A 136821-nucleotide genomic window follows, 5' to 3' on the forward strand; every position below is an offset into this window, starting at 1 on the left:
TGGCGCTCGCCCGCATCCGCTTCGCTTAAAACCCAAGTCATTCTTCAGGCAATAAAACACATCCAAGGTCAAGATGAAGGTTTCGAGCATAGACTGCCGACGTCTCAACAAAATCATCAGGAAGGAATGCGGCAGCTGTCTCATCGTGGACTGCCGACCTTATTTTTCGTTCACGAACTCCAACATAATCGGTTCCGTCAATGTGAATTTGAACTCGGTGGTGGTGCGAAGGTCCAGAGGAGGGCCGGTGCCTCCGCACTTCGTCATCCCGGACGAGAAAGCCCTTCTCCGGCTTCGGGAAGGCAGCATATCGGCGGTCATAGCGCTGGATGACCGGACAGCTCATTGGCAGAAGCTGAAGAAGGACAGCGTAGCGCAGATAGTGATAAACACCCTTTCGCACCTTGCCAGCGGGGCCAACATCTGCTTCCTGAAAGGTGAGAACATCGCGGAGTCGGTCTGGCGGCTATTTGCGGTCTGACAAGAAGCGTCGCTTACTGGGCTTCTTCTGTAGGCAAACTCGTGATTAAGCCCTTAAACGTGTATTGTCTCGGCAATAGTCTTACAGTTATAACTCCACAATAAGGGCCTAACTCAGCAGAGTAGTGGGATGCCAGCAGCCATTTGGTATTTGTGGCAGGAAACTCCGGCTGTTCCGCGTCTAGTCTGGTTCTGCTGTTTCGTGTTGGTCTCCACGCTTCCCGCCAGCATGCTGCACACATAACCCCCACGCCAGAGAAATGCAAGGCTGAGCCTGAACACGTCCAGGCTCTAAGGGATGGCTCATCTCTTCCCACCGTGTTTCATATCTTTTAAAGCAACCCTTTTGCCAGGGTGTGGACACACTGAAGAGGTCTGGTCATGTCTCTGGTCTTTGCCCTAGCAACCGTCCACACGAGAAGCCAACATTTGTCTCTGCTGTTTTTTCTTTGCCAGAGATAAATGTTGGCAGTGCGTCAGCGGAGTGGATGAGTCAGTGCAGGAGAAGCTTTGGTCACATCAGGCAGGCTGGTGGTGCAACGGCGTCCTTGGATAAAAAGCAAAGAAACTGCATTTCTTTTTTTATTCAGAACATTATACAACATGTCCCAAAGCTCGCACCGTGTGTCAAAATACATCTGTGTTCATCTTCCACCTTTAGAGCAGTGCTCTGTTTGCCTAAATGGATTACTAGTGGCTGATATTGCAGGCTCCGGTGATTAATTACGTGTTCATAATCAGGTTATAAGGTCATAATCCTGCATCAGCAACCCCCCGCGCAGTATGTTTCATAAAGGTAGCAATTTGAAATAGCCTCTGTGTGTGTGTGTGTGAGGGGTGGGGGGGGGGATATAATCCTATTCATAATGTGTTCATGGTTTCCCTTCTAACAACAGGGGGATATGAAAACTTCCACTCTCAGTACCCTGAACTTTGCAATGAGTTGAAAAGCCCCGACGAGAGCGGAAGTGAAACGGAGAAACGGGTTAACGGCCCGTGTGAGAAACTCTGTCACCACAAGCCAGATTATGATCAGGTATGGAAACGGAAACACCAGAGTCACTCCCCTGCTCCTCTCTTCCTCACACCGCCATTACTCACTCTTTTGTCTAGCAAACCACTGTCAGATGTTACATCATAAATTGGCTAAATGTGTTCATCCAGTCTGCGTTTTTGAGGGTAATTTGGGGGTCTTTATGCTTGCTGAATAATCCAGGTAAGAAAATCATAGAAAGGGGAATCCGTTCATCTGGACACGTTTTTTGGGGGGAAACGACCACTGTATTGTTTATAAGGGTGGGAATACCTGCAGTCAGTCAGACTGAAGAGGTCACTTAGATGAGTGATGACACGTTTCTGTCAATAAACGTTGTGTCCAGATGAACTGATACACCTTTCTGTGAATTTGGGGGTTAATTTATATAACTAATTTTGCTCTTATTACGACCCACCGTACCAAAATACTCAAAATACAATGTATTTTGCCAGCCACATTTACATCTAGGTGACACGTAGGTGGCATCCAGCACAACATTTTCTCAAAATACATTTTATTATTCATGGTCCTTCACTGCTCTCCAGCAATCATATCCTGTGCTCAGAAAGGAAGAAGAGCCCTCAGAGCCACCCAGCAGATGCTCTGTTGGCTTATCCTCCAACTACAGAACAGTTTTGTCTCTCGTGTCTGACCTTTCCTCCTTCTCCTTCTTTGCTTGAATTGAAAACATGTGGCTATTCCTCTTAACTGTTTACATTATGGGCAAGACGATGTCTTGACACACCCCGCTCCCTTTTTACTAACACATGAGCATGATGTCCTCCTCTGCTGTTGTGCCATGCACCTTCACCACGACATGTCTACCATGCAGGTGAAAAAGAGGAGTCCATTCTCAGTGTGTGTGTGCGTGTGGGGGGGGGGGGCATTAAGACATTGCTATTATAAGATCACATCATCAGTAGGATACCTGACTCACACTGGTTTAAGCTCCGCTCACGTTCCCCGTCTGTGGGGGGGCATTCAAGTACTTGGTGGGTTCTGTTTCACACTGACAAAAGGAGAAAGTCGACTGATGTGTGTTGCATTTGCTTTCTAATTCACGTTTCTTTTCTCTGTTGTGCCTCTCTCTGCTGTATTGTGTTAGGGTAAACCTGTGGAGATTCTGCCTTTCCTCTACCTCGGTAGTGCCTACCATGCCTCCAGACACGACTATCTCAGCGACCTTCACATCACGGCCTTGCTCAATGTATCACGCCGAAACCTGCAGCCAGCCAAGGGCCACTATGACTACAAGTGGATCCCTGTGGAGGATAACCACATGGCCGACATCAGCTCACACTTCCAGGAGGCCATTGAGTTTATTGGTGAGTTAAGTGGCATCAGCTGGTGTCAGCGTCTCTCCCTTTTTGTTGGAGATTCAATCTTTCTTTCAACAATTTGTCACTTGCGAGGGTCACTTTGGTTTATGATTTTTCCAAGTCCCTCTTAAACGGTAGCTCTAAATTGTCACCATATGGTGTCAGTTTTCTTAATTGTATTGTGAAAATAAAGTATTTGACTCAGACTTCCATCTGGGATATAGTTTACAGACCTAAACTAGCTCAGAAGAGAAACAAATACATCCTTTCCTTGAATACCTGAGATAGAGGGGGATACCAAGAGCGGCACTTTTTTTTTCTTCTGCAAAACACTTCAGGTCTTGAAATAAGTCACCTTTATTTGTTAGCCCTCTCCCCCACTGTCCAGCTAAAGTCGGAAGGGCTCACACAACACAAGCTATATAATCAGTTTAACCCGGATGCCTGCCTTCAGTTCCTGCTTATGGTCTGCTTTCATTCAGGGAAGGCTTGGCTTCCCTCCCACTCTTCTCCTTCCTCCCCTCCCCTCCTCCCTCCCCCTTCCCATGTTTAAAAAAAGATGCTCCCATTTCGTCAATGCCTCCCAGGCCTAATCTGACTGGTTTACTTGCTGTGCTGGGTGTGGTCAGCAGGGTGACTGGGAGTGAACTGTCTCTCAGCAGCAGGCTGCAGGGCTGCGGGGATGGGGGATGGGGGAACTGCACTGAAACATGTACACACACTCACTCCCCGAGAGTGAGTGTGTGTGTGCATGTGTGTTAAAATGTCCCATGAAATGACATTTAAAACATAGCAAATCAAACCGTTTCACATATGTCTGAATGTCGTGGAACAGTCAGGAGGGACTTTGTTAGGGGACAGCATGTGTCTCAACCAACAGCCAGTAATGGCCTTTTGTAGGTGAATGTGGACATGGATATGCTATTGGCTAGTATCAGTGTGGCGGTAGAAAATCATTCATCTTCTCACAGTCTCGCTCCCCATTCACTGGAGCTTTTTTTTTTTTTAGTCTTTTAGTGTGTAGTAGCCAAACAAATATTCTCATTTTTAGGAAAAGAAACACATTTTTTCTTCTAAACACCAAAAAGCGTAAAACATGTTTTAATTTATAGAACATAGAATTTAAAAGATCTAAATTTAATGCATAAAAGAGGTAACAAGAATGAAAATAAATGTTTCATTTCATGGGACCTTTAGAGAGAGAGAAACAGACAGACAGACAGACAGATAGAAAGAGAGAGAGAGAGAGAGAGAGAGAGAGAGAGAGAGAGAGAGAGAGAGAGAGACAGAGAGAGAGAGAGAGAGAATAAATCATTGGATAGAGGAACAAGTGAAGATGTGCACAGTGATATGATGACTATTTATACTGGGGAGAGCAGAGGACACGGCTCAGACAGCAGAGCCTTGGCTGACCTGTATTGGGTAGCTATCATCTATTGTTAGTAATGTGTATTGTTTGGGACTCCAGCCTACAATTAGAACATTGTTGTGTCAACCAGCCTATTACGTAAGGCAACAAATTGTTCCAGGAGCAGGTTTAGCCTCTATACAGGAAGGACCTCCACAAGCTATTAAGACTGCTGAGTGATTACAAATGCACTGCACACAAATCTGAACCACACCAGCCCCCGGATGTCGAATGGAAATCAATCAACAATTACAAATCAGAAATCCTTTCAGGCCGGCGTGGGCATGTGTGATGTGCTGTTGTGTAGGAGCTTGCCGGATACTGATCTTATGGACGAAAACAAGAGTCTGCAAACATGTTTTTGTCCTACTCCATCACTCATGGATTGACCATGACTGATACAGGAGCTGGAGATACCTTCTCCTTTTGAATAAGGCTTTAACAACCTCTGCCGTTCTATTAATATGTTTCTCTCCTCCACTCCGGTGAAGAGGTTCACGATGCGTTCATTTGGGTTTTTTTGGAGGATCATAACTGTCATGAATGATTCATGCTCCATCATGCTATGGCTGTTAGAGCCAGTGACTAGCCAAGCACTTGATAGCGTCTGTTTAGCCACAGGCACTTAGAGGGAGCGTGTAGGACGGCTACAGTACCAAATTAGAATGCACAACCGAACTTCATGATACTCAATATCGCCCCCACAAGAGCATAGGCGAGGAAGACACCCGTGATATTCTGTTCATATATATATATGGCGGCACACAGCAAGAAGGGTCGGGATTTGAGCCCTGGGGTAGCTCAACCTTGGGGGTCGTCCTCTGTGTGGAGTTGGCATGTTCTCCCCGTGTCTGCATGGGTTTCCTCCGGGTGCCCCGGTTTCCTCCCACAGTCCAAAGACATGTAGGTCAGGTGAATCAACCATACTAAATTGCCCCTAGGTGTGAATGTGTGTGTGTGTGTGGGGGGGGGGGGGCCTGTGATGGCCTGGCAGCCTGTCCGGGTGTCTCCCCACCTGCCGCCTGATGACTGCTGGGATAGGCTCCAGCATCCTGCGACCCTGAGAGCAGGATAAGCAGTTTGGATAATGGATGGATGGATGGATGGATACGTTGTGTGTGTGTGTGTGTGTGTGTGTGTGTGTGTGTGTGTGTGAGTATGCATGTGTGTGTGTCTGAGATCAGGTGCACATAATTTATAGGTAATACAAGGAAAAGATCCATCTCTCCCTCCCACGTTTAACTACACCGACATGGGCATTACTCCAACAGGGGCATTCATTATTTACTCCTCACGATCATTAATCCAAATTACGGTGTTTACTCAGTCAGACTTGCACTGATTTTAATAATTTCTCTGTGCAGTGTTCTTGATGTGAAAACAGAACTGAGTTGATACTGTAGAGGCAAAATTACATCAAACATCTTTTTCCTCATGTCTCTAATGTTGTAACAACATATGCTGATGACGTGTTTATACTGTGTGAATGCTGTTCCTGGTGGTCATCTCAGGAGGTACTATCATTAATGTCAGGTTATTGGCTTCTTCTTGTTCTACCAGATCATGTGAAGCAATCAGGTGGGAAGGTCCTGGTGCACTGTGAGGCAGGCATCTCTCGTTCTCCTACTATCTGCATGGCCTACATCATGAGGACCCAGCGGCTGCACCTGGACGACGCCTTTGACATCATCAAGCAGCGCCGCACACTAATTTCGCCGAACTTCAGCTTCATGGGCCAGCTGCTGCAGTTCGAAGCCGAGGTCCTGTCCTCTGCGCCAGCCCACACTGCCACCCCAAAAACGCCATCCTGTGTCCCGGAAGCGGCCTCCTTCTTTGCCAATGAGTTCACGTCCACCTTCAACACCAAGAACTTTGAGCAGTCTGTGTTCACCCTCCCTACCTCTTTACTGGCCCCGTTGCCCCTGCCGTCCTCGGCCCATCACCAGTTCCAGCTGAGCCCAATAACTGCACTGCCTTAAAAAAAGAAAAAAAAACTGTGACTGCTTGTAGTCTTACTTGAAAAGAACAAACAAACAATAAATATAAATTCTTTTTTTTAAAATTTCAATATGGAACGGTGGAGCATTGGGACATGAGAAGGCAACTGAGAAGGGACAATAATTATATTCAAATTAAGGGGAGTTGAAGTCTGCGTAGTCCTAATCCATCTACAGATGGTTACTCTCCCCTGCAGCGACAAGACTACACAGCATAGCGATAAACCACAATATTTATGCCTTAGGTTGATATTGTGACTTTTCTGCCTATTCACAAAGTCAGTCAGTCAGGCATTGGAAACTAATTTATTTTATAAATGTTGTGTGTCTGTCCAATTTTTTTGTCTTAATCATAAATGTGGATGTCAATAAATGTCTCCATCACAACAATAAATATATTCTCATGAATTGCTTTTTTTCTTCCCTTTCACAGAATAAATCATTTCATAGAATTAGTAATTGGTTTGTCTGTACAATTAAAAAATGAAATCATAAATATAACTGGATTTGTGACATTATTTATCTGGTTGCTACAAATATGAGGACAGGACTAGTGTCTCATGGTGTGGCATTACTCAATACATACTAATACTATTCCCTTGGTTCATCAATTGGACACAGAAAGGCCGTCATGCTGACTGGAGCTTCAACTCAATTTCATCACATTTAAGTTCAATTTACTTAACTTGCGCAGTCTATAGATAAATTTGTATTGTTAACACATACTGGAAGAAATTCCCCCAAAAGGGATTCACATTCTTAAATACCCCTACTTAGAATAAAAATGACAAGGTTTCTGACTTTGTTAAGACAGAGGAGACAACGCTGTTGGCTGCAAATGACCCATCCATCACAAAGAAGAATCTTATCATGTGTAGAATAACCCGCCAGCCACAAACAGCCTCGATGAAATTTTCAAATTTGCGATATTTCATTGACCATAGAAATATAATTTGAGTAAATTCCTGAGGGTGATTAGATGATATCAGTAAATAAACTCGAGGAAAAGAAATAAAGGAACCATTTCTATTGCACATGGTACTTTTGAAGGTGTGTAATTTCAATGGGTTTTTTTATTTCAATTATTGAACACATTTCCATGTACAACGGTACAAACAAAAACACAAACAACAGAAAACAAGAATAAAAAGGAGACAAAAAAAGATGACATTTTACAATGCCAGAGTTTGTGTTATATGCAGCATATTAAATTCGCCTAGTAACTTAAAGTTCTTAATAGCTTTTTTTGTTTTTAAGATCAAATAAAATGGTGCTATGTTGTTTAAATTCATTAATAAAGTGCAGGCAATTTGGCTTGGTTCCTGACCATTTTTTTCTTGCGAATATGGAATTTTCCAAAAATAATAACTGGTTGTATGATATACAGCATGCTATTTCCAATCGTCTCTTTACTAAAATATAGCATGACATCAAACATATCTATTTCAATATTCATGTTAAGTCTCTTTTTTTAGAAAGTTGGCTGCATCGACCCAGAACATTCTTGTATGTATACACTGGAAGAATATATGGGTAATACTCTCTTTTTCTAGTGCACAAACATCACACTTATAATTAATATGTAGTTTCAATCTTTATTTTTCTAACACAAGCTTTCCCGGATAAATTATAGGCAATATCTTGAAAGACACTGTGATGAGCACTACAGTGCCCATGCACATGACAGACACTTCCTTGAACTTGTTATTGATACAAATTGTCCACGCTTTCTTCCACCGTATCTCATTAGATAACGAGGACAAAAAAACCTCTAGACGATGGGACAGTGACACCACCAAGTGTGTTCCTAAGATGTTTGCTAGAGCACCTCTCTCTGCTTTCACTAATGTAAATATTTTCCACACCATCTTCAAGATGGGGAGCTACGTCTACCGCACCAGTATAAGGACGCCCTCTGCTATAGCGTCGCAAACAACAGCATACGCCTTTGGCTTTATATGTATTTTAAATTGAACGAGAAATTCTTTATAAGATAACAAATAACCATTTGGCCAACTGTCGGTATTCCATTATTAAGCCACGTGTGATAGAAAATAGTCCTGTTTTTTTATATCGGATGTCTTTATTGTTCCATGTGACGTAGCTATGGGGCGAAAAGTCATGTTTGTAAGCTAATAGCCAGGCTGTCAGCGCGTGCCGATGATTTAATTTCTGTTTTTTTTGTTTTGTTTTTTTAACTGACGCCAAACTCGACGTTCTACGTCACACCTTGGCGCCAGCGCTCTCGCTCAGACCATACCCAACCGCCGTAAGGGTCAATAATCTGGTAACTCTATTTCCTCTTTACCCCCAAAACTGTTGGCACATAAATATACCTGAATATGGTAGTATGTATATGTATATGAAAGTAAAATGGAATTACTCTAGCTGCATAATACGTTATTACATGGCATTAACCCGCGAATGAATAATATAACCCCCCCATTCAACTAATGGTTTGACCCGTTTCATCCCGCCCCTGACGCCATTTCCCATGTTATTCCTTTGAGGGCTCTCTGAGAGTAGTAATTCAACAATTTTGATGCATTATTTGCTTAGAATTACAGTCTACTAATTTTTTGGATTATTAAATTCCCGTCTTCTTCCTGACAGAGGAGGGGAATTTACCTCCGAATTCGACCGACTAGAGTTATTTCCTGAGGCGACGATGTACATCAAACAGGTAAGCCAGACGGCGCGCCAGCCGTGTATGTCGCCTGCTTCTCCTCTGCTAACCAGCCTTGCTGCCCGCAGCGCGACGCTTGTGTTGCCGCTCTCGACTTGCCGCCGCGTTAGACGCAACATACTGATACTTTAATGCGTCTGCAGCCTGAATTAAGTACACCGCAACGCAAACCGACCTGTAAGCAATTGCAGTTGCTAGCTTGCTTACGCTAACTAACTTTGAGTGTTGTGTGTAGCTGCCCGCCCCCTTTCACTGGTTCGAGCTGCGCTGTGGTTCAGGCGGTAAAGCTAACCTGCCAGCCCAGCTAGCAGTCTGTACCTTGCACGTCATTTTATGGCCCGTTTTTCTCCATTCAGAGTCAGCTGTTTTGCAGACACATTATCTTTTTGGGTCAGTCAGCCTCAGACTAGCAAGTTGGCCAGCCCTTTCTCAGTTAGACGTGCGTTGGCCTTATTTTATATAACATTTGGGTAACACTTTAGTATGGGGAACATAAAAAAACTTAATTACTAGTGAATTAGTAATGATCAAGATGTCACTTTATTATGGGGAACATATTCTAAGTAACAAAAACTTAATTTACAGTAATTTCACACTATGAACACTTGTAGTTTTGTGTTTTGTTATGTAAGAACAGACCATATTGATTAAGTGTTAGTAAGGGAGAATAACTCTTCTTGTGGTACTACCACCTTATAAAGTCCATACTAAGCAAAGCATATTGAGATGGTACTACTAATAAGCAATAATTCTGAGGTTATAGAGGGAAAACTCATAGTTAATGGCTTACTGGTTGTATAATAAGGCCATGCAGAATAAGGCATTAATGAGTACATAATAATGACCAATTAAGAGCCAATATTTTGCTAATTTGCATGCTAATAAGCACCTAATTAATGGTGACTACGTTCCCCATACTAAAGTGTTACCAACATTTGTTGTCATCCTTAGTCGGTGTTGCATCCTTCACCTTTTCATTAGAGTGTACTAGAGTTTCATTCACCAGTTACGTAGACGAGTATAATGCCAGGCCGACCCACGAAATACTGGTGATCAACCCCGGTCGCTCGCAGGTGCCTGTATCCGTTAATGCTGCCTCGGTTTACTTGTCAGTTTTTGTGAATCGGTTCAAGTAGTCTGATTTTGGATTATCATGCAGGTCATCATCCAAGGGTTCCGAAGTTACAGGGACCAAACGGTGGTAGACCCCTTCAGTCCTAAACACAATGTCATTGGTGAGTGTGGTCTTTTTCTCTATTTCGTCATTCAGTTGTTTCAGCGATGTTTCTCTTGAGGCATTGTGTATTTTGTGGTGTTAATATGACATGGTTGCATGTTCAGTGAAATCTCTTCCCTGTATTTGATTCTGGAATTTAAAAGCTGCTAGAGTCTACAATTGGTCTTAATTACAAAGTTAATTTGAGGCCACTTCCTCAAGGTATTATTGGGTTCTGCACCATCACAATATTCAACCCTCCTATTATCTTTGGGGTCAATTTGACCCCATTCAATGTTTAACGTCTCTAAATAAATGATTGACATCATTTTTTTTGTGTCATATTTCATGACTTTTCCTAATTTAATGGGGACAGCTGGGCAAACATGAAATTAACATGATGATATGTTTCTATGTCCTGTACACATTTTATACGCATCGGTGTTCTTTGGAGTCAATTTGACCCCAGGCTGTTTTAGCTGTATAAAACATAAGAAATATCAACATTTTACACACATTTGTTTTGGTTGTTTTGGATGATATTGAGGTCACTATAACATGCAATTTTATAATCTTCAAAAAACTTCCCTCTGCTTTAGCGCCCTAACCTAACATAACTATACCTGTAGTAGTGTAAGAACCACTGACAGTTCACACAACATGGGGGAGGGGAAAACATCATTCCCACAAAAACTTTGATATTTCCCGTGCTGTGGGGGCGGGAAAATATGGTTCCCGCGAAGACATTGATAGTTCACATAACATAGGGGTGAAGCAAACATATACAAGCTTGCACAGCAGCCTTCTAAACCATTTCTCTTGGTGCTCTGTGTGCTGTCCCTTTCCGCTCGCTTTCAATTGAAAATGACCTCTAAGAAAAGGTTTTCTGTCAGTGAGGTTTTGTCACAGCTCTTTGACCATGAAAGTGACAGAGGAGAATGTGTCTGAGACAGGATAATGTTGAGGAGGACCCTGATAATGAGGCATCCTCCTCTGATGAGAATGAGACACTTAGTGTCGACCCTCCTGTTGTCTCTTAACAACTAGCAGACATGTTACCTTCCATAAACGGAAAGTTATTATGGTCCGTCTCCCCACTTGAACAACAGGGTAGACTTTGTGCTGCTAATGTCATCAGAATGGTTCCATACCCCACCAGATTTGCTGTCAGCCATGTCTAAGACATAAAATCAGCATTTGAGCTCTTCATAACACCATCGATCGAAAAGGATATACTTGAGAAGACAAACTTAGAGGGGAGGCGCATGTATGGAGACAGTTGGAAAGACTTGGATGTGACCCACTTGCAAGCCTACATTGGGTTGCTCATTTTGGCAGGAGTGTACAAGTCAAAAGGGGAAGCAACAGCAAGCCTTTGGGCTGCTGACACTGGAAGGGCAATATTTCCAGCCAACATATCTCTAAAGACATTCCATGTTTTATCCCGTGTCATACGCTTTGATGACAGAGAAACAAGGCAGGGCCGATGAGAGTGTGACAAACTCGCAGCAATACGGGATGTATGGGACCAATGGGTTCAGCAATTACCCTTTCTTTACAATCCAGGTCCCCATGTGACTGTGGATGAATGTCTGGTTGCATTTCGTGGGCGCTGTCCCTTCAGACAATACATACCAAGCAAACCGGCCAAATGCGGTATCAAAATATGGGCAGCATGTGATGCACAGTTCAGCTATGCCTGGAATATGCCGGTGTACACTGGGAAATCCCCTGGAGAAGCACCTGAAAAAAATCAGGGCATGAGGGTGGTACTAGACATGGTTGAAGGACTGAATGGTCATAACATTACATGTAATAATTTTTTTACATCGTATGCCCTGGGTGAGGAACTGCTGAAAAAGAAGGTTACCATGTTGGGGACAATGGGAAAAACAAGCCGGCGCTTCCCTCTGAGCAACTGGGTTACGTGTTGGTGAAACCTCATATCGAGAGAAGACGGTGCCTTCCAAGAGCATCAACAGCTGCTGCAACTGTTGTGAAGGACATCCAGAGCAGAACAACAGAGACACACACCCCAACTCCTCCAGTGGATCAAACTGCAGGCAGGAAACGTGGCAGGTGCCAGGTCTGCCCCAACAGAAATGACTCAAAGACCAGCAATACCTGTGTGAAATGCAAGAAATACATCTGCAAGGAACACATACACACACACTCTGCACATCATGTGTACAGTAGTGCAGACAAAAGGCTGGAATGTACCTTATGGTGGCATGAAGGAAAAAATAATATGCTGTTCATATTCTGTCTGCTCGTATTCTGTCAAACTCATTTTAGTGACTATGTAACTTTGTTTTTTTACTATCTCACACATACATATTCGCGTACATAGCACTTAGAGTAGCATAGAACAATCCCTGACACAATGCTCAAATGTACTTTTTTATAGGTGTTTTTTGTAAATAAAGAACTGTTGTGTTCTTTACTGATGTTCTGATGATGATGATCTGTTTTACAAATAAAATCCTTCTAAATGTTTGAAGTTGTGTTTGTTTTTCCTGGGGTCAAATTGACCCCGAATGTAATACATGTTACTATCCTTGATAATAGAAATCGTTTCTCTTTTCAAATGTTATAGATAACAAAAATATGTACTTAGAAATAATATAAATCCATTAAAACACCAAAAAGATCTTTCTTTCCAATTTTAGGTCGATCAGTGAGATTTTATGGTGATTTGCATATTTTTCCACAGTCGCGTAATAGGTATTCTGGATGTATAAAGGGTGTGTGTGTGTGGGGGGGGGGGGGGGGGCTTATGTTTTATTTAAAGGGTTATTTAGATAGTCAACAAAGAAGCATAAAGTACCTGACACATAAACTTGGGTAGCAATCATTTTCTGGAGGTTTAAATTGCTGGGGTCAAATTGACCCCAAGGATAAAAGATGTTAGTAAATTTGAACAGTAGGGTTAAATTCAGCAAATGAAGGCACTTTTTAAGCCTTGGAATCAGTGTGGTGTGTGTACCTCTGTAATTGAAATGGTTCATTAATACATGGGAATCAGTACTTTTCAAAGTTGATGTTACAGTATGTCACACATTAAAATGTATGTTTTGCCCCCAATGTTATAATTTTCTCATTTCTTTTTTTGTTCCATAAATGGTTACAGTTGGAAGAAACGGCTCTGGAAAAAGTAACTTTTTCTACGGTATGTGAGTTCAGTTAAATTATACTGATATAGATCATCACTTTTTTGTAGTGTAGTATTGATTTCTTTTTCAAAAATGCCGCTTTTGCTTCTCTTTAGCCATCCAGTTTGTGCTCAGTGATGAGTTCAGCCACCTCCGCCCTGAGCAGCGCCTGGCCTTACTCCATGTCAGTACAAAGAAATACCTAAATGTCCTGTTGATAGTGCTATGATGCATTACCTCTTTGTCAGATGTAGGTCGATCTTTTACAACAACCTGTTTTACTGTATGGAAAATCCAAAATCAAATGGAAAAATTAAATGTGATTGTAGGATTACATTTAGGGTAAAATTAACCGGTACTTTTTTGTTTGAATTGTCTTTTTCTTGTCACTGTAGGAAGGGACTGGTCCTCGTGTCATTTCAGCTTTTGTGGAGATTATATTTGACAACTCTGACAATCGGCTACCGGTAAGGGTTTTAACACGTTCTTCATTAAACCCTTTATTGCGATCACTTTTATCTGTACTGACAGCTGGGATAGGCTCCAGTATCCCTGCGACCCTGGGAGCAGGATAAGCTGTTTAGATAATGGATGGATGGATGGATGGATGGATGGATGGATGGATGGATGGATGGATGGTATTGTCCATTAACAGCAGTGAATGGATGGTATCAGTAAAAATTCCCCCTGCTGTCTCTTAACAGACAATTGCAAGCATTTCACATTTTATCAAACACCTGTCCCTTAAAGAAAGTTCATATGGTCACAAAAATTGATGATTTACCAGTGGTTTGTTAACATTATTGTACAGTTGAAATCACTTTGTGGTCATGGTTATAGTGATCAACAGCTTATACTGATCAAAAATCACCAGGCAGATTCATTCCTATAATAATGTTATTCAAATAATCTGGATATTTTGATCAAACAGCCAGCTTTATGTGGTCCTTTTGGGCCTGTGAGACATTGGAAATTGGACAAAAAAATTATAAAATGGGGGTAATTAACAAAACGTGTTGTTAAAAGGTTTAACCATTTTTTCACTTTTCAGTATCACGGGGGACCGTGATACTGAAATGTGCTTCCAAAATTAGCAGAATTGGTATGGGCTCATTTTAATTTTTAGGCCTTGGCCTAGCTGTTGTAAAAAATGTACTTTAGGCAACACTAAATGACTTTACATACCAAGCCTGACTTTTTTGTATGTGTTTTTATGATCCACTGTCTCAAAAAAAAAAAGAACTTGATGCACAGATCTTGAACAATCTTGCACACAGCCCATTGCATATTTTTTAATTTTCTTGCAAAAACTTGCAGTGTGAAACAAAGGCGAGTCCTCTAGCAGTGAGTATGACTTTGAACTTCTCTCACTTCGAAGTAGAAAAAGAAAATAGGGCCTATTGGTGAAGAACAAGAAGAATTTCACAAGCTCTGATACAGGAGCTGTGGAACCATCCTCCCGATTGCTTCGGGTTTTCTTAAAGCTTTGATTTAACAAACTAAAGGGAACTCGAGTAAACTAATGACAAAAATAAACTAAACTTGGTGAACAATTATGGTACACAATGTAAAATAAATTAGTATGTAGTGAACAACAACTGTAGTGAACAACTTTAGTAAACAAAACTAAAGTATAAAATTTGACAACCTGCAGTGGCACTAGAAAGTTTGCAGACCCTTTAAAATGTTCTGTATTTCTGTACAAACGTGACCTAAAATGTGATCAGATCTTCATCCAAGTCCTGAAACTAGATGAGAACATTACAGAAAACTTTGTACTTTTTCATTTATTTATTAAGCAAAGTCATCCAAGGGTAAATGTCTTGGTTGGAGAAAATATGTGAACCTCTAGGATTATCAGTTTATTCAATAAGTGGGGATGACAATCAGGTGTGAGTTAAGCAGGCCCTGCCCTATTGAAAGAACTTAAACTTGGGTCTTCACTATCAAAATCTGGTCTTCCCCACACAACCTGGTGGACGTTTGCCTTGCCTTGATCAAAGGAGATATCTGTGGACCTCAGAAAAAAAGCTGATGCTCACCAGGCTGGAAAAGGTAGGGAAAAAAACTTTATAAAGAATTTGCACTCCGCCAATCAGCTGTCAGGCAGATGGTGTACAAATGGAAGAAATTCAACACTATCGTCCAAAAAAAAAAAAAAAAAAAAATCACTCCAAGAGCAAGGTGTATTATAATCTGAGAGATCACAAAGTAGGGGTGCAACGGATCACAAAACTCATGGTTCAGATCGTATCACGGTTTTAAGTCAGGGATTGGATCACTTTTCCGATCAGCAAAAAAAAAAAAAAAAAAAGGGGGGGGCAAATATAGCTTTGCTTTCCATTTATTCTGGAAAACACTTAAGGCAAGGAACTTTTCCCATGGTCTTGAATGACAACAACATTCAAGATGGCTAATGTTTATATAAAATCTTAAAATATATAAAATATTCAGTACTCGTGATGTCATGTCAAATGGGTAGCCATTCATTCATTCATTCATTCATCATCAGCCACTTTTCCAGGGTCAGGTCGTGGTGGCAACAAGCTAAGTAGGGCACTCCAGATGGCCCTCTCCCCAGCAATGCCCTCCAGCTCCTGGGGGATCCCAAGGCGTTCCCAGGCTAGATTGGACATGTAGTCCCTCCAGCGAGTTCCCGGTCTACCCCGGGGTCTCCTCTCAGTTGGCTTTGCCCGGTAAACCTCCAAGGGAAGGCACCCAGGAGGCATCCTAATCAAATGCCTGAACCATCTCAACTGGTTCCGTTCGATGCAAAATGGCTGGCCATGCTCGATGTATTGCCATTGTGATATGGCTTTCTCATGGAACAATGCCTGCACACTGTAGCTTTTTACCGTCACCCTTCTTCCATCAATATATTTTACATGGAAGCCAAAGTGTTTCCATATATGTGACTTAAATGATGCAGGAGGCTTTTCAAGTTCTTCCGCTCCTTTGCTAGCCATGATTGTCACTGCACTTTTTGCAACGTGAGCATCCCTGAATGATTGGTTGGGATTCAACATGCCCTCTTCACGGGAATGCAACAGCTTTTTTTTTTTTTTTTTGCGTTATCAACCAATCGTTGTGCTTCAGAGTTAAACACAGCATGCATCTGTCTTGTCTATCTTTTCACTGCCACTCTGCATCAAGATTTGAGGAATTATTACTTTTTTTTGAGGGGGGGTTTCCCCCTTTTTCTCCCCAATTGTACTTGGCCAGTTACCCTTTTTTCCGAGCTGTCCTGGTTGCTGCTCCACCACGTCTGCTAATCTGGGGAGGGCTGCAGACTACCACATGCCTCCTCCAATATATGTGGAGTTGCCAACTGCTTCTTTTCACCTGACAGTGAGGAGTTTTGCCAGGGGGACGTAGCACGTGGGAGAATCACACTATATTACATTACAGTCATTTAGCCGATGCTTTTATCCAAAGCAACTTAAAGTAAGTGCATTTAACTTAGGAAATCAGGAGAACTACTAGTCATCAGAGGCCATAAGTGCATCTTCTCTCTAAACAAGCATCTAAGAGCAAAACCAGTGTTAAAGTAAAAGCACCAGAAAGAGTTTTTTTTATGAGTGAATACAATAACTGCTAAGAGCAAGTAACAGGGTAGTAGTTCTTGAAGAGGTGAGTTTTCAACCTGCACCTAAAGATGGCCAGCGACTCCGCTGTCCTGACATCAGTGGGGAGTTCATTTGACCACAGTGGGGACAGGACAGAAAAGAGCCGCAACTGGGTCGATCGGCAGCAGGGGCCTCTGAGCGATGGGGCAACCAGGTGTCCTGAAGCAACTGAGCGAAGTGGTCGGGCGGGGGTGTAGGGCTTGAGCATGGCCTGGAGATAGGAAGGAGCTGTTTCTTTCACTGCCCTGTAGGCTAGCACCAGAGTCTTAAACTGGATGCGAGCAGCTACTGAGAGCCAGTGTAGGGACATGAGAAGGGGAGTTGTGTGGGAGAACTTAGGGCGGTTGAACACCAGAAGAGCTGCAGCTTTCTGAGCAAGCTCCAGAGGTCTGATGGCCGACGCCGGGGCGCCAGCAAGGAGGGAGTTGCCGTAGTCCAGCAGGGAGATGACCAGAGCCTGGATAAGCACCTGTGCTATCTCGTCAGTGAGGAATGGTCGAATCCTCCTGATGTTATAGAGGAGAAATCTGCAGGAGATTTCTCCTCTATAACACATTTCTTATCTATACCCCCCAGTCCCCCCCCCCCTGCACCCCCAAAACAGGCGCTCCAACCAACCAGAGGAGGCGCTAGTGCAGTAACCAGGACACATATACATGTCTGGCTTCCCATCCGCAGACACGGCCAATTGTGTCTGTAGGGACGCCCGACCAAGCCGGAGATAACACGAGTATTTGAACCAGTGATCCCCATGTTGGTAGGCAACGGAATAGACTACCACATCACCCGGACGCCCCGGAATTGTTACTTTAAAAAGTAACAGCGGCAGTAAAACTGTTTTTCACTATTATGGTTATATTTTGCAATTAATCCATGGTGCTCATGCATGCCCAACCGTGGGGGGCTTTCCATACAGATCAAGGATCAACTATGTTCCATTAAACCGCTATCATAAAGAAGCCCAGTGTAACATCTAAAGAGCTACAGGCCTCTTGGATTGGCTAAGGTCACTGCTCTTGAGTCCACAATCAGGCCCACACTGAACAAGAATGGTGTACATGGTCGAATAGCAAGGAGGAAGCAACTGCTCTCCAAGAAGAACATTGCTGCCACGGGCTCATGTCTGCACAATTTAGATGCACAGACAGTTAGACAATTGCAAAAAAACAAAAACAAATGCACGAGGATTCGAACCGGTGTTCCCCGGGTCGGTATGCAATGGAATAGACCACTATGCTACCTGGATGCCCCTTAACTCTCCTTTTTAATTTTCTCTCGGATCTTTTTTTACCTCCATTGCTGTAAATAAATAAAAAGACTGCATTTATATAAGGCTTTTCTAGTCTACCGACCACTCAAAGCACTTTACAATGTATGCCTCACATTTATACACTGATGGCAGAGCCTGCCATTGTAAGGTGCCAAGCTGATCATCAGGAACAGTTGAGGGTTCAGTGTCTTGCTCAAGGACACGTTGACATGCTCTCTGAAGGAGCCGGTGATTGAACCAGGAGCCTTTTGATTACTGGACGACCCGCTCTACCTCTTGAACCATGCCGCCCCACTGTAAAATTCAAAATGGTGCCCAACAGTGCCCAATTGCTGCTCAAGACAATTGGATGTCGCAATTGGTGCAATGAGTCTAGTCTGCCAATTCATGCCCGATGAAAAATTAAGCTTAAAACATGTCCACATTTTAGAGAATGTAATTAATGTTGTCCTCATTAATGATGTATTATTTCACCCACCCGCAATCCATCTGTTATTAATCAGAATGTTGATTTTTATGACTCGGCCCTCCTGATCTGCAGTTGCGATCCGCACATCACTAGCTGAGAAGCAGACAAACACGTTGATGTGTCATTTGTCCAAACAGCGAAATCAGTAAATTACCTTATATCAGACAGACTTCTCTTGTAGATTAGTCATGGAAAACGAGAACTGTGCGAGTTTTCGTTTTGTGTCAAGCAGCAGAAAGTTTTATCATGAGGTATTTGAATTAATTTGTCTTACCTCACAGCCTGTAGGTGTCGATGTCATAGTTAGATGCCAGGTGGAATACTTCCTAGTCTGGTTTTAACACAGCATTGCAGCATAGACCAACATTTGATTGATCGTAGTATATAAGCCTCTTCTGTTTGTAAACTGGGAGCAATAGGATGGATGTGTGTTCTCATTTGTTGAAGGGAGGTCGGGCGAGGTCCATATATCCATCCTGGAAGGGAGTGTAAACATGGTCCAAATGCGGTCACTCCTCGCGTCAGGCAACAGATGCTCTGATGGTATTACGGCAGGACTTTCTTCAGATTGGTGTTTTTGATGTCACCAGTGATGATGAAAGCCACGTTCAGATGAGCTTAACCAAGAAAACGTGTTTTCCTCAAAGACTTTTGATGTCATACAAACGAAAGATGAATGAGGTTTTACGTTCATTTCACTTGGTCACACTCGATCGATTTGACAATTGTTGGCAGTAGCATGCCAATGTAGCGTGACAGTCTGACAATAAAACAAACAGAACATCGTCAGTAGTAAATGATGCTACTTTAAAAACATTACAGAATAAGGCTTTGCAAATGACAGATGATGTAGACAGTGTATGGAAGAAGTTTATTAGGCTTTAAGGACACTCAAAATATGTTTTGGTAAGAAATTTCGAATATAAACAAGATTGAGTGTTTACGAGGAGAACTACACTGGGTACCTTTTAACTGCAACTTGTGCTTCTTCGGCAGTGCATTGTGCTGATTACGTTATAGCCCGACATCGAATGATGCCACCATTTCAATAACAAATGCCATTTTTGCACTGACCGTAATAGTAGTCATTATATTGGGACTTTGAGTGTAAAAATCGTGATTTGCCATGCTGACACCGAGAGGTGGCACGCAATTTGAGATAGGTGGCTGCCTTTGAATTCTCTTCTTCTCCCGGCTGCCCTCGTTAGGGGTCGCCACAGTGGATCATCCATTGCCATCTCTTCCTGTCCTCTGCATCTTCCTCTGTCACACCAAACACCTTCCTTGTCACCAACTATGTCACTGACATGTCAAATGATAGAGCTGATGCCAGAATAAGAACAGATTTTGCAGCTACATCCCAGAGACACAGAGAACATTGGCAACAACTGGTGGCATTTTTCACACTTTATATCACCAATTCGAATAGATAAGAGATACAGTTTTAAATTGGCGAAGTGTTCCTTTAAAGATATTATGAAATGTCTTTCATAACTGCTTTTTTTGTTATTAATCACCTGTTTTATTGTTGAAGCAATTACATTTTTCTCTGTGTTGGAAGTTTTAATCTTGTTCCTTCTTTTCAACCATGTCAATGACAGTCTCTTTAGAAAGTATTCAGACCTCTTCACTTTTTGCACACTTGTGTTGTAGATTTAATTTTAAACGGATAAAATTTTAATTTTTGTCCAACAAGCTACACTCAATAACTCAAAATGACAAAGTGAAAAAATGCTTTTAGAAATTTTTGCAAATTTATTAAAAATAAAAACTGAAATCTCATTTACATAATGAGTATTCAGACCCTTTGCTGTGGCACACCAAATTGTGGTTGGGTGCATCCAGTTTGCTTTAATTATCATTGAGATGTGTCTAGAACTTGATTGGAGTCTACCTGTGGCAAATTGAATGGTTTGGAAATAATTTAGAAAGGGACACACCTGTGTATATAAGGTCCCACAGTTCACCTAGCATATAAGGTGAAAAACTAAGTCACTAAGTCCAAGGAACTGTCTGTCGACCTCTGTGAGGGTATAAAACTATTTCTAAAGCTTTGGGTGTCCCCTGGAACACACAGGACTCCATAATTGTGAATTGGAAGAAATTTAGAACCACCAGGAATCTTAATAGAGTTGGCTTTCCAGCCAAACTGAGTAACTGAGCAAGAAGGGCCTTGGTCAGGGAGGTGACCAAGAACCCAATGATCACTCTAATAGAGCTTCAGAAGTCCTCTGCAGAGATGGGAGAACCTGCTGGAAGGATGACCATGTCGGCAGCACTCCATTAATCAGGCCTTAATGATAGAGTGGCTAGATGAAACCACTCTTGAGTTAAAGGCATATGATAGCCCACTTGAAGTTTACCGAACCGCATTCAAAGGACTAAGAGCATGATGAAAAAGATTCTGTGGTCTGATGAGACAAAAATTGAATTCTTTGGGCAGAACTCCAAGCATTGTCTGGCGAACACCAGGTATTGCTCAAAACCTGGCTTACACCATCCCTACAGTGAAGCATGGTGGTGGCAGCGTCATGCTATGGGGGTGCTTCTCAGTGGCAGGGTCAGGGAGATTGGTCAGAATTGAGGGAAGGATGAATGCAGCCAAATACAGAGAGGTCCTTGAAGGATACCTGCTCCAGAGTGCATGCGACGTCAGACTGGGGCGACGGTTCACCTGTCAGCATGACAATGACCTGAAAGCATACAGCCAGACAATGCTGGAGTTGCTTTGAGACTAAATGGTAAATGGACTGCATTTATATAGCACTTTTCTAGTCTACCAACCACTCAAAGCACGTTACTATGTATGCCTCACATTCACCCATTCACACATTCATCCACTGATGGCGGAGTCTGCCATAGAAGGCGCCACCCTGCTCATCAGAAGCAGTTAGGGGTTCAGAGTCTTGCTTAAAGACAATTTGACACACTGTCTGCAAGAACCGGGTATCAAGCCAGGAAACCTGCCAATTACTAGATGACCCGCTTTACCTCCTGAGCCATACCGCCCCAGTGACAAGTCTCTGACTGTCCTTGAGTGGCCAAACCAAAGCTCAGACTCAAACCCCATTGAAAATCTCTGGAGAGAGCTGAAGATGGCAGTTCAGATGCTTCCCATCCAATCTGACGGAGCTTGAGAGGATTTGTCAGGAAGAATGGGATAAACTGCCCAAATCTAGTTGTGGAAAACTTTTTAGAGCCTTACTCAAGAAGACTCGAAGCTGTAATTGCTGCCAAAGGGGCTTCTACAAAGTACTGAATTAAGGGTATGAATACTTAGTCTGAATATATAGAGCTTTCAGTTTTTGATTTTTAATTGCCAAAAAATTCCAAAAACATGTTTTCACTTTGTGATTATATATTATTGAGTGTAGATTGAGGGGCAACAATGGCAATTTTACCCATTTAAAATTAAATCTACAACACAAAGTGCAAAAAATAAAGGGGTCTGGATATTTTCAGAAGCCACTGTACATGTTGACATGGCCAGGGTGTCTTCAGGTACGGAGGAATTCTTAAAATGACTTGAGTATGTTATTTGAAGTGCAGGCCCTTATAAGATCTTCCATACAGTTAAAGACAGAACTTGACTTGGGTTGTGTAACTGTAATTATTCTGCTCTGCTCTGCTCTACTTGAATTTGAGATTACTATCTGACTTGGTTGCCGTCAATGCTTGTCCCCCTGAAGACTGATAGCTATCTCCCTTCAGATTGACAAGGAGGAGGTGTCCCTTAGGCGTGTCATCGGTGCCAAGAAAGACCAGTACTTTTTGGACAAGAAGATGGTGACGTAAGTGTCGCTAAGTTGCCTTTGCCCATGCCTTCCCAGTCAAACAAAATAGCAAGCATGTATGTAATCAACTGTTGGATGGCATTTGTGATTGTTACAGAAAGAACGACGTCATGAACCTCTTGGAGAGTGCGGGATTCTCCCGCAGTAATCCTTACTACATCGTCAAACAGGGAAAGGTGAGACGGGAGAGGGGCACCGTTATTTGTAAACCCATTTTTACAGTTTGTGTTTTAGCATTAGATCTAAGTCTTCTATCCAAAAAAAGCACAGCTGATAACAGAGGTGCCAATTACTATGATTTACCTGTAGAAGACACAGATTTTTATTGTGTGCAATGGAGAAGGTCACAAATCCTAAATTGTTTTTTTCTAATTTATTTCTGATTTTTCCCTTTTCCTCCCAATGTAGTGGCCAATCGATCCCTATTCTAGTTCAAACACCCACCCTCGTAATGCATGCGTTGGCCAGTTGCCTCTCTCCGGCCGGCAGTCTCGAAGGAGACTCCTCGCCACTTCCGTGACAAGGCGAATCCAGGCCGAACCACTGCTTTTTCCGACACACACAGAGATGCATTCATGTGACAAACACAAGCCGACTCCGCCCCCCTCCCGAAGACAGCATTGCCAATTATTGCTGCTTCATCGAGTCCGGCCATAGTCGGATCTGACAAGACCGAGGCGCGAACCCCAGTCCTCAGTGGGCAACTGCATCGACACAAAGCCGATGCTTAGACCGCTACACCACCACGGACCCTTACAAATCCTAAATTGTTATTATTTACCACCAGTCCCATGTTTTCTTCCCTCGGTTATCTGCCAATCCAACGTGTTTGAATTATGCATTCAATGTAAAGTCAAGATAAGCCTGCATAGCTCTAAAGTGTGGCAGTTTTACTCGCATCTGCTATTAAAATTTAACCGGTGTGAAGATAAATATTAATTCACTTGCATTTGTGAGCTGTTGCATTACTATCATTTGAGATTTGTAAAATCTGCCAGAGTAACAAATATTAACGCCTATGGGTTGGTAATATAGTATTTAATATAGATATAATAGGTATTATAGATGTGATAACATCTGGTATAGTTTTAAAGACAACTCTGATTTTACAACATAGTAACCAACTTTAAAATATACAACAGCTCATCAAATTGACTGAAAAAGTGATTTACTCCCTTTGTTGACAGGCGTCTGTTGGACACAATGACAAACACCCTGTTCTTAGGTATTGACTGAATAGCTGCAGGATGTAGACACCTGGCTGAGTTTGTCCCTAAAACCTTTCGGCTAAAAAAGAGTGGACATTGAATAAACAACAGTATGCAGAATGACTGTCCCCTGAAACAGAGGACATACATGGAGATTCCTTTGTTTCCTTAAGAATGGGTGCCATATGAGCATGCCACGTTAATATTAGAGCTCTGGAAGGAAAGTTAAAGTACTCCTCACAATGTTGTGGCAAATGCTATAATGAAAAAAGTCTGAGTATTGCAAACACATGAAATAATGACTGAATTCTTTATGAGCAGCACTCGATGTGATAAGAAACACAAACTGGAATATAAGCCCTCATGTTTTTAATTGGCGTGTGAGTCTGCATGTATACCCACACATACGATTGTGTTTGTTGTGAAGGCACTTTCACGTATGTGTCCCCTAACATTAACAGAATGATTTGCTGGCAATTTTCTGATAAAGGCAGCAGCTTGGGCGGCACGGTGGCGCAGTGGTTAGTGTGGTCGCCTCACAGCAAGAAGGTTCTGGGTTCGAGCCCCGGGGTAGTCCAACCTTGGTGGGTCGTCCTGGGTCATCCTCTTTGTGGTGTTTGCATGTTCTCCCCGTGTCTGCGTGGGTTTCCTCTGGGGCTCCGGTTTCCTCCCACAGTCCAAAGACATGTAGGTCAGGTGACTCAGCATGACTAAATTGTCCCTAGGTATGAATGTGTGTGTGTGCGCGTGCGTGCGTGCGTGCGTGCGCGCCCTGTGACCATTAACTACAGTTAAAATGGCCACGTTTACTATTCACAGAGGATTGAGGAATCGTTGCCGTCACAGCATTGTAAGATGTTGACAGATGTGCTCTTAGCACCCCCCCCCCAGTTCAGGGATGGTCGTTCCCTCTTCAAATAGATGACCTCTTTGATGCCCCGTTCAAACCAGTGTCCCTCCCTATCAAAGATGTGCACATGCTTTTCCTTGAAAGAGTGGCCACTAGCCTGTAGATGGGTGTAGACCGCGGAGTCCTGGCCTGATGAGGTAGCTCCTCTGTGTTATGCCATTCTTTTCACCAGTCTGTTTTGTTTCCCTGATGTACAATTCACAGCAGTCCTACTGGCACTTAACAGTGTGTAGACCCTTTTATGACCTACGTCATGCATAGTATGCGTGTGCATTTGGGCAGCAAAAGAGGCAACTTCTCCATCTCCAATCAGTGCAGTGTGCAAGTGGATTTTTGATCGATTGATATTTACATTTTTAAAATGTCGTGTTGTGGGTTGCCAGAACAGGTCTAGCAAAACTAAAGGTATTAATTTCTACCGCATTCCATCGGGGAAAAGACCGTTCAATGCAAACAGGTGAAGATTGTGGCTACAAGCAATAAAACGAGTCTAGATTAATACATAAGTGGCTATCATAACAAATAGAAGTTATATTGTAGCATGAATAAGAGGTTATAGCATACAATTGTATGGTCGTAAATAATAAAATCAATTTTTTGCTGCCAAAATGCGCACGCATACTAAATCATGTGATCACTGTTTACCAACTGTACTGTTTGTGCCGGGGGACCTGATCCTTGGGGTGGACCAATTTCTGGCGCAGCATTTTTTTTGGGGGTTTGAAAGCAGCCGAGACGCGATGTTTGGAAAATATACATCTCAACTGTTCTGGTTTTCTTTAGTTTATTTATTTTTTTGGTGGGCAGGAAAAAATAGAGGAAATTTTCTTTTTATTGTAAACTTGTAAGCTTCTGTTCTTTTTCTGTCAATAACACAAATTCAAAAACTTTTCTATATCAGACCACAACCTGGCGATCCTGTAGTTGCTTTTCTTTACAGCCTCTTAATTTAGGGTGACTGTTAAAGCGGAACAGTCTTGTCACCTCCTGAGAACTTTGCGGTTCGTGCTGGTCTACAAAAGAGTGTCGTACTTTGTCATGGCAGAAACTAAATGCCTTGGTTCACACATTTGCTGATATGGAACATGGGTGTAATGTTACTAGATTTTTAGTTTTCAAATTGCTGTAACTGTCATATCAGTGCCATTTTACTTTCATCAGGTCATATTCACACATGACCTGATGATAGTACACTGGAATGTTTTGTTATAATTTTTGCCCTGATGGCTTTGGTATGGCTTTACCTTTTTGCCTTCTTTTCTGTTTGCTTCTAATATTCATGGTCTGGGAAGTTCTGCTATCGGACATATTCTAATCGCCTGGGACAAGATTGTCTACCAAATATCTAAAAAATGTGAAATATAAATAATGTGAGAGGTAGCCAGGCAGGAACAAGCTGGTTGACTTGTAGTTTAATCGCTATATTTATTGCATGCAGATCAATCAAATGGCCACAGCTCCTGATTCCCAGCGTCTGAAACTGCTGAGAGAAGTTGCAGGGACCAGGGTGTATGATGAGCGCAAAGAAGAGAGTATCTCTCTTATGAAGGAGACTGGTAAGATATCTTTATGCATGCTCAATAATCAAGGAAAGGAAATCGCAGAAAGTTGAATCGGTTCATGTGGACACAGCGTTTATTGAGACAAACATTTCATCATTCATCTAAAGGACCTAGATGAGTGATGACACGTTTCTCTCAATAAACGTGTCCAGATAAACTGATTCAACTTTCTGTGATGGTAAGGTGTGTGTGTGTGTGTGTGTGTGTGTGTGTGTGTGTGTGTGTGTGTGCGCGCGCACGTGTGTGTCCGTACAATATATGTCTCATAAAAAATTTACTTGAATCATATATACACACTCAAGGATTGACTATATACAGGCGAAATAAGAGGCAATGAAGTGCAGTGGTGCAGAGAATATATCAGAGATGCGAAAATAAATGTTAGCAGGTTACCTGCATACATGCCTGAGGTAGATGGACATGACAGAGCGTACCAGTAGACGTACAATGTACAGTACAGTATATACAAAATGGTTGGATTTATTTGAGAGTGTTAAGTGTCAATTTGAATGACAGCCTGCGGAACAAAACTGTTTGTCGGGTTGTTTTCGTGTACAGTGCTCAGTGGTGCCTACCAGGGGTGAGGAGTTTGAACAGGTTGTTACCAGGGTGTGATGGCTCTGCAGTGATGTTGCCTGCCTGTTTCCTGACTCTGGAGGTATATAAATCCTGAACGGAGGGCAGGTTGGCACCAATGATTTTCTCTGCAGACCTAACTGTCCGTTGTAGTCTGTCCCTGCCCTGTTTGGTGGCCAATCCAAACCAGACAGTGATGGATATGCAGAGGACAGACTGGGTTATTGCAGTGTAGAACTGAACCAGGCAATCAGCAGTTCCTGGGGCAGGTTGAACTTCCTGAGCTGGCGGAGAAACTACTTCCTCTGCTGGGCCTTTTTGATGATTCTGTCTATCCCCACCTTAGGTCCTGGGAGACTTTGGAACCCAGTAATCTGTAGGTTTTCACTGGCGACACCGTGCTGTTGAATGTGGTGAGGGGGGGCAGTGTTGGAGGGCGGGGGGGGGGGGGTCCTCTTGAATTCCACTGCCATCTCCACAGTTTTGAGCGTGTTCAGCTCCAGGTTGTTATGGCCGCACCAGAGGGCCAGCTGTTCAACCTCGCGTCTATATACAGACTCGTCACGATCCCAGATAAGGCCAATGATGATTGTGTCATCTGCAAACTTCGGGAGTTTAACAGATGGGTCTCCTGAGGTGCAGTCACTTATGTAGAGGAGAAGAGTAAAGACCTAAATTTAATTTTCAACTAATGAAAGTAACGTTATGTGACTCCTGTCCGTCATGCAGCGTATTCAGTGCAGCGGCCAAGGCCCTCGCAAGAATTTGTAAGGCAGACAGCTGCGGCAGTGCTGCTTTTTCTTTTTTTTTTCACAAACGAATATTAATTTTCACTGAAATGTGTATTTTTTAAAAAATTTTACAAGTCTGTTATGTATTCGAATTTGGAATATTCATTCACAGCCCTAATATAAAAAAAAGATAATACTTAGGGGTGTGCTTCTCTCCCTTATGAGACGATCCAATACCTATCTACTAGGGTGGGACGATACTGGATCGAATTCCAAATCGTTCGATACAGCCTTCACCATTGGAGATGCTCCCCATTTCGTGAGATTGTGCGTTATTAACACTAGAACGACCGACCGGGATTTCACTTCTACCTAATGACCGCTGGTTTTTAAACACTATATTCTGTCAAGATAAATACCCATTTGAGATATTAATGCATTGCATATGTTAGTGTGTCTGTTAGGAAATGACTGACACCAAAATTAACATTTTAACAACCTTAATACTGTAGCGAATTCAGGGAGCAGCCAGGAACCGCCGCATCTGGGATGCAAACCCGGGTCTCCTGCACCACGGGCGAGTATGTTAAGCAGTCGATGACAGGGTCTGACCCGTTAGCCAACGGGCTAATGAGTCTACACATCCGTGATCATTACAATACTATTTTTCAAACAATTTAAAATCGCCGCTGTCCAACGCCTGTAAATACTGCGATGCCTCGGTGGTATTCATGGTGCGTCTGAAACGGCGGCTGAACCCAGACATGTTGGAAATAATACCTGAAAAACAAAATGGGAAAACACATATTGCTCATCTAACAAACGTAATAAGGCCTATAAAATGTGAAATGTAAAAAAAGAACTGAACGTTGCGAAGGAAATGACGCGAACAACATGCGTCATAAATAGTGACACGACGTGCCAGTTACGTGCGGTCATTTTGACTGCTCATTGTCGTTTTAGGTAGATCTTACCATAACTCTTTTTTTTGTGCAATTGATCTAAAACTAATTTTAATGTAAATATATGCACTTTGGGAGTATTCAGAGAGCGGCAGGGCTGTATCTTTTTTTTCCCCACAATGTTATTAAACTTTGAAAATCCAAAACGGTCAAAATGACCGCCTTGGTCGTTCTAGTTGTTTTTAAAGTTTTAAAATAAAGCAGTTGTGTTGCACAACAAGAAAAGATGGCACAACATGTTGTTAGAACTTTTGCACTTGCATTACGTTTGAATACGTGCCTTGATAATGCCAAAATGTTGGGCCTACTTCTTAAAATGAATGAAAAATAGAGAACTGCAGTGGTGTTTTGTCTCTTGCTTACCAAGGCTGTATCGTCTTGAATCGATCTCATGAGATGTATTGAATCATGAGATTTGTGAATCGTCCACCCCTACGATCTACGTACATGGCTACGATACAATTCAGGGACAATACATTTTAATATGGAACAGTTTGATTCAGTGCGATATGATGGAATCTGATACAGTTCTTAACATTTGTTAATGTATACATTCATTTTCCATTATAAATTAAAGTAAGCCATTTTTATAAAAGTGGTATTGCATACCTCCAGATAGATTTATTTCATAAAAGCCCAGGGAATCCCAAGTATATTAGTTACTTTATGGCACCGGGGAAAAATGAAGACAAATGTATCATTTCAGAAGTACATGTCATTGTGTTTATTACTTTTCCTGTAGACACAGTTGGGCAAAAAAGACTTACTGTGCAAACATGAACAAACATTTTGACTTATGAATATAAACTGAAGTCTGTCTCACACACCAATGCCCAGGTGCCTCACTTTGGCAGTTAGTTAGGGGAGACATGAAAAAATATTATTAAAAAACACAGTCTTAGCCCTTCAGTACTTTGCAATTCATGAACTTTGCAAAGTCCCTCTAACATTGAAAACAAAATTAATATTAGATGTTCAATAATGGAACAAATTGGAGCCAAAGAAACTAGAAAAGTAGATGAAAAAACTCACATTATCCCTTTTTCTGTCATTAATTTTATCTTTTTACTTAGTTTTCTGTGAGACAAAATATTCATTCATTGGTATCTTGTAACTTGGCTCTAATGTATTTACCATGTCACGAAAGCCATCACTCTCAACTACACTATAAGGTTGTAAGTCCTGAGCAGTAAAACAGGCTATAGATGCTGTGATTACCTTAGACCCCACTGAGTTGTGGGTAACTTGGAGAAAGTGTTAAATATCCGTGTCTTTGTCTTGCTTGTTTTTACTCTTGCTAGCTGTACTAGCATTCACAGATTACTCATTGCCTGCATAGGCTTCACCAGCACAGAAACTGCTGCATCATGCAACACAGTAGATAACAGGCAGTGCATTTAATATTTGAACACACTTGCCTCAGTCTGAACTATACTTATATTGGTAGTCTGTGCTGTGGGTTGGGTATCGCTGTGGCCCCTTGGCACAAATAAACTGTCTTTTAGTGCTATTAAACAGTATTTTACTGTACGGAAAAATAGGCATGGTGGCGCAGTGGTTAGCGCGGCTGCCTCGCAGCAAGAAGGTCCTGGGTTCGAGCCCTGGGGTAGTCCAACCTTGGGGGTTGTCCCGGGTTGTTCTCTTTGTGGAGTTTGCATGTTCTCCCCGTGTCTGCGTGGGTTCCCTCTGGGGGCTCTGGTTTCCTCCCACAGTCCAAAGACATGTAGGTCAAGTGAATCAGCCATACTAAAATTGCCCCTAGGTGTGTGTGTGTGTGTGTGGGGGGGGCTTGTGTGATGGCCTGGCGGCCTGTCCAGGGGGTCTCCCCGCCTGCTGCGCAATGACTGCTGGGATAGGCTCCAGCATCCCTGCGACCCTGAGAGCAGGATAAGCAGTTCGGATAATGGATGGATGGATACTTTTTACTAAAACAAAAATGTATCAGACATGGACTGCTTTAATCCTACTTTGCACAAAGATGACACTTATTGCCAGAATACTATCTTTCTTGGCTTCTGAAAGAAGCGCCCCCATGAATATGACTGCCTCCAGTGCTTGTTCATTTGTTGATATTTTTTGACTGCAGCAAGGTGCTCCTCTTTCAGTCCATTTCTCAGGTTAGTTTTATGAAAAACAGATACTTGGCATTAGCTGTTCCCAAATTAGATGCAAAAGAAAGTTCTTATTTACTGCTGAAAAGAGAGATGAAATTCACTCTTCCTGTTTACAGTCTTCTGATAAGCAGCATGTGCTGTGCATGTATAAGCAGAGCGAACAGGAATGGGAGGTATAGCGCAAGGGGAGATAGTCCTCTAGTTAAATGATTATGGATGTTGTGGTTGGTTTAAAAAAAAATGTTAAAATGTCACCCCAACTATACCTGAGCAGCTGATAAAATATTGGGTAGCCCACCCAGGTTAATCCTATGTCTGAGAAACGCTGAAAGCTGAAACTATCATTTGGAACAGGCTAATAATGTCATCTTTAAAAAAGTAAGTAAACAGTGTGCTGGACAATGGACTACGTTTTAAAATGACTTTGTGTCATGCCCCTTCCAACACAGAGGGGAAGAGAGAAAAGATCAACGAGCTACTGAAATACATCGAGGAGCGCCTCCACACTCTAGAAGATGAGAAGGAGGAGCTGGCTCAGTACCAGAAGTGGGACAAAATGAGGAGAGCCCTGGAGTACACCATCTACAACCAGGAGCTCAATGAGACCCGCGCCAAACTGGATGAGGTATAAAAGGAGTAGAGAAAAAGATGGTCCTCACCCAGCATGGAACATGAAACTTGATTTCACAAATCTAGAAAATAATTCGCAGGAAGTGATGACTGTTTTAAGTTTTACTCTGCCAAATTATTGGTATTAACAATGTAGAAGTCGCAGGAATACAGTGTGCTCACTGACAATAAATATCCTGATGTAGACTGCCAGATCTTAAAATGGCAGTAAGTAGATAATTCTTCATTTTCAGAAAAACTGATACAGGTATCCACCAATCAGTACTTGGCAGCTCTACCACTGCAACACCCCAGTGAGATTTTTGTACTGCTTTGATACTGGTGAATTTTTTTAACAACTAATCTTGGAATTCTCCAGTTGTCAACCAAGAGGGAGACCTGTGGAGACAAATCTAGACAGCTACGTGATGCTCAGCAGGATGCCAGGGACAAAGTAGAGGTAAAGGACTCAGCAGAAAAACATGTCACTCTGATGCATGGGAATGGACGTGCTTTTTGATGTAGCCGGCTGTGGGCTGACAAATTGTGTGGTGGGTCAGAGAAATCTGCTGGATATTGTTTATTTAGAATTGGAATAAACAGGCTCCTGTTTGGACTCTTATTTTGTGATACTGTATGTTAACATGCCTTGTAATGAGTATGCTATCTTGAATAGGCACTCGTACATAATAACGAGATCATAACAGATCACAAAATTATCTCTATTTGCCTTTATTCCCCTATCTTCTTTCTTCTGTAGGAGACAGAACGTGTGGTCCGTGAGCTGAAGTCCAAGATCTCGGCGATGAAGGAGGAGCGGGAGCAGCTGTCTGCGGAGCGCCAGGAGCAGATCAAACAGAGGACCAAGCTGGAGCTGAAAGCCAAAGACCTGCAGGATGAGCTGGCAGGCAACAGTGAACAGAGGGTACGGAAGCCTCCTATCCGCGTCACTCGACACACTTGACGCTGCACCAGCAGTCACACCATCTCCTCCCTTTCTCTCGTCTCCACTATCCCCACTCGTCCAACTTGCCCTATGCTGTGTGTAGAGAGGCCACAAGTCCCCAAACCTGCCTCTTTCAGAGAAATGTGGACTGTATTTGTTGTCTTTTAAAAAAAGAAAAGTGTGTCTTGTGTGACCAGTTAATCTTCGATGTCCACCCTACAAACACTGTGCAAGAGAAAATGAAGTTTTCAGTTAATTTTTGGAATTTAGATTAAGGTTCTTATTTTAAATAATGTTTCTGTCATAATGAAGAGGCATCTTAAGAGAAGCAGTTGTAGCAGCCTGCTCAAAATAACACCAAAATAGGGATGAATAGGGAGCAAAAGCTCAATTCAGATAGGGTTACCAACATTCTTGTTAACTGAAGTAAAAAATGAAATTGAGTTGTTTTTTTTTTTTAAACACAAAAATTTTAAATTGAAACTAGAACACACTGTTCAAAATTAAAAGAAAAAAAACAAGAAAATTGCTTTAGTTTTCATCTTTAAATGCTTACAGCCCGTGAGTTTTCATTGAGACCGAGGTGTTTGAAATAATTCAGGTCGAAACATTGTGCTGCTGACAACAACACAAGTTTGGCAGTTTGACTTCATTTGGCCAATTACCTTTATATACAATACTTGTCCTGAGTCATTCAATTAGACCAAACCTTGATAAATAGAAACCTGCAATTGCATACAGGACATCTGAGGAAAAAATGTACAACTAGAATGGTGAAAGCTGGGAGGAAACAAAACGGGAATAGGGACTATTTCTAATATGACTCGATTTCTGAACGTAGTGAGTGTGTAATTATTAGTCAATGTGCTGACATAGTTTATGGACATGTTAATGTGTTAATGTAGAGAAAACACTAACTCTGAATTGAGAAATACATGAAATTTACTTTTTATGTGCCAGTCAATGACAATACTAATAGTCATTGACGAAACAAATAATTCGTCTTAGAAACTGTTGTTTGACTGTTCTGTGTACTAATTTACATGCACACACACACCTTGCATTCATATTTAGTATTTTGTGCTTTTCATGTTTCTTTTTCTTTTCAAAAAAACCTGGTGACAATTTTGTCATGGCATTGATCATTAGATGAAACATTATTCATTCCCTCTTGGGAAATTGACTCACTGCAACAGCAGAGTGGTGAACAAAAATCGGAAGAAAAAAAGGGGCACCTAGGATATGAGGCATAACACAGCCACCATAATAACACAAGGGGGAAAATCCAGTTAAAAAATTTAAGATAATTTGTTTGTAAATGCAGCAGTTGTTGCTGTTGGGACGTGGGATCATACAGCTGATGTAATAACGGGTTTTATTGCCAATTTGCCGACTGATGAAAGGCATCGGTCTGAAAAGTTTGTGCAGCAATAAATTATGAAATCGGTGCGCTGTCCATGCTTTCAGTTTTTCAAGATCCACTTTGAGAATCCAGCACCTAGACAAGAAACATACAACTGAGAAAAGCATTTTAATTTTTTTTTTTTTACTATTTTACACACAGCAGATGTCAACAGCAAGCTCTTCTTCTGGTAACCTCCAACAAGCTTGCATGTGTAATTCCTGAAAAAAGTTTGTTGCTAATTTCATTGCTATTTCTGCTAAATTAAAACATTAAAAGGGAGAATGAAATTCGAAGCTCTCTGGAATTTATACGTGGCATTGCCGCTGACACATCCTTGCTCTTCATCTTTCAGAAACGTCTGCTGAAAGAGCGCCAGAAACTACTGGAGAAGATCGAGGAGAAGCAGAAAGAACTGCAGGAGACGGAGCCCAAGTTCAACATGGTGAAGGAGAAGGAGGAGCGTGGTATTGCCAGGTAGCGATGACTCATACACTGCTGCTCTTGCCCCCAGGCAGCTGCTGGCTGACCAGCTGGGGCTGTATGAGTCAGTCAGTCAAATTACTTGTCACAGAGGGAGGGATGGCAGAGCAGAAAAACATGTCCTCTTCAGATTCAGCTGTATGAAGCAGCTCAATGTTTCTACGTTGCCCAGCTCAGTGTTTTGATTTTTACATATTATAGTTGATCCTTGTTAAAGTCTTCATGGATTGTTGGACTATTAGACTGAAATTATGAGAAAACTTTGTGACAAGACTATTTTTTTTTAACTTTCTTTTGCAAATCTAGGATATCTATTCTTGTAAAAATGTGTTTTATAAACTAAAGTTGTCTCTGGGCCATTCAGGAATTTCTATTCAGCAGATTTAATATTTGTTTTGTAAATGATCAAAGATTAACCAAAAAAAATAAAATAAACATAACCCCATAATGTTTAAAAAAGAATTAAATGGCTTACAGTAGATTCAGTTAACCTTGAAAAAAAATGCAGAGATGAACCAGTCACTCATGATGCCATTGTTGAGGCCAGTGCCGGTTCAGTTGACAAATTCAGCTAATCCTTCTGTACATCTCCCCACGTACAGACTGGCTCAAGCCACACAGGAGAGAACGGACCTGTATGCCAAGCAGGGCCGTGGCAGTCAGTTCACCTCTAAGGAGGAGAGGGACAAGTGGATCAAGAAAGAGCTCAAGTCCCTGGATCAGGCCATCAATGATAAGAAGAGGCAGATAGCTGCTATCCACAAAGATCTGGAAGACACCGAGACAAACAAGGAAAAAAACCTGGAGCAGTATAATGTAAGGGGAAGATTTAATAAAATATTACAATTTACACTGCAGTTATGATATCTATTACTGGCACTATAAGGGCATGTGTCCACAGGCGACCTTTAAATAAAAAGTGCTGGCTGTACTATTGGGTTGTTTTCTATGGAAAAGTCACATTTGGAGTCTTCTTGACTCCAATGCGTGGGCCTAACCTCTCTTTATAGCCAAGCGCTCTGACAGCTGCAGCTTATTCAAAGTTGGAATGACTATTAACTGAGGAAAATAATGTCATTTCTAGTTTCACCAACTAATATGGGAAGAAGGGAATGTGGTGGTATCAAAGAGAAAGCTGACAAACAGCTGCTATCAAGTGAACAAAAATATGATTAACAGAAAACCCTATCAGTTGGGGTTTTCACACATCCTGGAAAACCTGGAAGCTTATAGGCTAGTTTTCCAGTCATTGAAAACACCTTAAAAATTATCAAGTTGATCAAATTTTCTGGAAACAAGAGGTCATGTAAAATTTTCAAATTTGATTATGAAATGGTATTTTTACCTGTTGGGATAGCATTTTCCACATAATTTTTAGCTGAGATCGTATATTTTTAGCCATGTTTTTTTTGCTGCTGATATTGCACATCAGTACTTAATGTTTTCGGGGACTGTTCAGTGACCAGCTAAAATGTACACAGTCCATTTAGAGATCTTTGAGGCTTCCAGTCATAGTTAATACTAGGGATGCTCCGATTAGGGTTTTTTGGGGCCGATCATCGGAATCGGCCGATACCGATCAGCGATCACAGTGGGGATCTTCCATTTAAAGTGTTCTATTTATTGTGAAGCATTATTTATTTATTTACTGTTTATAGCAATAAAAGTAACTATTCTTAACAGCATTGCGGAAATGTAATTAAGGGCTGAGAAAGTATCATAAATCGACAACTGTTTATTTTTTGGAAGGCAACATATGCAACATATTTCATTCTCTTAGTAAGTCATGTAGATTATGAAGAAACAAACAAATATAATAGTCTATACTCGGCTAAAGAGCAGTTTAGAAAATAGTCTAGCCTTCCTATGGCGTAAAAGCTAAATGTGCTCAACACTATACACTGTGTTTCAAAGCACAAGAAACCATTATAGCCTATCTAAGGCAATACAGATCAATTCCAATAGCTCTAACAAAATACAGGGCCTTTCTATATTTAGATCTACTACAAATTTAGACAATATAAAACGGCAACAAAGAGGCTGTAGCCAAATACTGTATAAGGCACTCCTGAACATTTACATGTTTTTACAACCTGCCATGGCCACCATTCTTTAGCTTAGCCTACTTCTTAAGCACGACAGCAAGTTTTTTCTTATAAATATACGCATCACCGCATCTTTGGAAGGCAGCCTGTTCCTCCGGCCTGTTCCGCTTCTCATCTACAACATTCACCGCTCGGCTGAAAAGTCGCTTGCTATCTACACTTGTGCATGGCGTGCAGAGGTAGGCTCGGACTGTCTCTGCGAGTGTGGGGAAGCGGCTTTTATTCTCCTGCCAGAAAGCAAGCGGCTGTCCGCTTCGTGGGATAAGTGGCTTTGACAAGTAGAGGTTCATCTGCGATGCGGTTTGGTTGCTGGTGTCGCCGCCATATTCCACATCTTCATCCAGTAATTCAGCATACATAGCCTGCAAAGAGCCAGCTCGTGGTACTTTCTCTGGGGACTCGGAGCCCCTTGCCTCCGAACTGTTCTCATCATACTGCTGTTCCTGGCCCCTGGCCGGGGCCTGAACGGGCAGCCAGGATACCCAAAAGTAGAACACATAGCTGTTGCTTGAGTGCGTCTGGGAAATATTGGTCTTTATACCTTTTTATTAACAAAAAAGCAAACATTAGATCTATTTTATGCATTTTCATAGGTTAGGCTATTTGCGTTTTTATAGCCTATCTTATTAAATTGCACAACTCTTACAAGTGTTTCTGCTTATTTCTAAAGCAAAGTTAGATTAATTTTAAGAAAATGACACAGCATTCCTTTTACCAATAGCCTACTTGGGTTTTTTTTTTAAGCAGTCATTTGGTCTACATAACAGAAATATTTACTCAGTAGGTCTATTTGCTTTCTCACCTCAGATCGAGAATTGTAGCAACTGCATACAGGCGCTCAGATCCAGTGTCACTGAATCGCTTCTGGATCGCTTCCAACAAAGTGGCTTTTGACATTTTCACGGCTTGGTCCGTCTCTGCTGTTTTCTCAAGGAGATGTGTCAGCTCTAATGGATGGTATAACAGCTGCAGCCGATGCAGTTGATGAGCTGATCTGTTGCGTGAGCTCTTCGAATGGTGCAAGCAGGGAAATCATATTTTAGATTAATTTCCACTGATTGCTGGAGAACATTGAAGGCAAGTCATAGTCGGCTGCATGAGCAGATAGTGCCTGTTTGTGTTCTAGTAGACTCTGTAGCTTATACAGGATCGGAACATGTCACTGAATGCGACAGCCAGAGCTCCCACTGCATGTGACCCTGTGAATTCTTGACAATGAAGAACAACGTTGTTTGAAGTTTTGATTAATAAAGTGCCCGGTTAAGCTTAACAGAGACATGGTACATGTACTCCAACTCCAGATGTCACTTGTAAAACTAGTTGATGTGATGTTGTCGTTTAAAATGCTGTCAACATGTGTATACAGTGTTTGGTATAACTGTGGCAGGCATACGTCCGTGAAATATTTACGCCTTGGAAGGATATAGCGTGGATCCAAATGGGTAATAAGTCGTCGGGGCCCTTCATCTTCCACTACAGAAAGATGCTGCTGATCAAGGCCAATGAATTCCATTGTCTTGGCTGATATTTCTTCTGACTTCTTACCGTCGCTGCTATAGGCTTCCTGCCGTTTAAATGTCTCCCTAACTGACAACTGAGTGATGGAAGACCAAGTTGCTGAAGGGTTAACTCGCTTTACTGACTTTGCGCTGGCTTGCCTTTCATACTCGCCGTATTCTTTGACGTGACGAACTCTGAAATGTCTAATACGGTTTGTGGTATTAAAACATCATCGTTGCGTTCCACCACGAGGGATTTCTGCTTCACACACATTGCGTATAGCGATTTTATTGTCTTTTTCGGACACATTGTAGAACTGCCAGCCCGGTGAAGCCATTTTAGCGGGGCTTCTTATGCCGCACACAGAGAAATGTCTCACGTATTTTGCGTCATCTGATTGGGCTTCCAATCAAACTATTTAGAATGAAAATCTGCCAATAATGATCGGCAGCCGATCGATTGGAGCATTCCTAGTTAATACTGAATAATATTACCTTCCAAAGTGTTGACTGTCATGAATATCCAAACAAAAGTCATGAAAAATGTCCTGGAAAATGGTTTCCTCAAAAGTGTGGGAGCCCTGTTAATTCAACATTACTGCTGCAGATATAAACTAGAAAATAAAGTAGTGTGGAGTAAGAATTTCGATGTCGACTTATTAGTTACAGAGCAACAACTATAGAGTGTGTTAATCTCATTTTAAGGACCACTTTTTAATTGTTTCTTTTTTCAACACAGCATTATTCTAGTGAAGACTGGGTGCTAGCACCAATACTGTTTTCCTGAAGACATCTTGGACAGTGATAATGTACCATTACAGTAGTCACTAGTTGAATAATGGCAAAGCTTATTTGTTTTTTTTTAATGTACTTTTGTTTAAAATGTCAAAGTTTTTATTCACAAAGCTGTTAACTTCTTCCTCAGAAGATTACAATGGAATGATATTTGTTTTTTAATTTTCATTAATTGGACTGGATTGTATTCTGTGTTGCTTTGAAATGGATGAACTGATTTAATTTTCTTTTGGTAGCTTCTCTTGAGGCTGTGTCTCTTTTGTAATTCAGATTGTCTTTACTGTTTTGATGTGGCCATTGACATAGGGTCGCCTCTGACTGGGGTTTCAATGCTGGGGTGTTTTGCTTCCCTAGAAACTTGATCAAGATCTCAATGAGGTCAAGACCCGTGTTGAGGAGCTGGACAAAAAGTATTATGAAGTGAAAAACAAGAAAGATGAGCTGCAGAGTGAGAGAAAGTAAGCTTCTTTTTTTTCCTGTCACTTTCTTTCTGGGGACAAAGTTTATCTTGCTTTTTCTGTCATTTTTGAAATCATTCTCATCTTTGCGATTTTGTTTTTCCATCAGAGTACTATCACTGAAGGGTTGAATCATTTCCTTTTCCTTGTTAAGTCTTAATGCTGACTCTGCTGGGCAACCTGGACTGTAAAGTCTGTTTTTGTCACATTGAAGGTGATGGCGTGGGCCATTAAAGTCATATTTTTCTGCTGGTACTGGTCCTTTTTTGGAGGCTGGAACTGTGGTGACGTTGCAATAAATAGTCTAGCTCAGCAGAACTGATGGAACATATGCAACAAGGAGAGAAAACACTAAATGGAAAATAGTTTTTAATAATTCCTAGAAAGCTCTGGCATATGCCAGGGAGTTGATTTTATACTTACTTCACTACATAGTGTTACTCTGCCATATATAGAACATTTGTCTATTTCTAATGGGGAATCATTTTTTTCCAATCTTACTTGTGTCCTGATCCCTGATTCCTGCACCAATAAGTGTCATAGTGTGAGTTTGTTTCAGTTGTTTCTTGTGACATAAGTGTAACAGTGTGTGAATGGCTGTGTCTTTCCAGCTACCTGTGGCGTGAGGAGAATGCAGAGCAACAGGCCCTGGCAGCCAAAAGAGAGGATCTGGAGAAGAAACAGCAACTCCTCAGAGCTGCCACCGGCAAGGTCTGTGTCTTAACGCTTGATGGCATAATTTTTGACTTGCATAACTGAACTACGGGATACACAACTCCTAATTTTGGGGAGACTGCACACATTCATATTCACATACTCTGTCTACCTAAGGCTTGGTTCCCACTTAGGGCTGGGCGATTATGACTTCAAATCAATATCACGATTATTTCAAACTTTTACCTATATTTATTTAATTATTATTTAATTATTATTTATTTAATACACTTTTTTTTCTTGTTTTTTTTTGTTTTTTTACACTGCCCTCTTAGGTTCTCTGACAAGGTCTGTACTGTAAATATGCTGAACTGGGATATTTTTTTCTAATGAAGCATATCTTATCAGTGATTTTTAGATAATTTAAGGAAACACACATAGATTAACTATTTATGGCTATTTGTTGAATATTTCAGACAGTTGAAATCAAAGCACGCATCGCTTGAAATTAAATGTCTTGTGAAAAAGGTCACATTTTAGTTTTAGAGTAAGTTCCCTAAAAAAGTAGAAAATATCTTGCATCTCTTGCAAACAAAATAAATTAATTGTAAATAATGCCATGTGCAGAAATGTCAATGCAACACTGCTGATTAAGAGCAAGAGAAGGGCTTGGGCCGGGCACCTCCAGTGGATCAACAGACCGAATCCTGTGTGCTCATAGTGTTGTAGATATGACTGACTGATGACCGCTGTTAGATGTAATCTTGTCCTGTTACTCTGTGCACTAGTAGGTATTTTACTTTAGGTTCTTATGAAGAAACACTAGCATGTTTACCTTTTCAGTTTTCAGGCAGGATCTGAGGCATGTGACAATGTTTCCTCCTGAACTGAAAACCCGTTTGGATGGGGAGCTAGTGGCTGGTATACAGAGGTACTTTTTTGCCACCTTGCTTAGAGTGGGAAACTGTACATGATGCTTTCTCCACCATTCCAATGAATTTTCCTCACTATCCAGCATGGGAGACACTAAGTAGCTGCTCGGCTCTGCTTCTACTGTTAGCTGAAGTGACACATTGGATGCAGTTGAAGGGGTTGTCTCACTTCCTTTGAAAAAAACTTCCTAATGGCTTCTTTGCTTCTGATGAAGATGTAGACGGCTCTGTGCTCTCTGGGGTACTTTCCCTGTGGACTGCAGCTGCTGACGCCATCATCTCTATTTTCACTTTATCCTGAACGGTGAGGACATGGTGTGCAGAAATGTATGCTGTTTTAAATCTGGGATCAACAAAACTGGCTGTGTTCAGTAGCTCCTCTGTGATGAGTTTTGAGAACGTCTCCTTAAGGTACTCAAAGATGCAGGTTTTGATTGTTTTAGTCAGCTCCGTGTCATCTTCCTCCTCAGCCAGCACTCGTGAATGGAGGCTGTGTAGGACAGGCTTCACAAATGAAATGGTCACATACTCTTCCCCTGACAGGGCATCTGTGAACTCCTTCAATGGGGAGAGAGCTTTGTTGACATCCTCTAAGACAGTGGTTCTCAACCTTTTTGGGGTCCTGGACCCCCTGCGTATTTTTGATCTACCCTGAGGACCCCTCCACCTGATCTTGGGGGAGGGGGGGTTGCAATTTGTAGAAACAGTAGAAACTGCATTTTAAATTGCATTATAGCATTTATTCACTCTTTGGGGCAAAAATAAGAGCTTTCAGTTGTAACTTAGATATAGTTAACAAAACAGAATTCTTATGCAGTAACTTTCAGATATATGTAACAACAGAATTTTTATGCAGTAACTTTTAACAATGCAAACGGGAGCGAGATCTCTTATTAAAATACAATAAATTACACTTGTGAAACAGATGTAATTAGAGAAAAAAGTCCTGTTACCCTTTATAGTTTAGGTAGATAAAGGTCTCAGTCACATTTGAGTAAAATAATCCTATTTCTATAAATGTCATAGGATCTTTTTTTTAAAAGACATTTTATTTTCACGGACCCCTTGCAATTACACCACGGACCACTAGGGGTCCGCGGACCCCCGGTTGAGATACACTGCTCTGAGACATCCAGGTCAGCCCAAGATGGAACAAGGTGCCTTATTTCTTATCATCAGCGAGGACCTGTGTGATGGCTTTCTTTTGCTCAGAGACCCTTGCAGTCATCATTTGCATTGATCCCCCATTTTCAAATGTGAAATGTCAGATGACCTCCTAGCCACAGTAGAATCCGAAAGTTGGAAGTTTTTTTGTTTGTTTTTGTTTTAACCTCTCGTTCCAGGTTGTTTTTCTCAGGAAACAACGTTGAACAGGCGAGCGGTAATAATAATAGTTTTATTTATATAGCACCTTTCTAAAACAATGTTACAAAGTGCTTCACAAAAAAAAAAAAAACAAAAGACAAAAAACAGATTAAACCAGACAAGGCAGGAAAAAGAGTAAGATCAAATAAGAGTAAAAATAAAAACAAATATCAAACATTTGTAAAAGCTATCATTAAAAAGAAAAGTTTTAAGATGAGATTTAAAAGAAGTTTAAGACTTATTTCGTCTTAGCTCAGCAGGAAGAGAGTTCCAAATTGTGGGGGCTCTAACAGCAAAAGCCCAATCACCATTGTAACCAACCGAGACCTGGGAATAACTAGCAGGGCTCCATCTGCAGACCTTAATGGTTGAACAGGGACATACCAAGTCAATAAATCACAAATGTATAAAGGAGCAGGACGATTTAAAGCCTTAACCAACCGAGACCTGGGAATAACCAGCAGGGCTCCATCTGCAGACCTTAATGGTTGAGGGGGGACAGACCAAGTCAATAAATCACAAATGTATAAAGGAGCAAGACCATTTAAAACCTTAAAAGTGAGCAGTAAAATTTTAAAATCAATTTGAAATATAACCAGGAGCTAGTGTAGGGAGGCAAGCACAGGAGTGATATGGTCATGCGTCTTTGTCCCTGTAATGACCCGAGCAGCAGCATTTTGTACCAACTGCTGATGGAGGAGTGAGCCCTTGCTGATACCAGAATAAAGTGCATTACAGTAGTCGAGTTGAGAAAAGATGAAAGCATGTACAACTTTTTGCAAATCGGCAATTGATAAAAATGACCTAATTTTGGAGATTAGCTTGAGTTGGAAAAAACATGATGGAACAACATGTTTAATTTGATTGTCAAAACTGAGGTTAGCATCAAATATTACCCCAAGATTTATAGCAGCCTGTTTTAAGACTACCTGACAAGACCACCAAAATTAGTAGCAAACGGACTGATGGAATTTTCGGGACCAAACAGAATGACCTCAGACTTATCATCATTAAATTAAAGAAAATGTTTGGACATGCAGGATGTTGGTGAGGCAAGCTGTGAGATGTAATAGGGCGCTAGGATCAGTGTTTAGTGGCATGTATAACTGAGTGTCATCAGCATAAAAATGGTAAAGCACATCGTGATTTTGAATGACCAGGCCAAGGGGCAGCATGCATATAGAGAAGAGAAGGGGGCCAAGAACTGAGCCTTGAGGGACACCACAAGTCAACTGAGCCATTGAGGAGGTAGAGTTACCCAGAATAACAGAAAAAGTTCTATTGGTGAGGTAAAAGTGTAATAAGTTAAGAGCCGAGACCTTGATACCAACCCAAGTCTCTAAGCGATGTAGGAGGATGTTGTGATGGCAGCAATTAAGTCCAAAAGAACTAAATTGAGCAGTCACCTCTGTCTGCATTCAGCAGTAGATCATTAGTGACCTTAACTAGAGCTGTCTCAGTACTATGAAGTGCTCTAAAACCAGACTGGAAACTATTAAAAACAGTATTTTTGTTCATAAAAGAAATCAACTGAGAAGAAATTACTCTCTCCAGAACCTTAGATAAAAAAAGACAATTTGGAGATTGGCCTGTAGTTACTCAGGGACAGGGGCTCTAAAATTAGGTTTCTTCAGCAATAGGTGAATGATGGCATGCTTAAAACTCTGGAAAAGAACTGGAGGCCAGGGAATTATTAAGAATTTGAAGAATAACAGGGCTGATAGTGGAAAATACCTCCTTGAATAGCTTAGTGGGAATGATGTCTAGGATGCAGGAGGAGGAGCTCATATTGGCGACTGTAGTCTCCAACACTGAAATTGTAAGTGGTTGAAGTTGGGTGAAAGAGGCAGAATTAATACGGGGAATGGAACGAAAAGAGCCTGGCTGGATTTGGGACATAATATTCTCCACCTTGTTTACAAAATGAGTGAGAAATGTTTCGGACAACTCAACATCAGGTTCAAAAAGAGAAGTGGAGGGACCATCGATGACAGAATTAATTACCCCAAAGAGAACTTTAGGATTGTGGTTATTTCTCAATATTAGTTCAGAGAAGTACGCTGATCTCGCATCCTTAACTGCCTTCTGGTAAATTAACATTTGGTTTTTAAGGGTGTTATGTGTTAATTCGGACTTGTTGGCCTTCCATTGTCGTTCTGTTTTTCTACAGTCTTCTAAGGGCACGGGTGTGATCATTCAGCCAGGGCAGGTTATTTAATTTTTGTTTCCTAGTTTTAAGTGGTGCAATTTGGTTGAGAATGGATTGGCACTGATCACTGAGTGAATTTAATAGTGCATCTGGATTGAGCGGTGATAAAGAGGGATTAAAGGATGATGAATTAAAAGCATCACAGAATTTAACTGCAGAGCCAGCGTTGAGAATGCGAGATCGTGTTTTAGGATAATGACTAGGAGTAGCGAGCTGTAGTGGGACTTTGAAAATTATAGTTTTATGGTCGGATAAAGGCATATCCACCAAATTGAGACATTCGAGAGAGAAACCAGAGGAGAGTACAAGGTCTAAAATGTGGCCTTTGGAGTGTGTGGTCCCTTTAACAGATTGAATAAGGTTAAAAGAATCTACAAGATCCAAAAAATCTGAGGTGATGGAATGGGAAGGACGGCACATATGAATATTAAAATCGCCAAGAATAAGCACCCTGTCATATTTTGGCATGACAATAGATAAAAGGTCAGAAAACTCAGAGATAAAACTAACTGAATTAGGGGGCCTATAAATTAAGATGCAGAGAAAAGGGGAAGGGCCAGTAATTTAAAAAAATAAAACCTCAAATGAGATAAAATGACCAAAATTAACAGGATGGCGCTTAAGACCTAACTTATAAAAAACAGCTAGGCCAACCCCTCTACCAGAGGGCCTGGGAATGTGAAAATATGCAAAATCAGGGGGGCCAGCCCCAATCAGGGGAACAGTGTCCCCTGGGGACAGCCATGTTTCAGTAATCATAAAAAAGTCCAGATTATTGGAAACGATAACATCATTAATGATCCTTCACCACTTCTTCATCAGTATACGGCTTCATCTTTTTCTTCAGTTCATGTGTGATTTTGTAGGATGCCTCTGTCACTCGTTCACTAGTAATATTGTGGAAGAAGTTTTTCTGAGCAGTTCTGTTTGAGCCTCGCCAGCTTTTCAGCCCTTAGCTGTCCATCTTTCTTTTCTTTCTTTCTTTTTTTTTTTTAGTAGGACTTAAAAGAGCCACAACTAGTCATAAAGGAGCCACGGGTTGAGTATCACTGGACTAGGCCGTTCACAACAACCCGACTTCTTACAGAAGAATGTCAGACACACACAAATGACGGACATGGCATTCTTTTTAGGTATAACCTACTCAGGTTGAGGCCTAATTGTTGGCTCAGTGTTAGCACTTGTGTCATCCATGCCGCCAGCTTGCTTTGAGTGAACTCGGACTAAGGTTAGTTGGATGGGGCAGAGGCATGTGACTGAACACAACGTAGTATTTTTTTAAAGGGACAGTTCATAAACACATGCACTGGGGAAATTATTAACCGAATTAACTGACATGAGCAAGATTAAGTCGGTGAGAGGTTCTTAATGTCGGTTTCCATACATTTTCGGCTAATTGCCCAGCCCTATTCCCACTAGGTTTCTTTTCCTAAAGACTTTTTAGTCTTTGCCTTTATTTGCAAATTCAAAAAGTGTTTCAGGGCAGCGCACTCCCGTAACACAGTTGTGTAGCGTAAGGGCCCTGACACACCAGGCTGACGGTCAGCCGTCGGCCGATGTTGGGCCATCAGTGAGCTTCTGTTACCCTAGTTTTTGCGGTGTGTCCCGCACCGTCGGCACTAGTTGGACCCCTGTCGGCAGCTTTTCGGCCGATTCAGCATGTTGAATCGGCAGAGTCCGTCAGTGAGAGAGATCACCCTGATTGGCTGTTCAGCTTAGTGAATTAGTGCAGAACATACATGCTAGCTGGCCGTTGGCTTTAGTCTTTGCTGTGTGTTCAAGTGCTACTTTTTGACTCAGACAGCAGGCTACGTTAGGCGACGCCACAGTCGGCCTTCGTTGCCGCTAGGCAGTTTGGTGTGTCTGGGCCCTAATACCCCATGTAACTCACAGAAAGTTGAATCAGTTCATCTGAACACAACATTTATTGAGAGAGAAGTGTTTCATCATTCATCTAAGTGACATCTTCCGTTTCACCTGACTTATAAACAATATAGTGGCATAACGACCGAAAACGATCAGTTTCATATGCAAATTGCTGTGACCATTAACTAGAGTTTCAATGACAATTAGTACGATTCATAGAGAATTTGAGGGTGGTAGCAATCACAGCATTGTAAGATGGTGACAGATGTACTCTTAGCCCCCTCCCCCTGGTTCTGGGATGGTCGTTCCCTCTTCACATAGATGGCCTCTGTGACTCCTTGTTCAACCCAGCATTCCTCCCTATCGAGGATGTACACATCCTCATCCTTGAAAGAGTGGCCACTGGCCTCTAGATGGGTGTAGGCCGCGCAGTCCTGGCCTTATGCGCTAGCTCTTCTGTGTTGTGCCATCCTCTTGGCCAGTCTCCAAAGTCTGGATGCATGCATAAAGACCCCATGAAACTCAGTTTTAGTGCTCTTAACAGCGTCTCATAATCTTGTGTCTGTGACAGTCAACATCTAATTAACTCCCGGTGAAATGCTGGTTAAAGTCAGAATTCATTTGCTCTCACGAAAAACGTGCAGCAAAAAGCAGTGGTAGTAAAAAAAAAAAAAAAAAAAAAACCTTACAAAAAGTGAGTATAAATGGATCCTTTTCTTATTTGGTCGGCAGAAACCACACAAGTTGCAGGAATGGTGACTGGCTCGTACTTGTTGTACTTGCTTCACTGTGCACCTCTCGCTCCACGCCATGGCTGCAGCATGGAACATTGCCGTGTATACCAGCCTCCTCCATTGCTCCATTGTTTGTCTGGGGCAACAGACGAGTTCTGCACCACAACTTGGGGCGAGATGATGGCTCTCCATTTCTTATACTTGCGCATTGGTGAACCGTGTCACCAGCATATGTAATTACTCACGCCTACTTCTTTACCACAGTAACCCATGCAGATAGGTTGGTGATGTCTCAACACACAAATCCGATCTGCTTACTTGCAAATAGCAGTTCGGACATTCTGTCTTAAAGATCTAATTTGAGAAAAAATCCCTTTTGCCTGCATTCTGAACAAGACCATACAGCACTCTTATGTAAAGGCACCTCTGTCTCAAAATCAGATTTCCTGTACGCCCGTCACGTAAATGCTTAAATTTTGACTCAGCCAATTGTCTGGCAAGGACTATTAAATGGAGTCTAAGCCCTGTCACAGAACCGTATCATTAACATATGACTCACTCACCCCTGTCTTGTCCAGTAACTGCCAAATATTCCCTCCAGGCAGATACGTCATTCTGATAACTGTTGACATGAAATGATGCTTTTTGTGGCTTCCTGAAAATTGATTTCCTGCATTCTTTTTCTCTCCAGAGGTTCTGGCTAACTCATCCTCTCTACAGCCCTCTACTGTATCTATGTGTTATTTACCAAATTATTTTCAGAATCAGATCTGCATGTTAGTCAAAAGTTAATGTTTATTAATCTTTCCTTTGCAAGGCAGAACATATATTTGCTTGGTGTCTTAAAAGAAACAGTGGTTTGCTCAGCTTTTAAGTCTTTGGTTGATTGTTATTGGTAGTGTCATTTCAACTTAGAAGTTTTTGTTCCCTCAGATTTCATGTCATGTCCCAAGCTTTGATAACTAGTTTAACTGATTGCGAATGTTTTCAGCTAATGCTCAGATGAGAAACTAGTTAAATTCACTGCCTAAATTGTATAATTATTCTCAGTAAAACATATTGCTAGGCCTACAAAAACATCTAGAGTCAAATTTGAGTTCTACATGTGAAAGCAACGTTGTGATCTGTGTTGTATTTTTGAATTGATGTGGTTTCTGGAAACATCAAGCCTTGTATTCATCGTTCATCTGATCATTTGACTAGAGTTAGTCAACTGGTGCTTGTGGTTGTATACTTTTTATACATATCATGTATTGACTTTTCACTTTGTTGCTTGATTCAATAACAAAACACTTGAGCAACACTAAGATTATTCAGAAACACTGTTTGCTACTGTACGTAAAAGAATGAAGCTGTGGTTGTTTGGCTTAGTTTTGTGTGGGATGACCTCAAATCATGAGGGGTGACCTCAAAATTAGCTCTTGGTTGCCCCATGGACAACAAGAAATTTTCCTAAAAAACAACTCCTGATAGTAGAGTAGTTGGCTTTGTGTGTTAGAGGGTCAGTTAGTAGCAGTTACAGGTGCATAACCATCTTCATAGATGGGAAAAGGAAATGTTCAAAAATACAAAAACATTTTTTTGAAACCATGTGTCACATGATCGGCTGAAAGCTCATGTGAGTAGTCAACAGCTATCTTTTCACAGCATTTATTGTAAATGTCAGGCACTACAGTTTGGGGAAATATTTTCTTGAGGGCATGGCGTATCCCTTGTCAAGGGTTTGAATGAGTCTTTTGAAACCAGTATGTTCCACTGCAGCTATGGGGACCATGTCCCTCACCATGTAGAACGTGATGGTGTCAGTTGTCTGTTTCTTTCTATGTGAATGTTCTGCATTTTGAGCGGTACTAGTGAATCTTTGACTGCTGCTTTGGGGAATCACCTCAGCCATAAGTGAGCCTGTCTCGGTTCTTACATTTCACTTATTTGTATTTGTTCATTATCCTGTTTGCTGCGATTGACGTTATATCTTTTTTAGAAACCAGCTTGTTTCCCTCTCTTGAGTCATCCCTGCCTGACTGGTGTTTAATATTAGTGTTCATGTTGTCTCATGCCCAGCACGCTGCATTCATTCTGAATGAAGAACAAAGACAGAAGCATATGACTGGATATGATGACTAGGTGTTAGAAAGTTTTTACTGAGCACACTGACATGAGCAAAATTAGGCCTGTGAAAGATTGTTAACATCGGTAGCAGTAAACTTTCAGGATACCACTCAGCCCTGATTTGTAGCTAGATCAATGATATTGTTTCTTTTAGAATTTGGTATTCAATGCTGCTCTTTGAAATCAGCCCCGAAGGACTAGTCCAACACAATGGAAAGGGCTAGTCAGTTGTTGTGGTTGAGAAGAAATTAGTTCAGTTGGGGGAGTAGCTGCTAGATGTTTTTCTTGCAGGTAGGCAGAAGATGTTAAGATGTGGGTTTGGAGAGGGTTGGTTCTGAGATCTGAGATCTGAGAACTCGCCATTGGGCCTTGTGTAAATTAAGGCTCTGCAAAAAAATCGATACAGCTCAGTATTGCAATATTTTTTTTTTCCACAATAAAAATTATTCATGTATTAAACAGATTTAAAATGTGTTTAAATACCTCAAATCTCTGTGATCAAATAGCCTACGACCTCTGCTCCTGTATGATATGTGTGCTAGTAGGAGGCTAGTTGCCACCCGGCACTAGTATTTCAGAGGCAAGCATGGTGGAAAATATTAGAGCAACACTTTCATCTTTCAAAGCCAACATTTGGGTGCATTTTGGTGTTAAAGATGAAACGGGGAGTAACAATTTGGATAAAACTAATGCCATTTGCAAGCTTTGTCATACTATGATAAAATATTCAGGAGTTTTCACTGAATTAACTCAAGTGGCTTATTGACGTGACTGGGGTGTAATGTCTGTGTGTCTTCTTAATTTGTTTGGTCTCATACTATCAGCTGCTAGAGTTTTAAGACATAAAATACACACTGGTCTCTCCTCATCTCCCACCACATACACTGTGAACCCAAGAGCAAGATAGGCTTCGTCACACCTTTACCTTCAGCTAAGCACTTTGTCTTGTTTGTCTCAAAAGCATCGCCTGTCTTTCTTTTTGTCCCTATCAAATGTCTCTTCATTTTGTGGACCTACAGACTCTGTCTCATGAAAGCACATTTTGTTGATTGTTCCGCTGTAAAAAATATTCTGACGTCAAAACAGTAGTTCCGCACTACATTCCCCCTTGGTCACCCCCCCCATCATGCCTCTGTGCCCCCCAGGGGGGGGGTGCACCACACACTTTGAGAAATGCTGGACTAAGGACAGGATGTTGTGTTGCTGTAAAACCCCCTTGAGGCAAATTTGTAATGTGTGATATTAGGCTATACCAATGAAATTGACTTAAAGGAGCTATAGGGGGCTGCTGATTTTTGGCAAAATTTTAAATTTCTTATTATATCTCAGCGGGAATCGATAGTACTAAAAAAAGGGCGTTTGACACCAAAATGAAAAAAATCTGTCGTTCCTGTAAGGGGCAGGAGCTAAAACAACGACATCCAATCAAATGAACGACCAAGTCAAATGATTGGAACAGGCAAGCTGTCTATCAAACCCACAGTGACATGGCTGCCTATGCTGTTGCACGGGAATATCTCTAACCACGGACACATCCTCGTCATCGGACGTTGTTTATGTTCATTATAATAATAAAGTTAGTTTTCTCTTACGTGTGGACATCCATTCGGTACAGCTAATTCGGCTCCGCTCAGAATGATGCTTGTCTCAGGTGAAATGCTTTTGCTTCAATCAGCTTGTGTGTCTGGCGCGTGCATGTGTTTTCGGGGCATGGCTTTGGAGGCATCCTGATGCTTTCTGATTGGGAAGGGCGGTGTCAAATTCGGTTTGAAAATATTTCTAGGTTCTGCCCAAAATCAACGGCCGCCTATTGCTCCTTTAAGGCGATCTGACAGGTATGATGGGGCAAGCCCATTTAGGATTTTACAAGTCAGGAGAAGCACCTTGACGTCTGATCTAATATGGATAGGTAACCAATGAAGGGAGGCAAGAATTGGTGTAATATGGTCAAATTTTCTAGTTTTAGTTAGGATTCTAGCTGCAGCATTTTGAACCATCTGAAGACAATACTGGCATGTGGCAGACCTGAAAACACAACATTATAGTAATCAAGTCTGGATGAAACAAATGCATGTATTAGAGTCTCTGTGTCAGCTATGGACAGGAAAGACCGAATTTTAGCTATGTTACATAAGTGGAAAAAGGCAGTCTTGGTGATTTCTTTAATGTGCTTATGAAAGGAAAGGCTGGGATCAAACATAACACCAAGATTTTTGGCTGCCACACTTGGTGAAATCACAGAGTTGTCGATTGTTATTCTTACTTGGTTCAAATTCGGAAGAACTGGAGTTGGTCCGCGGACACTGCAGCTGCCCACTGCTCCTATAAAATAGGATGGGTTAAAGGCACAGAACAAGAATACAATTCATTGTAAAAATATGTCAAAGTTGCTTTCTTTCTTTGTTCTCGTCTTTCATTCTTCAGGGTCAGCCGTCTCATTATGTTAGTCGATAGCAGAAGTGAGGACACAAATACTCATGATGGCACTGTTATTGGTTGTTACAGTTTGGTAGCCAACTAAGCCATTTAAAACAAGGTTTATGGAGATTCATATCATGGTCACAGAGAATATCTGTTTATGATCACTGTTCTGAATTCATACGCTGGCCACAAAGTTGCTATGTAACCAACATGCTAAATTGGTAGCAAGCCCAAGAAATTTTCAAAGCTCTAACTTAACAGCTAACGTTTGCTTCATAAACTTTTAATTATGAGTCCAAAACAGTCAACTAAAAAGGTTGTATGCTTTTATTTATTAATTTATTTTTTGGTAATTGGTCATGGTATCAGCAGAATAATCCACTCCAAGCATGATTGTATTGATTAACTTTTTTCTTTTTATTCCTGTTTTCTCTTCAGGCCATTCTGAACGGCATAGACAGCATCAACAAGGTGTTGGAGCACTTCCGCCGAAAGGGCATTAACCAGCATGTAATCAATGGCTACCATGGCATTGTCATGAACAACTTTGAGTGTGAGCCTGCCTTCTACACTTGTGTGGAAGTGACTGCGGGCACCAGGTGAGGCCATTGACTGCAAAATGAAAATGATAATGAGTCCTTGTGTTTAATATGAAACCACAAAAAGAACATAAATTGTCTTCTCCCCCAGGTTGTTCTATCACATTGTAGAGACAGATGAGGTAAGCACCAAAATTCTGATGGAGTTTAACAAGATGAACCTGCCTGGAGAGGTGACCTTCCTGCCCCTGAGTAAACTGGATGTCAGGGACACTGCATACCCAGAGACCAATGTAAGGGCCTTGTGTGCATAAAAACATTTTTTGCTCACAAATTTTATGTCTTTGAAAATAAGGACAAGGCAGGTTAACATCCAAACAAGCATTTAATCTATGGTTCTTTGTACGTGTTGTCATGAAACCAGTTGGCACTAAGTATCCAATTGACACCAAATGGATAAAACAACTAATTAAATTCAAACCAAAACCATGAATCGGATTTATCTTTTCATGTCAAAAAAACGTTGAACGTGGCATAATAACAAAATTCAGCAACATGTTTTATTTGTAAATGAGTGATAATGTTTTTGGGTTTTTTTATCCATAACTTTTCTCAGTTGTCTCAAGAAGGGTGCATTTAAGTGTAATATTCATTAGCGGACCTTTTGAGTAACAAGTACAAGAAAGAGGTGGTAGTATGGGTGGTTGGTGTTTCATAATTTGGTGAACTGATCTGATATTTTGTATACGTGTGTGTCTGATATGACTTTTAGAAAAGGATAGGGCGAGAGAAGGTGAACTATGGGGAGCTCTTAAAAAAAGAAACAAAATTCTACTTTTTTTACTTTATTTTTTTCATCGGCTTGATAGTTCAGAATGCATACGATTAGAATAATGTGACGTGAGAAAAACATTGTTTCAATCTAACTTAATTTATTTCACTGCTTGAGTCAGCAATGTGTTGCATGTAGCATTGGGTTTGGTATCGAGAACCAGTTATGTCTCTGAACTGACTCCATATCCATAAGACAGGATAGGTAATTATATTTTATATTGGATGTGAGTTCACAGAGGAATATGATCCCTCAAGTTTATCCCCATATAGCTCTTGGTAGAGAAATTGTATTCATCATTATAAAGAGCGGCAGATGAGCATGGAGAGTTGTGAAGGGGTTAAATTCATTCTCCACTGTTGAGCCACCTTCATTTAGAAAGGGAAAACTCATGATTAATAACCTGCCATTTACAGGATATTTATCTTTAACTTGCTATTTGTTATACTTGAAAGTATAAATAGTTATATTTTATGAAATTATAATTCTAAAGAATGCTTATCTAGCTGCAGTAATTTGTATTTTCAGAGAAATTATCAACGTCCTGAACCCTAAATAATAACTAGCCTGTGTTGAGACGATAAGTTTTAAGATTTGAGAGGCTTTGGTTCTTTCCTCAAAAATCATGTCCAGAATTTGAACCAGACTTTGATTATAACTAAATCAGATAAGTAAAATTGAGATCAGAAACAATGAAGTCAAAAGGATACCCAACCCTCTGTACTGAATGAAAATGTTAAATTTTATTTTATTCTAATAAAGTGCTTCACAGTCAGAAAATACATAATTGAATCCATAGCATATGAGATTACTACCTCGGGAAATAAAATAATTATTAATACATTTAGAATTAACTACCAACACAATGGAGATTATTACATTATTATTAGATTTTTTGGGGGAATTTAAAGCAAACTGTAACTATGCATTATATATATCAAAACCTCTCCTTGTGCCCAAGGACGCCATCCCTATGATCAGTAAGCTACGCTACAGTCAAAACTTTGACAAGGCATTCAAGCATGTGTTTGGAAAGACCCTGATTTGTCGCAGCATGGAGGTCTCCACCCAGCTGGCAAGGGCCTTCACCATGGACTGCATAACCCTGGAGGGTAAGATGACCTGCACTAGATGGTAGAATCTGTGAATGAATAGACTTCAAGGATGATATATTTTGTGTAGGCCTACTGAGAAGTGGGCTCCACCATGTGTTCTTTCAGCTTTATCTCAATGAGTTAAATGAGTAAGGTTTAGGTTTTAACACTCGAAATAAGATAGATAGCACAAGAGTTGTGGACATTTTGTTCTCTGGGGTAATCTTCACAAATGAACACCATATTTACAACTTTTGAAGCATTGAGACCACTGATATGAGTAAATGTTAGGCTAATCTATGAATGATGGTGCTTAAATGTGACAGTAAGCCATTTGCTTGTGACTTTTTAATGACATAAATGCTTCAAAATTCATAAAATGAAGGTGGACCTCATTTTTTATCAATACTATTTCACATTACTAAAATATGGCGAACTGATGACTTGATCTGTGACCCTGGGACTCATTGATAAACTGTAGTTGGTGTCAGGGGCAAAAATGTTAAAAGTGTCATGGAAATTCATTGCAAGATGAGGCCCATTTCCCTTTTCATCTAGGCTAAATTTGTTTATTTATATTTAACCCATTGCAGTCAGGGGACCATTGCAAAGTTTTTGTGTAAAATGTGTCTTGTTAAAATGAAAGCACCTAGGATTTACATCTTTCCGTTTTCTGACTTCGCCACCAAATTGCCGCTACAGCTCTGGCAGTCAATTATCTTTTCACAACACATCGTCAGGGTGCCCACCACATGATGTACGCCAGATTTCAACATAATTGGTTGAAGGGTCTAGGTTTTAAAAGTGGCAGAAATTGACCAAGATTCATGTCAAGTAGTGAAAGAAGTCTGACCAAAGGTATCAACAGAAAAAGGCCCTATTTCACTGCATCATAATGATTGCTAAGGGTGTTTGTAGGTGGTTGCCAAAATTTATTAGGTGATTACTGGGGTGTACTGTATTATTTTAAGGTTCTAAGAGGTGGTTATTAGGCTGTTGCAAGGTGGTCTCTTGGAGGTTACTAGTGCATTGCTAGGTGGATGCTAGTGTGTTTTCGTCTAAAGTGGTTATTAGGATGTTGTAAGGTGGTCTCTAGGATGTTGTTAGGGCATTGCTAGGTGGAAACTAATGTGTTGTTGGGTGATTGCCAGGGTGTTTGTATAGGTCATTGTTGGGTCGTTGCTAGTCCGGGGGATGTGTTGGGGGATTAGAGTGGAAGAAGGGGTGGGAGTGTTTGGATGGTTATAAAAGTTAAGATATGGAAATAAACTCTATAATATAAGTGGTAGTTTCAAAGGAGTAAAAGGTAGTTTACAGGAATGAAGTTTAGAAGTTAAAGGTGAAATGATAAAAAAAATAAATGTTTGAAAGTAAGAAAAGTTCAGTCGAAAAATAAGTGCAGAGGGGAAGTGCGTAGACCAAAAGTAGTTATAGAAGTAGTACTTAGGAATTACGAATGCAAAAGTTTGGGAGTAGACTTTATGCCTGTACCTTTAAGAAACTGACCTTTTTTGCCAGACTGCATAGCTGTGAAGCTGATGTGACTGAAAGTCCCTTGCTGAATGAATGACACCCTATTGTTGAAACACACACTGGTGGTACACACAAATGCTGCTCTGGATTTTGTTGTCCATTGAGTCCGATGATGATGTATACTGCTATATTTCAACAGTCAGGTCTTTGATGGTTGAATAGTCCGATCCTGGAACCACATGCAGATGGGGCATGTGTAAGTGGTAGTGGTATATCAGAATCAAATTCAGAATATTTTATTTACACTTTCAGACAGAAGACGTTTCTGAACATTTTAAAAGTTGAGTGGAGGTTCTAGCTGAAAGTATGACTAAGTTGTTAGGTTCCAAAGTTTTGTGAAAACACAGCCTGTAAAGTCTAGAGAGGCTAGAGTTGCTGTTGATGTCATTTACTGTAGCAGAGTTCAGTCCACTCGCGTGAGCAGTGTTGGAAAAATTATCAAACCTGAACTGTATCTCAAAAAGTATAAAAGATATTCAAAAGATGATATAAGCAAATAAAGTATTCAGTGATGCCCTGAGGGAGTTTGGTAAGCTGGCTGACCAGGTTGGTTTTTACGGCAAACCCCATCCAATGGATCCTGGGGATCATCAACAGCTTTTCCCTTCCAGAAGAAGGTGTATCCTCCCTTCTCCTTAAGCTTCCCTTCTGTAAGTGTGTTCTCAGAGAGAGCCATGATGTCAATCTGTACCTCCGCAGCTTCCTAGCAACAAAGGCAACTTGCCTCAGGTCAATTGGTCTGGAATTGGTGTCGAGAGTTTTCACATTCCATGTTCCAAAATTGATGCCTTATTCCAGTGCGGAAGTTCTTGAGGATGGCTATGTTTAGGGCACCTTTTCCAGCCACTTATCTAGATCCTGAAAAGGACTGCTCAGACATGGATATAACTGCCGAAGGGCTCTTCTGCCTTAGTCCAAGAGCCCAGGAACTGAATCTAACACCCACTGCCTGTGTGCAAAGCCATGAATAGGAGCTCCTAGACAACCCTCTGTTCTGCTCCTGTCACCATTAGCTGGTTGCCACAGGGCTTGAAATGCGATGTGCAGTTGGTCTATTCCTTGCAGGTGGATGGATGTCTGTGCATCACATCTTTTAGCATGGGGAGACTGTTGCACTGCTGGTCACCACATGATCCTTAACAGAGACAGACCTGGGTCCAATGACATGGACTCCACAACAGTTGGGGGTCTCCCTCTGCTGCAGCCTTCCTCTGCCTTCACTGCTATTGTGATGCTCCGCCTATATGCCAGTCACCATGCCCCGCCTATTTCACTGTTGAGGTCTTCTTTGGGTCGCCCCTCCCCTTTGACCTTACTGCGATCGGCGACCCCACCAGGAGCCAAGCTCCAGGCGGCGGCGTCCTTGGGATCATCATAACACACAAACTTCTCCAACACAAGGTGGCGACCCTCCGGGGGATCAGTATTATTAGTATTGATACGGTCAATGAGGATTCAAGCAGATTCAAGTTTGGTGTCAATACAGCAAAGATTGGCCAAGATATGGCATCTTGTTTGTCATCTATGCCATTGAATTTTTTTGCAAGGTATGGGCACACGCTTTCAAAAATCAAAACTTAGATAAACGTTCTCAGGGATATTCTCAATATGTTCTGATTTGCATTGGTTAAGGATTGGTCAAAATTTGTTGAAGTAGCAGCGAAAAAAATGTTGGCCAAAATTTTATAAATGGCAGGAAGTCCAATATGGTTGAACTCTGCATGACCCAAGGAATCAGATGAAACAAGAATCATGATTCTAGGTCAAATATAAGTCAAATTGTGGACTGTTGGTGGCATTAGAGGGTTTGAAGGGAAGATCCCAAAATTGATGAAAGGATGTTTGGGGCTCCCCGGTTTCATCAAAAATCTGCCAATGGCTCAATGGATTGCCATTGAATCCCACTGCAGAAGTATGATAATGAGAAAACACAAAAACAATAGGTCCCTGCACCTTTGGTGTTTGACCCATAATAATAAAGAATGGGTAAATACTACAATACAAGCGATACAAGAGGCTGAAAGGAGTTTCCTCCGTAGGGTGTCGGGGCTCAGCCTTAGAGGTAGGGTGAGCAGCTCGGCCATCCGGTGGGAGCTCGGAGTAGAGCTGCTGCTCCTTCGCGTCGAAAGGAGCCAGTTGAGGTGGTTCGGGCATCTGATTAGCATGCCCCCTGGGCGCCTTCCTTTGGAGGTTTTCTGGGCACGGCCAACTGGGAGGAGACCCCGGGGTAGACCCAGAACTCTCTGTAAGGACTACATGTCCAGTCTGGCCTGGGAATGCCTTGGGATCCCCCAGGAGGGCGTTGCTGGAGAGAGGGACGTCTGGAGTGCCCTACTTAGCTTGCTGCCACTGCGACTCGACCCCGGAGAAGCAGCTGAATATGAATTTAATGAGTAAATATTATCATTGTAAGAGAGCTGTCATCAAAACAATTGGAACATGCTTTAAAAGATAACAATGTGAGCAAAAACGGATTGTATTAGGGAACTTTAGAATTAAGGTATCTACTTCCTATTCAAGTCACAAACTGTGCATGTGGTGCTCTTTCTGTTGTTGGCAGCATTAACCTATTGTTAGACCATGTAAGGGATAATCCATGTCGAGGTGGTGTTCTGTCGGAAAATAATGAATGACAGAAGTGGAAAAACTTACCAGTGAAGGAAAATTGGCCTCTGCGAAGGTCATTTTTCATTAGAAACCCACCAATAATCATTTAAAATTATCTAACCAGACTTATTTGCGCATATTTAGCTTGCTAACAACTAGCCTACAAAGGCTTCATGGAGAGAATTATTTTGAAATGGAACAGGAATGGTGATGAGATTGCAGCTTGACAACAGTCTTGAAAACGGTTTGCGGTTCAGAAATAAGCAACCGCAGAATGCTTTAATTGACTAATCACAATCGAATATTCCATCGTATCTAAAGTAAATATCAACAAGGTAAGTGCAGTCGTATTCTGTTAACACATGTACATTGCCACATGTCGCCCAGGTGACCAGGTAAGCCATCGTGGAGCTCTAACAGGAGGCTACTATGACACAAGGAAGTCTCGTTTGGAGTTGCAGAAGGATATGAGGAAGGCTGAGGAGGAGCTGGGTGAGCTGGAGGCAAAGCTCAACGAAAATCTGCGCAGGAACATTGAACATATCCTTTCTCTTATTCTCTTTGTTCTGATTCACACCCCCTACACAAAACATACTGTACAACACTGCTGTTGGTGGAGTCTAATATCTAAAGCCCTGTACAAAGTAATGGGTGCTTACTTTGGTTTTTCACAACATACAATAGTCAGAAATTGGCCAAAATATTTAGTTTTAACAATTGGCATCATAGAGCACTATAGAATAATAATATTGTAGCCAAGATTGCATGTCATGTTTATTGTGTTAAGTGCACATAAGAGTGAGTGGAACAGTCAAAACACAAAGTAGATTTACATTGCCACATATCACTGCCATAAGAATATAAAATCTTTACTGCAGGTAGGGTTAGACACTAAGGCAATGTATTGCTCCCTCTGAGTTCAATCGTATCTTGATGTGCAATCAATGATCCAAGGCATCTATCTATATACTTTTTAAACAGCCAAAAGATCGAATCAATTCAACCATTTCTCAACACAATACACATGGTGCATTATGATGCAATTCAATACAATATAATGCAATTGGGCAAACAGTTCCATTTAAGTTCTGCTTATGCTACAGTTTTCCGACTGTTTGCAATAGGAAATCCTCATATGTGTACGTCAACTCAATGCTGCGGAAAAGATGGACCAGGGTGTAGGCCTCTTCAGTCTTCTAACTGTGGTAGTGAGAGGTGCAACTGAATCGAGGAGAAAGGAGCCAAGACTTCAGGCAGCTGCTGGCCAAATGCAGCTACAGTGGATGGACCAGTGTGGCGAGTGGCAATTACATCTATGCCAAAATTAACTGGACAGGCCAATAATGCTTCAAATTTGATGAGAAAATGATCTGACACAGGAGGTGTGGTTGGCAAGACATTCAGATCAGAAACAGCTGTCCCTTTAGATAAAACCAAATCAATGGTGTTACCACTGCAATGAGTCGACTCTTGAACGACTTGAGCAAACCCAAAAGTATCAACTAGTGCCAGAAAGGCTTTACTTAGAGCATCAGCAGCCTTATTCAGATGAACACTGAAATTACCAAGAATTAGAATCTCGCATCACAATGAGTAACAAGATCTTAGACAGATTCTTCAAGAAATTGTGAGTGAGAGCCATGAAGTTGATAAGAGTATCACAATCTGGACTGAGATGACTCTTCATGGCTGAGGGAGATGGACCCAGAACTAGGTCCTCAAAAGACAGGAATTTAAAGTCAAGTCTAGAAGTCAGATTGAAAATATATTTATATATTAAGGCAACACCCCCACCTTGTTTATTTGCCAGAGCTACATGGGCATAAGTATAGTCGGGTGGGGAAGCTTCATCTAAGGCAGCGGTCGGGAACCTATGGCTCGCGAGCCATATATGGCTCTTCCGGTGACGGCATATGGCTCCCAGACAATTTTGAGTTGAAAAAAAAATCAGTTTGGAACTGATTTTAAAATACTTGTGATATTTCTTAATAATACTGTGTCATTTTAAAGTGAACAGAAATTAGTTTTGAAGATAAATTTCACGGGTCACGGGTCACCCGTGGGTCGGGTCGGGAACCAATGGCTCGCGAGCATGTCCGGGTCATTGTAAAGGTGAAGAAATCAATTTTTTTCAGATAGCCAACTAGTTTATCCGCTTCAACCCTTGTAACGGAAAAGATGGCGAAAGGAAAAAAAGATGATGATTACCGTGCATTCCAGGCTGCGTGCACAGAGGACTTTGCATTTGTGGAGAGAGCAGGATCTGCGGTATGTCTAATATGCAATGATAAAATTGCATCGATGAAACGGTCAAATATAAAGCGGCACTTCGATACGCACCATGCTTCATTTGCATGGAAATCTCCAGCGGGGGACGGCAGGAAAAGGGCACGCGAGGAGCTACAGCGGAGAGTGCAGACGAGTCAGCAGCAACTACGTGTGTGGACCAAGCAAGGTGACGGGAATTCCGCTAGCTTTGCGGGGGCTTTGGCAATAGTAAGGAATGGAAAGTCATTCACAGATGGCGAGTATGCCAAAACATTCATGCTTGATGTGGCCAATGAACTGTTTGATGACTTCCCAAATAAAGACAAGATAATCAAACGAATAAAAGACATGCCCCTGTCAGCAAGAACTGTGCACGATCGTAGCATCGTGATGGCAAATCAGGTCGAGGAAACACAAATTAAGGACATAAACGCCGGGACATACTTTTCTCTCACGTTAGATGAGTCAACAGACGTTAGCCATCTATCTCAGTGCAGTATCATTGCCAGGTATGCTGCAGGTGACACACTGCGTGAGGAAAGCTTGGCTGTTTTGCCAATGAAAGGGACAACAAGAGGAGAGGACTTATTCACGTCTTTCATGGAGTTTGCTAAAGAAAAAAAACTACCGATGGATAAACTTATTTCTGTCTGTACTGATGGTGCACCCTGTATGTTGGGGAAGAACAAAGGATTTGTAGCGCTTCTCCGTGAACATGAAAAGAGAGCCATCCTAAGTTTTCATGGCATCCTGCACCAGGAGGCGCTTTGCGCTCAGACGTGTGGCCAGGAGCTTGGTGAGGTGATGTCGCTGGTCATTCGAGTGGTCAACTTTATTGTTGCCCGAGCTTTAAATGATCGCCAGTTTAAAGCTCTGTTAGAAGAAGTTGGGAATCATTATCCCGGTCTGCTTTTACACAGCAACGTGCGTTGGTTGTCAAGGGGGAAGGTGCTCAGCCGTTTTGCAGCTTGCCTGAGTGAAATCCGGACTTTTCTTGAAATGAAAGGCGTCAAGCATCCTGAGCTAGACAACACTGACTGGCTCCTGCAGTTTCACTATCTCGTGGACATAACTGGCCATCTGAACCAGCTCAATGTGAAAATGCAAGGTATTGGAAATACAATCTCATCCCTTCAACAAGCAGTGTTTGCATTTGAAAGCAAGCTGGAAGTCTTTCTCAGGGACATTGAAACAGGTCGTCTTCTGCACTTTGAAAGACTGCAACAATTTAGAGATGCATGCTTAGCAAGTGACTCCACTCAACATCTGGATCTCCAGCAGCTAGCTGGCTTTACGTCCAATCTCCTGCAGTCATTCAAAGCACGTTTTGGAGAATTTCGTGCGCGCACTGGTCTTTTCAAGTTCATCACTCATCCACATGAGTGTGCAGTGGACAAAATCGACCTGACATGCATCCCCGGGGTCTCTATCGGAGACTTTGAGCTGGAAGTTGCTGACCTGAAGGCATCAGACATGTGGATGAGTAAGTTCAAGTCACTTAATGGAGAGTTGGAAAGTCTTGCGCGACAGCGAGCAGAGCTGGCGAGGGAACACAAGTGGACGGAAATGAAAAATCTTCAACCTGAAGACCAGCTGATTCTTAAAACTTGGAACGAGCTTCCTGTGACATACCACACAATGCAGCGTGTGAGTATTGCCGTATTGACCATGTTTGGCTCTACATATGCATGTGAGCAGTCATTCTCGCATATGAGGAACATTAAGACCAACCTACGCTCACGTTTAACTGATGGAAGCCTCAACGCCTGCATGAAGCTCAGCCTCACCACGTATGAACCAGACTACAAGGCCATCAGCAAAACCATGCAGCACCAGAAGTCGCATTAAAAGTAAGACATATTTAATTCATTATACTTTAAAAATACTATATGGCTCTCAATGAAATACATTTAGAAATATTTGGCTTTTATGGCTCTCCCAGTCAAAAAGGTTCCTGACCCCTGATCTAAGGGAAGGAAAACATTTGTTTTCAGCCATGGCTCATATAACTCGATCATATCGAAACTATGTTCAAGTATCAGATCACTTGTTAGTAATGCTTTGGTAGACAATGATCTGATATTTATGAAACCAAATTTAAGCATCTTGTGGAAGTGATCAATAGTAGGCAGAACTTTAGAGCTACCAAAAGGTGAAATATTAATTGGAATTAGACACCTTGTTGACAAATTTGACATTTTTGATAACATTAGATGTTTGGTTCTGTAGATTATTAGGTACTTTGTTGCACATTTCAGTATTACCAGTGGTAGGAATGATTAATAGGTTATTGTGATTCACACATTTAGGAGAGGAGCACTTGGGAGCAATACAACAGGGTAGGGAGACGGTCTTAATGTTACAGACCAAGCTGTCAGTCTGATAATCTATACTATGAGAAATTGACCTTTCGCAAAATACCGCCCCAGAACGGTGCTTGTCCAATCCTACCTTAGCAACGGTTTCTATGTGAGGGAGGTCCGTCAAGCTTTCAAACACATAGCAAAATGCTGAAATGGTGTGCCTATGGGATCTGCAAATCGGATACTAGATATCTGAACAGTTTGGAGGGGGTGTAATTTTCTTTCCCTTCCCGAAACCCAGAACGCAAGAAGCGCAATGTCGGTAATAGATTTCGCAGTATAGCAGACCCCATGGCTAGCTTAATCCATCCAAAATCAACAAAAATACCTGCCTGCTCCAAGCTAAGCTTGCTACTAGCTATTATTGATAGCTAACACAGCTAACGTATTATTACTGTTACTTTTACCCACACAATTATTATTACCATTATTAACATATGAACGTATTACTGAAACAAAATAACATTATTAATGTACCTGATGAACATAACCAGCTTAGTCTGTGTCCAGAGATACCTAATTTAATGATAGCTAATGATAGCTAGCCCACTAACATAACTTTGTTATGCTAGTCACAGTTTAGCCAGGTTCCACCTTTCATTTCAGAGCATAAAGACCCGCGGGGAGGGTCCGCTGGGATGGTCTCTGGCCAGTCTGACCTCCTCATATCCGGCCTATTTTAAACGTTTCTCCCCCTCTGTGAGCTCCAGGTGGGGACTGGTCTTTTGGAAAAGTCATCCCGCCCGCGGGGGCATCTTGTTTGCCTTATTTTGTTGAAAATACCGGTTCTGGTCCGAAGGTAAAAAAAAAATAATCATGGGGCGGTTCTCCTGGCCCCGGGGCATGTCCCTGGCCGCCCTGTGACCCCCAGGAGCCCATACAGTACCCCCGAAAAAGTCTGAATAAAAGCGCTATGGGGAACCTTGGCCAAAATCAACACTATAATATGGTGATGTTGACAATGGATTATCAAAAATATACCAATAATAGCTGAAATATGGAACTTATCCTACAGTGCAAGAGCACAGTTGATCCACAATGTGTTTCAGAATTAGTTGATGGGGTTTCTCATTCTTTGATTGCGACCGGTAAGCTTTACGCTCAATTACAGTTGCATCCGGCAGCCCGGAGTCCACGCAAGTCAGTTTTACTTTTAATATTCTCAATGTATTCCGCCACCGCATACTGTAACCCCTTCTGCCTCTCACGGGGTGATATTAAGGATGAATTACTCCAAAATACATCACTTATTTTCTCTGGGAATGCGCTGATTTCTTCCTTCGTGTTTTGGTGTTTTTCAGCTACTTCCTGGATAGTTCTGAAATGCTTGAAGGGCATAGCAACAGTAACTAAGGGGGGCGGGACTTTGCGAAAGGTCAATTCCCTGACTAAACATATTAATGAAACTTGTTGACTCCACATCCGCACTAGATTTAAACTAGGGCTGAAGGATTAATCAAATTCAAACCAAAATTGCGATATAACGCAATTTTCAAATTGCAAAGGCTGCGATTTAAAGAAAAGTGTTGTTTTTTTTTATGTTACATAATCTGGGTGGCACGGTGGCCTCACAGCAAGAAGGTCCTGGGTTCGAGCCCCGGGGTAGTCCAACCTTGGGGGTCTTCCCAGGTCGTCCTCTGTGTGGAGTTTGCATGTTCTCCGCGTGTCTATTTGGGTTTCCTCCAGGTGCGCCGGTTTCCTCCCACAGTCCAAAGACATGTAGGTCAGGTGAATCGGCCGAACTAAATTGTCCCTAGGTATGTGTGCGTGCGCGTGCGTGGGTGTGTGTGTGTGTGTCTGCCTGCCCTGTGTGATGGCCTGGTGGCCTGTCCAGGGTGTCTCCCCGCCTGCCGCCCAATGACTGCTGGGATAGGCTCCAGCATCCCCATGACCCTGAGAGCAGAATAAGCGGTTTGGATAATGGATGGATGGACACTACATAATCTAACCAATCAGAGGGTCAGAAATGCCTGGCCATGTGGGGTTCACGTACACACACTCACATGACATGCGGGTGAGAGCAGTAAATGAAGAAAACCGCTTGCCTCGCTATGCTTTGATTCTAGCAGTAACGTTACTATCTTGTGAAAATGGCCTCGGCAGAACCGAACACTGAAGAGGTGGCTTTAGTGTCAAAGAGGAGCAGTACGTCGGTTGTCTGGACCTGTTTTGGATTTAGGAAAGAAGATGCTTAACAAAGGCGGCGCAGTGGTTAGCGCGGTGGCCTCACAGCAAGAAGGTCCTGGGTTCGAGCCCCGGGGTAGTCCAACCTTGGGGGTCGTCCTGGGTCATCCTGTGTGGAGTTTGCATGTTCTCCCCGTGTCTGCGTGGGTTTCCTCCGGGTGCTCCGGTTTCCTCCCACAGTCCAAAGACATGCAGATCAGGTGAATCGGCCGTACTAAATTGTCCCTAGGTATGAATGTGTGTGTGTGTGTGTGTGTGTGTGTGTGTGTGTGTGTGTGTGTGTGATATTCTGGCAGCCTGTCCAGGGTGTCTCCCCACCTGCCTCCCAATGACTGCTGGGATAGGCCCCAGCATCCCCACGACCCTGAGAGCAGGATAAGTGGTCCGGAAAATGGAATGGATGGATGCTGAACAGTCAGGTATTGTGCAGAACATGCCTTGCTACCATAGCTACAACACCCGGCAACACTACAAACCTTTCCAGCATTTAAGAAAGCATCACAAGGCCATATATTACAATTGTATGGCTAGAAACCCCAACCACTAATGTGGCAGGTAGGCCAAATACCACCCGGTACGGATCACTGACTTTTGAATCACAAACTATCACAAACTTTTGAAATGCCTATATTTGGCATCATTAACTGAGAAACCACAAGGAGTTTTTATTGAGTACCAAAAGTTGTTCATGAAGGGGGAAAAAAATGCAAGAAATTGACTGAAAACGCTGGGAAAAAATGGCTTGCGAACCGGCGTCTGTGGTCGGGAGGAGCGGAGTCGGATAACGCGCGCGTGTGCAGTGTCCACTTCGCCAAAAAAATGACTGCATAACATAAGGATCATGTCCAACATATCTTACTTTCTGTTTATACCTTTCTCTCATAATATCGTCTAAACTAGCACAGTTCGGGCTAAACTAGCTCCATCTCATCCATTCTGCTTTTCACCTCCTGCCCTCCATCTGAATCTCGCGCATCATCAGAATCACGTGACTGCAAACAAGCTATGTCTCCATATGAATGAGATTCAAAACGGCATTGCGAAATTACTCAGGCGATAGTGTAATTCGTAGGGAAAGATATGATGCCCCTCAACACGGTGACTTAACACCTTCCGAATTAAACCCATTTTATCTTGTTTATTACTTAAAGTTATGTTCAAGTATGATATAGGTCATTCTTTCATAGCAATGTAGAAACTTCTTAACTTTTTCACAACTGACAAATGGATGAATTTATCCTTAGTCCTCAAGACATTGACATGGATAATATGTGGTCTCAGCAGCCTGTGATGGATTATGTGTAGGGCCACAAAGGCCTGACTCATTGAAGTCAGGCTGTACTCATCTGTGTGTTTGCACACCTGTTTTGTGTGTGATGCTCCCCCATAATAAGTGGGTGTGTTATGGGTCAATGGGTAGACCTGGTTATGTGTGTACCTGCGTGGGCAAAAAGATAGCTGTGCTGACGAGAGAGCGCCAACTCCCTTTGTGGCTGGGTGGTGAGTCAGAAGGCAAATCAATTATTTTAAATCCTGTTGTTATGTCACCACTGCTGACCTTCAGATTCGCAGGTTATCAGTTCAATGTACCTCATTAATCCACTCAGTCAACCAGTCCATTTCATCTTCTCATCTTGCTTTTGACACCCGCAGCATATTGTATTGGTGGAAGTATTGATCTCATGCAGCATGACAGGGTGATTACGCACAAGCTCCTGCAGTTCTGTTGCTGTGTAGCGTGTGTTATTTATTTATTTATTGGGGGGGTTCCCCCCTTTTCTCCCCAATTGTATCCGGCCAATTATCCCACTCTTCCGAGCTGTCCCAGTCGCTGCTCCACCCTCTCTGCCGATCTGGGGAGGGCTGCAGACTACCACATGCCTCCTCTGATACATGTGGAGTCGCCAGCCGCTTCTTTTCACCTGATGGTGAGGAGTTTCACCAGGGGGACGTAGTGCGTGGGAGGATCACGCTATTCCCCCCCCCCCCAGTTCCCCTGAACAGCTGCCCCAACCGACCAGAGGAAGCACTAGTGCAGTGACCAGGACACATACCCACATCTGGCTTCCCACCTGCAGACACAACCAATTGTGTCTGTAGGGATGCCCGACCAGGCCGGAGGTAACACGGGGATTCAAACCGGCCATTCCCATGTTGGTAGGCAACGGAATAGACTGCTATGCTACCCAGGTGTCCTGAGTGTGTTCATTTTTTTATGCAGAGGGAGCGTCTGGGTAGCATACAGCTAACATAGTAGTATGCTGGTAGTTCTTTTGCTGTGTGTTAGCAAGATTAAGAAGTCTTAGTATTGCAAAATCTACAACTTAAAAACAAAACAGCAAAGTACAAGCTGAACAATATTCTGTTTAACTTGGGTTAAATTGGAGCTTTCCTCTGAACAACATGTTGAAAACCAGATCAAATTATCTACGTGGTTTGTCGATTATTTACCATGCAGAAGCTACTTATTGAGTACAGTGCAGAAATCCCTCTACCAAATGTGACATCACTTCTTGAACATCTTTACCGAAACAATACAGTGATCTGAGTGCATCCAAGTCTGACACTTGAGCTTTACAGTTTTCTTATGATCCGTAAATGCCTTAACGGCCGCTTTCACGTATCAACAACGAGATCGACCAGCTGATGAACCAAATGCAGCAGATTGAGACCCAGCAGAGAAAGTTCAAGGCGTCCCGAGACAGCATCTTGTCAGAGATGAAGATGCTGAAGGAGAAGAGGCAGCAGTCTGAGAAGACGTTCATGCCTAAGGTAGCTGATTACTTCTTCATTTTAAATCAGGTCATATTAAAAAAAAAAAAAGAAATCAGCTGTGGCTCTACAACATGGTTAGAAATAACACCTTCAGTTAAAAGTCCTGAACATGTACAGACAAATCATTTTTGGTACTTCCTGTCAGTCATATTTAAGACTGTAGCCAATCCACCAGTATTCAAATCCACTTTTGTAGATCATCAATGCTTAATGTTCAGGTTGAACTTTTTCAGGAAAAACTAATATTGCTGATAGCCTATTTAAATCTTCAGTGTTATAGGCAGATGCAGAAGAAGGGGGGTAGGTCCGAGTTTGAAGAGGAAATGAAGTTGTGGCTAACAATCAGTTCAGCCATGTTTTATTTGTTTCGTGGTGGGGAAAGTGCTTTGACTCTGTTTCACTGAAACTTTATCTCAAGTCTCAAACACCAGTGTTGTTTCTGGTATCACCATAGGTAGCTGTAAGTTGAAGGCCCAATCTGGGATTTATTTGCCCACATAAAATTGAGGTATTTTTGAATACATAATTGAAATGTTTGAGACTGAAAATAAACATTTTGTGTAATGCTCCAGCATTTGTAATTGGAAAAAAATTTGCCTGTTTTATGACAATGTTTACAAACATTGCCAATGTAAATAAACATTTTATAGCATCAGAAAACATTAAAAACTCAGATTTAATTTATGTCTCAGTCCCTGAAGTAAGGGACCCTCCAAAAATTTGGGAGTGCTGGAATGTTCCAAGCCTGTTTTGCATTTTGGTAGCAGGGCTACCCTTTTGTTTACATTTAAATAGGTGATTGCACCTTTTAAAGGATAACTAAACCATGAAGTATTTTAGTGAGTTAGCAGACATGTGCATGTTAAAAACCATGTATAAGGTAAAAACATGTCAGGCTGATCTTGGTACTTTGTGATGTTGGCATAGCAGGATAAACACAGCTGTAGATAACACAAATGAGTGTTTGATTTAGATGTACCAGCGCACCGATCAGCATTGACACACATGGACAGAGCCAGCCCTAACACTTGTCAATAATACTGTCCGTGCTGGTTCTTTGGCACACCTACATCCAACAGACCCATTATACATTTTATTAGCTGCAGCTGCAGTTTCGTGGTTCAGACTAAGCTCAAACTTTTGGATCAGTTTTCCATTTCCTGATGTCAGTTCTTTCTCTCCAGCAACGCAGTCTTCAGAGTCTCGAGGCCAGTCTCCATGCGATGGAGTCCACCAGAGAATCACTCAAAGCTGAGCTTGGCACTGACCTGCTGTCTCAGCTCAGCCTGGAAGACCAGAGGCGGGTGGATGACCTCAACGATGAAATCCGCCAGCTCCAGCAGGTAGGGAGGGCAAGAGGGCAACATTACCAATATAGATTGGTAATCCAAATCCTCTTGTGCATCAGTTGGTACACTCTTGATCTGTGACAATGTGTGAAAATAATCAAGAGTTGGCTGCGATAGCAAAGTGCTATGAATGTAATTATTCCACGCCTCTAGGTTACAATGACAGAAATTTTGAAATACACCCAATACCTACCTATGTACTCACCAATCCCTTCTCTTATGGGTTATGAGGCAACACACAAGCGCACACCTTCCTTCCACACATGGGTCTGTTCTGAACAACCAATGTGAGAGCCATGGCTAACAACAGCTGCGTGTGTGGGATGTTCCTGTCATTCAGTGCTGCTTCCTTCTCCCCTCATGTTGCCAGATGCTCTCAATTAACACTCTCCCATGAACTCTTATCTGTTCCTGCTTGTGTTACAAAACACCAGAGCCCTGACACACAGCCTCTCAGAACCAGCCTCTCTGAAATGCTCCTGTTAGCCCATCGCTCACCGAGCTGTTGGGTCTGGTTATCTCTTCCCCAAAACACTTGTTTTGTTGTTTATTTGAGTGTTTATTACTACAGGCTGTGCATGCAAGTGAGACCACAGGGTTTGTGTATAAGAAACAGGATTGTGTGTTTGAAAATGGATGGAACACATGTGTGTCAAATAGTTTTCACACAGTTCTTGCAGACATGCTCATTTTAACCTGTTCGAAATACCTGATGGGTGGGGTTTAACACATGAGGGCATTTGAAGAAGGGAGGTTGACAATCATGGGCATATCCTGAATAGACTTCAAGATACTTTCCTGTGATTGTCGTTAATGTATGGACTCTGTGTTGTCCCATGCTGCAAAGCTCTTCCTGTCTGGTGCTCTTTGAGTAGGACAAGCCCAATGTCTAGTCATTTCCAAATAGTGCTTGACCCAAGTAGGGTTAACTGCAGCTTATTTCATCACACTCTAAGCACTTTTCTGTGTGTGTGTGTGTGTGTGTGTGTGTGTGTGTGTGTGTGTGTGTGTGTGTGTGTGTCCATTAACAGGATAATAGACAACTTCTAAATGAGAGGATCAAGTTGGAGGGCATCATGACCAGGGTTGAGACCTATCTCAATGAAAATTTAAGGAAACGCCTGGACCAAGTTGAACAGGTATTTTACTGCTGCCCTCTGCACACACACAAGTACAGGGAAGCCAAACACCTAAGATTGCAATATGCTTAAGTTCTCTTCCATCAGTTACAAAATACATTTAGGATTGTTTTCCTATCCTTCTTCTTCTGGCTTGTTCCCTGTTTCTCAGGGGTCACTACAACGGATCTTTGCCCCCCATAGTTTTCTGACTGACGCGTCTCTCTACCACAGTCCAACCCTCCTCATGTCCTCCTCTATCTGGTCTCTCCCTCTTTTCCTTGGTCTTCCTCTTTTTCTTTTGCCAGGTATTTCCAGGTCCAATATCTTCTTTCCTATATAGTCTATGCCTCCTCTCTGTACAGCTCCAAACCATCTCAATCTTGTCTCTCACAACTTCTCATCCATTCCGCTGATCTTGAATGTAGCTCTCACTTCATTTCTCTTCGGTCTTTTCTAGTCACTCCCAAGGACCAATGCAGCATGTTCATCTCTGCTGCCTGTAATGTAGATTCTAGCTTCTCTATTGTTGTCACTGCTTCCATACCACAGAGCATGGCAGGCCTAACCATTGATTTGTATACTTTGCCCTTTACCCTCAATGGCATTCTTTTGTCACAAAGTACTCCAGCTACCTTTCTTCATGATTTCACCCAGATTGTCCTTTTCTTGACTTCCTTCTTATCACCGCCTTCTGTCTTCCCTCCTTTTTTGATTGCTCTGGTTTTGTCCATCACCAGCAGTCTGTGGTGGTTACAGTGAGGAAAAAATAATGTCCAGACAGTAATATCCTGCATGGAAATTAAGGAGGACAAACAAATGAGTGGATGGCCAGAATCTCAAATCAAAATCATTACATCGTGTAAGCCTAGTATTCATATAATAATCATAATCATAATAAATATGGGTGGGATGAAATTATTTTATTAACTTCAGTTGAGCCAAGACTTGATGAGAGATTTTTTTTTTAATGGGTTTCCGACAGAATGGGAGTAATCTTGCAACCTTGTCCACAATATCTGAACATGTTGTAGAGTCCATATGCTAACAGTGCACCCAACATTTTGAGCGTGTTGAGTTGCTTGATGTAAACCAAGAATAGAATCGACAACATTACATATTGTTGGTGTATGGTATATTACATGTAGACATTATTTGCATACTGAGTGGGGACCGAGATCCAATCATAAGTGGCAATTCGAGATGCATTTGAGGCATATTGTAATGCCAGGTGTAAACAGTAATCCATGTCACCTAGATCTAGACACGATCTGGATCTATCTGGATACAATATACCAGGTCTGACCAGGCCCTATGTTGAAAGCTATCTACTGTTTAAGGAGTCATAGCAGTCACAATGGGAACCAATGCATGAGGAGGCAGTTGAAGTCAAGTCACATAGGCACACCACTCATTCATTGTTGGTAGTGGATTTCATTGTGGGTTACAGCATTATGGAAGTCAACACTCTAGTGTAACCTTAAAGGTACAATTCAGTATACAGTAAGCAACTGTAATGTAGTTCTGTCCCCATCTTAAGTAAATCTTGTTTGATCAAAAGATTTTTTCCTCTCAATTAGTCATGACCCCCCCCTCCAAAAAAAAAGAAATGCACAGCTTTTTTGATGAGGTGTGTTCACAGACCATAAAATATGGGTATCTTTGAATGATTTGGCTATAACACACAAATGCCAGATGAGAGAGCCAGAGGTCAATATCAATTGGGTGCTTACTGCTTACAGAAATTTGAAGACAGGGAAATGAGGAAAATTACATTGACAAAGCCTATAATACATTTCTCAGTATATTTATAACACTATATGACAAAAACTGCCCAATAGGGTGTCTGGATGGTGTGGTGGTCTATTCCGTTGCCTACCAACGTGGGGCTCACCGGTTTGAGTCCCCGTGTTACCTCCGGCTTGGTTGGGCATCCCTACATACACAATTGGCCGTGTCTGTGGGTGAGAAGCCAGATGTGGGTATGCGTGCTGGTCGCTGCACTAGCGCCTCCTCTGGTCAGTCAGGGGCGCCTGTTCAGGGGGGAGGGGAACTGATAGGAATAGTGTGATCCTCCCACGCCCTGCGTCCCCCTGGCGAAATTCCTCACTGTCAGGTGAAAAGAAGCGACTGGCGACTCCACATGTATCGGAGGAGGCATGTGGTAGTTGCAGCTCTACCCAGATCAGCAGAGGGGGTGGAGCAGCGACCAGAACGGCTCAGAACAGTGGGGTACAATTGGGGAGAAAAAGGGGAGAAAAAACCCCCAAAAACAAACAAAAAACTGCCCCATAAAACAATACGACCGGAAGCAAAACTGAGGATAGACCGTGGATTACAAAGGGACTGCAAAGTGCCTGTAAAAAAATAATGCTCTTTAAAGGCAGTTAATAAAATGTTGAACAATAGAGGCAGAAAATAGATACAAAGATATAAAAATAAGTTAATTGATATGAGAATATACAAGAAGGAATATTTTAACAAAATATTAGAGGAAAACAAAGACAATAGGCACATGGAGAGTATTAAAAAGCATTATTAGAAATGGATCAGCAAAACAAGTTACCCTCAGTATTTCATGGACAATGATAAAACTAAACAATATGAATTGGGTTTAAAAAAAAATTGGAACCAAAACTGGCAGAGAAATCGATGACCCACAGCCAAAAGAGGTGGGGGCTATTAAGGATTATGGAGATAGAATTCAAAGCTCATTCTTTATGAGCTGTAGAAGGAAAGGAAATCATTGATATTGTTAACAACAGTAAAAACCAAACGTCGACTGAATGGAATTGATATGATTTTAGTTAAGAAAGTTATTGATGGCATTGTAAACCCACTGACTTACATCTGCAACTTGTCTTTCAAAATGGGTACATTTCCATGTAATATGGGAATTGCTAAAGTTATCCCACCATATAAAGCTGGGGATGGACATCACTTTACCAATTACAGGCCTGTGTTCTTGCTTTCCCAGTTCTGTAAGATTTGGGAAAAACTCTATATTGCAAGGTTGGGTAATTTTAGTGAGAAACATAAATTGTCAGACAGTCAGTATGGGTTCCAATCAAACAGATCGACATCTATGGCATTAATGGAGCTAATAGAAGAAATAAGTAGCTGTATTGATAACAAGAAATGGCCATGTTTGTGGCTTGGTCTCCCATACTGCAGATAAACTATTTTGAGCAGTCTTTTGAAACCCTCTTTTTACACAGATTTTATGAGAATCATACCAGGTGAAATGTTACCTCTTTCCAGCGCTTACTTGGCCTGTCATACAGAGAGTACCTTTCTCAAATGCCTCTGTTAGAGTTGCTTGTTTTGGGCTTGTAGGCTCTGGCTGTGTGGTTGTAGCTGATGCACTGACATGGGATCCCCTCACTGTTTGGCTGTGAATGTACTCTTTCTTTCTTTTCTTTTTTTTTTAAATAATTTTTTTTCTCCCCAATTGTCCCCAATTTCTTGCCAATTACCATATTTTCTGAGCTGTCCCGGTCGCTGCTCCAACCTCCTCTGCCAGCCTCCTCTGATACATGTGGAATTGCCAGCCGCGTCTTTTCACCTGACAGTGAGGAGTTTTGCCAGGGGGATGTAGCGTGTGGGAGGATCACGCTTATTCCCCAAGGTCCCCCTCCCCCTGAACAGGCACCCCAACCGACCAGAGGAGGCGAGGCGCTAGTGCAGCGGCCAGGACATGTACCTACATCTGGCTTCCCACCCACAGACACGGTAAATTGTGTCAGTAGGGACACCCAACTAAGCTGGAGATAACACGGGGATTCGAACTGGCGATCCCCGTGTTGGTAGGCAATGGAATGGAATAGACCGCCACGCTACCTAGACACCCCTCAGGTTCTTTCTTTTGAGGTTGTTAAAAAGGTTTGTCATGTTTCCATCAGATGTGCGAACCTTTTCTTTGCATTGTTTGCATACTGAACTGTTGTTTGCTCTGTGTCGTTTTTGGAAAATCTAAACCATTTCCACATTACCTGTGTCAAATTCTTTTTAGGGACCAACTCCTCCTTGTTGTCATCCATGCCACTGTTTCCAAAAAAAAAGTGGGAGGGGAAGAAATCCAAGGCAGTACTGTTTTCTATTACTGTTGGCGCAAAATGGTCTGGCAGATAGTGTGATTTAAGATTTGGCCAAGAAAACAACTTGGGATGCTTGTATGAGCCATAGAACTGCAATTGATAGAATGTACACTGTAGCGCAATACTAACGATCTCTCTGTAAAGGCAGATCATGGAGACATTTTTATTCGTTCATGAGTTAATATCGTCATATCATAGATCATTTTTAACTAGCCAGCAGTAGTTTACAGTGTGACCGTTGGACTCTATAGGATGCCTTGTTTCTTTCATTCTACTTTTTTTTTTTGACTTGGCATGTTCTGCTTTATCACAGGAGCTTAATGAGCTAAGGGAGACAGAGGGCGGCACAGTACTCACAGCCACCACCTCTGAGCTCGACGGAATTAACAAACGTGTGAAAGACACCCTGGCACGGTCAGAAGGTAGGCACCTTTTGCAAAACTTCCACATCCCTTAGTTGCTGTCGTCATGTTCAGTGCACTTTCAAGATGAGCTGTTACCATTATGGATTAGTTAAAACTTCAATGTTAAATCAACACAATAAATGGACTAAGCTGACTAGTTAAATTACCTTGTGTCAGATGCATATATGCCTGTTGATGGTTTCTATAACAAATTGGACGTCTGGTCTCCTACGAAGTTTAATCCTTAGAAGGCTCTTAGGAGGGTAATTTTTGGATCGAGGAAAGTAGGCCACACTTTTTACTAATCACTACACCGATACCCAGTAGTTAAACAATATGTAAATCTTGAATGTTCCCCTCCTTTTTTACCATTTCCCTTTCTTTTAATTATGTCTCTCTCTACTAATCTAGAATAATCCAGTTTACACTGCATCGAAGGTGTTCCCTGTTGCTCTTATTATGGTGTCTAAGCTCAATTTTTGAAAAAGTAAAGGTTGCCAAGTACTGATCAATAGATTGCTGTTGGAAGTTTACAAGCCTTTACAAGATTACAGAGTTTGCCGATTCAAATACCAGTCAGCTTAGAAAAACCTGGTGTACTCACTACTATCCATCCATCCATCCATTGTCTTAACCGCTTATCCTGCTCTCAGGGTCGCGGGCATGCCGGAGCCTATTCCAGCAGTCATTGGGTGGCAGGTGGGGAGACACCCCGCGTCAAATTAAGAGTTGTCCACTGGTTGCTGTTTTTGTTAGCAAGTCCCTTAGTTATCCCCACAATGGGTACCGTCTGTCTTGTCTTGAATGGGGTTTTGGTTTAACACCTGAAATACAGAAAACACGAACTGACAAAATGTGGACGTTTTGATCTGTGAGATCAGCTTCATGAATTACTACTGTGCTGTTAAGATTTGAAGCATATGAGTAAAAAGCTATTGAGAATAAACTGGGGAGCAGCGTGGAAGAAAACAAGATGGAAGATATCATTCCTCTGACATGATAACATGAGATATTACATTATCTTGTTAACGTAGGCGTCAGCATTTATTTACTTTAGAAAGGTCAGCAATTTCACTGTCTCTGCTAAAGAAGAACATGCATCTGTGTGTTTTCTTCTCGTGGACAATCTCCAAAGCATCAGAATGGATTACTGTTTAGATGTGAGGCCTGGGTTTTCCCAGTTACATTTTTAAAGTTGATATATGGAGGTCTGTGTATCTATTTGGGGAACAAAGCATTAAAAATAATCTCTCTAAAGTATAATAATAATATCTAAAGTATAGAGGCTCCAGCTTCTTTTTTTTATTCTTTATTTTTCACAGCAGTATATATTGCAAAATGTATATCAAAACAATAACAGTTTCATTTTCTTCTGCCATTCAGGGTCTTTTTTTTTTAAACTTACAAGAGAAAGTTAAAAAAACAAAACAAAAAACAAAAACTGTATATATAAAGGCAAACTTTAAGAACTTTATACAATTTGGGAGAGGTAAAGTTTGTACATAAGACTATACAGGAGAGAGGTGATATGAGGATTCCCAGTTTGTGGTAGGGAGAGTGTGAAGGTTCCCAATGTGTGGTAGGGAAAAGGAGTGTGAGGGCAACAGAGAGAGGGTATATTAAAATCTAATTAATTCAATATCTCCACAAAATCTAACCTTAAGGGCCTCGCATATTTGACCCACTTGGTCCAGAATTTAACAAACTTCTTTTTCTGAAGACAGAGGGAAAAAGTAATCTTTTCCATAACATAAATGTCATTTACTATATCTATCCACTCCTGTATTGTGGGGGGTTCAGGTAGTAACCAATGCCTTGTGAGTGCTTTTTTACCAGCACATGTCAAAATACCAAATAAATATTCATCCAGCCGTCCTGCCTGGAAATCGTCATTTTCTAAGAATATTGTGGAAAATTGCAAGGGCAGATCATTATTAAGTATGCTTTTCAATGCTTTGTGAAGCTCTGCCCAGAAAGGTCTTATCATTGGGCACTCCCAGAATATGTGCCAGTGGTTGGCTTCCCGAAGTTCACACTGTCTCCAACATTTGGTCCCCCCCCCATCAATATGTGCTTTCTGTTTTGGTGTAATAAAAAATCGAATAAAACACCTCCACCCAAACTCCCGCCATATGTGGGAGTTGGTGCATTTCCAATGGAATTTACATACATCAAGCCAATCCTCATTTGATATTGTAAAGTTACCTTCTTTATCCCATTTTTCTTTGATGTATTCTGTAGAGTGGGATTTTTTTTGTCATAAGGCCTTTATAAAATCTTGAGACAACACCCCTATTTGAGTCTTTTTGATAGGCATCAATAAATATCCTCATTAAAGGATCATTAAAGTCTGTTTTATCTTTAATGTTATGTTCAAAATGATTATGTATCTGGAGATACCTATAAAAATCAGATTTTTCAAGATCATATTCTTTCTTCAAGTTTTCAAAGTCTTTTAAGTGTCCCTTGAATGGAATGGAATGTTGTTATTCCTTTTGAAATCCAGGACTTAAATCTATAATCCATTTTACTAGGCTTGAACTCAGGATCATAGGCACACCACTGAATTATTTGTAATGTATGGCCCAATTTATATTCTTCTGTTACCATATTCCAAATTTTTAGTTGGGCATTAACCCATGGATTTTGCACCTTATCTATAAACCTTCCTAAATTTTTGTGAGCCAATACTGCATGAATTGGAGGATCATTCATATGGAGAGTTCAACATCTTTCCACCTAGCATGAAATGTTGGGTTACATATGTTGATTAAGGGTTTAGTCTGAGCTGCATAAAAATAATCCTGGAAACAGGGTAATGACATTCCTCTGTTCTCCCTTCGTAGTTGAAGAGTTTTGAGTTTAACCCTGGGGTTTTTTCCCTGCCAAATAAATCTGGAAATGAGCTTATTCAATTGGGAGAATTGTTTTGATGAAATTTCTACAGGGAGTGCTTGAAATAAATAGAGATATTGTGGAAGGATGTTCATCTTTACAGAATCAATTTGATGACTGAGACCAAGGAAAGAGAAAGCACTCAATCTGTGTATGTCGTCTTTAATTTTTGTTAAGAGGGGACCATAATTTATCTCTGCCAGTGTTGAGATTTTTTTTGGTAAATATATTCCTAAATATTTCAATGAGTTCTGATTCCACTTAAGGTAGAATTTTTCCCTAAGGTGTTTTGAGGGTGTATAATTAAAGGCCAAAATATGCATTTTCTTTACATTTAGTTAGATCCTGCATATCTACCAAATGTTTCTAGGAGTTTCATTAATTCAGAAAATGAGTTCGGGGGTTTACTTAAATAAATCAAAATATCATCAGCGTACAATGCCAGTTTGTGGTCTTCTCCATTTATGCAGATGCCTTGGATGCTTTTAGTCTGCCTTATCCACTGTGCAAGAGGCTCAATATAAAGCACAAAGAGTAACAGTGAGATTGGGCACCCTTGTCTCAAACCACGCTTTAATATAATAGTGTCTGAAAGGTACCCATTTATTTTTATTCGGGCTAATGGTTTATTATATAACGTATGGATGCCCTTTACAAAGTTTTTGTGCAGTCCAAATTTTTCAAGGACGTTGTATAAGAACGGCCAGCTCACTGACTCAAAAGCCTTCTCAGCATCCAGACTAACTAAGAGGGCTTCCAATTTATTCTGTTGGATATTGGTTTAATAGGTGCAACGATCGTCTAATATTATTGTGAGCTTGTCTTTGTGGGATAAACCCAGTCTGGTCATTATGTATAAGCTGGGGAAAGATCTTTTCCAGTCTTTTGGCAAGGATGGCTGTATATAATTTGTTATCAACATTCAGCACTGAAATTGGTATGTATGATTCACAGTCTAATCTGTCCTTTCCCTCCTTTAGAATAACTGAGATAACTGCCTCGCTCCATGATGGAGGCATTTTAGCATCCATTAAACATGTATTGTAAGCCCGAAGAAGGTTTGGTATTTAACTCGAGTTGAAAAGCCTTATACCACTCTGATGGGAAGCCATCCGGACCGGGTGACTTATTCGCTTTGAGCGTGGAGATTGCGCTGTTTATTTCTGTCTCAGTTACTGCAGCTGTTAATGTTTGATTTTGTTCCTCTGATAGAACAGGTAAATTGAGAGAATCAAGGAACTTTCCAATTTGTTGCTCGTCCTCTAAGCGGGGATGTGTGTACAAGGACTTGTAGTACTTTTTAAACGTTTTTTGTATTTCATCTTGTTTATATTATATGGTCTTAGATACCGGGTCCTTTATTCTGTATACTGTGTTATCCGCTTGTTGTTTTTGTAGCTTCCTTGCTAAAAGTTTAGTTGATTTTGAATCTGACTCATGGTATTTCTGTTTTGTAAATATCATCTTTTTTTCAATTGCCTGTGAATACAATATATTTATTTCATTTCTGATTTTCTTTATTTTTGTCATCAGATTCGGTTTTTGTTCCCTTTTATGTTGTGTCTCATGATCTTTAATTCTTTATTAAGGTTTATTAGTCTTAATTGTTTTTCTTTCTTTTCATGTGCACAGAAAGATATAATTTTCCCCCTAACGGCTGCTTTTAAGGTATCCCATACTATAGCCAAATCAACCTCTCTCTTATCATTCTCTTCTAGAAAATTTTTTATTTCCTCTCTCATTTGAGTCTTAAATTGTGGGTTGTTTAAGACACTTGTATTTAGCCTCCACAATGTTCTCCCCGGGTTATCTCTTGATATGTATAGTGCAAGAGAGAGGTGCATGATCAGATAAGTAAATACTTCCAATATCGCAACTATGCATTCTATGGCAGTCTCTCTTTAACACAAAAAAATAATCTATCCTTGAGTATACATCATGGGGGCATGAATAAAAAGTATAATCACAGCCTGATGGATAAAAATCTCTCCAAAGATCTATTATGCCCAATTCTGCCATTAGAACATTAATTTTTCTATGTAATAACGTAGCGGATGAGTTTTTTGTTGAATCTAGTTTTGGGTTGAGACGTATATTCCAGTCTCCACCGCATATGACAATTTCTATCATCAAATCAAATATTTTTCAAACTCAAAGCTCCCATAAGGGAATGTCCCACGTTGCAACAGTGGTGGGGCCCTAAGGTTTGGCCGCATGCTGGCCAATGTCCAAATAAAGTTGTAAGTAATAGTGAGATTATAGAGAGAGAAGAAAAAAACAAAACAAATTGTGAACACTTCGTCAATTAAAAGAGTCCCGACTCTTTTAATTCGTTAGAAAATAGAACTGTAGGATTTATATGTAGCTATGTAAATAACCATGGTGAGGCATAGCACTCAGAAATCAGATCAAACTGATCTGCATTTGGCCAAAACATTAGACCATCAGTCTCCTGTTGTGGGGGATCGCCTTCTGAATTTCTGGAGATTTTCTTTAAATTGAGAGCGGAGGTTTTTCTTGGACTGTGTGCCGCCTTCCGCTGAGTTGATTGCTTGATCTACACCCCGGTTGCGCCGTCTCCCCGCCACCTGCCAGGTAGACAGGAGCCCGATCTCTTCTTGATCCGGAGAGGCGGAGGACTTCATCACAAACACTGGGAATCCTCGTGAAGCCATATCCCTCGTTGCCTCCATAGCATCCCTGTATAGCCGGGTGCCGTCGTCGTAGAAGACCCGCATCTTTGCAGGCTACGGTGTCTGAAACTTTATTTGTTTTTCTTTCAAAACTTTCTTGGCTTCTTCATATTCACTACGTTTCTTAAGCACTTCGGGGGGAAGTCATTGTCGACGTAAAAGCGGGCATTGTTGCAGAACACTTCTTTTTTCTGCCAGGCTCTCCGGAGCACCTCGTCTTTCATCTGATAACTCCCGAACTTGACCACTATTGGGGCTTTGCCTGCGGGCCATTGGGCTTCGGTGCTAATGCCCGGTGTGCCCGCTCAATTCCTAGGTCTCTGTCACGGGGAAGGTCCAGTGCGCTTTTAAATAAGTTGTCTATAAAGCCAACCATATCGGTGCCCTCTTTATCTTCGGGTATTCCGTAAACCTTTAAATTATCTCTCCATGCTCGGCCCTCCTGGTCTGTCAGCCTGGCCTCCAGGTTAGCCTGGCGCTGTATTAGCCGCTTGATTAGCGTTGATGTTGCTTGAAGCACGGACTCCATTTTGTTAATTCTGCCCTCTGCCTTATCCAGTCTGTTGTTTGTTCTCTTTAGTTCTTGTTTAATGTTGGAGAGCTGTGCCTTGTTGTCTCTTCTGAACTCCTGGAGTTCGTTGAGAACACATCGCAGGCTACCTTCGGGGCCGTCTTCGCCATGTGGCGGAGATGAGTTTGGGGAGCTACTTCGGCTGCCTCGTCTCACTTTGGGATCGTTTTCCATCACGTTCATCGTTGTCCTACGTCTAGTATTACCCCTTTTCTTCATTGTTCGACAAAAACTTCACTAGGGTTAACAGAACTAAAGTTTTTGGGGTTATTTCTCAAAACCGTCGGAGAACTCGAAAATTAGGCTGTCATTGTCTTGGTGGCGGGACCGGAAAACCGAGGCTTCAGCTTTTTATAATAAAATGGTTTTGAAAAGTATATTGTGCTTTGCTGCTCATCACTTTAATGTGTCATTCGTAACAAGATAAAATAAATAAGTTCTCCTTTTTCTCCCCAATTGTATTTGGCCAATTACCCTATTTTCTGAGCCATCTCAGTTGCTGCTGCACCCCATCTGCTGATCCGAGTAGGGCTGCAGACTACCACATCTCCTCCAATACATGTGACATCGCCAGCCGTTCCTTTTCACCTGACAGCAAGGAGTTTTGCCAGGGGGATATAGCGCGTGGGAGGATCATGTTATTCCCCCCAGTTCCCCCTCCTCGCTGAACAGGCACCCCGACCAACCAGAGGAGGCGCTAGTGCAGCGACCAGGACACATACCCACATCCGGCTTCTCACCCGCAGACACAGCCAATTGTGTCTGTAGGGATGCCCGACCAAGCCGAAGGTAACATGGGGATTTGAACCGGCAATCCCCGTGTTGGTAGGCAACGGAATAGACCACCACACTACCCGGACGCCCTAATCGGTTAAATTCTTAACGGCAATTAATCTATTAATGATTAATCATTAGCATCCCTAATTCTGATTGAAACATTCTGATAGAAGATTTGGGGTCAGCTGTTTACGTGGGATGTGATGTATTGCAGTCTGATGTTTACATGTCCCGACGTATTTAATCAGAACAACTGTGTTTCAGACGCTGTGTGACATTTTTTCGTGGACTTGTTTGAATAGGTAGTTATTTGTAATTTTCCTACCGTCTAGGCATCCAGTAATATTCAGTTCTTTAACAGTCTTTCTGTTCGCCTTCTGCAGCAGCTAGTTGTCTTCTCAGGGCATTGTATCTGATCCAGATCAGGGACTTTGGAGCTATTTTCTGGGAGGGGGTGCTTTAAATAGGAGGGGGTGTGGACATCGAATACCCACTTTTGTGGCATTACCTTGAACCTGTAGCCCAATTTGCCCCCACTTGGAAGCTAACCAGGTCAACATGCACACGCATCAAAAGACCTAATATGCAGAAATTGCTGTGTATACATCTTTGTTACTACTTCAGACTCCATATGTGCACAATCATGTCAGTATGTTCCATTTACTGACTGCAGACATTTTCAATCATTGTTTCGTACTTCTGGCCCTACAGCAGGATTAACTAAGCAAGGGGGCACGAGAAATGACTAAGGGGGCACAACTATTTTTTGCTTGCTGATAACACAGGAGGGATAATAATCTATAGAACAATTACACACAATGTACAGTGCATCCGGAAAATATTCACACCCCTTCACTTTCCCCACATTTTGTTATGTTACAGCCTTATTCCAAAATGGATTAAATTCCTTTTTTTTCTCATCAATCTACACACAATACCCCATAATGACAAGGTGAAAAAGGTTTTGTAGAAATTTTTGCAAATTTATTAAAAATAAAAAACTTAAATATTGCATGTACATAAGTATTCACACCCTTTACTCGGTACTTGGTTGAGGCACCCTTGGCAGCGATTACAGCCTCAAGTTTTCTTGGGTATGAAGCTACAAGCTTGGCACACCTATATTTGGGGTATTTCTCCCATTCTTCTCTGCAGATCGTCTCGAGCTCTGTAAGGTTAGATGGGGAGCGTCGCTGCACAGCTATTTTCAGGTCTTTCCAGAGATGTTCAATGGGGTTCAAGTCTGGGCTCTGGCTGGGCCACTCAAGGACATTCACAGACTTGTCCCGAAGCCACTCCTTCGTTGTCTTGGCTGTGTGCTTAGGGTCGTCGTAGTGTTGAAAGGTAAACCTTCGCCCCAGTCTGAGGTCCTGAGTACTCTGGAGCAGGTTTTCATCAAGGATCTCTCTGTACTTTGCTCCATTCATCTTTCCCTCGATCCTGACTAGTCTCCCAGTTCCCGCCGCTGAAAAACATCCCCACAGCAAGATGCTGCCACCACCATGCTTCACTGTAGGGATGGTATTAGCAAGGTGATGAGAGGTGCCTGGTTTCCTCCAGACATGACGTTTGGCATTCAGGCCAAAGAGTTCAATCTTGGTTTCATCAGACCAGAGAATCTTGTTTCTCATGGTCTGAGAGTCCTTTAGGTGCTTTCTGGCAAACTCCAAGCGGGCTGTCATGTGCCTTTTACTGAGCAGAGGCTTCCGTCTGGCCACTCTACCATAAAGGCCTGATTGGTGGAGCGCTGCAGAGATGATTGTCCTTCTGGAAGGTTCTCCCATCTCCACAGAGGAACGCTGGAGCTCTGTCAGAGTGACCATCGGGTTCTTGGTCACCTCCCTGACCAAGGCCCTTCTCTTCCGATTGCTCAGTTTGGCTTGGCGGCCAGCTCTAGGAAGAGTCCTGGTGGATCCAAACTTCTTCCATTTACGAATGATGGAGACCACTGTGCTCTTCGGGACCTTCAAAGCTGTAGAAATTATTTTGTACTCTTCTCCAGATCTGTGCCTCGATACAATCCTGTCTCGGGGGTCACAGACAATTCTTTTGACTTCATGGCTTGGTTTCTGCTCTGACATGCACTGTCAACAGTGGGACCTTATATAGACAGGTGTGTGCCTTTCCAAATCATGTCCAATCCATTGGATTTACTACAGGTGGACTCCAATCAAGATGTAGAAACATCTCAAGGATGATCAATGGAAACAGGATGAACCTGAGCTCAATTTTTTGGCGTCATTGCAAAGGGTGTGAATACTTATATACATGCAATATTTCAGTTTTTTATTTTTAATAAATTTGCAAAAATTTATACAAAACCTTTTTCACTTTGTCATTATGAGGTATTGTGTGTAGATTGATGAGAAAAAAAAGAATTTAATCCATTTTGGAATAAGGCTGTAACATAACAAAATGTGGGGAAAGTGAAGGGGTGTGAATACTTTCCGGATGCACTGTATTTGCATTCAGTCTTGCCGCAAGAATACAGGCTACTGCACTGCTTTAAAATCATACACTTGTTGGACTTGTAATTCACAGCTGGCTCAAAAATGTTATCGGAAGAATGCAGCTTGGACGCAGTTACCAGACTGTCTTGCTACAAGAGTGCTATAATATGCTGCATATGACAACAACATATATTGGTCAAGGTCTGCCAACCCTCATTGATGTAATGCAAAGCACCTATTCTACCATATGAAACAACAGTAATATAACTTCCCCTTCTTGGCAGCAATGCCAATGATGAAATAATTAATATATTTATTACTGACATTGTCCACGCATTTCCAAAAAACTAAAAAAATAGGTCAAGACCAACCAGCATGCCTTTTCTTACCCTGATTCAAGAGTTGTAGCTGCTTCAATGCTGTGTTGAACCTCCTCAGCAGTGTCTCAGTCCACTCCCCATGGGATTTGCTTGTCAAGTCCCTCTCAAATGCCAGTTTAATCAGCTGTGCTTTCAACCTGTGCAACATGCTCCGTCTATGCTCACTGGATATATTTTTCAGTGTTGAAAGAGTTGTCGCAAGTTGCCATGGATGTTCCAAATGTTAATCCCAGCTTCCATGCAGTCATCACAGTAGGGATTGGCATTAGAGGCCCAGAGCACCTGTCCAAAATGTTCTGTGTGGTCCGTTTTTCTAGATTGGCCAATTTCAGTCCGGTAAGAAAACAAGCTACCTAACGCGATGCTGAAGTTACCATTAACAAGCCAGCTAGCTTGGTCGTTAACGTGGTAATTATTTTTTTTTAATCACATCACTGTGTACAGCGTGCCATGAAGTTCAAATCCTAATAGTGTTGTGACAACGCATAACCAACTGCGTTGTCCATGGTTCTGAAACACGGCAATTATTTCAGAGACGAGTTAGACATTTGTATCTTGGCCGATATTTTTGTTGTGTCTGCTATTTTTCTCTAGGGTACATAAAACTTAAACTGGGGGAGGGGCAGAAAAAACAGCCCCCTTGGCATTGTGCCCTTCATATATCATGAATGCACATATAGGCTGCAACATATGTTTGATTAAACTTTATTAACATGGGTCAGCAGTTTTTCTTCTTAGGTTGCTATGGAGCCTTTCTCGGCTCAAGATGATGCAAACTGCACTGGCCTGGCTATTTGGTTACATAGTTAAAGACTTAGGACGTGCCTTGAGCAGGAGACAGGCTGGTCATTTCTGACAATCCCAAATATGAAAAATAAATATGAAAGACACAAATGAAAGTCAGGACAATCCCAGACCAATTCTTTATTTAAAAAAACTGTTTGGTGCAGTAAAGGGAAGCTGTCAATAGGGTGAGTGGGGCGATTGGTGGGGAGGTGCTATTGCACCCCCCTGCAGCCCTACTTTCAATGTCTATGACTCGGATACAATCCGACTGTTGTGAAGGAGAAGGCTGTCAGTCACTTGTGGTGGACCATGACTGACACAGGCAAGAGGATGCCAGAGTCTTTGAAGAGATACGATACGACCTGGTGAAAGTCTCTGTCTTGGAGCACTAGCGAGCTACTTAAGCTAAAAACAAGCCGATACTAGCTAGCAGCTGAATCCGCTAGTGCTACAAATGCAGGGATCAGTGATCGTGAGCAAAGCCAGGAAAGCCAAGTCTGAGTGTTAGGTAGCCTCAGTCGAGCAACAGTAGTATCTGTTCGTGAATTAAACACTTATAGGCTGTATTCCCAGAAATCAGCTGAGCTAGGAAGTATACAATATATATATATATATACACACACTACCGTTCAAAAGTTTGGGATCACATTGAAATGTCCATATTTTTGAAGGAAAAGCACTGTACTTTTCAATGAAGATAACTTTAAACTAGTCTTAACTTTAAAGAAATACACTCTATACATTGCTAATGTGGTAAATGACTATTCTAGCTGCAAATGTCTGGTTTTTGGTGCAATATCTACATAGGTGTATAGAGGCCCATTTCAAGCAACTATCACTCCAGTGTTCTAATGATACAATGTGTTTGCTCATTGGCTCAGAAGGCTAATTGATGATTAGAAAACCCTTCTGCAATCATGTTCACACATCTGAAAACAGTTTAGCTCTTTACAGAAGCTACAAAACTGACCTTCCTTTGAGCAGATTGAGTTTCTGGAGCATCACATTTGTGGGGTCAATTAAACGCTCAAAATGGCCAGAAAAAGAGAACTTTCATCTGAAACTCGACAGTCTATTCTTGTTCTTAGAAATGAAGGCTATTCCATGCGAGAAATTGCTAAGAAATTGAAGATTTCCTACACCGGTGTGTACTACTCCCTTCAGAGGACAGCACAAACAGGCTCTAACCAGAGTAGAAAAAGAAGTGGGAGGCCGCGTTGCACAACTGAGCAAGAAGATAAGTACATTAGAGTCTCTAGTTTGAGAAACAGACGCCTCACAGGTCCCCAACTGGCATCTTCATTAAATAGTACCCGCAAAACACCAGTGTCAACATCTACAGTGAAGAGGCGGCTGCGGGATTCTGGGCTTCAGGGCAGAGTGGCAAAGAAAAAGCCATATCTGAGACTGACCAATAAAAGAAAAAGATTAAGATGGGCAAAAGAACACAGACATTGGACAGAGGAAGACTGGAAAAAAGTGTTGTGGACGGATGAATCCAAGTTTGAGGTGTTTGGATCACAAAGAAGAACGTTTGTGAGACGCAGAACAAATGAAAAGATGCTGGAAGAATGCCTGACGCCATCTGTTAAGCATGGTGGAGGTAATGTGATGGTCTGGGGTTGCTTTGGTGCTGGTAAGGTGGGAGATTTGTACAGGGTAAAAGGGATTCTGAATAAGGAAGGCTATCACTCCATTTTGCAACGCCATGCCATACCCAGTGGACAGCGCTTGATTGGAGCCAATTTCATCCTACAACAGGACAATGACCCTAAACACACCTCCAAATTGTGCAAGAACTATTTAGAGCAGAAGCAGGCAGCTGGTATTCTATCGGTAATGGAGTGGCCAGCGCAGTCACCAGATCTGAACCCCATTGAGCTGTTGTGGGAGCAGCTTGACCGTATGGTACGCAAGAAGTGCCCATCCAACCAATCCAACTTGTGGGAGCTGCTTCTGGAAGCGTGGGGTGCAATTTCTCCAGATTACCTCAACAAATTAACAGCTAGAATGCCAAAGGTCTGCAATGCTGTAATTGCTGCAAATGGAGGATTCTTTGACGAAAGCAAAGTTTGATGTAAAAAAAATCTTATTTCAAATACAAATCATTATTTCTAACCTTGTCAATGTCTTGACTCTATTTTCTATTGATTTCACAACATATGGTGGTGAATAAGTGTGACTTTTCATGGAAAACACAAAATTGTTTGGGTGATCCCAAACTTTTGAACGGTAGTGTATATATAAACATTGCTCATGGCTGCAGCTGAGGGTTGAGTCCACACGGTCCTCACCACATACAGCTCCAGCACTAGAGTCAGAGACTTAGGAGCAATCAAGTCTGTGCAACAACAGTTGATCGGATAAAATCCATAAAATAGTACAAGCAAACCATAAAATCAATTAAAAGTCAAAAAGCAAAGTAGCAGAGCAACAACAACAAAAAAAAACTGCCAGCTGAAAACCAGAAATGACTCAGCAGAGTATGCATGGAAAAAAAAACACAGCCAGAAAGTAATCCAATTACATTGTTTAGATGGTACAGTTTTGCTTTTGATCAGTTTATGAAAAGGTTTAATCTACCGCAACCATTTGAATTTTCAGTCGTTTTGGGCCTGTTTATTCTGATTGAGGTGTTTATATGGAGCATTTTTATTCTGTTTGGGCTTCTGTTTCCGATTATAATCAGAATATTAGGCTTCATGTAACGTAGCTAATGAAGCATTCAATCTTGATGGGTCACAAGACTATGTATCCGAGCATGAACTATTCTCTCAAACTGACGAGTTTTTCACCTCTGTCATCAGTAAACTAATGAGATAAAAAATGGAGACAGACAGGTAAAGAGAGAGAGAAAGGGTGACCAAACTTCTCATTTGAATTGCCTTTCCAGATCTGGATGGTCTGATTGACAAAACTGAAGCAGAGATTAAGGACCACCTGAAGAGCATGGAGCGATGGAAGAACATTGAAAAGGAGCAGAATGACGCCATAAACCACGACACCAAGGAGCTGGAGAAGATGACCAACCGACAGGGCATGCTGCTCAAGAAGAAGGAGGAGTGCATGAAGAAGATCCGAGAGTTGGGCTCATTGCCGCAGGAAGCTTTTGAGAAATATCAAACTCTCACGCTCAAACAGGTACACACTCAAATGTAGATAAAAATCACTAATGACCAAATTCCAGTAAATTTTGGCTGTGGCTGGTATGGCTCTCTGTCACTTTTGTTCAACAGGTAGTACACCTTTAATTACATTTTAAGAGCTGAAAACATGTTGGTATTTTCCAAGGGTAGTAAAATTGATTTCCTCTATGATAGATTCAACAAAAAATGCAACTGCATCGCGCAGCCACTTCAAGGGAGAAAATTATGCTGGGTCTTTTCTTCGGGGTAAAATAAACATTATGATCATCTTCCCCAATTTTACCAGTGTCATGGGGGCATCAGAGATATGATAGGTCAGAGACACTCATCTGGGGTTGGTTCTCATCAGGAATTTATTGATGCCCCATATGACACATGCAATACCGTGTATATTCTAAAAGCAGTTGAAGCAGAAACATAAAGATGCCTGTGCTGTCATTCTTGGTTTTGACGGCTAAATGTTTTAAAGGCTTTTTCCATATGAAGTTTAGTGTACCCCAGCCCCCTGAAAAGCCATACCAAGAATTAAGCTGGGGCGAATTGAGTATTTCGGTTTCTGTTTACCATTGTGTTTAAATGACCTCAGCAGTCAAGGTGACCATGCAAGGTGTGATGGTTAAGCAACTGACATTGTTAGGCATGTGGGGCAGTATATTGTAAGCACAGCAAAGCTATAGGCTACACTAGAAATGATGGATAATCTTTTAATGTTTTTTTTTTTTTTACCTTAATACGACTAATGCAACATAGATAGCTCGAGAGGATGCACAAAATTTGCATCAAGATCTGATGCCTTTTGAATACCGTTAGATTTTGATCTATTTGCCATTGATAGTTTTATGAAACTTGTATGCAGCTCTCGATTGCTTCGTTTTTAATAACAAGACTCAATAGCCAAGCCTTAGAATGAAAATACAGGTAACTCAGGACAGGTAATTTTATACAATTTAACTGATGTGGCAAAAAAAAGAAAAGAAATTAATTTCAAAGAACACTTGGATACAAAATATATATGTTTATAGCAAAATGCTACACTTTAATATAGAAATAATGAACAACTGAATAACAGTCTACGTGGTAGAAAATTGGTAAAGACTAAATGTAATTAAAACATTTGTCGGTATAGAACAAGTACAAAGTGTGCTGCATTTTGTGGAAGTGACTGTCCAACAGTCTCTAAATATGATTGCCAGGGATCAAATTTAGGCAACTACAAACATCAGGAATAACAACCATTAACTTAAACTCATAACTAATAGTTTATCCATTTCTGTCTCGGAGAAGGAGATATACATTTGTCATCCTGAACTATTGGCTGCTTGCTTGTGCAGCTGCAGAGAGGATGTGAAAGTGCCATGTCTGTGAGCGAGACTCAAGATCAGTCACAAATGTCAGTTCTTCATGTTTTATTATCTGGTTTACAGAATTAGAATTATGCATTGTTTAATGCAGGAATTAATTTCATCCCAGGATTGTTCTAAAAGGCATAATAAACCACTCCAAGTCTTTAATTTTCACTAAGGCCTGAGGACAACATAAGTTTTCATCATCTTGGGCATCCAGGTAGCGTAGTGGTCTATTCTGTTGCCTACTAACACGTGGATCGCTGGTTCGATTCCCCGTGTTACCTCCGGCTTGGTCAGGCGTTCCAACAGACACAATTGGCCGTGTCTGTGGGTGGGAAGCTGGATGTGGGTATGTGTCCTGGTCGCTGCACTAGCGCCTCCTCTGGTTGGTCGGGGCACCTGTTCGGGGGGGGGGGGGGACTGGGGGAAGAGCGTGATCCTCCCACGCGCTACATCCCCTGGCAAAACTCCTCACTGTCAGGTGAAAAGAAGTGGCTGGCGACTTCACATGTATTAGAGGAGACATGGTAGTCTGCAGCCCTCCTCAGATCGGCAGAAGGGGTGGAGCAGCGACCGGGTGGCTCGGAAGAGGGGGGTAATTTGCCAAGTACAATTGACCTTTCGCAAAGTCCCGCCCCCCCTTAGTTACTGTTGCTATGCCCATCAAGCTTTTCAGATCCATCCAGGAAGTAGCCGGAAAACACCAAAACATGAAGGAAGAAATCAGCGCATTCCCAGAGAAAATAAGTGATGTATTTTGGAGTAATTCATCCTAATATCATCCCGTGAAAGGCAGAAGGGGTTTCAGTGTACAGGAGGGATACATTCAGGATATTATAAGTGAAACTGACTTGCATGGACTCCGGGCTGCCGGGTGTGACTGTAATTGAGTGTAAAGCTTACCGGTCGCAATTAAAGAATGAGAAACCCCATCAACTAATTCTGAAACACATTGTGGACCAATTGTGCTCTTCTACTGTAGGATAAGTTAAATATTTCAGCTATTATTGGTATATTTTTAATAATCCATTGTCAACATCACTGTATTATAGTGTTGATTTTGGCCAAGGTTCCCCATGGGGTTCTTTTATCTAGGCTTTTTCGGGGGTTCTCTATGGGCTCCGGGGGATCGCAGGACAGCCAGGGACATGCCCCGGGGACGGGGGAACCGCCCCATCATTTTTTTAAAAAGAAACATTTTTTTTAGCCTTCGGACCAGAACCGGAATTTTCAACAAAATAAGGCAAACGAGATGCCTCTGCATGTGGGATGACTTTTCCGAATGGCCGGTCCCCACCTGGAGCTCACAGAGGGGGAGAAACGTTTTAAATAGGCCGGATATGGGGAGGTCAGACTGGCTAGAGACCATCCCAGCCGACCGTCCCCGCGGGTCTTTATGCTCTGAAATGGAAGTTGGACCCTGGCTAACCTGTGACTAACATAAAGTTATGTTAGTCGGCTAGCTATCATTAGCTGTCATTAAATTAGGTATCTCTGGCCACAGACTAAGCTGGTTACGTTCATCAGGTACATTAACAATGTTATTATGTTAGTCAGTAATATGTTGGTATGTTGATAATGGTAATAATCATTGTGTGGGTAAAAGTAACAGTAATAATATGTTGGCTATATTAGCTATCAATAATAGCTAGTAGCAAGCTTAGCTTGGAGCAGACAGGTATTTTTGTTGGTTTTGGATGAATTAAGCTGGCCATGGGGTGTGCTATACTGCGAAATCCTTTGCCGACATTGCGCTTCTTGCGTTCTGGGTTTCGGGAAGGGAAAGAAAATTACACCCGGTACTTTGCGAAAGGTCAGCTGGGGAGAAAAAGGGGTAAAAAATTTCAAAAAAAAATTTTTTCACCGACTTGTGTCATTGATAGATTGTACTGTGTGTTGACTCTTGTCAGTTCTTGCCACTTTAGAAAAGGAACACTCAACACACATGGGGTCCAGCATGTTAGATAGGGCTGCACAATATTGGAAAAAACTCACATTGCTTCTGCCTGCGGCTTTGCACATCCTTGATAAGGAGGAGCTATGGTTTGAAGGGGAGTCAAAGAGGCCATCTATGTGAAGAGGGCATGATCATTGATGAACCAGGGGGCTAAGGGTACATCTGTCACCATCTTAAAATACTGTGATTGCAACCATTCCCCAATTTTCTGTGAATAGTACACATTGCCATTGTAATTCTAGTTAATGGTCACGGTAATTTGCATATGAAACTGATAGTTGTTTTCGATCATTATGCCACTGTATTGTTTATAACGATGGGGGATACCTAGTTAGTTGAGACTGAAAAGGTCAATTAGATGAGCGATGAAACATTTCTCTCAATAAACCTGTCCAGATGAACTGATTCAACTTTTTGTGATTTTCTTACCTGGATTATTGAGCATGCATAAAGGCATAAAACTTCGAGTGTTAGCAGGAGTACAATGACCTCAATAATTGCGAAATGGAAGAAGTTGGAATGAGAAGAAGAAGAAGAAAAAGAAGAAGAATGAGAAGAAGAAGTTGGAATGGAAGTTGGAATGAGAACATTCACAGACAAGAAGTTGGAAACCACCAGGACTCTTCCTAGAGTTGGCCGTATGGCTAAACTGAGTAACAGGACAAGAAGGGCCTTGGGTCAAGAACCCAACAGCCACTCTAACAGAGCTTCGGAAGTCCTCTGCAGAGATGCGTGAACCTGCCGGAAGGATGACTATCTCAGCAGCACTCCATCAGCCTTTATGGTAGAGCGGCAAGGCGGAAACCACTGTTGAGTGATCAGCATATGACAGCCTGCTTGGTGTTTGCCAAACGCCATTTAAAGGTTTCTCAGTGCATGAAGAAAAGGATTCTCTGGTCTAATGAGGAAGAAATTTAACTCTTTGGGCAGAACTCCAAGCACTATGTCTGGCAAACACCAGGCACTGCTCAAAACCTGGCTAATGCCATCCCTACGGTGAAGCATGGTGGTGACAGCATCATGCTATGATGGTGCTTCTCAGCAGCATGTACAGAGAGACTGGTCAGAATGGAGGGGAGGATATATGCAGCCAAATACAGAGAAGTTCTTGAAGAAAAGCTGCTCCAGAGTGCACGCGACCTCAGACTAGGAGGATGGTTCACCTTTCAGCATGACAATGTCCCGAAGCATACAGCCAAGACAAGACTGGAGTGGCTACAGGACAAGTGTCTGACTGTTCTTGAGTGGCCCAGCCAAAGCCCAGACTTTAACTCCATAGAACGTCTGTGGAGAGACCTAAAGTTGGCAGTTCACAAATTTTTCCCATCCAATCTGATGGCACTTAAGAGGATCTGCTAGGAAATTGGGATAAACCGCCCAAATCCAGGTGTGCAAAGCTTGTAGAGACTTACCCAAGAAAATTCAAAGTTGTAATTGCTGCCAAAGGGGTTTCCACAAAGTACTGAATTAAGAGTCTGAATACTTATATAAATGAGAGATTTCAGTTTTTTGATTTTTAATAAATTATCAGAATTATCTAAAAACATGTTTTTACTTTGTCATTATAGTTATTGAGTGTAGATTGATGGGCAAAAATTTTAATTTTATCCATTTAAATTAAATCTACAAAATGAAGGGGTCTGAATACTTTCTGAAGCCACTATGTGTAATTTCGTGTGTAATTTCTGCTAATATTTACTAGTCATATACCTCAGGAAAGTTAAAATATACATTGCATGTTTAGCTAATGTTTTCCACTAACAGAATTGGGTCACTTTTTTGGGGATGTGACATAGTTTAATTTTAATTGGTGCACAAAATCTAATTTACGTCTGTGGTTTGATGAAGAATCTAAAACAAAAGCCCTGACTACATACACCCATGTAGCTTTTCATGAATCATGTATCTTTTAGGGATGATTTCTCAACCCTGAATGTTGGTCCCTTCTTATTCCTCTCTTGCAGTTATTCCGTAAGCTGGAGCAGTGCAACACGGAGCTAAAGAAATACAGCCATGTCAACAAGAAGGCCCTGGATCAGTTTGTCAACTTTTCTGAGCAGAAGGAGAAGCTGATCAAGCGTCAAGATGAGCTGGACCGAGGCTACAAGTCCATCATGGAGCTGATGAATGTCTTGGAGCTACGCAAATACGAAGCTATCCAGCTCACCTTCAAACAGGTAAAGAAAACTCAACTCTTCACTAGTGTGAACCAGTTGTGAATCAACTTAAAAGGCCCAGACAACCTATTTCCTAAATCAGCTTCTTACTGCAAGTTCTAGCATCCTGCATTAACATACTACTGTCTGCAAAAGGAAGAGCACTTTCAGCCATTCCAAGTGAGAGATTTCTGCATAGTGTAATTTCTCTGTTCTCACTGGTTTCAGTTAGGCGGGACTTATTTGGAGGTTGAAGGTCGAATCAACCTTAATACGCTGTGCCCTAATCTAACCAATCATGAATCAACCTTAATACACGAATTAATTCAACCAAGCATGCATTGACCTTAATACACTGCAATAGTGTGGTCCAGGCATGAAACAACCTTAATATACTCCTCATTTGTTAACCATTAATTGGTTGGTGCAGCTATGAACTGTGTTGAGCTATGCCAATGTGAGTCTATTCTAGGATCAACCCCCTCAGGAAAGCTCAAAGTTAGCATTTCATAGCCAGTGCCTTTGGTGTGGCTCTGGCTGAAGTAAAGCAATGCCACACTTGTCAGTTTTTGATTCTCTCAGTGTTGTGTCAAATTTCTGTCCACCTCTGAAATGGAGTGAACACTTGAGAGGTCCAGTAACAATTTATTGCAATTGTTTGGCAACTCAATCCTGAAAAGCCACCTCCCGCCTCCTCTCCTTCACTAGGTGTCGAAGAACTTCAGTGAGGTGTTTCAGAAGCTTGTGCCAGGAGGTAAGGCCACATTGGTGATGAAGAAAGGGGACACAGAGGGCGGCCAGTCCCAGGATGAGAGCGAGGGAGGAGCAGAAAGCGAGCGGGGCTCTGGCTCCCAGAGTAGTGTCCCTTCAGTGGACCAGTTCACCGGTGTCGGCATCAGGGTATGTTTGGGCATTGTGTGTTTGTTTGGGATGGGAGTGGGGGTCAAGGGGGTATATTGAGGATAAGAGCTTGTGTGGGTCGAACCTGTTTCCTCTCTTTTAGCGGAACTTTGCTTCACTGAATATTCAACCCTAAGTGACTGCTCCCTCCATCCACAGCCCTCCTCTGTGACTCTCCGAACTGAACAGACAATCTGAAACACTCCGAAGTTTACTGCCCTGCTCATGCTCAGAAATCTTGGCAGTTTTTCCCAAGCTTCTTTCTCTTTCCACAGCTTCCCTTAACATAGGTTGCAATAGAAATCACAGTTTCATGGGTTAAAGATGTTTGGCATATGGTCATTTTAGATTAACAAAAAAACAAAAAAAACATTTTAGACGCACGATCTGACATGTAGGTCAGGTGAATTGGCCATACTAAACTGTCCTGAGGTGTGTGTGTGCCGGCCCTGTGATGGACTGGTGGCCTGTACAGGGTGTCTCCCTGCCTGCCACCCATTGACTGCTGGAATAGGCTCCAGCATCACCACAACCCCAATTGGGATAAACGGCTTGGATAACGAATGAATAAAAGTCTGCATTTTTTGCTCATCCCCAAAACGGACACAGCCATTCCACGTCACCAGGACTTGAACATTTTTTTTTGCCAGTCAGTTCTTTCCAAGCATATTGTTTCTGTTCTTGCATTCTGCCTTCTACATAATGTTCCTAAAACAGTAAGAACAAAATAAAATACCAGTCAAAATGGGGGGGGGGGGATCAGGGAAAGAGGAAAATAAAGCTAAAAATGCAAAATATTGCTTAGAAATTTTTCGAAATTGCAGTGCACTAGGTTCACCATCTTACATGTGTGGATTACGTAAACTAGGTGGCAAAGTATTTACTATGGAAGTTGCAGGTGAAAAAGCCTACGTAAGTATCTGTAGACGCCTCCTGCTAGACAGCACAGTGAGTAGAAGCAGACATTTTCCAAAACGGAAATACTCCATTCATTCCCTTGTTTTCTATTTTCTATAAAAAAAATGGCACAAACATTTAATTAAGATAATTACTGTGGTGGTTCAAGTTCAACTTTGTCATACATATTTAGAATACAGCGAAATTCTTGTGCTCTGGCTCTGCTGTAACACAAGGGACAAAAGGACATAAGGATATCCCATCCAAAGTAAAAATACTATATACACAGTGAATTCATACATTATATACACAATATATACACTATGTACACAATAATGCTAGAAACTATTACTGAGATGGGTGGTGTGTGATTTGATGCTCCAGTTGCATTATTTTTAGATGGAAGGAGCGAGAACAGAACGTGAGCGGGGTGGCTGGTGTCCTCCATGATGTTTTGGGCTTTCCTTTTGCAGAAAGTGGGTTTTAACAAGCTGAATATATAAACGTGTCCTTCTCTGAGTATGTTTGATTTAGTTACCTTGAAATCATCTGTTAAGCAGAAATGATTAAAAAAACAGGTTTTTTTTGTTTTGGTTTTTTTAATCATTTCTGCCTAACAGATGATTTCAAGGTGACTAAATCAAACATACTCAGAGAAGGACATTCGGCTTGTTCAAAACCACGTTCTGCGAAATGAAAGCCCAAATCATCATTAAGGATATAAGAAATGATTTTAAAAAAAAAATTTTATGTGGTGGCGCAGTGGTTAGTGCGGTTGCCTCAGCAAGAAGGTCCTGGGTTCGAGCCCCAGGGTAGTGCAACCTTGGTGGGTCATCCCAGGTCGTCCTGTGTGTGGAGTTTGCATGTTCTCCCCGTGTCTACGTGGGTTTCCTCCAGGGGCTCCGGTTTCCTCCCACAGTCCAAAGACATGTAGGTCAGGTGAATCGGCCATACTAAGTTGTCCCTAGCTGTGAATGTGTGTGTGCGTGTGCGTGTGCGTGTGTGTGTGTACAGTTAAGGTGAGGTAGTGATTAAGTTTGGGGTGAAGGTTAGGTTGTGGTTATGGTCACGGGTTAGCCTACTGAGTGCCCTCATCTCATGGGACAACCAAATCGATCGGCTATCTTCATCTAATCACATGGTTTTTGAGAACAAGCCTCTTGCTAGACAAGCCTCTAAGGGGTGGGCAGTCTTATCCAGAAGGGGCCGGTGTGGGTGAAGGTTTTTGTTCCAACCAAGCAGTTACACACCTGTGTCCCCTAATCAAGTTCCTCAGCAAAGACTCTAATGCAGGGCTATTCAAATCATGGTCCTCGAGGGCCAAGTATTGCTGATTTTCCATCCTCCCTTAATCAGAGACTGAGGAGTCGGGTGTGAAGACACTCTGGCCAATCAATAGCTCACATTGTCAATTAACTGCAGGGGAGAAAAGAAAACCAGGGCTGTATTTGGACTTGAGGGCCAGATTTGAATCGCCCTCTCTACTGGTGTAGACAGTCCACAGCGAGGCCCAGTTCAGAAGTGCTGCAGCAGATGCTTGACAGAGAACGAGACGGCAGTGAGAGTGTGCACTGATAGTGTGTACATTATTGAATGAAAGCATTTCAACGTGATGTAGATCCAAAGACGTGGGAGTTAAGAGATAAAACAGAAATAATACTTACTGTAAAACATTTATTGCGGATGAAGACAAATTTGATTTCTTTTAACAAAAACATGAACCAGTAATAGATCATTCAGAGGGACTACATGTCCATTCTGGCCTGGGAATGTCTTGGGATCCCCCAGGAGGAGCTGGAGGGCATTGCCGGGGAGAGGGACGTCTGGAGTGCCCTACTTAGCTTGCTGCCACCACGACCCGACCCCAGAGAAGCGGCTGATGATGAGAGATGAGAGAGACTAGATAGTTCAGATTAACGATTCTGTTCCAGACGAAGTAAAGATGATTTCGTTTCCAGTTTTCTTTGCCCAAATCCGTTCAGAGCCCTGGCTGTGGTTGTTTTATCCAATCATGTGCGGTAATATGTCCGATGGGACGCAAGGAGTGGAGGGCCATGTAAATATCAGTATTTGTGACTGGCAGTAACAGTAACATACACTTGGGTGTTTTACTTCGGGGGGGTTTTCCCACAGTGAATTACAGCTAACTGAAATGTGTCATGGAATGACGACCACATGATGCTCTTGTCTCTCAGGGTCACTACCGAGGCTTTCAGCCATTTCAGAACCTCATGTTGCCCTGTGTATTTCCAAAGCAGAAATTATTACAAAACAAAACAAAATGCTGCCTCCTTTATTGTCAATAAATGTTACTTTTTTTAAAAAAAAATCTTGTAAATGTTTCTTTCCCTCAACCTGTCTCCCACTTACTGTTTCTCTCGCTTGTTTTTCCATCGTCTTCCTCCGTCTGCATCTCCTGCTCTCTTGTCTTTATCTCATGTTTCCTTTGGCTCTGCCTGTTTCTCGTCTCTCTCTCCTGTCCTCCTCATGGCGTGCAGGTGTCCTTCACTGGGAAGCAGGGGGAGATGAGGGAGATGCAGCAGTTATCAGGTGGTCAGAAGTCCCTGGTGGCCCTGGCTCTCATCTTTGCCATCCAGAAATGCGACCCTGCCCCCTTCTACCTGTTTGATGAGATTGACCAGGCCCTGGATGCCCAGCACAGGAAGGCTGTCTCAGGTGAAGTACCCGGACTGTGCTGAATACACAAGTCTACATGTATCTGCTGTCAAATCCATAGCAGTTCTCGTACAAATCCACACACATTGTCCCATGAATCCCTGTCTGCTCTTTCACAGATGTTCTGCAGATATTTAGATGTTCTATTTAATCCATAGTTATGTCTCTCGGTGTGTTTTTTCTCTGTCTGTGACCATCTGATTGACTGACCACCTTAAGTAGGCTATTGTCTACTTGTACATATGTGACTATTTAATGGCTTCTAAAACCACAACCCACTTTCCCAAGCAATAATCACAGTAATCTTCAGAGTTCCCCTCATGGAATGCTGGAGATTATTGTGACCTGATTTGACTTTCATGTGGAGGCAGGCAGGCAGGCAGAAAAGTGAATTTCTTCTTCAGGGTATTGGCGGAGTATGCACAGCCAAAACAAAATTACAGCTTGTTTATATTCCTAACAAACTGGTCCCCCTGCAGTCTCTGAGCGGGGGCCCTCTTTTGTACATCAAGACAATCGTTACAACATTCAGTTGAGTTCTCGTCTTTTATTCCTTTACTCCCCCCCCCCTCCCTTTTTTCCCCCCACTTTGTTTATTGGGTTTTGCAAGAACATACAATTGTGTCATCAGAGCATTTATAAAAAGTAAAAAGGTATATATTCCCTTTAAAAAGACATTATTATAAAGTGACAATTAACGTAATGCCAAACACCAAAACAGCTTACAAAGACTGAGAAAACTAAACTCACACAACCGTAACCAAACACACAAAAAAAAAATCAGTCAGCTAATAGTAAACCATAACAGTAATAGACGCTAATAGTCAGTACAGCAGCATATCACCCACGCCACAACAAACTCAGTATTGATACCCCTCCAAAGTTGCTTTAATCACAAATGAGTGCCACATTTTCCCTCTTCCGCAGCACAGTGGTGCAGTGGTTAGCGCGGTCGCCTCACGGCAAGAAGGTCCCGGGTTCGAGCCCCGGGATAGTCCAACCTTGGTCGCTCATCCCGGGTCGTTCTCTGTGTGGAGTTTGCATGTTCTCCCCATGTCTGTGGGTTTCCTCCGGGTGCGCCGGTTTCCTCCCACAGTCCAAAGACACATGGGTCAGGTGAATCGGCCATACTAAATTGTCCCTGGAGGTGGGGGGGGGGTGTAGGTGGGTTTTTTTTTTTTTTTTTTTTTTTGCTGGGATAGGCTCCAGTTACCCTCAGAGCAGGATAATCGGTTTGGATAATGGATGGATGGATTTTTCCTCTTAACGAATTGGAAGAACGGACCGGATATTCTCCCGGAGGAGCGGGAGGAGGAGGAGCCACTTAATGAAAGTTTTTGAATGAAAGTTTAATTTAATTTTTTAGTTGTTTTTTTTTTCCAGTTTTTTTTGTCCAGTGGGTATGAGAGGACGTTACAGTGGATTTGCAGTTGGTCAATATTAATCATCTATCCAGTAGGGTGACCAAAGCTACGACATTTTTTTGGATGTAGGGAGGGAAGGCAATGAGGGGATGACCCCAAACAATGCTCTGAAAGGATTGGGTTCTACTTTTTCCCGAATTATCTCTGGTAGGGTATTAAAATTCTCTGTCCAATAATTATGTAGGGATGGGCAAAGCCAAAACATTATGTATGAGGTTTGCAGGAGATTGCTGACACCCATCACAGGCTGGTGCTGCAACTGTCTGCATTTCCAGCTATATTTGCAAGACAAAGGACACTACTGAAACAAAGTCTAATTTTTTGCATTGGTGCATTTGAGATTTTGGATTTTAAAATGCTTTGTTATGTTTACCTTCTTAGAGGTAATGGTTGTCGATCTGTTTGGTTTTTATTTCAGATATGATTGTGGAACTGGCAGGCCATGCCCAGTTCATCACCACGACCTTCAGGCCTGAGCTGCTCGAATCAGCTGACAAGTTCTATGGTGTTAAATTCAGAAACAAGGTGAGGGGTATTTTCTTTCTTTCTTTTTTTTTTTTCTCAGTCTTTCCACCCAGTGCAACTCTTGTAGTGCAAGTGTTTCTCTTGCAGCTAGACTCGTGCTCAGTTGTATCGTTTACACTCTGCTTTGAAATACCATATGTAAATTTTAGGTGGAAAAAAATAATTAGCGGAAAATTCCACATTTGATATATCTAGTGGGGTTGAATCAGTTTATAAAGTAGATTTAAAAACAACCAACACTGATTGTACTATATTAGAAATGCAGAAAATGACACGAAGTGCTAAGTGGTGTACAAGTACAGCAAAGACAAAGCTAGGCGAAGTGCTCACAGTACATCAGCACACATACACAGGCACCCATATACCAACTCACAGACACACACTCCAACTGGGGCTTGGTGATATGGCCAAAAATGTTATCACGATAAAAAAAAAATTTGTATCGGTCGATATCGATAATTATCACGATAAATGTCAGATCATTATTTCTGTCAAGTTTAAAGGTTGAGTTTCTGACACAACAGTCATTGTTGCAGGCAAAGGGGAACAAGAGGGTTAAGTAAGGCACGTGTGTGATGTAAATAGTCAATCATGTATGGATCGACTACGTTATCAATTTTCTGATTACTGGAAGTAAGTTAAGGCAATATTTTGTGCTTACATTGTGCTAAAGAAAGCAGTTTCTGGATAGCAGAGTATACATCGATTCTTTTCAGCGTCTGTCTCAGGTCTGGATTTTCTTAACAAGCATGAGTGCCTTGTGAACGAGGGGCTCATACTGAATTCATGTTACATTTTTGTTTTTGTTTTTTGTGCATTTCAGGTGAGTCACATCGACGTGATCTCAGCAGAACAGGCGAAAGACTTTGTTGAAGATGACACCACCCATGGCTAAGAGTGCTAAGCTCGTCATCCTCACCCTCTTCCTCCCTCACAGTTTCCACCTATGTTAATAAGGTGCACTGCTTAATTCTGAGCTGTCCACACTGAGCCAAGGAAGACTGTTTCAGTTCAGTTCCCTTCTTACATGGACACAGGCCACTTGGCAATAATTAGTTTGACAGTTATTTTGTTCTTTAAAAATGATCCTGTTTGAATTCTACAAGTTAGTGGAAATTTTTTTGTCTTCTAAATGTTTAGTTCCATATTTCCCTGTGGAGCCATAAAACTGGATATGAAAATCATTAACAAGAACTTCCACATTGAAACCATGCCCTCATCCCAACAGAAAATGTCTGGTTCTTCTTTTGTATTTTTTCTTTTTAATTTTATAAAAAAGAAATAAAAGTACAAAAAGTATGGACTGAGTCTTGTCATTTTAGAAGAAAAACACCTCAGAATTCCTGAGTCATTAAAGAAATTGAAATTTTTTGGCGCCTTTTCAGAACGCACATTGTCATGTTTGCTCTATCATCTGCTGTTAATGTGCTGACGCTGTCTTTCTATTGACATTTCCAGTGTTTGTATATGAATTTGACTCAACAGTTGTGACAGCTGCTGAGGTGGAGTTGGTTTCCTACCTGTAGAGTGGTGTCATTTTTAAAGACGCCATCTTTAAAATGGCTGTTAAAAAAAAACATCAAAGTGAGGCATCACTTTCTTTTTGAAAGTTACACCCTTTTTTTTACATCCTATTATCTTCAACTAATTAATGTCTGATATGTGGTTAAAATGTACAAATGTTTGGTTCGTTGGTTTGTTTTTGCTGTGTCAGGTCATTTCCTTTCAGTGTATGAGAGTTTCATTCCAGAGAGGTAGGGGTGGGGGGTGGGGGGTATAACGCCCTGAAACAGTTGAGAAATGTACATGATTAACAGTCAAATTTTATTTTGAAAGCTTAAAACTCCTTACTTCAGTGACAGTTGTATAGCTGTGGTTTGTTTATTGTGATTATCTTTAACCTGTTTAAAATAAAAACCGTTTTATTCTGACCTCTCGTAGTTTTAACTTTTTTTAAACTGTTTTTGGCTCCTTGTAAGGAAATGAGTAAGTAAATAAAAGCAAAATAAATTGAGACCTCTGTGTGATTGCTTTGCGTGTCAGAATCCTATTTTATATAAGCACCGCTAGATGGCGCTGTGCGATTACTTGCCAGCACGCTTAAACCAACAAGAGCAGTAAGATGTTGGTTTTAAAAAAAAAGGCCTGTGGCGTCATTCCAAGCATATGTCGGTTGTTCTCGCCTGTGAACATTTCTGTAAATGCTTTTAAAACATGGATATTTAGCAATTTGCAGGAAAATGAAGACGCACCTGAAGGATTCAGCAGAACTCAGGTAAAAGTCATTTGGGTTGCCGGGTAGTATTTCAAAAGCACTAATAACGGGCTAACTCCTACCTGCACAGGTAAAAGCCAGGGAGTTTTATAGGCAAAGCGAAGAGTTTTTTGTTTTTCTTAATAAAGCCCCTATTTGGGTGTTTTGTATATTGTACTGTTTGTACCTTATGAGCCACCGTAGGTTCAGCGGTGACGTAATCACGCAGCCTGGCGTGTGCACTTGTACAGTTGCGTGCATGAGATCCAAAAAAAAGGCGCGGTGGTCACGTCTAAGGTGGGCTCTGTATAAAAGTGAAAGCATTGTGAAGAAAGAATATAAATTCACCATCGTTGCTGAAAACAAGTCTGTTTATTTGTAAGTACGCAAAGTATAATCCGCTGGAGAAAAACACCTCAACAGGTTACGGGCCCAGGGATTTCAAGTAAGCAGACAAAATTCGGAAGAAGTTTACCGCGCAGCTTAAATGAATGGACGACGCTAAAAGGCGAACGTTATTTCCGAAAAAGTAAACGGGTTAGCAGAATAGCACGGTGGCTATATTAGCGGGAAAGGTTCAGCTAATAGCTACACAGTACGGCACCTAGCTTAGCGGGAAGAAGTTCGGCTAATAGCCACACAGTACGGCACCTAGCTTAGCGGGAAGAAGTTCGGCTAATAGCCACACAGTACGGCACCTAGCTTAGCGGGAAGAAGTTCGGCTAATAAGCGCACGCAGCAAGCGGGCTACCGACGGTGAATAACGGTGGAGACGACACGCTAGCGAGATGGCTAACAGAGCATCTCAAAGCTTGTCATCGCAACGCATCTTCGACGGAAAGGAAGATAAGTATGACATTTGGGAAATAAGATTCCTTAGTCGTTTGCATTGGTTAAAATTAAAAGACGCTATCTTGATGGGCCTGGCGCAGAGGGAGACGCAGTTAAGTTAGCCGAAGACTTAAAAAGGAATGAGGACTGCTATGCTGAATCAGTGAGACGCGTAGACGATAAAAGCCTTTCCCTGATCCGCCATGACGCGCCAGATGATGGCAGAAAAGCCTTAAAAATATTAAAAGAACATTATTCGGGTAGAAGCAAGCCGCGGATAATTAGCTTGTATGCTACGCTGTCGAGACTCCGCATGGGTTACAACGAAACGGTCACCGATTACCTTATAAGGGCAGATGACGCTATTTCCGCTTTAAGGGACGCGGGAGAAGCCATGAGGGAGCGACTGTGCATAGCCAGGATCCTAGAAGGGCTCCCTGACTCTTTCAAGCCGCTTGTAGTTCATGTCACGCAGAATGAAGATGGCAACACGACAAGGCCGCGGCCTTCTACCAACAGTCCAGGGAATAACAAAAGGGAAGAAAAAGCGAGCGTCACACGTTACAGGTGCGGAAGAAAAGGACACAAAGCGAAGGGTTGCAAAGCAAAAGTGTGGCGCAATAACTGCAAGAGCGACAACCACGCCGAGTCCACGTGCAGAGGAAAAGGACAAGACGATGCCAGAAAAGTGTTGGACGAGGATGAGGAGGTCGACGACCAGGACCACGTCTTTAAAGCAAAGCATCGAAAAGAGGAGAGAAACGACATCCCACAACGGAAGCCCCCGAACAAGGTGAAGATGAAAGGCATCATGGTGGTCGCACATTATTAACGACATAAAGAAGTTCATCAGCTTCGACAGCTCATTCAAGCCGGGCAGCCATTCGGTCGAGTTAGCTGATGGAACAAAATGCAGCGGGATGGCCCAACGCAGAGGAACGGCGGTGATCTACTACAAGGCAGCGCTTGCTTGCTGGTTGTCCATCGTGCCCGATGATGACCATCTTCTTCTATTTGTGGGTCCTTTGAGGACTCAGATAGCAGAAGATACCTGCGCAGAGATGGTTTTAAAGTGGCATGGGGGGTGCGCTTCTCCCAACGCCACATGACTTGATTGTAGAGGACATGGTTCCGATGGCAAGGGGGATCCCTAGATGACCGGCACCTCCACACAATTGCAGGGGGCTGCCGGAAATCCAGTTTTTCGGAAACCGCCTCGAAGCGTGCCGCCACAGCTTGCTTTTCTGTTGGGGTAAGCTCCCTTAGCCTTATGTCTTCCAGACTCACCCACAAGGCAGCGGGGCAGTGGTTGATAGGTGCCAGGGCGTGTCCACCAGGGTGGGCCTGCACACCATATCTCTGGGGCCCACTGCTGCTCCGAGATCCCCTGCCAAGTTAGCCTGGGGCCGCAAGACCCCAGTTACCATGTGTGGCCACGGGGAGGCCTGGCAGGAGTCTTGGTGAAGGAGAGGTTATGTACTGGCAAGAGAAGGCTTACACGCTAGGATGCTTCCCTATTCGCCACAAAGGCTAGCCAGCGGCAGCAAGCTAAGGGCAGGAAGGACACAAGCGGGTTGGAAGAACACATGCACCTTCCCTCCAACTACACACTGCTGCACTAGACGCATCACAACACCCTGTGTGTATGTACACACACACACACTACGAGGCAGCAAGGGGAAACAACACAGAGCGCAGCTGCGAGACGCTCTGTACATGCCGTCCTACCCCTCTGACATCTTTTCTGTCGCCAGGGCTACAAATGGAGGAGCGACGATCACATTCAGGAAGGGGGACAGCTACATGGTCACCAAAAACGGTAACACTTTCAACATATATGAAAATGGTAACCTGTACTACTTATATACCTTTGATGAAAATGCAGACCATGGTAAAGCATGTTATGATGTACAAACATGGCATGAGATATTGGGTCATTGTAATCATGACGATGTGCAAAAATTGCAAAGTGTGGTAAAAGGTATGGAGATAAAGGGTGGTACTGCAGGGCCAAAACAGGTGTGTGAAGTGTGCATAAAAGGAAAATTTGTGCAGACAAGAAATCGGGAACCTGACACTAGAGCTAAAAAGCCATTAGAATTGGTTCTTACTGACCTAACAGGCCCAATGCAAACACCAAGCATTGAAGGATTTAAATATGCCGAATCTTTTACTGATGATTATTCTGGTACAATGATGGTGTACTTTCTGAAGTCAAAATAAGACACTGTACAAGCTACAGAACGGTTTCTGGCTGATATAGCACCTTATGGTGAAATTAAACGTATTCGGTCAGACAATGGTACTGAATTTACCAGTAAGGAATTCAGAGGGTTAATGACCAAAAATAACATCAGGCACGAAACATCCGCGCCGTACTCCCCTCACCAGAACGGCACAGCGGAGCGAGGGTGGAGAACCCTAGGTGATATGAGCAGATGCCTACTTATTGAAAGTGGTTTGCCAAATTACTTATGGAATTATGCAATGCAGACGGCAGCATACATAAGAAACAGGTGTTACAATAGGAGAACTAAGAAAACGCCATATGAAATGTTCACAGGAAAAGTACCAAATGTATCAAAGTTACAAAAGTTTGGATCTGTGTGTTTTCCATATAAACAGGAAAAGGGAAAATTTGAGTCCCGATGTGAACAGGGAATTTTCATCGGCTACGACAAAAATGGTCCAGCCTACCTGGTCTATTACCCTGAAACGGAAAAGGTCCAAAAACACAGACTAGTGAAGTTCTCAAACAAAGCAGATAGAGAGAAGGGAACTCAGACATCAGAGTCACACACAGGAGTTGACTACAGTGTGCTGGTACCAGTAGGGATACCAGAGGTTAAAACTGGTGACCGCGATGTCAATGATGAAAATGTGGTATGGCGACACAATAGTGCCAAAAAGCACTCACACGATGAACCATGGATTCGGGCGTATTATATTATTTCACACACGTAGATATTAACTGCGAGCGAGGAGGAATCTGTGACCAGCGCGCCAAACAACCACTCGAAAATCACTCCGCTCTCTCGAAGCTGATTTCTGCTCGCGCGAAGTGGATTTCTGCTCTCTCGCTCGAAACTTTTGGCACAATGGAGGAGGGAATCAGGGGTCGGCACTGGCTCTGCTGTGATTGGTCGTTTCTGAAGAGCGAGATTTGATTGACAGCCCTTTTCTCATGGAAGTCAGCTGAAACGAAGAAGACAACGGCGTCTGGGCAGAGGTTCCTTCAGGTAAGAAACCCTTGACTGAATTCGGGCATTTGTGATGAACGTAAACAGTGGCTTGTGTAAAATTTCATCCAAGTATGTTTCTGAGAAATATGTTATTGTAGCTAAACGTCAACATTAGTCTTTGTATAGTCTATAACGTTATTAGTTAGTCCCCAACGTTAACCGTAGCTAGCGCTAGCGAATAGCTAACGATAACTTAAAGTGTACACTACCGTTCAAAAGTTTGGGATCACCCAAACAATTTTGTGTTTTCCATGAAAAGTCACACTTATTCACCACCATATGTTGTGAAATGAATAGAAAATAGAGTCAAGACATTGACAAGGTTAGAAATAATGATTTGTATTTGAAATAAGATTTTTTTTACATCAAACTTTGCTTTCGTCAAAGAATCCTCCATTTGCAGCAATTACAGCATTGCAGACCTTTGGCATTCTAGCTGTTAATTTGTTGAGGTAATCTGGAGAAATTGCACCCCACGCTTCCAGAAGCAGCTCCCACAAGTTGGATTGGTTGGATGGGCACTTCTTTGAGCAGATTGAGTTTCTGGAGCATCACATTTGTGGGGTCAATTAAACGCTCAAAATGGCCAGAAAAAGAGAACTTTCATCTGAAACTCGACAGTCTATTCTTGTTCTTAGAAATGAAGGCTATTCCATGCGAGAAATTGCTAAGAAATTGAAGATTTCCTACACCGGTGTGTACTACTCCCTTCAGAGGACAGCACAAACAGGCTCTAACAGGTACTATTTAATGAAGATGCCAGTTGGGGACCTGTGAGGCGTCTGTTTCTCAAACTAGAGACTCTAATGTACTTATCTTCTTGCTCAGTTGTGCAACGCGGCCTCCCACTTCTTTTTCTACTCTGGTTAGAGCCTGTTTGTGCTGTCCTCTGAAGGGAGTAGTACACACCGGTGTAGGAAACCTTCAATTTCTTAGCAATTTCTCGCATGGAATAGCCTTCATTTCTAAGAACAAGAATAGACTGTCGAGTTTCAGATGAAAGTTCTCTTTTTCTGGCCATTTTGAGCGTTTAATTGACCCCACAAATGTGATGCTCCAGAAACTCAATCTGCTCAAAGAAGTGCCCATCCAACCAATCCAACTTGTGGGAGCTGCTTCTGGAAGCGTGGGGTGCAATTTCTCCAGATTACCTCAACAAATTAACAGCTAGAATGCCAAAGGTCTGCAATGCTGTAATTGCTGCAAATGGAGGATTCTTTGACGAAAGCAAAGTTTGATGTAAAAAAAATCTTATTTCAAATACAAATCATTATTTCTAACCTTGTCAATGTCTTGACTCTATTTTCTATTCATTTCACAACATATGGTGGTGAATAAGTGTGACTTTTCATGGAAAACACAAAATTGTTTGGGTGATCCCAAACTTTTGAACGGTAGTGTATATCTCAGGTTAACAAACATTTTTGACAAATTACTCTAAATATTGTTCTATTGTCTTTAAAGTTGACATTTTCAAGAGAAATCACTTCTCACTACTATCTTGCTTCACTTCCCTTCATTTGTCAAAAATGTTTTTTAACCTGACATAGGTTAACATTAGTTAGCTCCATGTCTGGCTGGCAACAATTAATATTACGTTATTAACTGAACAACATTAAATAGATATTATTAAAGATTATTTTAGAAACTTGCTGGTTGTGGCATTGGTCAAAAGTTGATGCATGTTCTTACGCATTTCTCCCCACCCCTCATGTTTGTGCCCTCAAACTCATAGATTTCACCGAGCTTCTGTACTAGCAACAGCATCTAGTATGGAGGTAAGTCGGTCAGCTGTACCACTTAGGTTAGGCTTCCTACCTATGTATTAAATATCCATTGTCTAGTTGTAATATTGGAGAGTGAAATTAACTGCCAATGGAATGTATGTTCACACACACTGGAATTACTGTATGTCCACACACACACACACACACCTTGTGTGTCACAACACACATTGAAATGATTCATTGCTGAAATATTAGCATGCCCTGTAATGTAGTTTTAGCTTGACTTTATGTATTTATTTTTTCACTTTCATTCTCTCTTCTCAGAACACCATTAGGAGACAGATCCTGACCCGGCTCCTGTCCAAGTTTGAACTGGGACTCACTATTGATTTGGATTATTTTGAGTTTATGTGTAGGCAGGAGTTGTATTTGTGCAATGCGCTGTCAAGGCATGTCGATGTACCGACAGACAGTACAGGCCTTAGAGAACTTTTTTAGGCATGTGAGGGACCACCTTGAGAGGCAACACACTGGTAGTGTCCAGCCCGATACAGTACCTGGGGAGGTGGGGCATCCCAGGTTTGATATTGATAGGGAATGCTTGGAGGAAGTCCTGGAGCTAGACCTCCCTGTTCCCTGCATCGCAAAGATGCTCGGTGTGTCAAGGAGGACAGTGTTTAGAAGGATGAATGAATTTGGTCTTTCTGCTAGACGTTACCATGAAATTGATGATGAGGAGCTGGATAATGTGTGGACCATAAAGAATGAGATGCCAACTACAGGCTACCGCATGGTCAAGGGGAGGTTGCGGTCTGTGGGTATCCATGTTCAGTGGAGGAGAGTGGCTGCATCATTGCACCGTGTAGACTCCCTGGGCATCCTCTCAAGACTGTCAGGCCTAGGCTGCATTTTACGAAGGACCAACTCTGTCAGGGGCCCCCTTTCTCTGTGGCATGTGGACACAAACCATAAATTAATCAGGTTGGTACTAATAATAGAATGGTATACATGTATAGGCTATTTATTGTGCTGGTGTAGTAATTACAGTCAAAACTTTGCTCCCAAGGTACAACATTGTGCTGTTTGGAGCAGTGGATGGGTACTCCAGGAAGGTAAATTATCGTTTTGTGTAACATGGTTTGTCTCTTGAAGCTAAAAAGATATTTTTGGTAATGTATTGTGCATGACTGCCTGAAACTTACCATAACTTACAAGAATTTGCCTTGTAATTTTATAAAACAGATAATGTGTCTCAGTGCTGCCACCAACAACCTGGCTTCAACGGCATTTGCTGCCTTCAAGCAGGCTATGGAAAGATATGGCATTCCCTCAAGTTAAACCTTTTTTTTAAAAATGTGAACATATTTGGCATGGGACCAGAAAGATCCATTTCATTTTGATCATTTCAGTTCAGTTCTTCACCTTAATACTTTCCTGTAGGACTGAATGTTATGTGCTCAAAGCTGTGTGGGGAGGTAAATGTTAAGTAGAGGTTGTAATGGGTCTCTTGTATTTGAGTCGGTTGTATGGCACTATCAATGTTACCAGGGCACAAGTTGCCACAATAGTGTCACCCTCTTTCTAGGGATGGGTCGGCGCCTTTAAAAAGCTGACACAGACTGTTGCCATGTATGCTGTATATTAACTTAATACACAAACACTGGTGTTCAGTGGTTTGGATGTTGAGATGTATCTAAGCCACACTTGACATGTTTACACAAATCTGACAAAACTTGTCACAAACTTTGCCATTTTGCACTACTTTATCTCCTGTGCATCATAGGGCCAGAGGTGATCAAGGCATTGAGAATGTTGACATTACCAGGTTTATGTTCACTATGCGGGGTACCGACAGGGGAAGCTTCCTGTCAGGAAAAAGCGTTCACAACCAAAGGTTTGTCATGTCTGCCTCGTTCATTAATTCTGTATAACAGTACACCTCAGCGGCCATTGTGCCTTACTTATTAAAATTCTTCTGGCTGTTGTACATTTGGCAGGGTTAAAGAGATTGTATTTGTCGTTGTCATTAGAATCGAACGTCTGTGGCGGGACGTGAGGACCTGTGTCACCTCCAAATACTACAATATGCTTCGGAGTCTGGAAAAGGATCAGCTGCTGGATGTTTCTTCCACAGGTTCAAACCAATATCACTTTTACGGAGCTTGTCTGAAGAGTATTGCTAATGGCGTGAATAACATTGTCAAAAAAGGTTATTTGGGTCTGAAAACATTTATATGTGACTATTGTGCTATTTTGTGTTAGCCTTGATGCAAGCAGTCTTCAGAGGCACAATTAATTTGAAATATTTGACTGCCAGTACTGGCTAAAACCTAACCTTCATATTACCGAGACAGTGGATATGTATGCATTACTCATTTCATGGTTTAACCCCTGCCTTTACCTGTCATGAACTGAACAGAAGACCTTTTCTGTGTCCACCTGGTCTTTCTCCCCAAACTGAAGATGGACCTTGAAAGTTTTGTGGAAGGTTGGAACAATCATCCTGTCCGAACTGAAAATAATAGAACTCCTGAGCAGTTGTGGTGGCTGGGTTTGATGACCACAGATATTGACCAACCAGAAAACATTGAGGCATGTTTTCTAAATATTGTTAAGTGTTAAAATCTTGTATAGTGTCTGATAATTGGGTCAGGTTTTGGAATCCTGTAACCTTGGGGGTGGTATTGTTCTATCCAAACAAGTACTATTATGTCAGATGCATATTCTGGGAGGATAGACTACCAGCCACAAATGCCATGTAAAATTCTGCTTTTTCTCTTCTTTCTAGGACATTGAGGAGCCAGACATTGACTGGGATATTGCCATAGACCACAATGGTGAAACAGAAGGAGTGATTGTGGTTCCTCACATTGAGTGTCCGGTGAGCGAGGAACAAAGGGAAGGTGTTCAGGCCCTCCTTGAGCAGAGCGACCCGGACACGGCCGCTGGGAATTTTACCTCCTATGCCGTGAATATTTGAGCCCCTCTTAACTCCCACCACACCCCCCAAGTTCTCTTGTAGATAATTTATCTAATTTAACTGTGCCTTTTAGGTAGCAGTCCACTAGTTTTCTGAATTGTTTCAATTTCAATAGATTCTTGGTCCTGCTTTGTACAATTAATAAAGTTGGGGTTCACTCCAATATGTTTGTAAATACAACAGTGTATGTAGAGGTACCTAGCTATGCTTTGCAGCAGTTACTTATTCTGAAGTTTTTCTGAAGTAGGCCTATTAAAATCTGGCAAAACAAGATTAACAATAAAGCATTATTTGTAGGTCCAATGTTAAAACATCTACAGACATACAGCAGCAGATTTGGAACATTACTGATGTCAAAATGTATGACTTGTTCTGATATTACAGGGGACATACAACAGGGTGGTAGTTGAATGTCACAGTCTACCTTGTTCCTTGGCTCTACTGTATTTAATGCAGTGCAAGTGTGAATGGTATATGGAACTACCAAAATTACTTTTAAACAATCTAGAGGCAAGTAATAACCGTAGCCTATTTTAGGGTGTATCAACATTTCCCATTTAAAATTTGCTATTCAAATTTAAACACTTTGATAATTGCAAAAGGGTCCCTAATTTAAATAACACCTTGGTTTTACTTAAGCCAATTTTGGGATGCTGTCTGTGACACTACATAGCTCTAATAGATAAATAGAATTACAATTGTAGTCGTTTTATATACAGAATTTTATTTCAAGACAAGTTGACCGGGATAAAAATAGTAAACACATTTGGCCTTCTACCATTAACATGGCTGTGCCCACTAAACTCATAGCAACAATCTACGGGCCAAGATACATTTCTTCTAGACGACCAGTTAAAATTATCAAGGTAAACAGTTTCTTGGCAGAATCTTTACTTCAAGACATGCAGTAGAAATGTTGACAAAAGAAAAAAATAGCACGTTTGGCCTACTAACATTAAGAACAGACCTGTGTGCCCACTAAACTGATGGCCAATAAAAAAAAGCCTATTGGCCAAGACATTGTTTCTAGGCCATAACTTCAAATTGTCAATGTAAATTGTTTTATAGAATTCTACTACAAGAAAAGCGTAAAGAACTGAGGGGTATGTGCTCACTGTACTCATAATAAAACAAAGCTATTTGCCAAGAATCTTTTCCATATCAGACCTGTTCAACAGCGGCCAAATTCATAGCCATAGACAATGGCTTTAGAGATGACATCTCTCAATTCAATGGATGTACCTAGGTGTACAACTGGTAAGGTTACTGAACGGGAACAAGCATTAACCACAGGATAGCAGATCCTGTGCGTACCGTAGCGCACCTGACAGTCATGGTCAAACTCAATGACTATTTTAAAATCTTCCCGGTCTGCATGACTTCGGGGTACATGGCTCTGTCCTGTTAGCCACTGGCAGAATTTGCCAACATCAATGTGCAAGTTCTCGCTTCCAGGGTCTTCGGGCAGGCGCTCTTCAGTCAGGTTTTCGTCTTCCATTTTTCCATCTGCTCCTAGAAAAGTGTTATTTTAAGCCAAGGTGCATACAGGGAAATTCTATCACATGTAAGCCAGTAAATGACAGCACTGTTGCCCATCAACAAACCAATAAATCAGGTGTTCAGTTCAAGCACAGTATTAACAGGACAGGATATCTGACAAAACGTGCATAAGTAACGTGAAAAAGTACATATTATTCACCTTTATCCTCCAAATCCCGAATGAAATCCTGGAGATGGTTTACGATTCTTGACTCTCTCTGGCGTTTTACTGTTCCCTTCTCACTAAAAATGGGCGACAGGGACCTCACCAGGAAATCAGCGTCAACCTAAGTTACAGAAAGGGGGAAAACTTATTTTCTCTCCCTAAATTGCTTACCAATTTAATGTTGAATTCTTGACAAAGAAAATGTATTTCTTACCTTCCTCCAAGGATGTTGTATAAGGCTCCGACCTGAGCCTTGCCCTGTATCTCTGGACTGTCCCTGATCTTCAGTTACAATACATTCAACACACTTAATTCAGTGGCTTTACATCGTTGCCTATATGGGTGGTTGACATATAAACACCCAGTACTAAGGAGAATTGTGTTGTACTGCATCTCATGTGTTTCAAAATAAGTGTGTTCCTTTAGATTTTGTACTGGAGTGTGAATTTATTCTACAAACTTACCGTTAGTACTTCCTAAGGAGGTCTTTATCATGGCCATGACATCCATGGCCATCTTGCGCATATTGCGCAAATTGTCCTGAGGTATTATAGAGAAAATGCACTTATTAGAAGTAAACAATGTCAAACAAATAACCTAAAAAATGTCATGTCAATTTTATGGAATTAAATCAATCTCACAAGTCATATGTGTTAAGTATAGAAATTATTTGTTACTGATGTCTATGAAGATTCACATTCATCCAGGTCATGGTGGTTATGAGTGCCAAGTTGTAGGCAAATGGACTTCTTTTTGGAGTTTGAAGACGTTTCACCTTTTATCCAAAAGTCTTCTTCAGTTCTGAACCTGGTGATGGAGACCTTCCTAGAGATGGAGATACTTCCTGGGTCTCCCATCACCAGGTTCAGAACCGAAGAAGCCTTTTGGATAAAAGGTGAGATGTCTTCAAACTCCAAGAAGAAGTCCAGTTGCCTACAACTTGGCACTCATGATGTTACTGATCTCTAAAAGAAACTGTCAGTATCACTGTCATATTCCAAGTGAGGGGAAACCATAAGAAAATATTGGGGGGGGGGGGGACGTCCTGGCAGCCATGACTTATGGCTGCCTATTTGCAATATTGACAGTTAATTTCAAGTTTGCAGTCAAAACCACTTGAAAAGTTAGATATAGTGCTAAAAGCAATTCAACTGATTATGTGGATGGATGTATAATACTTAGCATTTACCTCATTCGGGCCCGCCATGTAGAGATCTGCAAAAAGTCTGCCAAAAGTAAGAGAGGGTGGGATCGTTAGAACAAACTCAACTTTGGACAGCTTGAGCAAGCAAGTAAGCAAACTGTGCGTTAGCTCTTGGTGTGAACACATGGTAGGATAGCCTCAAGTTAAAATCTGACCCTTTACCCACAGGTCCAATCCTGTGGGTCACTATGTAACTGAACAAATAAAAGTATAATATCAGATCTCCATTAGGTGCCAGTTTGTGGTTGTTCGGTTGTTTCAAACTCAAGTTCAAACCCATAATTCAAAGAAGAATCAATTTCATACACTGTAAAAAACGTTTAATTGGATTTACCTAATAAAATTGCTTCATTTTGTTGCAAGCAATTTAATTGAGTTCTCTGAATTTAAATAAACACCTTGTATTTAATCAAATATAAGTTAAATCCAAAACATTTAATTTGATTATTTTCGAACTAATTTTTTAATTAATGCCAACTTAAAGTTTTGCATTGTTTTCGCTGATGAAATTAAAATATTTTACTTAATCACGAGTTATGTTTTTACTTTGGAATTATCCCTTTATATCGCCTACTTTAAATTAAAATTTCACTTCAGAATAATTCAATTTTTCCCTTTGGAATTACTTAATAGAATTGTTTCATTTTATTCAAGTTAATATTACGTAAAAAGTCAAGTACAGTAATATCAATTTGTTCAAACATTTATTAACAATAAAAAATATAACCATACATAAAACAGCACATAAAAATTCACAAACAATATCATTTTGTATAACAAAAATTGCTGTTAACTATTAATTATAACTAAATATAGTTCAAAATACAAAAGGTTTATAAACAAAAATAAATTAATTAACAATTATATATTTTTTAACAAAAATTGTTAATTATAATATATAACTAAATATAATTAATACAAAGTGGTGCAGGGGTGGGGGTAGTTTAGTGAGTATTCTAAATGTCAGATGGATTTATGTCGAGGCAGTAGGCAGGAGCAACATTGATTTTGACTGTTCCTAACCCCAACCCTAATCCAACCCTAACCAAGCCCACCATCTGTGGGCAACCCCGGATTTTCCAAGACTTCACCTACAGAATCTGTGTATCCTACGCATGTGGAAAAAAATGGGACAAAAGAACAACCTGCATGTATGTGTGTGTGTGTGTGTGTGTGTGTGTGTGTGTGTGTGTGCGCGCGGATGTGTGCAAGTATGAAGGGGGTTTTAAAAAAGGGAAGAAAAGGAGAAAAATAGCTTCAGTCTATGGTGACCTGTACAGCTCGGTGTTCAGGCTTTGGACCTTTGGAGACATCTTTTGGCTTTCAAGTCCCATGAACACTTTTTGGACGAACTCGAAGGTTTGCTTTAGTTTGTGCGGGTAGCTGAGGTTCAGCGCATAGATAAAACCAAGGAGCATGGCAAATGCCAATGCAGCGGAGGCCAAGTTGCTCAGAACCTCAACTCCCTCAACGACAACTCCGATGTCATCTGGGCAATGAAGTTGATCGTCGTCCTCCTTCCTCGTCACAAAAATCGCCAAGGTGGCCTGCTGCAGCTCACCCTCTGCTTCCTCTTTCTGAGTGTCCTGAAACAAAGAAAAGAGATCAGAGTGGTTGGGGGTAGGAGGGGGGGGTAGAGGGGTGGGTGGGAGTAGGAGGGGGGGTAGAGGGGATAGGAGGTGAGGTTGGAGGGTAGGAGGGGGAAGGGGTAGAGGGGGTGGGTGGGGGTAGGAGGGGGTGGTTGGGGGGTAAAGGGGTGGTTGAAGGGGATGGTTAGAGGGTAGACGGGTAGTTTAGGGGTGGTTGGGGATAGAGGGGGTAGGAGGGGGTGGTTGGAAGGTAAAAAGGGTGGTTGGAGGGTAGGAGTGGTTGGGGGGTAGAGGCGGATGATTAGAGGGTAGTTGACGAGTAGGAGGGGTGTTTGGTTTGGATGGTTGGAGGGTAGGAGGGGTGGTTGGGGAGTAGAGGGGAGTAAGAGGGGCCGTAGATTAAAAACAACGACCGTTGGGTCTTTTTAATTGTTTCTGAATGAAGAGGTCACGTGACAATAACAGCCATCCAGCTTAAAACTAAATACAGTCAGTAACAGCTTGACGTTCTGGAAAAAGAGTACATAATGGCATTGAATCAGTTCATTACCTCAGCATTTGCAAAACAAACATTGGCGAAAATGCACTTGGATGGTTGTTTTTGTTGGGTCTAGTTCTTTCAGAAACCTTTTTTTTTCTGAAATGAGACGAACAGTCATTATTTGTGTTCTCTATGGCCAAATGTATAGGCAGAAAATATTACCGTGTACTTCCTGATCAGCACATCTGGGTCTTCACCGAGGTAAATGATGAGAGACTTGAGGATCACCTCTCGTCTCGTGTGAATGTCCACATCCTACATGAATGGAGGACAGACGACAAAGTAGATATTAAGATTCTCCCCTCTATGCACTGAAGCTCTTTTAGAGTCACCACTGTAGCCTTCCTTACTGATGTTGTAACAGAATAGGGCTATCCCAAGAGAAATATAGCAAGAATAAAAACTGTAGATGGGGTGGATGCGGGTAGGAGGGGGTGGGGGTTCACTAATCAGGTCAGTGCAGGAAAAATCAACAATGCTGTACCTGGTCCAAGATCTTCATTGTTTCGATCGTCTTTCTTCCTGTGGCACCTCCCTTCTCTTTGAAGCTGGTGAGCAGGTTTTTGGAGTGCCTGTCCAGCTGTGACAGGAAGCGTGACTACAGGGGGACTGTTGTGATCCTGAGGAACTCGGCATTGATCTGAGGGAAGACCAGACAAGACAGGACAGTGCAAAGACAGGACAGTCTAATTAGGCATGTGTTTGACAAAACAAGAATGCAGGGAATATAGCCGATATATTTGTCTAAATTTGTCCCGTATCACCCTCCTTGTCCCCTCTTACCCCCCGCCTCCTGGCTTTTGGAATTGAGCAGTGTAAGATCATGTGATTCATGTGAATTATTATTATTAATAATCAACTTTCCATAGGGCATAAGGCAAGTAGGCTACTAAAATGTGTGTGGACTCCTCTACAGGCAAGTATGACATGCATGTATGAAGGGAATTGGGGTTATGCATTTTTCAAACCTCATCAAGTTGGAACATGGCAGGCCAACTTTCCAGGTACTCTTCAGCCCGTGGCTTTTTGTCCACTACTTCCTGCGTCCTGTATGCGAATGTCCGGTCCATTTTCTGCCTTATAATCAGGTCGTTGTTTCGCTTCTTCACCTCCGTCTGGAGAAGCTGTCGTTCCTTCTCGAGGCTTTCTGGTGTCTCACCAGCTGGAGTCGATGGCTTCAGCCTTCCTTGGCTTTTTAACCTTCTTGGCTGGGTAGGCATCATCCTTTGATTTGGCCTTCAGTGAATTAACGGACAATTCTGGGCACCCATGGGTCTTCAGCATGGTGCGGTAGTTGCCCATCTTGACTTTTAAGCTGCACTTCCACCCTGGACAGTCACTGTAGGACCCAGGTTCTTTCAGACAGGGATGTGCTTTAACCAATGCCTCTGCCACTGCACTAAATTGAAGATCATCTGGGTAAGCTTTAAACTTGTAGATTTCTTCTGATAGTTTAGCCAGTATGTCTGATTTCATCCTTGAACTGACAGGCAACATCTTTTGGTTCGCAATGTACTCCATATTCCCCTTCTCCAGCTGAACTTCTGTGTCATAAGAGAAACGTGGAATGGTGAACTCTTTAGGCCAGAGTTGAGTTCTCACGGACACAGGCTGTGATGCTGCTGGCCTTGAGGATGAAGATGCAGACCCTGAGGAGTGGCACGCTGATACAGTCCCAGAGGTTATCAGGGATTCTTGAAGATCATCACTGATGTCTGACGTAAAGATGCAGTCCTTCGCAAGTACAGAAAGGTGAGAGGCAGGCGGTGCGAGGATGGGGGTCACTGAATCTCTGGTCTCCAATGAAATCACATTGATTATACTAAGATCTGCAATGTCTGCGGTTGAGGTCAAATTCCCGAACTCATTAAATGCAATGTCTTTGTACTGTAAACGGAACCTTCCTTGTATTTGACAAGCAGCCTTCACCTCCTCAATGAGCTCGTCAGTGGACTCTGGTATGCCTCCAGGCAGCGTGATCTTCAATTTGTTGTCATCAGAGATGATGACGAGGAGTCTCACAGAGCTTCCCGCAGCCATAGTTGGTAATCTGAAAATGAACACAGGAAGAATCGGAATCAAAATACGATCTCCAATGTAGTTTGAAAAAAAAGTAATACTAGGAATCTGTTCACACAATGGTAAATAGACTGCACTTATAGCGCTTTTCTGCACCCAATGGTACCCAAAGCGCTTTACAATAGTCTCATTCACACACACATTCATACACCAATAGCAGCAGCTGTCATGTAAGGCGGTAGCCACAGCCCACTGGGAGCAATGTGGGGTTAAGTGTCTTGCTCAAGGACACTTTGATATGGACAGTCGGGATTCGAACCACTGACCCTTCGGTCTATGTACGACCCGCTAGACCAACTGAGCTACAGCTGTCCCTGTGTGTTATGTGCAGGGACAAGACAGAAAAGTGCAAAGACAGGACAGTAAGTATAATAAGTGCAAAAATTGCAGGAGGACAAAGTCAGAGGGTGGAAAGTCTGAAGGGGACACAATCTGCAGCGTGCAATGTCAGAATAAAATATTAGTGGTTTACACAGGTGTCACAAAACATGCCAATAACCTGACCACCCCAAAAATTAAAGTCTGACCTTCTGAGTGGATGAATCTTTTCAGTGTGTCTACGCGCACCCCCCTGAAGAGGTAGTCATGAAGAGGACATGGGTCGGACAAGTCATGTGGCACCAGAAGTTTCACTTCTTTGACAGGAGACTGTTTCAGGTCAAATCCTCTGTAGTGTTCCGAGTACCATGCACTCAACCTCTTGACAACAAAAGTCAAATTTTCCATCACCACAAACATTTAGATTATTTCCCAAAACTCAGGAAGTCCGGCGAGGGAGTCATGTGTAACAACCATTCCCTTTCTATAGTGGAAACCATTGTATGCAACACTTGGCCACACAGACATATTCAATATCTGATTGCTTTTCCTTCAAAATTCTGGCAACATCATCGTTCAGAAGATCAATGGGAAGCTTGGTAACAGCAGTTACTTCCAAAAGAGGTTTTGAAGCATTGCATGTCATGTGCAGGTCGTGTGCCTCATGAAATTGGTGCCGCACAGTCAAGGAAAGCAAAGCATTTTTAAAGCAACCAGTACGCCGTATAACCCTCTTGAAAAAACTATGCTTTGCTTCAAAGCGCATCGTCCATAAAGCAACCAGTGGCCCGAATTCACGGATCAGTTCCGGATAATGCTCCAGGAAGTGGTGCTTGGGCAAAAGCTTGACATCCGGAAACACCTCTTTGAATCTTGTTCTGTGCTCCGAAATTTTGAAGTCGAGGTAAGCAATAGAATCTTCAGTATGAACTGGTGCAACAACAAGGTCCACAATATCCTTCAAGTCAGTCAGGATGTGCCAGGCCGGTTCATCAGTTGGAATAGTGTGTCCAATAAGGAATGGTAAAAATCTTAAAAGACTCCAATTTTCATGTGCATTTCCCCCAACAGTCTTCTTAGATGCATACGTGAGAGGTACAGAATGGGGGCGGTTTCCAATGTCATTCGACTTGAACGGGAAATTGACTATGGCCTCGTTCAAATACACCAAAGAAAAGTACTTTTTCTGTGAGATGAGCACAGTGAGGCAGTATGCAATCTCTACCGGAACAATCCCCTCAAACAAATCACGCACTACATCAGGTGGGAAGCAAGTGGTTAACATGGAAAAAAGACAGTTTTTCTGATAGGACACACCCCCTTTTTACACCATAGTAGTTTGGCAACGCACCCTCTTTCAGAACATCTAGATGCCCTGCATGTATCTCCTCAGTCCTACGACAGAACACTCCTGATCTTACTTCAGCTGTCTGAAATCCCTCACTATCAGCTGTACAAAATCTGCACACATAGGCCCCAGAGAAATTCTCCACAAAACCTGCAACACTGTGAGCCCCAAGATTGTCAGCAACAATACATTGCACAGTGCCTTTCAATGTCTTTCCCAACTTGTTTAAATAAACACCCTCACGTTCCAATGTCTGTAAATCACTAATCAAAGGCTCTAAAACAGTCTCAAAACCATAACACTTAACATCATCACTTTTGATTAAAGCGGCTAAATGTATGGATGACAAAGAAGAATGACAGCCAGGAGGCAGATTACCCAGTGTCCAATATACTCCACAGACTTCGTGTGTTTTCCTTGAAGTACCGAGGGGATTACAGATTTCAAAGTCATCCAAGTACAATATCACAGAAACTGCACATTCCTTAGACAAAAGGGCATTTTTTTAAGGTTGAGCCCATCCCAAAAGGATCTATACTGATGTGTGTCACTTTCGCTCCTTTGATATAACGATTTGAAGTTGACTGTCTTATGTGGTGTTGTCTGATTGTTTAAAACTTGCTGCAAAGACTTCAGTATAGGAATGTATTGAAATGATTTACCATTCCTTGAGTCAAGCACATATTCTACAGGTTCTACAACACCAAAATGGGTTTTAAAATATGTCTGTCGCTTCCAAGCAGTGTTTAAGCAGCCATTGTGTCCAATTGAATCTTGAATGGGATTCGAAGTACAGAGCAAATTGGCTATCTCTTGCACAACGTCTTGGTCTACTTGGCAATTCGCGTTCTGTAGCAACTTGAGCAATAGTCCTTTGAGTATAAGGTACAGAAATATCTCCAAGTAAATGCTGTAGCTCTCCCAGTAGCTCATTAATAGCTGAACTTGACAGTAGAAAAACATGTTCCAACCGAAGTAAGACCAAAGCTAGTTTAAGTTCAATTTCTTTGGACAAGTCTAATGGTGGCACAGACGAGCATGTAAAACTGGGTGACTGATCAAATGTTGAATCCTCATTCAGTCCATCAGAAGGAGAGCTTTCAATCAAATCAGACTGGCTGGAAGATGGTCTTGCAACTATTTCTGGTTTATAGTCATCCATATTACAGGAGTTGTGATTTCTTGACCTGTGAGATCTGAATGTTCCATAAATGTTTGTTTGGAAAGAGCAGCCTTGAAAAAAACATGTGACAGTCTCGTTATTTCTAAGATGTTGCCCAATATGTTGAAAAAAATCCTTCTCAGTTGAACGTTGATTGTGAGGGCATATATGGCACTTAAAAGTATTCAAGTCATCATTCTGTGATGACTGAAGAGAAGTGTGGCATCATGATACATGGCTTATTAGAGTGTTCCAGGTCTTGAATGAACAAGGACAGTTCAAATATGTGTATGGGTAAGGGTGCCTCCGGCCATAATGTCTATGTGCAAGTTTATAATGTTGCAGAAATTCAGATCTTCAAGTACATGTGGTGTTACAGTCTTTGCACTTCCACATTCTTCTGTGGGAAACAAATAGAGCTGTAGTCTGAACATGTATGTATATTGTTGATATACCGTGTGTGGGACACAAAGATGCTTACTTTTAATTTGAGGAACACCAATACCAAGATAGGCGACCACCTAACACACCTGCGAAGAAACTATAGAATTAAGCCTCTTTTTACAAAAATCGATGTGATTGGTCAAGTAGAAATTTAAAATGTAATCAAATCAGCATAACGGCACACTGTGTTGCCTCATCACTGCAAAAGTATAGCGGTTGGGGGTAGGAGGGGTGGTTGTGGAGATGGTTGGGGGATAGGAGGGGTGGTTGGGGAGTGGAGGTGGTGGTTGAGGGGTTGGGGGGGTAGGAGGGGCGGTTTGGGGGTAGAGGGGTGGGTGGGGGTGTGTGTGCTAGAGGTGTATCTGTGTGTATACTGGTGTGTGTGCATGTACTGATGTGAGTGCACTGGTGTGCTGGAGGCCAGGGGACTGGTTTGGGGTTTGGCCGGTGATCTTAGTGGGAGCAGAGCCCAGGTCCTTACCTCCTGCAGGGGCTGGCTTGCACAGGGGACAGCGCACGTTGTGGTCCAGGCTCCTTAATGTGGTTCTCAGTGAAGATATGGCCACACGTAGTGACTGCTCATAGAACAACCTAGAAAACAGCACAACGGTCAGAGCATAGCACAACAACGGGGTAGTAGGGGGTAGTTTAGGGTGGTTAGGGGATAGAGCGGTGGGTTGGGGTAGTTGAGGGGATAGGGGGGTGGAGGGAGTAGAGGGAGTGGTTGGGGGGTGTAGTAGGGATGGGTGGGTGGGGATAAGAGGGGGTTGTTGGAGTAGAGGCCATGGTGGAGTCACAATACACAATACTTACAATAACCATAATAAAAACATTCACATATTTACAAAACAGCATTTAAATTACAGCATTAAATTACATTGATTCCAGGGTGGTTGTTGAAGGAAGTGTTGAAAGTGACAGGCATCAACACCATTGGACTACATTTGGCACCCATGAATATAAGTGGGAGTGTGTAATGCATTTAAGACACAATCTGATGAAGCATTGGGCATCGAAAACGTTTGTTCAATAAAGAGTCTTCAAGTTTACAATGTTAGTCTGTCCGGCCCGTAGGTGTACTAAGACCTAGATAAGACCACTCCATTCACTGATTGGTAAATGTAAATGTCCTGTTTATTTAGACGGGACAGCGTGTATTAATGAACAGAGCATACATGATGAACTGTAAATTCCTCTAGACATTTAGAATGTAATCAAATCAGCATAACAAAACAACTATGTTGCCTCATCACTAACATTTTATACTCCACCGTTGATATTACTTTTTAAAAGTGAGGGGCTTACCAGCTCTACATTGCAAGTGGCGTCTGAAATTACAGTGTGGGGGACAGAAAAATGTGCTTACCAGTCGGTTGAGCAAATCCTCTGGTTTTGGGTGAGGAGGAATGAATCACGTTCAAACACTGGGAGAAAGGGAGGACAAAGGAGGTCATTTGTAAAAGAACGCGTTTCCCATTGGAAGTAACAACCCCCTTCAGCCCGCCATTTAGCAAACACCGTTCACATGTGTCGCATCGGGCCTACCTACACATGTAGCCTGAGCCTCGAATGTTGCTAGTGCTAGCTAACGTTAACTAGTAGAAGAAATGAATCTCTTGTGCAGCTTAGCTACGGTGCTTAATAGTGACGAGCATAATCGTTCAATAAACATTAGGCTCACATGCATCGAAACTGACGATACTAAATGATTCCAAGTAGAAAATTCAACAAGCCAACTAGCTAGCTAGCATTTGCCTTGGCGCGGGACTGACAAGCTAGCATAAGCTAACCCAAGCTAGTGAAAATTCACACACATTAAAATTACATCTGGATGTAACGTTACATGTATATAGACATTCAATAGTCAGCGTGTTATATCTCCGATATCGTTATGCAAGCAGGTGAGCGGCTAACGTTACACCGGACTTAAGCAAGCGAGACTGTGTGGCTAGCTAGAATTAGCAGGCCCCGTGTATAGCAGCTAGCAGCAAGTCTGTCTTCTAACGTCAGGCGTAGCCAATCGCTCGGTTGGTTGTCAGTGTGATAACGTGGCAATGTTCGCTAACTAACGTTAGCTAGCTTATGCTAGCTATTCGTTTCCTAGCCAGGCTAGCTAGCTAAGAACGTATAAACTGTCGTGCGATAACGTTATAATTAGCTTAATCAGTCAATTAAAAATCACACCGAGTGTGCCAAATGTTACAAAAACATGTAGATATTCAAGGTTTACTGGATTTTTCGCGCTTCAGCTCACTTCTTACCGAGAAATTGGCACTTGGCACAAGTTGGCAGTGAACTTGACTTCTCCTCAGGGCTCCACGCGGTGATAAGAAAAATGGCGGAAAATCAAGAGATTTTGAGTACCGAAGTTTGGCTACGTCAGTAGTCACGTGACACACTGGATGGAAAAACAGTCTTTGGTTTTAAGTCAGTCAAATACATTGAATCAATGAGGCCCTGCTTTCCATTGAATTAAAGTGATTTTAATGCATATATAGACCCAAAATATCATAAATGCAATTACATCGGGTCCAATCAAATAAAAAACACCCTTTAATTGAATGGCAGCATATGATCATTTTTTACCGTGTACTTTACATTTTGACGTATCAAAAAGTGTGCAGAGAGATGTCGTGGTCAAATAAATGTAGGATGGCTAGCCTACCCACCTAGCCTAGCTAACCGTTCGGCATCTACCGAGAAGTAAACGTGCAGGCTAATCGCTAGATATACAGTTCACTAGTAACCTACTAACAGTCTACAGTTAAAGCACAGCAGTAATTTGAAGTAATAGGTTATATTCACTGTTAAGTTGCCTGCCAGACATGGGAGCTAGGTAACATTAATCTTAAATTAGCTATTCGCTAGCGTTAGCTAACGAAAGTTAAGGTTAGCGTTAGCTAGATAGAATGCACGCAGACTAATGCTGGTAATTAAGTTAACTACACTACACAACATATTTCTCAGAAACATTTTCATGAAACTCTACTAAAGCCACTATTTTCATTCATTGCAAATAGTCGAATTCAATCCAGGTTGTCCTACCAGAAAAAATGCCTGCTCAGCAGCGGAGTTCGAAAACGAAGTGGTAATGGCGTCTTCTTCTTCAGGGACTGGGAGTTCACTTTCCCGGGCTTTCTGAAAGGAGGGCTGTCAATCAAATCTCGCGCTTCAGAAACGACCAATCACAGCGGAGCCAGTACCGACCCTGGTTCCCTCCCCCATTGTGCCAAAAGTTTCGAGCGAGAGAGCAGAAATCCACTTCGCGCGAGCAGAAATCAACTTCAAGAGAGCGGAGGGATTTTCGAGTGGTTGTTTGGCGCGCTGGTCACAGATTCCTCCTCGCCTGCAGCATTTTTTCCTCGCTCGGGGAGCAGTTTCCTCGGAGTGTGCGCGCACAGAGATAATGTGCGCGCTCGCAGTTAATATCTACGTGTGTGAACTAATATAATACGCCCGAATGCATGTTTTATCGCACGAGTGCTTTTTGGCACTATTGTGTCGCCATAAATATGGAATGTTGTAAATGAAAATGTAACTGATATCAATTGTGGTGGTACTGAATCGTTACCTGAACAGACTGTTGATGAAACTGTTAACAAAAGGTACCCACCTAGAGACAGGAGGAAACCTGCTCATTTCCAGGAATTCGAAATGGAGGACTCTGAGGAAAGTTTGAACATTTGCATTGACTCTAGTTACAGCGATACCCCTCAGTCCTACCAGGATGCCATTGCGTCCACAAAATCCAAGCAATGGAAAAACGCAATGAGAGAGGAAATGAAATCACTTAAGGCAAATGAAACGTACAGCCTCACAGCATTACCCCCAGGTAAAAGTGCAGTGGGGGAAAATGGGTTTTTGCTTTGAAACGGGACATTGATGGTTCTGAAAAATACAAAGCGAGGTATGTAGCTAAAGGCTACAGTCAAAAGTCAAAAACAAGGTACTGATTATGATGAAACATTCTCACCAACTGCTGATATGTCCAGTGTAAGGGTCATTATGCAGAAGGCTGCACAAGAAAGTTTAATTTTGCACCAAATGGATGTAAAAACAGTGTATTTACATGCGCCGATTGATTGTGAATTGTATATAGAGCAGTCGGAAGGGTTTGTGAAAAAGTCGACCTCAGGTGAAACACTTGTATGCAAACTTAACAAGTCACTTTATGGTCTTAAGCAATCTGGTAGAAACTGGAATGCACTATTACATGGTTGTCTATGTGACAATGGTTTCAAACGAAATCCCGCAGATCACTGTGTATTCAAAAGTGAGCCAAAATGAAAAAGTGATCTTACTGATCTGGGTTGATGACCTCATTATAGCAGCTAGCGATGAGGCCATATTGCAAAATGTAAAGAAAATGCTCACAGAGAGGTTTGAAATGAAGGATCTGGGTAAATTAAAGCATTTCTTGGGCATAGAGTTCACCCAGACAGAAGGGCGAGTCAAAATGTCTCAAACGAGATATGCCAACAAAATTTTGGAGAGGTTTGGAATGCAGGAGTGTAGAGTCAGAGAAACTCCTTGCGAACCAAAACTTGAATTTTCAGAAAATTCTGAAAAGATGCAAAATCCAAAAGAATACAGAGAAGCAGTGGGTAGTTTGCTTTACTTATCCACGTGCACCAGGCGTGACCTGAGCTATGTTGTCAGTAGCCTATCTAGACATTTCGCATAACCTACTGAAGAACATTGGAAAACTGTAAGACATGTTTTCGGATATCTTAAAGGTACAACCAATCAGGAACTGACCTTTAAAAGGGATGACAAAAATAGTCTAATGCCGTGTTCACACCAAAAGACACAAAATAATTCGCGTCGCTCTACTCGCGCGAATGTGGTCGTGCGAGACGTCGCACAGACTTTTATTTTGTCGCGCCACAAAAACACTCGCGCTACAGAACAGGTAAAAGGAGGAGGGGCTAATGTTATATATACCGACAACGTCTTTCCGCCATTTGTGTCTGTCATTAACCGTGGCCGGTATACTGCGAATTGCTGCTCTGTATGTGTTGTTGATAAGGTCCCTCAGGAGAACCAAACGCCGTCGTGTGTGGGTTCATGAGACGATCAGGACACAACGAGAGCTCGGGGAATTTCACCGCCTCGTTTCTCTCAGTTTTTTTCGAACGAACAAGCGGGAATCGTGACGTCCTTCGACTCTCGACACTGATTGGCTTTCGCGCACAGCGTCAGCGCTAAAATGTCGCTGTAAAAAATCGCCTCGAGCGATTGTCGCTCCGCGTCATCGCGTCGCTCCTGCAACGCGAATCGTGTCGCCCGGAGCGACAGAGCAACTTATCGCGCGTCTGCATTGACCAGGGGCGGAACTACAGGGTGGCAAGGGGTGGCAGCTGCCACCTCTGGGACACAGTCTTGCCACCCCTCTTGCCACCCCATTTATAAATCAGATAATATGTTTTTAAAGTATATTTTATGTACATGCATGGTGACGGTCAATGAGACCCGCACCAAACTCATCTCAAACAGAAGTCGCCGATTTAGAATCCCCCTCCCCCTCACAGGCACGGATCTACAGGGTGGCAAGGGGTGGCAGCTGCCACCTCTGGGACACAGTCTTGCCACCCCTTTGCCACCCCAGGAAAAAATCTCTAGATCCACCACTGGCATTGACTTTGTATGTAATCTCGTCGCGCGAAACTATTTTGTCTTTCGGTGTGAACACGGCTGAAGTGAGGGAAGTGGTTTAATTTCATGAAAAACCAGAAAACAACAAACAGTAGCTCTGTCCACTTGCGAAGCGGAATCTATGTCTCTAGCAGCTGCAATGCAGGAGTGCCTTTATTTGGAGCAGTTACTAGAGAACGTGGACAACTACAAATATGGTCAGATCAAAATCTACGAAGACAATCAGGGCACTATAGCAATGGCTAAAAACCCAGTACATCGACAAAGGTGTAAACATATCGATATTAAATACCACTTCGTTAGAGAAATTGTGAACAGTGGTAGAGTGATTTTGGAGTACTGCCCCACAGAGCTGATGGTGGCAGATCTGGTGACTAAACCAGCAACCAAGCTGAAACTGAGAAAGTTTAGTCAGGACATATTTGGCACTTAGAATGCGGTTAGTGGACGGAGCACGGTGTTTTTGTTTACATTATTAAAGTAAAGAAGGGACCTTATTTTTGTTTTTTTATTTCCAGGTGAACCCCAGTAAGCCAAATTCGAGTGGGGGTGTTAACATGTATGAAAACTGTGTACTCTGTGGTGTGAATTTCCCTTATGGGTGTTTTGTATATTGTACTGTTTGTACCTTATGAGCCACCGTAGGTTCAGCGGTGATGTAATCACGCAGTCTGGCGTGTGCACTTGTACAGTTTGTGCATGAGATTAAAAAAATGCGCGGTGGTCACATCTAAGGTGAGCTCTGTATAAAAGTGAATGCAAATGCGTTGTGAAGAAAGAAAATAGATTCACCATCGTTGTTGAAAACAAGTCTGTTTATTTGTAAGTACGCAAAGTATAATCCGCTGGAGGAAAACACCTCAACAGCCCCTCCGAGTAATTTGTATAGTTGTGGGTTTGTATACTTGAGTAAGTCAGCAGTTGTGTGGCGCTGACCCAGAGCTCGTGCTGCTCTGCGGTTCTTGCGCCTGTTCTGTTCCGTCTTTGTATCAGCGGTCATGTCGGACTTCCTGCTGCCCGCGGGACAGGCGGCAGATTGCATTACAATCCCGTCCCACGTCCGTTTCATTCAGGTGTGACGTCATACTGGCAAGCGGGTCTGGGAGGTCATGACCTCCTGCCAGACTCCTTGGGGGTAGCTGTGTTAATCCCATTTCTGCAATACCTCGGAACATCAACAGTCATGTCAAGCCTTGCCAGTACGGACCGTATTGGACACCTCTTCAACGGTTTTTGCTGAGCCAGAGACACTCTGACAGGAAACGTTTATCCTTGGATGGAGTCTGGTGGAAACGTGTGCCTGTCTCACTCTTGTTGGGGACGAAAAAGTGGCATCTCTGATCATACAAATGTAATACATGTCATCTAAGATCAAATGTAAATCTTACAAAAGACAATGTCATTTGGTCGCTGGACAGCTAAATCTTGCAGAAAATAAGTTGAAATTCAAAGGTGCTAATTGTATTTCTAGTTGAATTCTGACCTGTGTGTCGTTCAACTGTGTAACTGGTGCGTAAGAAAGCAAGACGGACATGCAGTGAGACTGACACTCGCAGACATCTGCCGTTTTCTAACTCCCTCAGGTGGCATCCTCTGTGTCAGAGCTGCATAGTTTGCTGACGACTGAGTGGAGTTTGAAAGTAGAAACCTGAGGAGTGTGTGTGTGGGGAGGATCTTTTTTCTTTCTTTTTTTTACTTAGTTTTTATCAGCACCTGTCAGTGAAGGACATTTAGCATTCATATTCATCCACGGTGCTCCTCCTCCTCTATACTGCCTCTGGTTTTGTAGTTAGGTAGAGAGAAGTCATCCTACTTCTCTGTTGTTAGGCCCCTTCTTTAGTTTGTCGGCGTTTCATGTTAGGGTCCCTCAGTGGACAGTAAACTCTTATCAGCAGGGCAGTGTGGCTACGCACCGGCAGTCACTTGAGGAAGGAGCGAGGGAAGAACATCTGAGAGAACTCGTTGTATTCTAAGAGCGTCGGTTTAATGTGCATCGTGTTAAAATGCAAAACGAGGATGTTTTCACTAAGGCCTGAACATGTTTATTACATTTATAAGAAAATGATCTGGTTCTCGGGACAGGACCTCACTACAGTTAATTTTTCAGCAAATAGAATAATTCATTTTCAGTGTGTAGCGAATTCGGGTGGCAGTCTGGGAAACCGCCACCGCAGCCGGGACCCGAACCCGTGTCTCCCACTCCGCAAGCGACAACGTTAACCAGTCGACTAAAGGGTCCGACCCGTTAGTCAAGGACCAACGTGTCCGAGCCGTTGGTCAAGGACCAACGTGGCCTCTTGTCCATGCACATTACAAGTGTAATCATTCCATAGGTGCCCAATTACTTAGTATTTTCCTCTCAACAAACATGTGGTCACTTTTGTCCATTCCGTTCAAAACGAAAACTTTTTCTGTGATTCACATTTTCACACAACACTTGAAGGGAACTTCTCCAAAAATCAAACACAAAAGAACAGCGAACATGAAGCTGATGTGCAGGCCCCTGGTTGCCCTGGACCGCCTCCAGAAAACACATCTATGACTCTGCCTGTCAGACGTTATTGACACTCCTCTCCACTGTCAGCTGATAAAGGATCTGCATCCTTGGTCTACTCTTCAAGACCCTTTACATCTGTTTCTCAGCCCAACCCACTACCGAACTTCCACCTTCTCTTCATCCGTTCTCCCCTTCCCACTGTCGTCATCCACCCACCGATCCGCTCATTTACACCATTACTGCCATTTACTTCTGGCATCCCCTTCTCAGACAATAAACACCATATCTGTTCAACCATCTGCCGGCACGCAGCCACTCTGGCCTCAGGAGACTGACTACAGTAACGAAGAGATAATGCCAGCTATCGTTATCAAGCTCCTTGTCGTAAAAACTGCCCACGATTTACACTCAAGTTAATTTGTTGTCCAACATCTGTTTACTAACTGCAGAGGAGCTGAGAGGAGGAGAAGGAGGTCATGTCAGTACAAGCTGGCTCTGATCTTCTACTTCATGGTCTGTCTGTCTCCATCTATCTATCTATCCACCTGCCTGCTGGTTTGCTTATCTGTCTGTTTATCTGTCTGCCTGCCTTTTCTCTGTCCACCTGCCTGCCTGCTGGGCTGCCTGCCTGCTTGTCGATTTGGAAGACAATGGGTCAGTGCTGAAGTCATCCCCCATGACGCCATCCACCAGCTCCAGACCACCAGCTCCTCCTCCGCTTGCCTTACCAGGGGCACGGGCTTCTCCACAACTGCCCACCTTGGAGACCCCCTCCTCCCCTTCCCCAATGACAACTCTCTCCATCCTGGAGAGGGACGTTAACAGACTGTTGAAGACACAGAACCCCCGCAAAGCAGCTGGACCAGATTCTGTCTCGCCCTCCACCCTGAAGCACTGTGCCGATCAGCTGTCTCCGGTGTTCACAGACATCTTGAACACTACACCTCATTGGAGACATGCCACATACCAGCCTGCTTCAAAATCTCCACCATCATCCCTGTCTCCAAAAAACCGAGGCCCGTGGCAACCGGGTGGCATGGTGGTCTATTCTGTTGCTTACCAACGTGGGGATCGCTGGTTTGAATCCCCGTGTTACTTCTGGTTTGGTCGAGCATCCCTATAGACACAATTGGCAATGTCTGTGGGTGGGAAGCTGGATGTACATGTCCTGGGCGCCTCCCTCCTCTGTTCGGTCGGGGCGCCTGTTTGGAGGGAGGGGGAACTGGGGGGAATAGCGTGATCCTCCCCGAATTACGTCCCGCTGGTGAAACTCCTCAGTGTCAGGTGAAAAGAAGCGGCTGGTGACTCCACGTGTATCGGAGGAGGCATGTGGTAGTCTGCAGCCCTCCCCGGATCAGCAGAGGGGGTGCAGCAGAGATTGGGACGGCTCAGAAGAGTGGGGTAATTGGCCGGATACAATTGGGGAGAAAAAGAGGGGAGGAATCCGGGGGGGGGGCAAGGCCCACAGGACTCAATGACTACAGACCCGTCGTCCTGACCTCTGTGGTAATGAAGTCTTCTGAGCGCCTTGTACTGTCCCACACAGCATTAAACGTAGGAGAGACATCGTATGAAATGAAGCACAACTCAGCGGGTCCTTGCCTTTCTTAAAAATCAGAGAAATTGAGGCCTATGTGAGAGTGGGTGGTAGGGATCCCAGCAGATGGTGCGACTCACTGAACATTTCTAATAGCAATGGGTCTAGTTGGTCTGAAAACTTATAGAATTCAACCAGGAATCCGTCAGGTCCCGGGGATTTACCACTCCGCATACACTGTATCGCTTCTTTTATCTTGCTACGTTTATTTATTTATTTATTTATTTTCATTGTAGCGAATTCGGGGGGCAACCGCAGGAACTGCCGCAGCGCGAACCCATATCTCCCGCACTGCGGGAGACATCGCTAACCGCTCGACCAAAGGGCCCGACCCATTAGCCAAGGGCTACCGAGCCTATTCATCCGTGATCATTACAATATTTTATTTTCAGTTTTATATTTTTTACAGTTTTAGACACACGCAAACAAGATAAAACAAAAATTAACAGACAAAAAAAACAACAACAACAAAAAAAGGAAAAAAATCTCGCTAAGTTTTAATGGGGCATCAAGCACCTGCTGGTCGCTAGTCAGAATCTTGGAAAAGGTTAGCTTCTCAAAGAAGGTTTTAAAAATATTGTTTATCACTCTTGGGTCAGATACAATGGAGCCCGTCTCATCTCGTACCTGAGTGATTTGATTTGCAGCTACCCTAGCTTTTAGTTGATGGGCCAGGAGACGGCCCGCTTTGTCTCCGTGTTCATACATGGACCCCTGCGAGTGGAGGAGGAGTCTCTCGGCCTCTCCCGTCATCAGAAGATTGAGCTTGGTTTTAAGTGTCATCCTATCTTTGTATAAATAGGGTGATTGGTTGAGAGCAGATTGTTGATATATGCAATGAATGTTTCTAGTTCCTGCTGATGTGCTCGACCGTCTCTGGCCCGCATGGTGAATATGTAACCTGCCAGTAGGTCATTAAACACGCCCCCCCAGAATTCACCATGACAAAAAGAGAAGGAAAAAAAATCAACGTGGCAGGGGACGAATAATGCGGCCAAAACGGCTCCTCTTGACGGGTGTAGGGGCAGGGGGGCATTCACGCCGAGGGGGCTGGGCCAGTTGAACCGGCCTGTCCAAGTCGAGGTGAGCCGGCTTGAGGCGGTCCACCGAAACCCACTCCTGCTTACCACTGACACCCACAATAAAGTTCTTAGCCCCGCTGCCAGGACACGGAAGGGGCCGCAGGGGAGTACAGTGGGCGTCATGCCGGATGAAGACGTACCCAGCCAACTGCAGGTCCTTGGGGATGTAAGACTGAGGGAGGCCGTGCTGCAAAGCTGGGACTGGAGTGAAAATGCCGGCAGCGTCCTGGAACACAGCCCATTGGCGGGCAGCAGACCAGGATGCCACGCTGTCTAGGAGAAATTCGTAACTGTAAACCAGCGCGGCCGACAAGGACTGGAGGTCTACCTTAGGGGCGGTCCGCAGGCCAAGCATGACCCATGGGAGCTGGTCGACCCAGCTACTGTCTGTGAGGCTGGCACGAAGACCGGCCTTCATAGAACGATGAAACCGCTCACATAAACCATTGCCCTGCGGGTTGTACGCCGTGGTGCGGTGCAACTTTACCCCTAGGCTTTCAGCGACTGCAGTCCAGAGCTTGGATGTGAACTGCGGGCCTCGGTCAGAAGTGAGATCAGATGGCGTGCCAAACCGGGCTACCCAGGACCCGATGAATGCCCGGGCCACCTCAGCAGACGTGGTGGTTGACAACGGAATAGCCTCTGGCCACCTAGTGGTCCTGTCCACCATGGTAAGGAGATGAGTGAAACCACGGGAGGAGGGAAGGGGTTCCCACTAGGTCCACATTAACATGGTCAAAATGCCTCCCAGGCACTGGGAACAGCGCCAGGGGTGCCTTGGTGTGGCAGTGAACCTTGGAGCGCTGACACACCACGCAGGTGCCCGCCCAGTCCTTGACGTCCTTCCTGAGGCCATGCCACACGAACTTGGCCCCCACCAACTTCATTGACGCCTTCACGCCTGGGTGTGAAAGGCCATGGGTGGTGTCAAAAACCCGTCGCTGCTAGCCCGTGGGCACCATGGGCCGGGGCTGACCCGTGGGGATGTCACAGAGAAGCAAGGCTCCGGCGTCATCGAACACCACATCCTTCAACTGCAGCCCGGTGTCAGCAGTCTGGTAGGCCTGCACTTCTGTGTCAGCGGCCTGGTCTGCAGCCATGGCTGCGTAGTCGAGTCCCAAGTGGACGGCCCCCAACATCGCCCGGGAGAGGCAGTCGGCGACGAAGTTGTCCTTGCCGGCAATGTGCCGGATGTCAGTGGTGAACTCGGAGATGTAAGAGAGTTGACGCTGTTGGCGCCCAGACCACGGCTCGGTGGCTTTGGCCATGGCGAATGTCAGCAGCTTTTGGTCCACAAACACAGAGAACCGGCGGCCTTCCAGCAGGAACCGAAAGCGGCAGATGGTGAGAAACAGGCCAAGAAGCTCCCGGTCGAAGGTACTGTATTTCCTCTCACTGCTGCGCAGCTGGCGGCTGAACAGAGAAAGCAGCTGCCAGGCGCCGCCCACTCACTGCTCATACACAGCGTAATCTGAGGCATCCGTGGTGAGTGATACTGGGGCAGTTGGTGATGGGTGCGTCAACAAGGCGGCGTCAGCCAGCGCAGCCTTAGCGTCCTCAAACGCCCGGTTTCTCCCTCCTCCGACCAGTCCACTGGGCCCTTGGTGTCCTTACCCTTCAGAGCCTCATACAGGGGGCGCATGAGATGAGCTGCCCGGGGAATAAACCGGTTGTAAAAGTTCACCATGCCCAGGAACTCCTGCAGGGACTTCACCGTGTTCGGGCGTGGGAACCTGGCGACGGCGTCCACCTTGTCGGGGAGGGGGGTTGCTCCATCCTTTGTAACCCGGTGCCCGAGAAAATCAATGGTTCGCAGGCCCAACTGGCACTTTGCCGGGTTGACGATGAGCCCATGCTGGCTGAGCCGTTCGAACAGCTGCCGGAGGTGGACCAGGTGTTCCGCTGCGGATGTACTGGCCATGAGAATGTCGTCCAGGTAAACCAACAGGAACGGCATATCTCGCAGCACAGAGTCGATGAGTAGCTGAAAGGTCTGTGCAGCCCCCTTGAGCCCAAACGGCATCCTCAGGAATTCGAACAGGCCGAACGGCGTGATTACTGCAGTCTTTGGTGCATCCTGTGGGTGGTATCCGTGCACGAGGTCCACCTTGGAGAAGATGACCGCCCCCGCCAAGTGCACGGAGAAGTCCTGGATGTGCGGGACGGGGTAGCGGTTTGGCGTCGTGGCGTTGTTGAGGTGGCGGTAATCACCACATGGGCGCCAGCCGGCGTTAGCCTTCGTGACCATATGCAGGGGGGAGACCCATGGACTGTCGGAGCGGCACACGATGTCGAGGCGCTCCATGTTAGCAAACTCTTGCTTGGCGATGGCGAGCTTGGCTGGGTCGAGGCGCCGTGCACGGGCGTAGACTGGGGAGCTCGTGGTGGTGATGTAGTGTTCCACTCCATGCTTGGTGACTGCTGATGAGAAGATGGGCATTGTGAGGTCCGGAAACTCAGTGAGCAGATGCTGAAATTCATCCCCGGTGGCAATCATGTTGGACAAGTTGATGGGACCCGCCTCCCCCAGCGTACATGGGTAGGAGCAGAAGGGGACGGCGTCAATCAAGCGGCGGTTTTGAACGTCCACCAATAGTCCATAAGCGCGCAGGGAATCTGCACCCAGGAGGGCAATGGACACCTTCGCCATTACAAAGTCCCAGCCGAACCGCCGACCTCCAAAAACCACCTCCACATACCTCGTGCCATAGGTGCATACGGGGGTGCCGTTAGCAGCATCCATAGGGGGGCCGAATCCGCCGGCCATCGCGTCCACTGGTGTCGCAGGCAGGGTGCCCCGCCGCGCGCCAGAATCAACTAGCAACCGCCGGCCGGAGATGGTGTCCTGAATAAACGCTCAACCGGCGGTAGTGAAAGAGCGTGGGCAGGCAGCAGAGCGGCCGCACACTGCTGTTGGCTGGCAAGAAAAATCCCGTCAACCTCCGCGGCCAACTCCCGAAAGTTGCTGGTGGTGGACAACTTGGAGCTGGCCAAGGCAGCACAGACATGCGAGGGGAGCTGACGGAGGAACAGCTGGCCGAAAAGGAAGGCGGGCTCGTACGAACCCAGTATACTCAGCATCTTGTCCATTAGCTCCGATGGCCGTCTCCCAAGCCTTGCAGCGAAAACCACCAGTCCGCCCGCTCCACCTCTGCTAGCTCAAAAGCCTACAGCAAGTGTCTTTTAATTGTACCGTACATATCCACGGGCGGCGGGGCTTGCAGCAGGCCCTGTATCCGTGACGTCGTAGATGTTCCGAGTGCCGCTACGACGTAGCAGTACCTGGTCTCATCCACGGTGATGTTCCTATTAGCGAACTGGGCTTCGATGTGAGCGAACCATGCTGCCGCAGCCACTTCCCAGAAGTTGGGCAGTTTGAGCGTGATGGCGTTAGCCATTGCCGCTGCACTGGGAAGCTTCTTTCTCCATGGCTCATGTCGGGGTCACCAATGTGGAAGATGGAAGAAAGGAGAGGAGACCACTTCTCCTTTTGACCACACAGCCGTGGGGTCGTTTATCTCCTCCAACTCCAACTAAGTCAGCAGTTCATTCTCTCAACCTCAGCCTCGTGTCTACCCGCAATACCTTTTGCTAACCCCGCCCACTGTGTTATAGGGACCGTCTCTGGCCCGCATGGTGAAGATGTAACCTGCCAGTAGGTCGCTACACTAACACAATGGTTTCTGATAGAATATACCGATGACGTAACGGCCGTTCCAATCTATGATTCCTTACGTGCAAAAGTCACATTGTTTTCTAATCAATATGGCAGCGCTCCTCGTCTCCAAGTTCAATTTAATCTGTCCAGTCCAAGGCCTTTTCAGCTTCCCTTGGTCAGAGTTGCACAAGTGTGTCTCCTGAATAAACGTCTGTGCTTAGGTTTCAATATGTGTCAGAATTTCTGTTCGTTTAACCGAGGAATTTAACCCACCAGTGTTCAGTGAAATTATCCTTACCGCCTGCCCACCACCAGCCACCACACCAGTCACGTTTGCCATGACAGTCCATGACTTCAGTAGCATCTGACCTGACTTGGGATGCAAGAGACAAAAAACAGGACAAATGAGGCTCTTGAAAACAACATGGCCAAATATAAGCGACATAATCAAAGTGTTTTGTTTTTTTAAACAAACAAAAAACAAACAGAGCCCCCCCCCCACACACACCCAACTTCGGCTTCCCCATACCGTCCCACCCCCCACCTCCCAGGCCGACTCCAGGTCGACCACCCCTTCCCCGTGTCCCGCCCCCCTCTGGCCCTCAGCCTCCCCACCTCCCCAATACCAGCCATGGCTTCCCTTTCTGCGACAACTTTCTTTCTTTCCAGAAACGTCTCAGCAGCCACACTTCATAAAATGTCACCCCAAAAACGCACAACAGTAAATAAAAACAAACTGCTGTGAACGACATCAAGGCTGTATAGTATGTGACTTTTAACACTAATGCCATTGCAAAATGGAGTAAAAGTAAAAAAAAGAAAAAAGAAATCCACGGGTCAATATACTCACTTCCGCGCGCACACACACACACACACACACACACACACACACACACACAACGAAAGAACAAGCAAATAAAAGATAGATATAAGAAAGACATTAAAAACAATAGAAACAGTGGTGTGGGAGACACGGGTTCGCGTCCCGGCTGTGGCGACGGTTCCCGGGCTGCCCCCCCGAATTCGTTACAATATCTATAAAGCTTTCTGGAATCTCAAGAAC

At 42.7% G+C, this 136821-nt stretch overlaps 2 protein-coding genes across 2 annotated transcripts in view; both read left to right on the forward strand.

Annotated features, from left to right (window-relative positions):
- Positions 1-6720, forward strand: part of dusp5 (dual specificity phosphatase 5) — a 6770-nt gene extending 50 nt beyond the window's left edge. Inside the window, exons 1-4 of the mRNA XM_056279743.1 lie at positions 1-437; positions 1377-1516; positions 2622-2841; positions 5804-6720. The exon at positions 1-437 is cut by the window's left edge and continues 50 nt beyond it. Coding sequence (XP_056135718.1) covers positions 74-437; positions 1377-1516; positions 2622-2841; positions 5804-6222 — 1143 coding nt within the window. The 5' untranslated portion in view covers positions 1-73 and the 3' untranslated portion in view covers positions 6223-6720. The remainder of the gene's footprint in view (positions 438-1376; positions 1517-2621; positions 2842-5803) is intronic.
- Positions 6721-8731: 2011 nt separating this feature from the next.
- smc3 (structural maintenance of chromosomes 3) lies at positions 8732-101855 on the forward strand. Its single transcript, XM_056279704.1, has 29 exons — positions 8732-8923; positions 10086-10161; positions 13273-13311; positions 13411-13478; positions 13690-13761; positions 22371-22450; positions 22551-22629; positions 26010-26127; positions 30966-31141; positions 31505-31585; positions 31886-32050; positions 33829-33950; positions 34559-34772; positions 38710-38813; positions 39425-39524; positions 51542-51702; positions 51794-51935; positions 53436-53586; positions 58096-58248; positions 67144-67295; positions 68483-68641; positions 69679-69786; positions 74176-74284; positions 87712-87959; positions 93232-93444; positions 94132-94323; positions 97719-97896; positions 99739-99845; positions 100669-101855. Exons 1-29 carry the CDS (start codon positions 8909-8911, stop codon positions 100738-100740), a joined length of 3654 nt encoding a protein of 1217 aa, XP_056135679.1. The 5' UTR covers positions 8732-8908; the 3' UTR covers positions 100741-101855.
- Positions 101856-136821: the final 34966 nt, after the last annotated feature.

Source organism: Lampris incognitus, chromosome 5 (genome assembly GCF_029633865.1).
Source record: "Lampris incognitus isolate fLamInc1 chromosome 5, fLamInc1.hap2, whole genome shotgun sequence".
In the NCBI taxonomy this organism is placed as follows: Eukaryota; Metazoa; Chordata; class Actinopteri; order Lampriformes; family Lampridae; genus Lampris; species Lampris incognitus.

Excerpts from the sequence above, each read along its gene's own strand:
- smc3 (XM_056279704.1), top strand. Across the intron at positions 13,762-22,370 it reads ACTCTGACAATCGGCTACCG|ATTGACAAGGAGGAGGTGTC; the intron begins GTAAGGGTTTTA and ends ATCTCCCTTCAG. Across the intron at positions 53,587-58,095 it reads GGACTGCATAACCCTGGAGG|GTGACCAGGTAAGCCATCGT; the intron begins GTAAGATGACCT and ends CATGTCGCCCAG.